The sequence below is a fragment of the Pongo pygmaeus genome, chromosome 1 (genome assembly GCF_028885625.2).
Source record: "Pongo pygmaeus isolate AG05252 chromosome 1, NHGRI_mPonPyg2-v2.0_pri, whole genome shotgun sequence".
Lineage (NCBI taxonomy): Eukaryota > Metazoa > Chordata > Mammalia > Primates > Hominidae > Pongo > Pongo pygmaeus.
Genome location: NC_072373.2, coordinates 42,361,710 through 42,468,448, shown reverse-complemented (window position 1 = coordinate 42,468,448; position 106,739 = coordinate 42,361,710). Strand labels below are relative to the sequence as shown.

At 42.6% G+C, this 106,739-nt stretch overlaps 4 protein-coding genes and 1 non-coding gene across 26 annotated transcripts in view; 2 read left to right on the top strand and 3 right to left on the bottom strand.

Moving 5' to 3' along the window:
* Window positions 1-31,721: 31,721 nt before the first annotated feature.
* On the bottom strand, window positions 31,722-49,873 carry C1H1orf116 (chromosome 1 C1orf116 homolog). Of its 8 annotated transcripts, XM_054475584.2 has the most exons (5): window positions 49,724-49,873; window positions 49,443-49,490; window positions 41,015-41,200; window positions 38,389-38,566; window positions 33,984-36,984 (listed from the first exon to the last, which is right to left on the bottom strand). In XM_054475584.2, exons 3-5 carry the CDS (start codon window positions 41,117-41,119, stop codon window positions 35,459-35,461), a joined length of 1,809 nt encoding a protein of 602 aa, XP_054331559.1. In that variant the 5' UTR covers window positions 41,120-41,200; window positions 49,443-49,490; window positions 49,724-49,873; the 3' UTR covers window positions 33,984-35,458. The 8 variants fall into 8 exon arrangements, with proteins under 8 accessions (XP_054331402.1, XP_054331762.1, XP_054331559.1 ...); XM_054475427.1 differs by lacking the exons at window positions 49,443-49,490; window positions 49,724-49,873 and adding an exon at window positions 46,091-47,807 and having other exon boundaries at window positions 31,722-36,984; XM_054475646.2 differs by lacking the exon at window positions 49,443-49,490 and having other exon boundaries at window positions 49,724-49,762.
* On the top strand, window positions 47,923-94,604 carry PFKFB2 (6-phosphofructo-2-kinase/fructose-2,6-biphosphatase 2). Of its 13 annotated transcripts, none has more exons than XM_054476762.2 (17): window positions 47,923-47,984; window positions 48,453-48,585; window positions 53,154-53,291; window positions 68,177-68,278; window positions 75,506-75,631; window positions 76,168-76,264; window positions 76,687-76,753; window positions 76,891-76,965; window positions 77,317-77,373; window positions 78,583-78,707; window positions 81,063-81,270; window positions 81,733-81,879; window positions 83,009-83,113; window positions 83,866-83,995; window positions 84,771-84,833; window positions 85,092-85,156; window positions 92,532-94,604. In XM_054476762.2, exons 4-17 carry the CDS (start codon window positions 68,194-68,196, stop codon window positions 92,595-92,597), a joined length of 1,416 nt encoding a protein of 471 aa, XP_054332737.1. In that variant the 5' UTR covers window positions 47,923-47,984; window positions 48,453-48,585; window positions 53,154-53,291; window positions 68,177-68,193; the 3' UTR covers window positions 92,598-94,604. The 13 variants fall into 13 exon arrangements, with proteins under 13 accessions (XP_054332737.1, XP_054332365.1, XP_054332748.1 ...); XM_054476390.2 differs by lacking the exon at window positions 92,532-94,604 and adding an exon at window positions 85,787-91,395; XM_054476773.2 differs by lacking the exon at window positions 53,154-53,291 and having other exon boundaries at window positions 47,925-47,984.
* Window positions 52,147-52,253, bottom strand: LOC129024151 (small nucleolar RNA U13). Its single transcript, XR_008497034.1, has one exon. It is a non-coding gene; the product is annotated as a small nucleolar RNA U13 (small nucleolar RNA).
* YOD1 (YOD1 deubiquitinase) lies at window positions 57,327-66,964 on the bottom strand. Of its 2 annotated transcripts, XM_054477381.2 has the most exons (4): window positions 66,515-66,964; window positions 66,007-66,095; window positions 64,148-64,307; window positions 57,327-63,202 (listed from the first exon to the last, which is right to left on the bottom strand). In XM_054477381.2, the coding sequence occupies exons 2-4, from the start codon at window positions 66,082-66,084 to the stop codon at window positions 62,499-62,501; spliced, it is 942 nt and encodes a 313-aa protein (XP_054333356.1). In that variant the 5' UTR covers window positions 66,085-66,095; window positions 66,515-66,964; the 3' UTR covers window positions 57,327-62,498. The 2 variants fall into 2 exon arrangements, with proteins under 2 accessions (XP_054333356.1, XP_054333284.1); XM_054477309.2 differs by lacking the exons at window positions 66,007-66,095; window positions 66,515-66,964 and having other exon boundaries at window positions 64,148-64,970.
* Window positions 94,605-102,866: 8,262 nt separating the features above from the next.
* C4BPB (complement component 4 binding protein beta) overlaps window positions 102,867-106,739 on the top strand; it is a 10,774-nt gene continuing 6,901 nt past the window's right edge. Inside the window, exons 1-3 of one of the 2 annotated variants that reach the window (XM_054475294.1) lie at window positions 102,867-103,219; window positions 104,077-104,247; window positions 105,413-105,589. In XM_054475294.1, coding sequence (XP_054331269.1) covers window positions 103,162-103,219; window positions 104,077-104,247; window positions 105,413-105,589 — 406 coding nt within the window. In that variant the 5' untranslated portion in view covers window positions 102,867-103,161. Of the gene's footprint in view, window positions 103,220-104,073; window positions 104,248-105,412; window positions 105,590-106,739 lie in introns of both variants that reach the window. The other variant, XM_054475212.1, reaches the window with a different exon arrangement.

Here is a 106,739-nt window from a genome sequence, read left to right as displayed (position 1 = left end):
GTGAAAAAGCTTAATCTATTTTACCTCCAATAATATAGCGCCTTCTTAGCCCCCGTATTTCCCATCTAATCTCCCATCAATCCCTGATGTGGCTTTTTCCTTCTAGTAAGGCCACTTCCCTTACCCACAACCTGCTTACACCATCTTCCAAGACTTTGTTTAACCCAGTGGTTCTCAAACTTTAGCTACATCAGAATCCCCTGGAGCATTTGTTGAAATACAAATGGCTGGGCCCTGCCACCAGTTTTTCTGATTCAGTAGGTCTGGGGTGGAGCCCAAGAATTTGCATTTCTAACAAGTTCCCAGGTGATGCCAATGTTGCCAGTTCAGGGACCACACTTTGCAAACCACTGGCTTAGCCACACCTTTTACGTGAAATGTTCCTTCTATTTGCCTTCTTCTTTCCTCTCTCCCTTGCTTTTATAAACATGTCATGATAACCTAACATGCATAACTGGCTTGAAGCACACCTTGAGGAGCTTTGGATAGTATTAACCTATTTATTCATGTATTTCATCCTACCTTTTTCTCAACAAAGTCTCAGAACTCTGATTATTTACTCTGCACCACCCCTACTACATACATAATGCAGTCAGTGCTGTATTATTTTGGATTTATTAATGCATACCTTTGCAATTATTTCATGCAATTTTTCTCTCCCTAATCAGCCCTTTGAGGCTCAAACAGGCTATCGTTCTTTTCCTCCATAGCAGGCACAGAACCAATGTTTGCTGATGGGGCTCACTGAAGGACGGGCATATCATTTATTAATAGAGCACTGGCTACAAAACCTGTCCCATCCAGCTGCTCTGCTCCACCCTTACTAGTCTTGTGGAATTTCCCCTCACCCTGTCCTTGTCGGGCAGTTTGCCTGTTCTCCTTTTGCAGTGAGTGAGTACCTCTCCCAATATATCCAAACCAATTCCCAGAGACAGCTGTACAGGGGAAGGAGCAAACTACCGTTTTAAAATGGATTTCATTATAAAATTAATAATACCATTTCATAGTTGTATATTTAAAAATACACAAAAACCAAAGAAGTAAATTTAAATGTACCCATAACCCCACCACATCAAGACACAGTTTTAATATCTCAAGGTTTATGTCTCACACATATTTTCCCACTAAATTAGACCAATCTGTAAGTACTGTTTTTCAACCCATGTTTTTTCATTTCCCAATATATCAACGCTTATTTACTGATGTCATTAACCTTCTTTAATATCACTTTAAGTGGTTACAAAGCATTACATCATATACAGAGACTATAAGTTATTTAACAAATTCCTTAGTGGTTAATAACCAATCACTTGTTAATATAAATAATGATTCAGTGAATATCCTTATTCATTCCTCTTTGTATACCTGCCGATGTTTTTCCCAAAATCACATTTCAATGGCTTTGATGCATATTGAAAAATTGCCAGCTAAAAACTTTACACTGCTCTCAGAGGTATATATAAAAGGCCTCTGCAAACCCTCACATGGTGCTCTCAAACTGTGGGCCTTGCCCATCTTATCAGTGAAGATGGCGTCTTTTAATTTGAATGTATTTCATCACTTGGGGAATGAATTTCAAATGACTGTTGATCATCTGTATTTCTTCCTCTGTGAATTGCCTGTTTTGGGTCATCTGCTTGGTTTTCTTTTTTTTGTTTTTGTGACAGCAGACTAAGTTATATATTTCAATATGATCACCAAGACACAAGAGATAAATGACCCAGAATGAGATGAGAGTCGGAAGTGCAGAAAATTCTACAAAGAGAGCCAGTGAGGTGACTCTCTGCACTGAGGATGGGAGAGGGTGGTGGGTGGAGATTGGGAGGTGGTAAGGCAGATTTCTTTGCAGAGAGCTGTGCTGAGACTGGCCTCCCTACCCCAGTGAAGGAGGGGTGGTGCTTGCCCCTTACCTCAAGTCCAGTGAGATGGGCTTCAGTTGACTGCTTAGAGAGTGTGTGTTCCCTGCCGCTAGGACAATAGCTGACTCCCCACTATGGTCATTAGGGAGGAGATGAGGCAGGTTACCTAGCTGCTTTGGGAGTACAGTGAGCCAACCAGAGTTGCTGCTACCCTGAGATTGGCCTGCATCTGAGATTATATCCAGACAGAGAAAGTGAGCTTCCTGTGGACCAGAAGTGGAGGTGACTGGTTCAGGAAGGGGAAACACACTGGAGCCATTTTCAATCCCACCCCAAACAACTTCGGCAGAAGGCAGAATAATGGCCCCCGAAGATGTTCCCATCCCAATTCCTGGAACCTGCTGATATGTGACCTTACCTGGCAAAAGAGACTCCCCAGATGTGATTAAGAATCTTGAGGTGGGGATATTGTCCTATTATTGTGGTGGTCCTGATGTACTCACAAAGGTCCTTAAATATGGAAGAAGGAGGTAGAAGGATCAGAGAAGATTTTCCCATAACTTTATTTTATATATATTGTATGATATATACTTATAAATTTCTGCTATCATATTGTATGTTACAAGAACTTTGTCTTGTTTTCTAAATCTCCCTTTAAAAACATGTAACATTCTATTATTGATTCATAGTTGGAGTATCTCCTTATGTTTCCAAGGATATTAATTATAGATTTTTAAAAAATTATACAGTTTTCTTATAATTCCTGCATCATCTCTATTTTCTCTGAGTTCCTTCTTCTGGATTCTTTATTTTGATCTCTGGCTTTCATTTGGGAGGCTTTCCTCAAATGTCTAGTGGTCTTAGTTTGTGTGTTCGTATTTCAGACCAAGGCACCTAAATTTTGCTTGGGTTGTGCATACATGCAGAACTTGTCAATCAGCAGGCTTCATTGTTGGGCTTTTGGTTTTGGTGCTTTGGCACTTTTTCAGCAAGAACCCAAGCCATTTCATCAGAGGAAACCCCCAAATTTAGTACCAGCAGTCATTTTCTCTGGGGTTAATTGGTTTCCCTAGAGAAGCTTCCAAAATCTTCCAATATCCTGCCTGGGGGTGTTTCAGAGGTCAGAGGTTGGGGGTGTCTGAGCCTCTTTGCTAACATTTTTGAAACCAAATGGAGAAAGAAGCTGGAGATTTCACTATTCAGTGTAGACTACCCATTAATCCTCCAGTTCTCAGCTGAGGCCGATGTTTCTGAGTTTGGAGTTTGAAGTTTATCTGTCGTGAATTTCCCTTGGGTAGAAAACGACTTCCTCCTGAGGTGAAGGGGAGGTAATCTTCTCACTGCACAGACTCGTAGTCAGTGGTCTTATTTTAAGCTGTGTCCCTCACGCTCACCTCTGCGTACCATGGTCCTCTAATCCCGGAGCCTTCCATGGCTTTAGCAGCTCAAAGGCTTGCTTCTCACTGAATTCCTCTCCCTGCAGGTCTGGGTTTCCACATCTCCGCCCTGCTTGGTCAGTTACCCCTCATTTCACCTGCTTCTCATTTTCCAGTATTTGCCAGTTCTCCTTTTGCAGTGAGTGAGAACCTTTCCCCATCTCTCATCTGCTATCATCCACTTTTCTGTTTCCTCTGTCCTTGTGAATTTTTCCTTTTTTTATAAAAAATTTTGGGACATTTTAATGGGATTTGAGGACAAAGTAAAGGTAAAATATTGTATCTAATACACCATGTTTAAGTAGAACTTGAGATTTTTCTAGATAAGAACAGTTTTATTATTATCCTGCCATGCCATGGCTACTGATTAAGAATTCTTGCTGTCTGTCTAGGCCAGTGTTGGGGCTCATACGCCAATACCCCAAAATGTGGTGCTTTGACATGCTGGACTAAAGAGGCAGCCTTAACTTGTCTTTGACCTTCCACCTCACCTCATCTTCTGTCTCTCCCAAAGCGCAGAATCAGGTTGTTCTCTGAAGTCTCTTTATCTACCTAAAAGCCAAACCTGCCAAAGAACATGTCTGCCTTCCCTGAGTTTTTATGAACTTAACTCATATAGTAGGAGAAAAAACCAAAGTCTGTTGATACTTGGATAGATGTTTGTCGCAAATGATTGTTTGTTTTGAGGGCCCAACAGACTTTGCCCTGGGCCACTGTGTCTTCTTCAAGTCCATTCATTTTCCCTTAAAAATCTTTTTTACTATCTCTCAAAATACCATGTTTCCTCCATCTCTCCTTCCCCTGTGAAGAAAAGTTATATAAACATCTGTACCTCAGTGGGTTATTGGGTAATCATTCTCCTGCTATTCCCCCATGCTATGCAGCTTAAAATAAAGTTGTGTATACCTTTTCTCCTGTTAATCTACCATTTGTCAGATGATTTTCAGTGAACTTTCAGAAGGCAAAGGAGAAATTCCCCTTCATCCCTGCACCAACAATCATTGTTAGCTGTGGGGCTTGTTCCTGGGATCCAAGAGCATGTGCTTTCCTAGACATTAGAGGAGGCAGGGTCCCAGGTTATCAGCTTCTGCAGAAATGGTTCTTAGCTGCCACACTTTATAGTTACAGGTTGTTCTAGAATTTAGTAAATAAAATAATTCACTTCCGGTCATTTATTTAATCTCAGTAGGATTAGCCTTTGTTTTGTGAGTCTTTGAGAAGATTTAGTAATATACTTAGGGCACTTAAAAAGAAGACTAGGGAATCATTGTCCAATAAGTCACTTGCATTCAAAAACACACTGATGAGCAGTTAAATTTTATTTCCTAATCCAAACATTCAGTTTAACCTCATTTACAAGTAAGTTAATAACTGGTATATTCGTTTGCTAAAGTTGCCATAACAAAGCACCACCAACTGGATAGCTTAAACAATGGAAATGTATTGTCTCACAGTTCTGGAGGCTGGAAATCCAAAATCAAGGTGTTGGCAGGGCTCTGTTTCTTCTGAAGATGTCAGAGGATTTGTTCCAGCCCCTTCTCCTAGCTCTGGTGGTTCCTTGGCTAGTGGCAGCTAACTCCAACCTTCACATGAGATTCTCCCGATATGCATAGCTACCTGTTCAATGGGTGTTCTTTTTTTTTTTTTTTTTTTTAATAAGAGCATCAGTTATATTGGATAGGTGTCCAGCCTATTCCAATATGATCTCGTCTTAACTAATTACATCTCCAGTTACCCTATTTCCAAGTAAGGTCACATTCTGAGGTACTGGGTGTTAGGACTTCAGCATATGAATTTCAGGCATGCACAATTCAATGTATAACAAGTAGAAATGTTGAAATTTTAAAAAAGAACATCTGGCTAATAGAAAATAGCATGCATCCTAGAGTCCAACTGGATTGGAATTCTGGATATGTCACTTATTATGTGTGTTTAAGCAAGTTGCCTAACTTCTCTGTGCCTTGATTTTCTCAGCTATTCAGTAAGAAAAGCGGTATTCCTCCTGAACGGTTGTTTTGAGGATTAGCTGAAATAATCAATTAAAAGCATCTCCAGAGCACCTGGCACACAATCACTGTGCAGCAATTGTTGCTATCAATATTTTTCTACCTAACTTTGGGAGAGTATGTGAGTGTTTCTCCCCTACATAGCTATTGTTTACTAGGGGTCTCCAAGTATTTATAATTATGCACCTCATGACCTAAAAATTTCTGAATATGCATGTGCTCTGTGTATGTACACAGAGATATACACACATACATACATATACACTTTCTACTTTCCTAATGTATTATATGCATTAGAATATACATACAAAGCAAATAAAAAGAATGAGATAAGTGGAATTTTGAACATTTTCTCCCATCACTCCAATGGCTCTTTCTGTGAACCCCAGTGGGTTGACCACTCTTGACAAGGATAGGGAGGCCAGCACCTATCTGTGTGATCTCTGCTCTAGTTAGAGACCAAGTGACTACTGGTCAGTTTCCCCACAGTCCATGGAATCTCAACCTGATTCATTCTGTAGAGGCAAGCCCAGCAGCCTGGGCCATGAGCTCTGGATGTCCTGATAAACTCAAAGCTCCCAATTTTTTTTTTTTTTCTGCAGTGGTGCCATCTCAGCTCACTGCAACCTCTGCCTCCTGGGTTCAAGTGATTCTCCTGCTTCTGTGTCCCAAGTAGCTGGGACTTGACAGGTGCATGCCACCATGCCCGGCTAATTTTTTGTACTTTTAGTAGAGATGGACTTTCACCATGCTGGCCAGGCTGGTTTTGAACTCCCGACCTCAGGTGATCCGCCCGCCTTGGCCTCCCAAAGTGTTGAGATTACAGGCGTGAGCCACTGCGCCAGGCCTTTCTTCTCCTTTTTAATTTTAATTTTATTTTTTTCTTCAACTTTTATTTTAAGTTCTGGGGTACATGTGCAGGATGTACAGCTTTGTTACACAGGTAAACATGTACCATGGTGGTTTGCTGCACAGATAAACTCATCACCTAGCTATTAAGCCCAGCATCCATTAGCTATTCTTCTTGATAGACCTTGACAGGCCCCAGTAAGTGTTGTTCCCCTCCAAGTGTCCATGGTGTTCTCATCGTTTAGCTCCCACTTATAAATGAGAACACACAGTGTTTGGTTTTCTGTTCCTGCATTGGTTTGCTGAGGATAACTCAAGCCCCCAACTCTAATGGACTGTGGCTTTGGCATAACAGTGGATAGGACTTTGTCCTGGGTCACATTTTCCCAAAGTCTTAAGGATAATATTAGACTGCTTGAATCCTGCTTTTTGCTGCACGCCTTCCTCCTGGAGCCCTGGAATGTCTTGCTCCAGTAGGTATTATTTGCTCACAAGACCTGCTGCATAGCTATCACCTGGGGCACCACTGTTTTCCTGAGTGAGGGCCACTGTTTCCTGGGTCCCATGTTTTCCTTGCCTTGCCTCTGTTCCATATTTGCTGTAGCACATTGTTAATGATTTACTAACCAAAGAAGTTTTGATAAATACATTTCTCCAGTCTTTGCATTTCTAAAAATATCTTTATGACTAAAACAAGGTTGACCTAATGGACATATATTAAATATTTTACTTCACTAAAAACAAACAAGCAAACAAAAACAACAAAAAAACCCACATACTCTTTTAAAGAAAAACTCCAAATTTTCAAGAATTGACCACCATCATATGCCATAAATCAACTTTCAACAAATTTCGAAGAATCAGTATCAAACACATCTCATTATCTATTGCAAAACAATTATGTTAAAATTCAATAACAAAAACCTATTTTTAAATAGTGACATATTTGGGAGTTTTAAAAAAGACCTCTAGATATATCGAGGATTAAAATATAAATAATAATATAAATTAGAAAAATATTTAAATTTAAAAAATACTGTTTCAAAACTGAAGTAGAAATTTGTGGGAAATTTATAACTTTATAACTTTATATTACTTGTATTAGAAGAGGAGAAAGGCTGAACATTAAGTAATAAGTTGTGTTAAGTATCCAAATAAATGGTGGCTCATGCTTGTAATCCCAGCACTTTGGGAGGCTGAGGTGGGCGGATCATGAGGTCAGGAGCTCGAGACTAGTTTGGGCAACACAGTGAAACCCCGTCTCTACTAAAAATACAAAAATTAGCTGGGCGTGGTGGTGGGCTCCTGTAATCACAGCTACTCGGGAGGCTGAGGCAGGAGAATCGCTTGAACCTGGCAGGCAGAGGTTGCAGTGAGCCGAGATTGTGCCACTGCACTCCAGCATGGGCAACAGAGCTAGATTCCATCATAAAAAAAAAAAAAAAAAAAAGCATCCAAATAAAAATGTCAGAAAAAGAATCACAGAGGAAACCCAAGGGAAGGAGAAGAATGAAAATATGCGACAATGCTATAAAAAATGTCTTAGAAAAGATATGTAAGACAAGAACATTTATGGAATAGAAAAGAAATGTAAAATGAGAGACCCACCAACATCAAAGTAATTAATAAAACTTTGACAAAATCATTCAAATAAGGAAAGCAAAGGTACCCACAAAAAGTGTCAGGAATGAAAAAAGGGGCTAACTAACGAGATAAAAGATAATCGGGGAATATTATGAATAACTTTACACCAGTAAACTTGTATTCTTAGGTGAAATGGACAAACTTCTAGGAAAAAAACCTGGCAACAATTGCTTCTATGTGAAATAGAAAACTGGAATGGCTTTATAGCTACTAAAGACATTGAATCATAAGGAAAACCCTGTGCCCAAGCAATTATACAAATGAGTTCTACCAGGTGTTCGAGAGACAGAGGTAGAAACTCCAAATTTACTCAAATTCTTACAGAAGATAGTGGGAGGGGTAATATTCCCAAATTTATTTTATGAGGCTAATGGAACATGGATCCCTAAACTGTACAAAGACTGTCTGAAAAAGAAAAATTACAGATCAGTCACATTCATGAATATAGAAGGAAAAAAAAGAACCTAAAACATTCTGGATATAATCCAGCTATGTTTTAAAAAATTAATATTTTTTAAATATTAAGTGGCTCACACTTGTAATCCTAGCACTTTGGGAGGCTGAGGTGGGAGGATTGCCTAAGCTCAGGAGTTCAAGACCAACCTGGGAAACATGGTGAAACCCCATCTCTACAAAAAATGCAAAAATTAGCCGAATGTGGTGGTGCACACCTGTAGTCTCAACTACTCAGGAGGCTGAGGTGGGAGGATCGTTTGAGCCTGGGAAGTTGAGGCTGCTGTGAGGTACATTTGCACCACTGCACTCTAGCCTGGGTGACAAAGTGAGACCCTGTCTCAAAACAAAATTAATATATAGATCTATTCTTGAAAGTTATATTGAATACTATATTAGTGTAATTTATCCCATTAAGAGATTTAAAGAGATAATCATCTCAGTAGGTTTATAAAAAATATTAGGTGACATTTCACATTTATTTATTGTTAATAAAAAGCAACTTCTTAGTAAACTAGATGTAGAAAGTAATTTCCTTGACCTCAGCAAGGAAATCTGCTTTTAAAAATCTACAGTGAAACATTGAAAGTATTCTCATTAGAGTCAGGAACAAAATAAAAATTGCAGTGGAGGCTTTAGCCAGCTCAACAAAGCAAGAAAAATAAGAGAAACAGTATAAGAATTTAAAAGGAAAAACTAAAACTCCCATTATTTGCCAATGATGTGAATATCCACATAAAAGACCACAAACAATCTACAGATTTATTATTAGAATTGTCAAGGTAGTTTGGCAAAGCCCACAAATATAAAATCAATATACAAATGTTAATTTCACTTCTACACCAAAAATAAGCAGAAAAATACCATTTTAAAGTTTTTTAATTATAAAGAAAATGATATATAGGAATGACTCTACCAAGAGATATGCAGGTCTTTCACATGGAAAACAATACAAATTTTGGAAATTTATTAGCAAATCTTTCTAAATAAATAGACATAATATATTTGTGGGAAAGGAAGATCAATTTGGTGAATATGTCCGTTTTCTCTGTCTTAATTCTATAACATTACAGAAATTCCATTCAAAAGCTTAACATGGTTTTCTATGGAATGAGACAAGCTTACTGTGAAGTCTGCTTAGTGGAGCAAAGGGCCAAGAATATCCAAAACCATCCTGAGGAAGTATGAAATTGGTGGTGATGGTAGGACAGCATGTTCTCTATGACATCAAGATTATTGTAAAATCGGCCGGGCACAGTGACCAAGGTGAGTGGATCACCTGAGGCCAGGGGTTCGAGACCAGCCTGGCCAACATGGTGAGACCCTGTCTCTACTAAAAATGCAAAATTTAGCCAGGCACGGTGGTGTGCATCTGCAGTCCAAGCTACTCAGGAACCTGAGGAAGGAGAATCACCTGAATCTGGGAGGTGGAGGTTGCAGTGAGCTGAGATTGTGCCACTACGCTACAGCCTGGGTGACAGAGCAAGACTCCGTCTCAAAAAAAAAAAAAAAAAAAAAAAGATTATTGTAAAACTAGAATAATTAAGACAATGTGATATTAGAAGAGGGTGGACAAATGAACAATGGAAAGGATAAGAGAGCCCAGAAACAGCCCACATATGGATGGAAACTGTATATGAGAGGGGTGACATTGATGATATTTTTGCCCACAGAGGAAAAAAAAATTAAGTCCCTAATTCACACCATACACAAACACAAAATTCAGGCCCCTTCCATCATGTGAGGACAAAGTGAGAAGGGACCATCTGTGAACAAGGAAATGGGCCCTCACCCCACACTAAATCTGCTGACATCTTGATCTTGAACTTCACAGAGCTGTAAGAAGTACATTTTATTGTTTATAAGCTAAAAAAAATCCAGATGAATTAAGAACTCGAATATAAAAGACAATAAAATTAAACATTTAGAAGAAAATATGGAAGAAGTTTATGGCTTCAAGGCAAAGAAAGATTTCTTTAAAAGGATAAGACACAAATCACAAACTAAAGGAAAAGATGGATACATTTTAATACATTAATACATTGTATATTTTTGAATACATTGAATAGTTTTATACTGATTCTGAAAGTAACCATGAAGAGAAGGCGAAGAAAAGCCACAAATTGGGAAAATACGTTTGTAACACATACAACTGACAAAGGATTTAGATCCAGAGTATAAGAAAAATACCCACAAATCAATAAGAAAAATAAAAATAAACCAAGAAGAAGACTGGTAGAAGACATCTCACATTTCACTGAAGAAGAAACCTAAATGACCCAGGATCATAGGAAAAGATGGTCAGTGAAAAGAATAATCAGGAGAACACCAGTTTAAAAACCACAGTGAAATTAATGCAGGAACAGAAAATCAAACACTGTATGTTCTCACTGACAAATGGGAGCTGAACATAGAGTACATGTGGACACAAAGAAGCAAACAATAGACACCTGGGTCTGCTTGAGGGTGCAGCATGGGAGGGAGGCAAGGATCCAAAACTACCTATCAGGTGCTATGCTTATTATCTGGGTGATGAAATAATCTGTGTGCCAAACTCCCTTGATATGCAATTTACTCACATGACAAACTGCACGTATACCCCCTGAACCTAAAATAAAAGTTGGAAAGAAAAAAAAAAAGCAGATTTAAAAATAAAATAAAATAAAAAATTAAAAACCCCCAATTCTTTAAAATGCTACTTAATTCCTTAAAATAAACAATTGTTTAGAAAAATATAGCAGAAGATAACATGGAGCTTGGTGTATGTTTTGGAAGGGTTAATGAAAAGAATATATTCAAATTTCCATTTAACCCTGTATTGATCATGTATAAATCTACTGTTGTATAGGGATTCAAATCATGAAAAGGATCCTATTGAGGCTATATCTAACTAGATGGAAGAACAGAGTGTTGGCCATAAAAGTTAAAAACTTGCTAATGTATTTCTTTATCTCCTTCAATAAAGTGTATAAAATATTCAAGAATGTATCCAAACCTTGCACGGACTTGCTTATATTTCTGGTTTTACCACTTATTAGAGTGTAATTTGGATAACAGGCAATATAAGGAAAGGACCACAATAGTAAAATCAGAAGATTCAAATTCTGGTCTGAGATCTAAATATTGTTTGTCTAACCTTTGATAGTAACACCACACTCCGTGCCTCAATTGCAAAGTTGTAAAGAAGTAACTACCTTATTTAATTCATGAGGCTTTCTGAAGCTCTAGTAAGATAATACAGGTAAAAATAAATAAATAAGCAAACAAATACCACAATGAAAGAATACTGCATACTATTACATTAGCCAAGATTTTAAGAAATTTGATAATGTCTCCAGTTGGAGATTTAGAGAAACAAAAACTCTTAAACACTAAGGTTAGAACTGACTAAGAATGAGACTTTGAGAAACAATTCCGCATTCGCTGAGGAAGTTTAAAATGTGCTTATTTTATAACCTAGCAATCCCACCTCTGAAGAAGCTCTTTTTTTTTTTCTTTTTTGAGATAGGGTCTCACTCTGTCACCCAGGCTGGAGTGCAGTGGCACTATCTTGGCTCACTGCAACCTTCACTTCCCAGGCTCAAGCAATCCTTCACCTCAGCCCCTCCGAATAGCTGGGACTACAGGAACATACCACCATGCCTGGCTAATATATATATTTTTTGTATACTTTGGTAAAGACAGGGTTTTGACATGTTGCCTGGGCTGGTCACAAACCCCTGAGCTCAGGCGTTCCACATGCCTAGATCTCCAAAAGTGCTGGGATTACAGGCATGAGCCACTGTGCTCAGCCTAAAGAAGTGCTTGATCCTCTATACCAGATGACCTGTGGAAGAATATTCGCAGAAGCATTGTGTATAACAGCCCAAAACTGGAGAAAAACTGATGTCCATCGATCATGGAATGCATTTTTAAAATGTGGTATATACATAAAATTGGTAAACAATAGTCACAGGCATCCAAGTGAATGGATCTCAGTGAGTAAACAATAGTCATAGGCATCCACGTGAATGGATCTCAATGGGTAAACAATAGTCACAGGCATCCACATGAGTGGCTCTCAAAACATCATTTGAACCCTCTTATGTTGCTGGTGGGAATGTAAAATGGTGTAGCCACTTTGGAAAACAGTCTGGCAGGTCCTCAAAAAGTTACACATAGAGTTACTAATTGGCCCAGCAATTCTATTTCTAGGTATTCTCCAAGGGAATCAAAATATATATTCATGCAAGAGACTGTAATGTTCATAGCAGCATTATTCATAATAGTTCAAGAGAGAAAACAACTCAAATGTCCATTAGCTGAAGAATGGATAAACAAAAATATAGTATATCCACATAATGGAGTATTATTTGGCTATAAAAATGAAGTACTGATACATGCTCAGTATGACTGAACCTTGAAAACAAGCCAAGTGAAAGAAGCCAGACACAAGAAGCTACACATTGCATGGTTCCATTTACAGTCATATGTTGCTTAACCATGGGTATATGTTCTAAGAATTGTGTTCGTAGGCAATTTCATCGTTATGTGAACATCATAGAGTGCACTTACACAACCTAAATGGTATAGCTTACTACATACTTAGGTTGCATGGTATAGCCTATTACTCTGAGGCTACAAACCTGTACAGCATGTTACTGTACTGAGTACTGTAGGCAACTGTAACACAATGGTAAATATTTGTATATCTAAACATAGAAAAGGTGTAGTAAAAATACAGCATTAAAATCTTATGGGACCAATGTTGTGTATGTGGTCCATTGTTGACCAAAATGTTGTTATATGGGTACATGACCGCATGCAAAATGTCCAGAATAAGCAAGTCCATAGACCCAGAAAGTAGATCAGTGGTTGTCAGGAGTTAGGCTGAGTGGGAGTTAGGGAATGACTGTTAATAAGTTTCTATTTTGGGGTAATGAAAGTATTCTGGAATTAAATGGTGGTGATGGTTGCACGATTTTGTGAATATACCAAAAACCATTGAGTTGTATGCTTTAAAATAGTGAATTTGGGGCTGGTGGTGGCTCATGCCTGTAATCCCAGCATTTTGGGAGGCTGAGGCGGGCGGATCACAAGGTCAAGAAATCAAGACCTGGCCAACAAGGTGAAACCCTGTCTCTACTAAAAATACAAAAATTAGCTGGGTATGGTGGTGCGTGCCTGTAGTCCCAGCTATTCAGGAGGCTGAGGCAGGAGAATCGCTTCAACCCAGGAGGCGGAGGTTGCAGCGAGCCAAGATCGCACCACTGCACTCCAGCCTGGTGACAGAGCAAGACTCTACCTCAAAAAACAAACAAACAAAAAAACAAAAAGGTGAATTTGATGTTATGTAAATTACATCTTAATAAAACTGTTATTTATAAACAATGTTGAGTGAAAAAACACGACACAAAATAATACACAAAGCGTGGTTTCATTTATATAAAGATCAAAAATAGAGAAAATCTAAACAATGCATTGTTCAGGGCTAGCTACATATGTGAATGAGTATAAAGAAAGTCGAGGGAATAAATAACACCAAATTTGAGATAGTGGTTACCTTAGGAGGAGGGAGAGATGTGGTCAGGAAGGGCCACCAGAGAGTCACAAAGATGGCACAGGATCTGCTAATATTCTATCTTACGCTTGGTGGTGGATGGACCAACCAGTTTTCATGGCATTTTCTAACAGTACATATTATTCTTTAAAGTGAGTTTAAACTCTCTTTCTCTCTCTCCCTATACACACACATACACACACACACACACACACAATGTATATATACAGTGAGTCTATCATTTATCTATTTGGATATACACATATTTATTTATGTGTATATTTCTTAATTTCTAAAAATTAAATCTCCTTTTTCATTTGGGTTTCTGGTCTCTGTTCATCCATTGTCCCTCCTCCATTAGTTTCATTCCTTTCAAGCATTTGTTGACATCTCTCGTCTGCTGATAACCTCTTTACTGGTCTCTTCATTGCTTGGAGTTGATATATTTTAATCCTGTTTATTATTTGGAGGGAATCTTTGAAGGGAGAGGAGAAAATGTGTACAGCAAATTCATCATTTTAAATCAGAAATTAGGTTATCTTTCAAATAAAATTAATAAGAAAAAGAACCAAGGCTTATTGAATACTAAGGGCGGTTCTAAGAACTTTGCGTGTCTTATTCTGTTAATCTTTACAACAACCCTATGAGGTAAGAGCTTTTATTTTTTCCTGTTTTACAGATGAGGAAACTAAGAGACCGCGATGGTAAATAATTTGTCCAAGATATCAGAGATAAGCAGGTGGTGGAACCGGAGTGTGAATACAGTCAATCTGAATCTAGGAAATATGCTCTTAACCATCAGGTGACATATGTATGTGGAAAGAGTCATTCAATCCAAAGGTCCTACAAGCAATGGTGGTAGGTGAAAGAGTATAAAACCTGTATCCAACTGAAGAGTGAAAAATCAGCTCAGAATGAAGACATAAAAAGCAACCCTGCTGTTAATCAAGCTGGAAGGACAGACACAGATAAGGCCAGCTGCAACATTAACAGAAAACATTGTTTCTCCTAAAGTCATGCAGTAGCTGCAAAATGTCATGAAGGCTCCCTTTTTGAGTGATGACTACTGCTGTCTTAGCAATGATGCTTGTAGGCCCACTTTGCTCAAATGGGTCCTATTATTGGGGATATCCAATTGCTAAACTGCCCTAGCTTCATGACAGCATCCAATCCCTAGTAATTTCCATATATACTAATCCTGTGTCAGAAACAGCAATCAATTCAGAACAGATCCCCACTTCCTTGAGACTCTCCTCAAAGTCCTACAGCAGGACACCAAAACTTACATGAGATGTGTCCCTGCCTTACTCCTGCTGAGCATCATTCTACCTCCTTTGGAATGCCCTCCCTCGCTGCATTGAGGCAATATATCTGATTTTGTTGGATTTCAGGTGTGTGCCTGGTGGTCTTATCTCAGGAGTGCTGGGCTGGTGGAAGAGATAGTGATTGTTGTCAGATGGCAGGATGGTGACAGTGAGGGGCAGGCAGACCCAGGGCTGGAGGATGACAGAGGACAGGTGAGCATTTCCTCACCCAGGACAGGCCAGACGTGCTCCCTGAGCTGTTGCCTGTGCTAGGTGTTTGCCATCAGCCATTTCTCCCTCTGATTTTATCACTTCCAATATAGGTATGTGCATTAATGTAGGTATGTGCATTCTTAGAGATTCATTCCTTTGGCTTACACTAATGACTTTTCTTACACAAAAGAACTCAATGAACCTTGGGATAGAAGGCAGTCCTTGGGGAGGAGAAAGATTGAGACTGGGAAGGCACATGTAGCTACTTTGTATTTTACCCTCTGGTTGGCCTTAGTACCCTCTTTTTGCTTGGTCTCTGGGCACTGAATCCTTCTAGGAATCTTCTCAGTTTTAGGCACTGGTTTTAATCCTGCCTGAGGCAGTTGCAACCACCTTTTCTGAGCTAACAATCTCCACCCCCTTACCTAGGAAGCACCTGCAACTTTAGTCAGATGGAACTTCCGGGTGTCTCATCTCGGAGAGAGAGCTATGTAGCCCTTAGGAGGAGTTCAGTGTTGTTAACCTAGTTCAGCAGAATTGTGAGTGGGGCTGAGCCTCTGCCTCAGCCTCAACTCCATTGGGGCTGCAGACAGGAGGGAAAATTGGGGGTGGGGAACATCAGCCTTGCTTGTTGGAGCACTATTTTCTAGTTAAAGAGTTCTCAGGGCTTTGATGGCCACAGATGAGTCACTATGGATATAAGGTTTATTGTTATTATTATTGATATTATTATTAATGCTCTTTTACATTGGTATTGTGTTTTTAACTTTTCTGAGAACCTTCATCTTGATTTTCTTTGTCTCCTGTGAGGTCTCCACAACAGGAGTGATGATTTCCCCATCTCATAGTCGAGGAAACCAAAGCCCAGGGAAGTTATGGGATATGCCCGCTTTGGTGACAGAGTGAAAGTCCAAACCAAAGTATCTTGACCCTAGCAACGAGTAACTGCAATTTCTCACATCAGAAGAGGAGAGTGTTGAATAGTGAGTGTTGGGAATCCATCTGATCCTAGTATGTTTGAACAGTGAATATGGCCAAAGTTTAGACCATTGGGTCTTAGTGGGTGGAACTAGAGGAACTGGAAACTGGTTCTTGTTTCTCCATCTATCACACAGAACCTACCTATTAATCCCATCCCCAGAAGCCACCCAGCCCCAAAGAAGCAAATGGAGCAATGCCTGGGCTCAGGTTATGTAAGCAGAGGCTGGGCTGCTGCCAGCCCTTTGGGCAGGAAGGGGTGGAGGAGGGCCCTGCCTCTGCCCTTCAAAGGGTGAGTGTGAGACAAGAATGTGGAGAGGCCACTATCAGCCAGGCAAGGTGGTTCTTGGCCTTGGAGCCAGCTCTGAACTGACAGGTTCAAACCAATCTGTAGCTTAGCCTGCACTTCAGAACGGGGTGGTGGTTGAAGGTTTGTTTATTTGTTTTGGGATCATCCCCACACCAAACCAGAATGTCCCATTGAGAAGGCAGAGAGTGGATAAGACAGGATGCAGTAGGTCAGGACCAGCGTGCATCAGGAAGTCAGGAAGAGAGGGTGCTCAGAACTGGAGGCTGCTTCTGCCCCTTGGAGCACAGGCCCCTGAAGTCATTTTCAGGTGCACACTGTGGAGTCTTTATCGGGAGAGTTTCAGGCATCAGTTTCCTGTAACTCCATTCTGTTCTCCTGCATCACCCTTGCTCTTTCATTTTTCTTCACACAGCAGCCAGAGTGAGCCTCCAAAAACACAGACCTGATCATGTCACTCCCAGGCCTAAGATCCCTAACGGCACCGCACTGTGCATCAAATCTGGATTCCTCAGCAAGGCCAGCAAGGCTCAAAGCAGCCCGCCTTCAGCCCCACCTCGCCTCCTCTCCTGGCTGCTTGTTAAGCTCCAATTTCTGAACAGGGGCCTCTGTTCTCTCACCCAGGACTTTTGCACCCTGCTGTTTCCACTGTCTGCCATTCCCATTGTCCCCTTCCTTAAGCTCTTTCCCCTCTCTATTCCCACTTAGGTTATTCAGATCCCCAGATCTGAGCTCAGGATCTTCTGCAGAGAGATCTACTCTGACGCAGTAGCCTGCATTAGGTTCCCTTATGGGCTCTCAGAGTACACCATGCTTTCCTTATATTGCATGTATCACAAGTGTAATTTACAATTACTGTTGTTAGTGTCTGTCTCATTTGCTGGACTGAATGCTCTATGAGGACAGAAGCATTTTGTAGTTCTTTTTTTTTTTTGAGACAGAGTCTCGCTCTGTCGTCGGGCTGGAGTGCAGTGGCGCGATCTCGGCTCATGCAACCTCTGCCTCCCGGGTTCAAGCGATTTTCCTGGCTCAGCCTCCCGAGTAGCTGGGGCTACAGGTGTGCACCACAACGCCTAGCTAATTTTTTGTATTTTTAGTAGAGACGAGGTTTCACCATGTTGGACAGGATGGTCTCTATCTCTTGACCTCGTGATCTGCCCACCTTCGCCTCCCAAAGTGCTGGGATTACAGGCATGAGCCACTGTACCCAGCTTGTAGTTTTATTCACTATAATATCTTCAGTACTGTGGATGAGTAAGTCAATTTGATTCAATTTAATAACTAACACTCAGATTCAGCAAAGATTTGCTGGGCACCTACTATGTGTCCAGCATGGTGCACCTTCATATGAACTCTTAATTAATTTAATTTCCACAAATTTGATGCTAGAGTTTGGAGTCCCAGGGCTAAAGTTATCACATTAGATTATGAGGATTAGATGAGCTCATATATGTTGAAAAGCATAGGCCTGGCACAAGTAGGTAATCAACAAATATTTATTCAATGGACAAATATGTTAACAAAGCAACCTTCTGATAAAGAAGTTAAATAATTTCTTTTCTTTCTTTTTTTTTTTTTTTTTTGAGACAGAGTCTTGTTCTGTCACCCAGGTTGGAGTGCAGTGGTGCGATCTCAGCTCACTGTAACCTCTGCCTTCTGGGTTCAAATGATTCTCATGCCTCAGCCTCCCGAGTAACTGGTATTACAGGTGTGTGCCACTATGCCCAGCTAATTTTTGTATTTTCAGTAGAGACCGGGTTTCACCATGTTAGCCAGGCTGGTCTCAAATTCCTAGCCTCAAGTGACCCACCCACCTCGGCCTCCCAAAGTGCTGGCATTACAGATGTGAGCCACCATGCCTGGCCAAATAATTTATTTTAAAGCTGAAAAACATAGGATTTCCCAAATCACATAGGTTATAAGCGCTAGACCTGGGATTTGAACCCAGGCCTAGAGGTGTGAGTCCAGATCTCATCCCGTTACCACTGAGCTCTCCTGGCCTGATGGGGAACTCAAAGAGGTAAAAGACCTTGGTTTGTTTTCAAGGAACAGGCCGTACAGTTGAAGAAGATAGGCACATAGGAAACAACCTGAAGACACAGTTTCCTCTGATTTCATGCCAAGGAAATTGGTATGGACAGTGAGTGAAATTGGAAATCAGAGAAGAGAGAGATCCAAGGAGTAGTGAGGGAAGCCTCCAGGGAAAGAGAAGTGGAAAAGGACATTCCCGGAGGATGAGATGACAGAAGCAAGAACGGAGAGGAGCAAGTCAGTATGGATGGGTACGCCACCTACTGGGCGATGCACGTCCCGAGTTAGGAGGAGAGGAAGCCTGGGGAGGAGAGGTGGTGCCAGAAGCCACAGGACCTGCATGGCAGAGAGAGATGCCATTGGGCTTGGCAATGGGAAATCATTCCAGATTTCTGACCAAGGGAGCAGTCTGGTGTGAGTAAATTTCAGGGAAGATCAGCCTGAGAGTGTTGTGTGGGATAAACTGTAAGAAAGAGGAAAGAAAAGGAAGGCAGGGGAAGAGAAGAGGGAAGAAGAATAGAAGAATGGAGGGAAAGAATGGTAGCATTTGTTGTCCACCTTGCAGGTCCTTTCCAAAAGACAGCTTGTTTAATCTTCTCAACTACACTGCATGGTATGTATTATTATCCCAGTTTTGCAGATAAAGAAGCTGGAGTTAAAAGAGTTGATTAAGTCGCCCAGGGTTACTTATCTAGATAGAAACCAGAACTAATGCTTGAGTGTTTTGCCTCCAAATCCAGCAACCTTTCCTCTATATTTCAAGGTACAGCTGGCAGGGAGCCTAGTTAGGAAGTTACTGCAGCAGCAGGGAAGTCATAGGGTGGTGGATTTGGGTACAGAGACTTTCCTGAGCTAAAGTAAGTATGCCCACCTCCAGGGCCCAGCTCTAGAAGCCTGATGGTGGGCACGTTGAGGTGGGCTCTGCTCTAACAAGTCCAGCAATGAAGTCAGGAGCAGTGAAGGGTCCATCCTAGGAAAAGTGTCCAGTGTGGAACCACGTGGAGAGGAGAATCCAAAGCAGTCTCAGGAGATGCAGTTAGAGCCGGGGAAGAAGCCTGGCAGGAAGTCAGGGCAGCTAGGTTTTAGCCCTGGAAGTACCACTCTGGGACTTTGGGTCAGTCACTTAGCCTCCAGGAACCTCAATCTCCTCATCTGTAAAATAACATTTAAAATCTAATCTTCCTTATCTTTTTTGTTTTGAGACCCAAATGAGATTGTGACTATGGAGGTAGTTTTTTACTCAGGAGTGCTGGGCTTGTGGACGAGATGGTGATTGCTATCAGGCGGCAGGATGGTGACAGTGAGGGGCAAGCGGACCCAGGGCTGGAGGACAGAGGACAGGTGGGTATTTCCCCACCCAGGACAGGCCAGACGTGCTCCTCAAGCTGTTGCCTGTGCTGGGTGTTTGCCATCAGCCATTTCTCCCTCTGACTTTATCACTTCCAATTAATTCATTGCTCACTTACTAAGTTCCCACTCTCCTTAAATCACTGCGATGAGCAATTCTTATTCCAGTCTTCTGAATACCTTCCTTTTACCTTTCCTCTTCACTGAATATCCAAAGAGCTAGTGAGATAAATCCATTGTGCCTTTGGCAAAAAGTGAGTTACCTATATCCAAATATTAAGACATATTAAAATTCTTTCACATTTCCCTCAGCCCCCAGCCTATTTCTCTTCTCCCCCGAATTCATCATCTGTGACACATTTGTGTCATCAATTATAGGTGTAGCTCATCCGATTCAGTTGTAGAAAGAAGAAAAAGGCACAAAAATGTTTATGCTGCTGGTTAAGTTAATGTGAAGCATTTTACATGTTGTGGGGGAGGGAGTACATGCTATGCATTGGCCGACATAATGGCTCATAAATTTACTTATTGCAGAAAATGTATTAGTGGGTATAGCTATTTTCATTTATTTGTACCAAAGCCTCTAAAGAAAAATAAAAGAGCCAGTGTATTGCTCAAGTGCATGTACCATTCTTACAAAACACAATGACCCCAAGGTGTCTGGATGTACCAGATCCATCCTAGGCATAAATGCCATCTAAGGCAATAGTGCTCACAGGTGTCTTCGGGACATGTATCCCTACAGATGAGCTGGGGATGTTCACCTTCCAGCTCACTGTCTGTTGCCTGTGCACACTTGCTCAGCTCTGAACACTTAGGAAATACTATGAGTTTCTCTGGAGATCAGGGCCAGAGAGGCCAGTGTGGGGCGGATCCTAGACACAAGATCAGGCCCATGATATGGGGGAAGATAGAGGGGAGGCAGAGAGGTTGAAACACCGAGGGCTGACAGAGAGGTGGGAGAGCAGCAGCCCACATGGAAAGACAGCCCCAGAGGAAGATCAAAAGGGACGTTGCCCTGGGCCCAGAGAGGAGGGTTTTACTTCGTTGAAAATGAAACACACTCCAGGAGAGCATTCTAAATACCCTTGACTCTCCCATTACTGTAGCTGAGTTGCGTACTGTCAGTTTGTTTGGGATATTCTCTACTCCTTGAAGGTGGGGACTCTGGGAGATGACAGAAAAGCTGAGTTCTCCCAGGGCAGCCAGGCATTTGGACAAGTGGCTTATGAGTAAAGCCACTCCTTACCCTTGTATGCTAGGAATTCACTCTTGGATTAATCCCACATGAATTTACTGAATTCCTGAGCAGAGAACAATGAACCCAGTCATTTGTGATGAAGCCACAGAAGGGATCACTGGGACTTCTGCCAGCCAAGTCTATCTGGGGCTGGACTTGAATGATGAATTGGGGCTCGGAAGACTTCTTTTTCATGGATTCTGCATTTGTTTTGTTTGTTTACGGGTGTATTAGTCCGTTTTCATGCTGCTGATAAAGACATACCCAAGACTGGGCAATTTTCAAAAGAAAAAGTTTTATTGGACTCACAGTTCCATGTGGCTTGGGTGGTCTCTCAATCATGGTGGAAGGTGAAAGGCACGTCTCACTTGGTGGCAGACAAGAGAAGAGAATGAGGAAGAAGTGAAAGCAGAAACCCTTTAAAAAACCATCAGATCTCATGATACTTATTTACTACCATGAGTACAGTATGGGGGAAACTGCCCCCATGATTCAATTATCTCCCACTGGGTTCCTCCCACAACATGTGGGAATTATGGGAGTACAATTCAAGATGAGATTTGAGTGGGGACAGGGAGTCAAACCATATCAAGGGTGTTTGCCTTTTTAAATAGTTTTCTATATAATTCTCTGGAAATAATTCTCTGGAAATTCTAGCCTTAGCTCAGCTAAACCAATAAGGAAATAGGTATAGTCTACACTTGGTCTGGGTCCCCTAGAGGGCAGGATGGGCAGAGGCCAGGCATGAAAGTGATGGTAGCCATCCCAGAGTACCAGGACTGAGGTCAGGTGAGGAGTTGGGACCATTAGCCCTGGCTGGCCTGGAGTCTTTTGCTACACCTCCTGGGTTTGTACCTCCATGCTTTGGATGTTTTTACATTCATGCTTTGTACCTCTGGATGCTTTGTCCAATGGCTGGCAACAGCCCAGAGGGTTGGAACTGGACATAACAGAATGCCAAGTGGTCGTCAAGGACCCCCAGACTCTCTCTGCCTTCAGTGAGACCATCCCTCTCCCAGGCAACACAAGGCTCCCCTATCTCCCATCTGGGATTGGCTGCCTTGTCTAAATCCAGGCACATGTGCTGAGTCCTGATGCCTCTGTATCCAGAAGGAAGCTGGGCACAGGGCAGTGCTGAGGCAAAGAAAGGGGGCTGGTGCTGACACCAAAGGGACAGGGAATGGAGCACATTCATTTGTTCCTATATGACTGAGAGATTTCCCCTGTGGCCCTCCTTCGTATATCCTTGGCCCCTGCGGTGGCAGTTCTTCCCTAACTCCTCTTGACTATACTTGACTTTAGCCCCTAACTATTCCTCTGCACCCCGTTAATAAAATCCAAATTGAACAAACAATGGCTGATAATCTGCAATACAGTTTCTCCCTCTTCCCAGAGCCATTCTTGACCAATTACTCCTGAAACTAGCTGAACTTGGCTGACCCCCTCTCCTGCTAAAGCCTAGTAGGAAATTCTCTCCTGCCCCAAGTGAGAAGGGAATAAAGGCTCTGCCAACAGTGCTCTGGAAGATTTTCTTCTGCAACGGACTCTGCTGACATGGTGGGTGCAGCATTGCTGTGAGGGTCCATGACTGGCCCTGCTGGCTTCCTTGGAATAACATGGCCCAATCCTGGAGACGGCGTTCTATCTATCCCAAGAAAAATATCCAGGGGGAGAGGGTGGGTGGAAAGCATGAAGAGAGAGACAGGGGAGATCCTTCTGGAACTCTTAGAGGGATCTGAAAGGATGTCAGGGAGGGCAATTCTAGAATTGTGGGAGATGGGCCTGCAGTACCACCTCCAGGAGCTGCCCAGGATCCTCTCGCAGCTTCCCACCGCTGTGCCCTCACCAGTCCTCTTCAGCCACCCGTACGGAGGTGGCTTCATCTTCAGCATATTGTGCCCGTGTCTCAAGCCAGCAGGCATTACTCAGTGCCACCATTTTTCTGTAGAACTGCCCAACATCTGTGTCATTTTCTCCCCTACCTTTTACCTTGGTAAGGCATCTGAAAAAACAAGGGGTTCTCTACTAATTACTGCTTCCTGTTCTTGCTTTCCCGAATGGAATCCAAGCTTATCTGCACAGAGGAAGAGTGTGCCAAGGCCAAGGTCCTATCAAAGGGACTCTGTTCCCTGAGTTAAACATTGGTCCTTTGTTACCTCCCTGCCTGGTTGCTTCCAGAGGTGGGAGGCCTCCTAGAGCCTCCAGTTTCGGTTTGAGGCCTCTGAGTGCAATGGTTCAGGAAAAAGGAAAGGCCCAATTAATGGGCAAGAAAAAACCCAGGGACAGATTGATGTGATGCATTTGCTCAGGGCTTCCTGCCCGGGGATGAAGGATTTTACATTTTCCTTCCTCCCTTGTACACCGAGCCTGTTGAAGAATGCTTCCCCCTTGCTTCCCAGATTAAGCACACCATCCTTCAAAATGGAGTTCAACATCCTTTGCTTTCCATCAGCTTCCTTTGATCAGCTCCTTCAGCACTCTATTCCTCATCCCCTCAGCAATTATGCAGCCATCTGCAGTGCGTTCATTTGCCTTCGTCTTTCCGTGGCGTTTCTTCTGTGTGCTCACCTCTGGCACTGGAATGCTTTCCAAGGGCGCAATGCCTGTCTTCTCCATTTGACTGAGAGCTCCCTTCTTTTCTATTCAAAGCCTGAATACACAGCAGACCCTGTTCTTTAAATGTTTGTTACACACTGATTCTAGCCAAGCCTCTCCCAAGGATAGTGTTTGAAAGGTCTCTGTGCAGGAGATATTAACTCAGCAAAAGGAAGAGAAGTTAGAAAGTTAGAGAGGCAACTCCCACTTTCTCTTTCTTTTCTTTTGCTCTCTCACTTTCAGGATTGGAATAAGTAGCATGCTATTTCACATATATATTTCACCTATAGTTCTGCCTTGACTATAGTAAATGATAGAAAATGAGTTTGGGTGGATTCCTCCAAGCCCCGAAGGCTATTGCCTGTTGCAGTAAGGAGGAAGGGTTTTTGAACCTACTTAACCACCTCCTCTCCTGACATCCCAACTCCTGTTACTGAGAAGTGAACACGTGGGAGGAAGAGTTTACCCTCGGCCCGTGTACTGCTGTCCAAGCCCCAGACTAGTTTAACACTGACTCCACCGAGGAAGGACAGCCTGTGCCCAAATGCAGGCCCCTCTACATTCCTTTGGGTCCTTTCTCCATTTCCCATGTTTTCTACTAGGTACAAAACTCCCACATATCCTCAGCATTTAACAGAGTGTGCCTTCTACCTCCCATCCTGATTGAAACACACCTCCCCAGCCCTCCCACCCCACCTATGTCAAGGGGCTGGGCTGACACTGGAAGGTAGTGTCAGCTCTCCCTACCCCAGGCCATTCCAGGCCATTCCATTTCTGCCCCTGTAAGTGTAGCATTGCTTATCAGTGCTTTGAGAGAGTATCCTAGAGTTCCTTTTGAGCATCCTTCAGGTACTGCCAGCTCTCTCAAGTATTGTCTGGATACTGGAGTGGTTCTCACAGGTTCGGGGAATTAGCAAGGATGCGGCAAGAGCTGTAGGTTAGCTTAATCAGGCAAAAACTGGGGAAATTGTTCAGAGCAACTACTTTCTGTTGGGGATGTTTTCATATAGTAGCTGTAGAATGGTGGATGAGGCAGCCCTGGTTGAAGGACCAGGGACTGAGATAACTTTGCGCTCCTCTGAACCTGAATCAACTCAACTTTCCTTTTTCTGAAACTGCACTTTCCTGAAGAACACATAGGTGTCTTTGACCTCACTGGGGCTCTCAGTGTCACCATACATTTTTTCTGTCATTGCTCCAAATTAACTTTATATCTCATCCCTTCCCACAATGGCTCTTCTGTACCTTCTCTCTTATTAAACTCCTTACCCTACCCTACTCTCCTTGCTTTCATACTGCCTCCAAATTAAAAGGGAAGATGCAATCTATTAGGAGAGAATTTCCTCCATTTCCCACCCTTTTCCCACAAAAGTTTGTTTTTTGTTTTTTTACATCTCTCCATCCTTTCCTTCCTTTCGTCTTTTTGTTTTAATTTTTTTTTTTTTTTTTTTTTTTGAGATGGAGTCTCACTCTTTCACCCAGGCTGGAGTGCAGTTGTGTGTCTCAGCTCACTGAAACCTCTACTCCCTGGGTTCAGGCAATTCTCCTGTCTCAGCCTCCCCAGCAGCAGGGATTACAGGTGTGCGCTACCATGCTCAGCTAATTTTTGTGTTTTTAGTATAGACGGGGTTTTGCCATGTTGGTCAGGCTGGTCTTGAACTCCTGACCTCAGGTGATCTGCCTGCCTCAGCCTCCCAAACTGCTGGGATTACAGGCGTGAGTCACTGCGCCCGGCCCATCCTTTCCTTCTTCTCCCCTGACCTGGAAAAGTTGCTGACCCTCTTTCCCCAGCAGAATTTATTCTTGTTCATTAAATCTTGTCTCCTCTACTTTTCCTTAGGAGCCTTCCTCTATACAATCACTCTTCCTATATATTCAATTTTTTCTCTATGGACGCTTTCCTTCTAACATATAGTAATGCTCGAATCTATTCCATCTTAAAGCAAACAAACAAAAAAAAACCCTTCTGTACTCTTGATCACATTTTTTTATTCAATTTCCCTAGCTTTCTTCCCTGGCTAAGCTATAAAGGGAGGGAAGTAAATTTAACTACACTCACTGTCTTCACTTCTATTGACTCTACAACTGGCTAAAGTTGGTTTTCACACTCAGTTCTTCTCTGAAATTGTTTTTGCTGAAATTATTAGTGACCTATTAATTTCAAAATCCAATAGAAATGTTTTAGTGCCATCATATTTGATGTGTCTGGAGTACTTGGTATTGTTGACCATATTCTTTTCTAGAAACTCTTTTTTCTCTTAGCTTTCAAAATCTCTCTCTGAATAATGGTGAGTACTATGCAGAGAATTCAAGAGTGGTACTTCATCGTACCACATAGGAAAGATCAAGTGTCACCTTTAGCTTAATCATTCAGCAAAGGCCTCTCAGAAAATCTGAAATTTAATCTAAAACGAAAAGGATGAGAAGGAACTAGCTACATAAAGACGAGGAGAAAAGAACGCCAGGAGAAGGAACAGCCAAGGTAGAGTCCCAGAGCTGGGACAAGCTTGATGCATTTAAAGGAGAACATGAAGACAGATCTGAGAAGGGGGCACAGGAGAGAGCCCTGAGGCCCAAGAGGATGAGAAGGCAAAAGATCCTGAGGAGGAGTACACAGTACCCAGGAGTCAGTGTTTCAAAATGAAGGGAGTCGTCAATTGTGTCAAATGTGCAGAGAAATAAAGTAAATGTGAGCAAAGCAGGCTACTGGATCTGCCAACATGGATGTCATTGGTAACTCTGACAACATGGTCTTGGGGGCGTGGAGGGGAAAGATGCTTGTTTGAAGCGGGAAGAGGAGTGCGGTTCAGGTGAGAAAGGAGAGGTTGTGTTTATTTCAAGGAACATTTCCAGAGGGGAGCAGAGAGATGGCCAGGGTGCTAGCGCAGTGCTGTCCAACACCATAGCCACTTGTCTAATTAAAAAATGTAAGCTTATGTTAACTAAAATTAAATAAAATTAGACATTTAGTTCTTTGTCACACTAGCCAAATATCAAGTGCTTGAGGGCCACATGTGAGGAGCAGCTACTCAATTGGGCAGAGCAGGTAGAGCATAGTTTTATCATTGCTGAAATTTCTGATGGACAACTCTGCTCTAGAAGATGTGGGGTTAAGGAAGGTTTTAATTTTTTTGTTGTTGTTAATTTTTTAATTTGAGAGATACTAGACAGAACAGTGATCAAGTAGAAATTGGAGGTGCAGTTTTCTCATTGGACTTCTCTTTATTTGCCTCCCTTTAGATGTCAGTGTGCCCCAGAGATTCATCCATGAGCTCTGTTCTTCTTATTCTACCCATCCTCCCTAGACAGCCTTATCCATGCTCATGATCAACTGTCACCTACATTTAGTGGCTCTGTTATCGCTTCTCCCCCATGAACTGCAGACCCACAGTCTACCTGCCAGGGGCCATGTCAACTTAGAAGTCCCACAACAACCTCAAACTCCGTATGCCCCAAACCAAACCCCCCTTCTTCCTGGTCCTACCCCTATAGCACATTCATGAATTCTGTCTACTTGTTCAGACCAGCAATGTGGGCATCATTTTGAGCTCCTCTTTCTCCTTTAGTCTTTACATCCAGTCAGTCACTAAGCTGCTGGTTGGTTTGTGGGCACATTTAGAATTGTGCACCCCCTCCATCTTCACTGATTTATTTAAATTCTCACTTGGACTGTTGGGAGCATTGTGGATTAGCTAGCAGAAGACTCACATCCACCCCCTTCTCCGAGGCTGGCCTTTATTAGAGAGGACAAGACAGGCTTTCTTACAGCTAGAGATGGCTTATGACGTAATTCTGGTCAATGAGACAGAAAAGAAAGTCTGTTCAGAAGTTTCTGGGAAAGACTTTGCTTTCTTATTTAAAAAGACAGATACAGATGCTCCCAGTATTTTTTCCCTTCTTCATCCTTTGAACGCCAGCAATATGACTGGAGCCACCATCTTGCAATTGCAGAAGGAAGGCAAAGAGAATTCCTGTGCCTCTGCCCTGAACAATGTCCATAGCCACCTACCCTCATATTTCCCACTATGGGAGAAAAAGATAAATCCTCTTTTATTTAAGCCACAGAGGGTTCTGTTACTTGCAGCCAAAAGCATCTTTGACTGATAAAGGCTTCTAGCTGGTTTCTTTGTTGTAGTATCATTGCAGTATGTTCCATTCTCCACAGCTTTGGCCAGAGCCTTTACAAAATGCAATTTTGACCTTGCTACTTCCCTGCTTTAAATCTTCCATTGACTCTCCACTGCTCACAGGATAGAGATCAGACTGTTTTGCATGGCACATAGGCCCTCCACAGTCTCCTGCTGCCTGCTCCTCTGGCCTCATCCCTGGGCACTGTACATCACAGACAGTTCTCCAGATACACCACACTTCTTTGTGCTTTCTTGGCACATGCTGTTTCCTCTGTCTGGAACACCTCTTCTTTCCAGGTCTTTCCCCTCTTCTCTTAGAGTCCTACCCTCTATGGTTTTATATCTTCATATCTTGAATATAATCATACCTTATTGTCTCTTCCTCTTGCTAGACTATGAGCTCCTTCATTTTCTGGATATGTCTTATTTATTTTTGTTTTCCTAATATTGGATAGAGGGTTTGAACTCAGGAAACTGAGAAATGAATGAGTGTGCTGAACCAGGGGCCTTGATTCTATCTCTAGTTTTACTTCTTATAACCCCATGAGCTCTCTGAAACTCATGTTCCTCATGTGTAAAACACAGGTAATTCTATCTTTGTTGTTTGAGGTGTCAATGAAATTATTTTTATATGGCAGATTTGTAATAGCAAAACAGCACTGGCCTTGGTGAGAGGTCAACCCAAGTTCAAATCCATGACTCCAATAATTATTAACTTATGAACTTGGGCAAGCTGAGTAAACTGTCTGAGTCTTGGTTCCCTAATTGACAGGAAGTTAGATAGAAATGTGTGGGGCTGTTATTAAGCTTACTTGAGATACTGAATATGAGAATTCTTGGTTCATAAGAGGGACTCAATAAATGTTTAGTTGAAGTGGACATGAGAAGAGGGGGTCTTCAGTCTTGATAAGATCCTACTTGGGATGCCCAGTTCCTGGACAAGAGCTGTGGTCCCCATGCTGCTGGGCAGCCAAAGCCCAAACCTGTTCCTGCCTCCTTTCACTGTGCAGACAGTAGGCACCATGCCAGCAGCTCCATGCAGAGCTGCACTGGGTCTCTGTCCCTAGGTTGGAGGAATAAGAAGAGTTACGACCATCTGCACAACACTGAAAAGATTTCCCGATGCATCCATAAATATATATCTCATGTACGTCTTGAGCATTCAGCAAAGGCTTCTCAGAAAATCTGAAATTTAATCTGAGACTTAAAGGATGAGAAGGAACTAGCTATGTAAAGATGAGGAGAGGAGAACTCCAGCAGAAGGAACAGCCAAGGTAGAGTCTCAGAGCTGGGATCAGCTTGATGCTTTTAAAAGAGAACACGAAGACAGATCCTTCAGGAGCCCCTGCCTAAAGGATGGGGGCAGGAGAGTCACTCAAGGAGGAGACGACAAATATTTCCCCAGATCCAAGCAACTGAACAGAGCTGGGAACTAATCCAAAGGAGGCCTTCACAGAGCCCTGCCTACCCACTAAAGCAGAGTGTGGCAGGGTTGGTGTGAGCTGGAGGAGGTGTTGATGTTGCAACTCAATTTGTGCTGTAGCCTCAGTCCTACTTTCAGGCATGAAGGCCCAGGAGGTAGAGAGCGCTGTACTCTCAACATGTCCAAACACAGACCCATGCAGGGGACCCCCAGATCTGAGCCTCTCGCCATGGTCTATGTCTCAGTGAGTGGTATTAGTATCCATCCAATCACTAAGGAATGAAACCAAAACATGACTCATGACCTCACCCTCTTCCTCACCCTCAGTAATACGTCCACCAAATCATGTCAGTGATGAATATCTTCAAACCTTCTTTCTTTTCTTCTTTCTGCCACCACCAGAGCTGCACAGTGCCCCACTGCCTCCCTCCCAGACTACAGCAGTAGCTTTCTAACTGTTCCCTTCACACCCATCCCAGCCTGCCTCGGTCCCCTCCCAACCCAGCCACCAGAATGATCTTTCCATCTGTAGAGATGTACAGAGTTCGGCGCAGCAACTCTCTTCACGTAAGAGGAATTTTTTGAAAAGTCTCTGGGGGTTGATGCTCAGATCCTTAGAGCCCTCAAGTGTTGGGTGGAGGTGAGAAGGATTTGCTGGTTGTGCTATAAGTTGGAAAAGAAAAAGAAAGGGTGGAAGGGGAGGTGATGTGAGGCCATGTGGTTGTGATAGGTCCCTCAGCATCCCCCACACTGACCTTCAGTAAAAAACTCAGAAAACAACAAAATGCTTAACGTAACCTGATTTCCCATGGGAATCAGTGAAAGGCCTGGGCTTTGGGTCTAGACCAATAGTGAGCAGAGACAGATAGGGTGGCTTGGGGACGGCAGAGTGTGGACTGGGAAGGAGGCAGGTGTGGGGAGGCTCCGAAGCAGCACACACAGATGCAGATAAGACAGAACTGTAGGGGGCTCTTAAAACTGGAGGAGGGCTTTGACTGTTTCAGTTCTGAGGAATCTAGGTACAGGCTAAGATTAACCAGTCCTGATGGGGGTCCCAGTTGGCATCTGAATTACACGTCTATGTGATAATAATATGAATAGACACCATTTATTCAGCAGTGTGCTGTGGTTTTTTTTTTATATGTAGTATCTCATTTGATTCTATTTTCATAACAACTGCAAGGGGTAAGTATTATTATTGCCTTACTTTACGAGGTTCCATACTGTTATAATCTAAGTTCTTGGCCACTGTATGTTCTCAATGTCTCTTCCCTCCCCTCCTCTTCCCTCCTTTCCTATGTTCTTCCATCTATCCACTCATCCATCCATCCATTCATCCATTCATCCGTTAAGCCTCCATCCATCTATCCATCCATATTTCTGACCATATCTCTCTCTATATATAGATAGTTGGAGATAGATATAGATATAGATATAGATATCTAAGTTGACATGCCAGAGGCCATGTCAACTTAGAAGTCCCACAGCAACCTCAAACTCAGGATGCCCCAAACCAAACCTCCCTTCTTCCTGGTCCTACATGTATATATATATGTGTGTGTGTTTATTTCTGACCATAGATATAGATAGGTAGATAGAAAGAAAGGAAGAAACATATGTATCTCCAACTATAGAGATAATTCCTCTTTAGGTGGGAGGTTGAATTACAGAACCTAAAAGTTTCCTTCCCGTTCTCAAGTTCTCTGAGGTTTAGTTTATTTTAGACTATATTTTGATTATTTTTGGCAGGTGTTGATCTTCCTAACTTGTTTGGATTTACCGAAACATACATTTCAGGGCTAGCATAGATCTAGGAGAAAGACCAAGTCCCTCATGTTGAGAGTGAGATGAAGTGACCCACTAAAGCTCACCTAGTCCAGGCCTCTGCCTGTTTCACATTATTTTGAATTCTGGATACGTGGCAAGTGGTGATAAGGACAACAATCCAACTAGGTAATGAGTAAGAGAGAATGACAGCCTGGAATTAGAGTGTAATCTGTTTTTACCACATGTATATGCTAACAGTCAGTGATGATTATGACAGTGGTCATGACTCCAGCAATTCACAGGTCCCCATACCTGAAGAGATTTAGAGACCTCAACCAATGCACTTCTTGCCTCCTGATAACTAATGCCTGATTCATTCTAGAGATGAACAAATTTAAAAGAACATGCTATTTAAAAGAAAAAAAGGAATTTTAAAACATTTTCTAGCTTTTATTTCTTTCTGAGGAGTTCCCTCCTGTTATATGCTTATTTTTTTTACCTTCATTTTAAAAATAAATAACGGTAGAACAGCATATAGTTCTCCAAACCACACAGCAAAAGAAAGTAAAAGGAAGCAAAAAGAAGCTTGCTCTATGGTCATGGGCAGTAAGAGACTGATGATAAAGGAGAAGTTGGATTTGAGGATATGAAAGCTGGAAACAGCTGGTTCAGGCTGCACCAGAACACACACATTACACCCATGCCAATTGCTGTCTTTTCAAACTCCAGGAAGCCTGGCTTGGGTGAAGCTGAGTCACCTAGAGGCTGTGCCGAAGCCTGGGTGTGCCGTAAGTTTTGTGTGCAGCAGGCTCTATCTTTCTCTCAGAAGTGAGTTGGGTGAGCCCTTGGTATCCAACCCTCCCTACATTCACCTCCTTTGAGAAGAAAAAAATAAGACCCAGAAGGTAGTATTATCATTTATTGAGTAGCTACACTGTGTCCAGAACTAAGCTTTACATGTTTTATATCACTTATTTATCTCAACAATCTTGAAAGGATGGTATTATTTTCCCCATCTTATAGGTGAAGACTCTGAGGTTCAGAAAGTTAAAGTGATATCGCCAGGGTTCCTGATTGGTAAGTGATGGAGGCTGAATTTGAGCCAGATCTATATGCTCTATCATCAGTCTCCTGGGGAAAAGAGCCTAGATGTGTTCTATCTGCATTCCTGCTTAGATTCTGCATGACTTCTCCTGTCCATCCCCTTGGCCCCCTCTCCTCTAGTCCATGAGATTACAGCTTTGCACACTGACAGGAAGGTCCTTCTTAGCCTATACATACAGGCGTCAAAAGATGGAAGGGTTCATCTCACACACTCACAGACCATGTAGACTCTTCAATCTACACCTCCAGCTAGAACTCAGAACATTGACGGGGACCTGCTCTTCAATCTCTCACCTCCCCTTTCTCCATGAAATGAACTTTAACATTCACACACCAGCCCATCCCCAGCCTACAGGGTGGCCCCTGCCAGATCATGCTTCCCACTATGGAAGAAGGCATGTACGAGTGAGTGGGCTCATCAGTTGACCTCTGTGTGAGATGGCACGTGGTCCTACCCCACAGAGTCAGAGTGCAGAATTCCAAGGGTAGCACAGGTGTGGCAATTCAGAAGAGCAGCTGTCAACACATCTGAGGGCACAGACCCCCCTACCATGCCAGGCTGAGAGAGGCCACCCCTGTATTTGGCAGGTGGCTTGTGCCAGTGGCATCAAGGCTATGGCAGGGTATAGCAGAGATCTAAGGCCAAGTGGAAGTAGAGCTGTTGCTTTGATTTTGAAAATCAAATAAATGACCTTTACAAACCTCCACCCACAATTCTTTGAAAAGGGATAAGAGTAACTCTGACCCTACTCTTACCTCCCTCCCCATCAATTCAAGCTGAATGAAGAGCAATCTTATGTGGATACATAGATACAATTACCTCTGCTCGGTCTAGCACCACTTTCAGGGAGGCGGATGTCCTCACTGGGCCCTCTTGCATCTCTTCAAAATGGGAATGACCAAGTTTGGATTTATTATTCTATTCTTGAATCCCAAAGACCATCCTTAGAGCAAAATATGCTCCTTGAAGGATGAGGATGTGGAGAAGCACGGTATCTTTAAATAACAAGGGAAAGGAGTCTCAGATTAGGAAAACTGGAGAAATGGGCATGTCAGTAGGATGAGGATGCCAAGTGGCAGGTGCAGGCTGTCTGTGACTTTGTTGTGTGTGGGAGAAATGACCTTTCTCAGGGTGTGGGAATGTAATAGGCTGTACTGTTGAACTTGACCATCCTAATCACCCTTGTGTGATGCCAGGGCCTCAGGTTCCACCCAAGTTTTACTTTATAGCTATTCCCAAGTTTCCCTATTAATCAAGGAAATTAATGAATAAGGAATAAGGTGATCATTCTTCAGGTTATGGGTTGAAATAGACACAGAAATCAACTCAGCTTAATAGAGCATGCGGAATCAGTCCTCCAGAAGGCAGCTTTCTCTCTCTCTGGGGGTGTATAATAAGACATAACTTGACCGGTTGTGGGAGTCCTCATCAGCCATGACAGACCAAGTCCTCACCCATGGCCAGGAATGACGCACAGGCTTTTGGACGTGCGTGTATGAGCAAACGTACATAGAAACCGCCACACCCACACCCCACATACCATGACAGGGTGGAGTATTTGTTGTCCTTATGTTAACCTTGTCACTATTTTCAGAAATTCTGGGCTTTGATGGTGCTGCGTCCATCAGGACACAGTCCAGAAATTCTCAGCAGCCTTAAAAGGCAGCTTTCCAACAGCATTCCCTTCATCTGCCCCTCACATCTGGGCATCCTGGACTCCAAGCGGTTCACAGCCATAAGTAAGGTTTACTTCCTAAGGGGAAGCAGGAGTCATGTCTGGCCATGTCTCACCTCCAAGCTTGTATTTGCAAGCCCACACCACCCATCCATAATACCCTCTTTCGGCATTTGCTCAAGCTGCACAACTTGGTCAGGGAATTTGAGGGGAGAGGTGTTCTGGTTAATGATGAGTTACCATATAGCTATCTTCCAAAGATAAAATTAAAAGCCACAGCAATAACTATTAGTTTGAACAATATTTAATCTCTGATGCTTCAGAAGACACTTTGAGATCTTGAAGGGCCTTAGGGCTGAGTCTTTGATGGTGACTATGGCTCCTTAGGGTGCTGTGTGAATGTACAAGAGCACTGGGTAAGGAGAGGTGGCAGCATGCCACGAGGGTAAGAACCTCAGCTCTTTCCCTAAATGGCAGGCTGACCCGGGGTTAGTCACTTCTCTTCCCCAGCAGCACTGGGTCAGAGCTTCTCTGAGGCCCCTCTTACCTCTGATATTCTATTAAGACGGGCAGAGGATGTATTGTGTGGGTTTTCTATCACTGGAACTGAGAAAAATTTAAAACTACCCGCATCAGCACAGAGAAGATCTGAAACAGTTCTTGGGTGTTTATAAAGCCCGTGGACTGGGCTCCCATCTTGATGTTAGCCCAGCCCTGGGGTCAGTGCAGACTGAGATAGGGAGCAGGAAAGCAGGAAGAACGGGAGTAGCAGAGTCAGGGACCACAGCACAGTTGGTGATTGAATTTATCAAGCCTGTGGAGAAGGACTCTCCCTGGTGGAGGTAGTGGCATAAATATGTGGTCACTTATCCTGCCTTCTCAGACCAACAAGAGCTGTTCTGCTATCAATCAACCGAGAGGTTGGGTTACAGGGACGTATCCTGTCTTTGGGACTGGTGATACTGAGAGGGCAGTGGGTGAAGAGATAACGAATCAGCTCCTCTTAGCCCAGGTCTTGTCCAGAAGGCTGGAACTGAGAGAGGGATCTGGCAAGGTATGAGCCAGTCTCCATCCACTGTAGGGATTCCAGGAGGCCCATATTTTCTGTGACCCTGCATTTGCTGGATGTAACTTTTTTTCAAGTCATTGACACGTCCATTGTCTCATTTGACTTTTCTTCTCAGGCATGGCCAGCCCCTTCACTCAGCTCTGGCTAGGCTGGACTCTACCCAATGTAATAAAACCTCTAACAAGAGCAAAATTCTGAACAGTGACTCATTGTGTTATATAAATAGCTTCAGTGATGTATCCAGCCCCACCCCCCACACACACCAAACACACACACACACACACACACACTCCCTCTTGTGGAGATCACCTTCAGAATGATCCATGTGGGAACTCAATGGCACAACACTGAATATAAATGTATGCTTGGACTCAAATCTCTCCCTCCCATTCATCTTGAGCCCTGAGTTGCATGGTGGCAAAGGCTCCCAAGTGGACCATGTGTCTCTTCTTGTTCAGCCAGGACAGGGTCCGTACTAGTGGCAGAGTCTACTCCTTCAACAGTCCCAGCTTCTTCAGGGCCTCCATTCTGTGTTCATTGGGGACACCCTTTGGGGAGATCTTGACACTGACACAGGGGGGCCGAGGAAGCTTGTCACGGCTCTGTCCTTGGTAGGACAGGCACTTGGAGCCCTGCTCCTGCTCCAGGTCAGCCAGCTTGCCTACCTGGATACCTGCAAAATCTTTCCCCGTGCCCAAGGAGGCCGGGCGGGGCCGAGAATTACGTAAGACGCTGGGCGAGATCTTGTCCAAGAAGGAGCCCTTTCCCAGAGAAGTGCTGGTTTTGGGGCTGGCGTCTTTCTCAGTTGAAAGGTAGCTGCTCAGTCCCACGCCTGAGCGCTCCAGAGTGTTGGACTTGAAGTTCATCTGTCTCAGGCCAGGGGTGTTGCTCTCCTGGAGAGTCAGCCCTGACTCTGGCTTTGGTGGAGTCAGGGGACTGTTTGCCCTCGGGGCCTTAGGGATAGGAATTGGCATAGATTTGCTAGCTGCAACATTGCCTGGAGCTGGAGACTTCATTGGCAAAGGTCCCTGAGCTGGACCTGGAGCTGGAGCCGGAGCTTGAGCCAGAGCCTTCCCAGCAGCAGGAATAGCTGCTGAGGCCTGGGCTGGAGCTGCAGGCTGAGCCAGACCTGGAGCTGGGGACGGATGCTGGGCACGTGTCTCCTTGGGTCTGATGGAGCTGGTGGGCTTACTTAAGTGGAGTCCAGGCTCATCTTGATCCTGGGGTAGCCCCAGCTTCTCTAGAGCTTCTTTACGTGCTTTTCTCTGCTCTTGCAGTGAACAGGAGATCAGGCCAGAATCTCCAGGGGCAGCCTCAGTGTGGCGGGACAGCCAGTGCTGGGGATCACTGTGGAAACTGCTTCGGCTGCTCTTCAGAACAATATTAGGTGGCAGCTTCCGGGGCTTAGGGGTTGTGAGGGGAGCTAGTCGGCTGTTTGGGTCCTCCCCTGATGGGAGGGGAGCATCTTCAGCTCTTGCATTCTGAGGCAACCGTGCAGGAGGAGGCCGGGGTTGTTGTGCGTACCCGGTTGAGCCTGTTTCCTTGGCTTTTTGGGACATGGCTTCTGAAGCAGTCTGCTCTCTTTCCTGGGAGCTGGATGGCGTGTGGAGCTGGGGTGTGTGGCCCTGCTGTCCTGGCCCTTCGGGCAGGCTGGCTTCCCTACACTGCTCTGGCTTGGTGTCCTGGAAAGCTTCTGGCGGAGGGATGAGCACCACGTCCAAGTCAAGGGCAGCCTCTTGGGGGCTGGCAGGTGCCTGCCTGGGTTGGCTGCTCTGGCTCACCTGTTCCTTCTCAGGCTCTGGCGCAAGCCTCCCTGGTTCTCCAGGGGTGTGACTGCTAGCCTGGGTGGTGCTTTTCCTGAAGTTCTGGCTTCTGGCAATGTGGATATTCCTAGGGAGGCTGTAGGAGCCAGACCTGAGGCCTAGGCCCTGGGGCTCAGGAGGATGGGATGAGCTGGACTCAGTTACTGTCCTTGGCGCTTGTCCTTGCTGAGTGATGGTCTCCTCTGGACCTCCTGTGAGGGTCAGAAAGAACATAAAAGAGTGGGCAGAGGTGAGGGCCCTGCTGCAGAGGGGAAAGCAATGACTTCCTGAACTCTGATCCCAAACTAGCAATGAATGGGTTTTATTTTGTCTTGTTTTCTTTGCTTTTACAAGAGCAGCACTTTTGTCTGGATATCATTTAGACTAATAGATCAGTAATAGCAGATCTAGGACCAGGCGCAGTGTCTCATGCCTGGCCCTGGATGAGACAAATCCCAGCACTTTGGGAGGCCAAAGCAAGTGGATCATTTGAGTCCAAGAGTTCCAGACCAACCAGGGCAACATAAGAGACCCCATTTCTACAAATAATAATAGCAGATCTTTTTTTGACTGAGAATTAATTTTTCATCATGGGCGGCAAGAGAGTGACCCCTGATTGCTCTAAGTTATTGACTCGACCTCTCCCCAGTTTTCTACAGAGGTACCAGGGTTGGGGATAAATTTGGGACAGTTCCTTCTAGCTATCTTGGGCCTCCCAGATAACTGAGCCCAATGCAAGCCTCTGAATAAGTGATTTGCCCTTGATTCAACAAGGCTTCTGCCTTCTACTTGCACTTTCTATGAGCATGTGGATGATTCTGTAATAGCCATAGTGTCCCCACACCAGAAAGTGACTTCTTTCCTTCCAGTGAGCTAGGCAGGTGCATCAGGCCCCCTGGGCCAGTGAATCAGCCTCATGGAGCAGGAAAGCCCTATGTCCCCATTTATAGCTCTAGCTCCAGGGAAGGTCTAACTAATTGTTAATAAATATTTGCTAAATGAAACAACACAAAACTGAAGCCCCAATACCAGTGGGACTATCCTCAGGAGTAAAAGGCTTCTCACACCCTGGGACATGTGGCCCCACACTCATGGCCACACTGTGTGTTGTTTTGTTCCCCTTCTGCTGAGCCTGAACACCACTGGCTTTCCACGCTCTCTAACAAGGGCCTCGAGGTGCTTCCCACTGCAGCTGGGGAGCCCTTCCCTCTCCTTATCTCTCCTACCCTTGTCCTCTGTGTCACCCAGATTAGCTCCCTAGACTGACTCAGTCTCTCCAGAGCCAACCACCCAGCCCTCCCTGACTCTCTCCCCCACCTCTGCGGTCATATCTCTTTAGAATTTTTCCACAGGAGAATGGGAGCTGGTCAAACCCCTTTCCCTTCCAGGGCTCTGATACTTCATAGACAGACATAGGAAGCTGGCTTGCCAGCGGTCCCTCCTTCCTTCCAGGGACAAGGCTCTGTTCTAGCCAGGAGAGTGGTGAGGAGTGTGGCTACACCTTCTTCTGCCTGTGACCCTTGGGGTAGAGGGGCAGGCGAGGTAGAAAGTGGCCGGAGGGGACATATTGATTTTCTGGGTTTTGCTGGGGTTCTACCCCAGAGGGTCTGCCTTACCCCGGGGAGTGGGCTGGGTTATGGGCAGTGCTCGGAAACCTCTGGGAGTTGTGGCTGGCTCAGACTCGTCAGTGGACAGTCCGCTGTCAGCCTCCGTGTCCAGTGAGCCAATGGTCTCCTCCAGGAAGAGCAGACACTCCTTCTCTTCAGCGGACAGGAAGTCGTAGCTGCTATCACTCTGTTGGGGTTGGGGTTGGGGTTGGGGGCAGGGGCGAGGAGGCAGGGGGAGGGCGAGAAGAAGAACAGGAGAGGGAGAGAGAGCTGTGAGAAAGCGCTCCCTCCGCAGAAACTGGCGGGGCCTGAGAACCACCCTGCGGAGGGGAAGGAATGTTGAAGAGCTGGAAACCTTTCCCTCCTGCTACTCTGCAAAGCTGCTGGAGTTGCCTCCTGAAACTGTAGGCACCAAGGAGGGCAGAGTCTGTCAGGAGGCTGGCCCACTAGTGCCCAGCTCTGGAGCTGGGCAGGCACATGGCAGGGGTCTTTCTTTTGCTCAGTCCTGGTTGGAATGCTTAGGGGCACAGATTAGAAGCAGTCCCAAGTTCCAATGTTTGACAGCCTTTGTCAAACATCTCACTTTGGGCACCTCTGATTTAGCTCCAAATAAGAAGGGCAACATAACAATTTGACCTGAAACTTCAGTGGTATTGCTTTTAACTTTTAAAAGTACTTCTGCATACCTGATCTGGTATGTCAAGGACAGCATGAGGAAAAGCAGGAAATGCAGCCAGCTATGAGCTGCCAGGCCAGTAGGAACTGTGGCATGACTGGCCACAGATAAATGTACTAAATGATTTGTATTTGACTTTGAAATGCATTCCATATGGGATTTTTTCCCCTTGTACATTTGCTTTCTTGATGACATTTGGCTCTGGCTGATGTTCAAGTAAGTGTGCATTTCTAAAGCAAATATTAACTTAAAGGGAGAGGTTGGTGGAGAAACTGGATGGTATGGGAGGAGGGAAAAGCAGCTTAGTATTAAATATTAAGTAGATCTTAAAGTAGATCATATTCATTATGAGAGAGTACATAGAGGTTTTTGGAAGAAAATGATAATGGTCATCTCAGACAGTTACTGTCTATGTTGTATGGGGCTAGAAGTTTGCTGGAATAGTTGCTCTTCCACAGAGGAGGTTGAAGGGAAAACAAAAGGGCAAATTGGAATATAAGAAATTTGGGCCAAGTCTCTTCTTGGCATCTCCACCCCTTTTTCTAATATTTGGGACACTTCAGAGTTGTATATTCTTCAGGCCCACTCAGATGGCCAGGAAAGATTTTGAGACAGCTCTAAAAATATCCTGGAGGGAGGGGAGAGGGTTGCGGAATAACCCTTCCAGTTGCCTCTGGAACTTCCTTTCGCATGTGGGCCTACATGTGAAAGGAAGCCCCAAATATAGCCCCTGGAAGCTCTGAAGCTGACTCCAAGAGTTTCTTCCAGCAAAATATCTTTATTGTCCTCTTCCTCCTAAAATAGCCTTGCCAAGGATAAGCTGACTCTGAGTTTCTCCTTCATGAATGATTCACTTTGAAAACCTTTAATCCCTGTCACATTCTGTGTCCAATGGTATGTGACTATTCACATTGGCCTCAGCCTAAAAGACATAGAAAGACGTCTCCACAGCCCCATTATCTAGGGTCAAAGTGAAATTTGTATGATTGTCTGCACTTTGGATTTGTGCATGTGTGTTTCTTTCTCTACTCCATTTTTACATATCAAAATCCATTGGTTGTCTTAAACATCTTGACATTCAGTAGACACCCTTAAAATCCTTAAATTTTCAAATACCTCTATAGGATACAATGCAAAAAAGCATAAATTATCCAGGATTCTTATGTATGTGACAAGCATGAACAGCAAATATTTGTGTCTGGATGCAGCACCGATTTACTCTTTCACACCAGCCTCACAACAACTGAGATTTAAATTCATGCCCAGAAAAATTACAGTTTATTAAATGCCACTCACAAGTAGCTAAACACAGTGACTTTGGAAGATTCTCAGTGTCTGCTCCTAGAAAGGCTGATTCTTTTCTGTATAGAGGCATATGCTAGGTGCTTTACCTGTATCTCATTTACTCCCCACAAACTGAATTGGGTATGAACACTAACTATCCCATTTGAAAACTGAGGAGGCTAAAGCTTAGAGAAATTAAGTAATTTGCCCAAGGTCATACAGCTTATAAGTAGAGAACTCAGATCTGTTTGGTTCCAGAACCTAGGCTCCTAATTACCTATTTTCTTTGATCTTTGTAAGAGACTAAAGTAATGCTGCTCTTTGCAGAGAACTTCAATAATCCACGTGCTACAAGAATCTACGTTCTGGTTTCCACCATGACCTCAGATTACAGGCCTACTTTCTCTGCTCAACCCAACCCCCAACCTAATGAAAATCAGTGGAAAAAGTCTCATTTGCCCAATTGCTCTCTAAGGTCATCCCATCCTATTCTCTATAGAGCCAGGGCTGACTCAGGCAGAAAGCACCCACTGGTGTTGTGATTCACTCCCCAACAATGAAAGAGAAGGTGCAGTGAGCCAGGATGGGTGGCAGGAAAGGATAGGGCAGGGCAGGGCAGGGCAGGGCATGTGTACAGAGAGCAGACCAGGTTGCGGGAGGGAGAGTATTACGTACAGATCCAGAGCGAGTGGAGGTGCTGCTCATCATGCTGTCACAGCTGCCGACACGGGTCACGGGTTCTGAGCCAGGCCCCGCTGGCCACAGCTCCCTCTCGGGCATCGCCCGAAACAAGGCGCAGGGATGGCAAAGGGGGCTCCCAGAGGGGAAGCGAGGGGAAGTGAACAATGTCCCAAGCCGGGCCTGAAAAGAGAAGAATCAAAGCGACACGTGAGCCGAGGCTTCGGCAAGGCTCTGCCCAGGCCCTGGGCGGCATGGCGGGAAGGACACCAAGCAAGCAGAGAGCTGGAAGGGGGGCGTGAACAGCCACTGCCCGAAACCCCTGGCCTGCATGGAAGGACCCTGAAGCTGGCTCAAATACATGCAGGAGGACAGACTTAGGTGGTGGAGAGGCAGTCTAGTCAGAAAGAAGCTTCTACTACTTCTCTTACATTTTTCTCTGAACCAAGGAGCTTAACCTACATTTTCATTACTATAAGCAATAAATATTACAGGGGTCAATAGCTCGGATTCTGGAGTTAGTTGGGTCTGGGCTCAAATCCCAGTTTAGCCATTTACAGTTATGTGACTTGGGGCAAATTACTCTGAGTCTGTTTTTCCTCATTAAATAATGTTAGTATAAGGATTAAATGAGAGAACAGTTAGCACAGTTTAGTTGGCAGTAAATACCCTAAGACCTCATGAGTCAATAATTAACTATTATTCTTCTTGTAACAAGAAAAAGACAAGATCTATCTAGGATCAAACTAAATTGAAACAAGATAAACAGGATCTCAGAAAAGAAGAGTTCTGGTTTAATGGGAGACTGTAGACTTGAGAGAAGAAACAGGTCCCTTAATAATACCTACCTCATGGGGTTATTGTGAGAACATGTAAAACACTTTGCACAGCGCAAATTGTCACCTGCTATCATAGTCAATATCATCAACGTCAACACAACCACCACTACGATATCCATCTTTAACTCCTTAGCCTGGAGGCATAAACAGGACACCTGCAGTGGTTGACACAAAACTATTTTCTTTCTAGTGAATTTCTGTCTTTCTAGTGCCTCTGTTGTTGCACATATTCCCAATGAGATTCCCTAGCCTATGCCAAATGAACAAGAGAAATGTTCCATGTAGCTTCCTCCCAACTCCAATTCCTTAGAGAAAAAAGTTTCAATGTCATTCTAACAATAGTAGTAGCAAAGGAAGGCAGTGCCATCTTCCCTCTGAAAGTCCCAAGGATTTTGATGTGGCTGTTTGTGGGAAATACTTCACTGGAGACGGCAGGCCAGAAGTGAGTCTGCTATGTTAAAATGAAATTCTAAAAGAATTAAGATGAAAAGACAGTTCCAAGATCAAACAGACAGTTGGAGGAGAGCCAGGATTAGAATAAAGCTTGTCTGATTCTAAATCCATATTTTCCCTATAATGCCATGCTATATTTTCTTTCATCTTTCCAACCCTCCCAACACTAGGTAAAATGTCCTAGAAGAAAACATGATCTATTTGAGATCTGGAGGCTTGGGCTTTGGATGCCAGGGCAGATGTCCTCTTGGCCTCTGGTAATAATCACTTCCAGTGGCAAAGTCAAGTTTGGGCTGGGTTGGGTGAGTCAGCCCTCCATCCCTATAGAGCTGGCAAGTATGGAGCCCCAAGGAGCTCCTCTTCTGCTTGGGAGGAGTCTCTTAAAAGGGGCAGGTAGGGAGGGGCAGAACACTGGGGGGAAAAGAGGAGAGATCCCTAGTGAGCCAGACATCTGGTTCATAGGGGTCCAGATCCTCCTAGGAGATAAGGAGGGGACTGGAGGGGCAGAGACACCAAGGAAGCCCAATGATAAATAAATGTGGGGTGAGGAAACTCTTAGGGTTTCTTCATGAGGTTAGCTCCCCAATATCCAGAAGTTCAAAGAAACAGGAACATGAGAAATCATGTGGATGATGTTCAGTCATCTCAGCTACCCACTCCATAAATGATGACCAAGTTCAGGGAGGACTAACCCATTCCTAACATTGTGTAGGGTTGAGGCCACTATAGCAAAGGAGATCCATCTCTGTAAGTCTAGGCATACAGAAAACACTCAAAAAATGCCAAATCAATGAACTTGCCATCTGTTCTAGGGTCTATTGTGTTGAGCTTTTGGAAGGCTTCTTCTTAGTTTCTAACCGATTACTGTGAGCTTTTTCTTAAATACTTAACTTCCTGGATAATATATGGCTCAGTGAAATTTGGGCAATGTTTTCAGTTTAACTAACATTTATGAGCACCTAATAATAGGCGCTGGTGTTACAAAACTGTATAAGACAAAGGCATTGTTGTCAAAAAGTCAGTGTAGATCTAAGGGTCTAGTTTTCAGCTCCAATTTTCTTCTCCGTAAAATCAGGGCAGTAAATATTTAAAGTGACTCACTGTAATTAACATCATATTCTCTATGAATGGGTGAGCAGATGCTGCCTCTTACTTTCAGAGAAAATTACTACCCTTGTGCTTCTAAGTATGCTTTAGACTTTACAGAGATTTTCTAGTCTCTCTTTCCTACCAGGGAAGCTTATCACACTTTTGTTTCAGAACCTAGGATGTCTTCAAGTAGCTGGAAGAGATAAAAGTGGTAGGAAAAGCACTGCTTCACAAGAACACAGCATGCCATAGCTTGCAAAGTACTCTCAGATATGCTAATTCGATCTTCAGCATAAACTGGAAACATAGGCAGGATGTGACGTTTTCTTCATTTTACAGGTAAGAAAGTTATGGCTCTTACCACTAGCCCTTCCTAAGGGAAACAGGGAATGACCTATACATGCATATACAGGGCAGCCCTCCACAGGGCATTTCAGGGACTATCTGGATGCAAGAGGGGCATGCCCCCAAGAATGGTTACTAGCCACCCCTGACTAAAATACTAAAAGCCTTAAAACCCCCTTCTTCTTCTACTTCATACCTTAAACCCTGCAAATTATCTGCTTCAGCTTTATACTTCCAGACCAGTGTATTGCCCCAACAGCAGATATTTCCACAGTAAAGAAATGACACCAACTGCCAAGGAAGATCATGTCTTTAGGGATTATATAATCCCTGCAGAGAGGAATCTGAACCTGAAACCAAAGCTGAGTGAGGCGCTGTCACCTCATCTCCATACCTAGTTTTCTGACCTAAAGAATCTGAATGGTGAAAGCTGCATTTCCTTTCACCGACTTCACAACCTTGAACCTTGGGGCTCTTTCAGGGCAGCCATCGAAACCCTGATAAGAAGACTGAGAAACAAACAAAACACTCAAGGTGAGAGTTTGGTATCTTTTAACCCTTGACCTCTTTGGGAACTTAACGGGAGGAGGGAATGGGTTAAGAAATATGCAGCACCTATAGTCAGGGCCACCCATCCAAAGACACATTAAATATTAACTACTCCACTGACCAAAATACTAAATACTGCCAAGCCTTGGAGGAGAGGAAATAAAGAACAGTTGAAGTTCTGGCATCTGGAGACGGTGGGGTGGGGAGAGGGCTCCAGCTCCATTCCAGGTTGGCTTGTCTGTACTTTCTAATCAGACCCAGGTCCCTCTCATCCTCCTCCCACGAACCCCCTACATGTCCTCCAAGAGCTCTGCCTCTCTGCCTACTAGTCAAAGGGTTTCCTGTCTTTCAATCCAGGTGTCTCTGCTTCTTGTTGACTACCCAGAAATGTGCCTTGGGCTGGAAAATATCCTAAGAAATATAGCAGAAAGACTAAAACTTGCACAATGTGCATATCCATCTCCATGAGCACAGGGGCAAGTTTCTGTGTGTGTTTAGGCAACATTATCATCTTCCCTTTCACCAGTGGGTTTGAGGGAAGGAGCAGGTAGAAATACCCTCTGCATAGGAGAGCTTTGTTAGACACTGCTAGTGGTCTTTATTCCTAAGTTCACCATCTAGGGCAGCCCTCAGTCTGTGAGTGTGGGGTGTTGGCTCTGTGGTGTGAGGTGAGCTCAAGCCTAAATCTCCAGTTGCTAGGACTGGAAAACCCATATATTCACTCAGGGTTGCGTGTGCCAGGCCCTTGAGCCTGGCACTGAGGGCTTCCCACTTCCCTCTTCTCTGCAGCAGGAGGAAAAGAGTCAAAGTTAGGGACCAAAGGGTTAAACCCCCCAAGAGGCAACTTGCTACTCTGACTCGACTCCTACATCTGCCTTCCTTCTGCAGGTAAATCTGCCACACAAACTGCCAACTGGGACACCTGCAGGAAAACAAAACAAAGCCACCACCCTGGTCTGCTTCTCTGTCTGTGGACTCTGCCACACTACCTTGGCCTGAGCCCCACTTGGAACTCTAACTAGACTTGACATGCTGCCGCGAAATATTCATGTGGGTGAGGCTCGGCACAGCCAGGTAGCTTTCTGTTTGCCAGTCTCTGCATCTATTAACAGGCAGAGTCAGAAAGTTAATTGAGTAGAACCCAAATAAACTTGACTTTGCAGCTAGATTATCCATGGGTTTTCCAAAGATGAGCTGTTAGCTAGAGTTGAAGTTTTCTCCACGTGCCCAAACCTCATATCCCTTTACAAACAACCTAGTACAGCTCATGCCTAACACACCTGTACACAGAGAGCTCCATTATCACATGAGCATGATCAAACACACACACACACACTGCACCCACTATTTAAATAAAGATCGACACCGAGTTGGTAAAGCCACGGGAGAATTTCCTGTTACAGTCGCTATGGAAAACCAAGATACTCTCCCCCATTTTGACTCCCTCTATTTCAACTGTTCTTTTCTAAAATCACAACTCGATTTCAATTGTTCAGAGATGGAAATTTCCAAAACAAATCTATTTTCTTTTTCTTGCTGTTTGCACAATATGCCTATCCAACCTAAAGAGATAAATGAAAAAGAAGGTGCCTCCCAGCCCCGGTCTCCACAAAAATACTACAATCTCAAGTTGCTACCAACCTGATCTGATCCCAGAATGGACTCAGAGAATTGAGGAACAGAGAGGATATCTCCCTAGCTGGGGTATAGAGGGACACCTCCCCTGTAGCTCTCATTTCCCATGAAACCCCTTCCTCTTGCTACAGGATAAGCAATAGTTGGTTAGTGATTAACTCACCTCCACTGGGTTGGGGGCTGAAGAGAGAAAAGAAATACCCTTTTGTTTCAAAGGGCAGAGATGGAGACAGAGGCTGCTTCCCCTGCCTCCTACTGTTTTCTTCTCCTTTTGAACTCCTCCTGACTTACCTAGACAGGTAAATGCTTCATCTGTGCTGCCTGGCCTCCACCCTGCCACTGACTCAGCCAATCCTAGCCTCCCCTCCCTATCTCTCATTCCAGCTGTTTCCTGAGGAAGGGAATGGGAGGGGAATGAGCAGGGTGGTGCTGTTCCCTCTTAGCCAATCATCTCCTGCCCTCCCCTTCCCTGTTTAGAGCTAATAAAGAGCTCTTTAAAAAAGGAGGTCTAGAAGGAGGAGGAGCTGGTTTGGGCTGAGACTGGAAGGACAGGTGGCAGGGAGGGAGTAGGCAAAGATAGTATATATATTTAATGTTGATATAAAGGAAAGTAGACAGTCCTCCGGGCAGTGTGCTTTTCCATAGGTCTATGTGAAACAGGTTTTTCATCTAGAACTACCTTCTTCCGCTTGGAGCTTAGTTTTCCCCTGAATTCTCCAAGCTAAACTCATTTGTGGTCAGTTTTGCTGTTAGCTTTTCTAGCTGTTGAAAGTCACTTTCTTCCCCAAGCCTACTCCTAGCTCATAAGCCAAGCAATTGCATTCATGTCCACTGAGGAGGGTGTCCCCAGGCTAGGGATGCTGTAGTTGGGCCAGTCTCACCCCAGTGCTTGCCAACAATCTCCTTGGCCTAATTTATTTCTGGGGGAAATAAAACCATTCATCCCCTAAGAGGTCCATGTCCTGATGACAGAGTGACTGGAAAGCTTGAAAGGAGAGAGCATGCACTCTGTCATTTGGTCCTCTGTTCTCTTTTAGCTGTTCACGGAAGGTGGCGATACATATTATGAAATAAAAACAAAACAAACTACCAACCAGTTTAGCAACTCTTGTCTCCTTTCATGGACTGATATTTGGCATTCGTAGGGAGAAGAGAGTAGGTAGAAGAATCTACTATTTTTGGGAAGAAATTTCCCTCCAGGAACAGAGATCACTCTTAACAGATATGATTTTTGCCTGGAAGCTGGTTTTTCCTACAGGTAGATTATCCTTGATACCTATCAGGATTTGAGGTATTCCACTTACTAGCATTAAAAGGTCAGGGAGAAAATTTAAAATCAATGTACACAATAATTGCCAAAATGTATTAATCTCTTGCTATTTGCTAGGTATTGTGCTGAGCATTTTCATGTATCTTTTAATTTAGTCTTTAACTTAAAAAAGTAGGCATTTGTTAATATCTAAATTTTACAGGGAGGTTAAAAAACTTTTTCAAGGCCATTTAGCTAGGAAGAGGCAGGGCAGGGATTTTAATTCAGGCAGTATAACATCAAGGTTGCTACGAACCAGCATAATGCCAGTCCGCCTCTATTTTGGAAGGAATCTCAAGTGGGAATCATGAAATACACAGATAATTTGCAAGTGTAATTCTAGCAATTAGATTCGTCCTTTTCTGTTTCATTTCCTACTTAAAGCTATTAATATGTTTTATAACAAGATGACACATGGCTTTCATCTTTTCTCTTTCTGTGATCATGGTTGGATAGGAAATAAAAAGTGCAGTGATCCTGGGGCCAAGGTAAAGATGAGGTGGAGCAGGACTAATGGATAGGAAGGAGGTTGGAGGAAGCCTGGGATAACCCAGTACCCTATCAGCAGCCTATGGATATCACAGCTGAATGAGCACTTCGGGCTATGACCTCTCTCCCTGGTGTGTCATTCAAACATGTATGATGTCATAATACTAACAAAACAGGAAGGGCATCTCCAAATCAGCAGTTCAGTGCAACCAGAGTCACACCCATGAATGAAGTCGATGAAGTTGATCCAGCTCCATAGGTGTGTGATTTGAACATTTGCTAAAAAAATGAATTGACTTATGAGAATTAACTTCCAAGAGGATAGTAGGCAACAGTCTTATTTGTGAACAGACACAGTTTTTCAGTTATAATAAAATTAGGATAACTAGGAGGAACCCCTATCTTTTACCAGGTAGAAGCAGAGACATAGACAAAAATCATCTTTCTCTTCCTCCCTTTCCTCTTAAAAATATTTTCTTTTTGTAAATTATGAAATATTTCAGATACACTGACAAACACAACCTTACCTAACATCCAGTTCAGGAAATAAAACATAAACATCACAGTCAAAGTTACTTACAAGCCTTGAGCCTCCCCTCCCCTCAAACACACATATGTCCTAGCTGAAATAAATCACTATTTCAAATTTTCTTTTTCCCATTCTCCATGTACTTAAATGTTTTCCATGGAATTCATATTGTTTTTGCTTTGTTTTATTTTTGCTTAGAAATATACCAAGTCTCTAACATTCCAAGAGAGTTGGAAAGGAGGCCTGGACTACAGAAAAGGGAGGATTTCCAGTCAGTCAAAAGCCTGAAAGAATAAGGCTTCCTGGTTGATAGAGGTCATCATTTGAGGCGGTATGTGTGTCATTGCTCTTAGTATGTAAATGCCTGTTTGATGAAACTAATTACAGCCCAGCTCACCTGACTCATTTGTTCCCTTTTCTCCATTCTTGCATGCTGTTGTGGTCAAGTCATCTCTTTGACTGTCAGAGGCTAGTTTATGATTTCCTTTCTCAGTACAACCTCCCCACTTAGGCACCTCCCTTCCCCCTAAGTGCACATGCAAGGTGTGTTAGTCCATTTGCATTGCTATAAAGGAATACCTGAGACCTAGTAATTTATAAAGAAAAGAGGTTTGGCTGGCATGGTGGCTCATGCCTGTAATTCCAGCACTTTGGATGGCCAAGGCAGGGGGATTGCTTGAGCTCAGGAGTTGGAGACCAGCCTGGGCAACATGGCAAAACCCTGTCTCTACTAAAAGTACAAAAATTAGCCAAGTATGGCAGTATGCACCTGTAGTCCCAGCTACTCGTGGGGCTGAGGTGAAAGGATGGCTTGAGACTGGGAGATCAAGGCTGCAGTGAGCCATGATTATGCCACTGCACTCCAGCCTTGGTGACAGAGCAAGACCCTGTCTTAAAAAAAAAAAAGAAAAAGAAAAAGAAAAGAAAAGAGATTTGTTTTGCTCATGATTCTACAGGCTGTACAGGCATGGTGCCAGCATCTGCTAAGCTTCTGGTAAGAGTCTCAGGAAGCTTACAATCATAACAGAAGGCAAAGGGAGAGCAGGCAGTGTCACACAGTGAGAAAGGGAGCAAGAGAGAGGAAGGAAGTGCTAACATGCGTACTCAGTATACATTTATTAATATTTATTTTATTTGCTATAATGACTCATTATTAACAATAGACAGGGCCATGGAACATACACTTACCACATAGTGTGTTGTCCGTTTGCATTGCTGTAAAGGAATACCTGAGACCTAGTAATTGATACAGAAAAGGGGTTTAGCTGGGCATGATCTCATGTGAGAACTTAGAACTCACTCATTACAAAAGGACAGCACCAAGACATTCATGAGGGATCTGCCCCCATGACACAAACGCCTCCCACTAGGTCCACCTCCAGCTTTGGAGGTCACATTTCAACACTATATCACATGGCAAAAACTCTAAGCATGGCAGACTGAATAGACTGTAACCACTTGTCTCCTACCTGCTGGTGTCTTGGTTCCCAGAAATGTCACGTTTAATGGTTGACTCCACATGTCAGCATTTCCTGCTCTTGCTTTTGATTTGGTGTTACTGGATTCCTTTGAGTCACTAACATCTTTATGTTGATCGCATAACAGGCAGATTGGTACCACTATAAATTCATGAGTAACAACCTCAGATGGGTACTCTATACTTCAGGCAATTACTACTTTTCTCTAGGAAGCTGGATTTCCCATTTTCTGAGACCACTCTTTTTCTCTCTCCATAAACTGTCTACCTCTCTTTCACTCCATTTTCATATAACAACTTTGTCACCAATTTTGAAAGCTTCAGTATGACAATAGTAGTCAAGAGGCAGGAATGCCACATTCCCATCCCCAAATTTACAAACCTAATTTCCTTTGCACCCATTTTCTTCTTTTTCCCTGTCGGTACAACAACAACAAAAAACATGTTTTTCCTATAAAATCCTGTCATCCATTATGTGTGCTCTGAATCTCATTTCACCAACTCTATCCCTGTAACCTTCTCTCCTGCATCATCATTTTGACCTTTCTCCTAAAATAATTCCCATCAGCTTTTTAAAATCTGCTGTCAGTTACCACACATACCACTGCTTGTTAACTAATTTGTTAAAAATTACTTGAAAGTTAGCAACTCACTAACTTCCGAAATTTTGTTGCTATTATTTACCCCACTACCTCTTTGTCCTTGAGTAATTCCATTACTATCATTTTACTGAAGTTTTGGGAGAGTGGAGGTTAGTGAATATGTTCAACTTGTTATCTTTAACCAGACATCTCTATTTACTCTTCAACTCATTTCTCTCTGGCTACTTCCTCCTTGACTCCCCTAAAACAGCTCATGCTAAGGTCATCAATGAACTCCAGTTTGCCAAATTCTATAGACTGTTTGAATTCTTCTCTAACTTGTCTTTCTATAACATCCAACACAGCTGGCCACTTTCAGTTTTTTTAAAAAACTATTTTCTCTTGAATTCCGTGACATAAAATTCTCTTGCTTCTCTAATCTCTCCTGAACCCTCAATTATCCTTGGTGGCTCTTTCTTCAACTAACTTTTAATGCTAGTTCTTCTTCCCTTCCCTGGCTCCTTAAACGTTGGGAGTTACTTGCAGCTTGGTGCTGAGTCTTCCTCCCTATATACACTCTCTCTACTTTTTCTCTTCCATCCACACAGCTTTTATCTATAGGTCAACACGTCCAAAATTTAGGTCTTTGTCTTTGGATATATCTTTTGAACTTCAGACCTGTAGATGCCTACATGATCTCTGCTTTCACATGATTCACAAACATCTCAAACTTAACATGTCTTAACTCTTTTCTTCTCTATTCTCTCCAAATACTTCCCCCCTTCATCTTCCATGAATTAGTAAATGTCACTTTTTCCTACCAGTTGATTGAGTAAATATTATTCCACATCACCAAGTCTTGGAGATCCTATCTCCAAATTATATCTTACATTTATCCTCTTCTCTTGACATCTACCTGGCCCAAGCCATCATCCACTTATTAGCTGTTTGTCCTTGAGGCAGTTTAAACTTTATAATTCTCAGTAATCATATCTATAAAATAGAGATGATAATAATAGCACATAACTTATAGAGTTATTGTGAAGATTACATGAGATAATACATGAAGAGTGCTGAGTATACTGTGAGCACTCAATAAATGCTAACTATGATAATGCTCACCGTCATCACTTCCATATGTTACTGTAGTAGCCTCCTCCTCACTGGTACTCCACTTCCACTCCGCCCTCTTCAATCTCTTCTCCACAGGGCAGTTACAGTAAATTTTGAGGAACATCAATCTGATGCCTTCCATAAAATGCTTGAATATCCTCCCAATGATCTTAGGATAACTTTATTCCTTTACAGGAATAAACTTCATTGACTTTATTCACTCACATGTTCATTCATTCAACTATATGTTGAATGTCTACTATATATCCCGCCCCTTATTAGGTGTTAGGAATACAACAATAACAAAAGTCACAACTAGTTCCTGCCTTTGTGGAGTTTACAAACTAATTATGGGCACAAACATAAATAAGCAAATAAAACCTGTTAAATATGAATTCGAGGAAATGCTTAATATAGCTTATAGATGCTGCAAATCTGGATCCTTGCCTGCTTCTAATACTTTATTTCATGTCCCCTTCCCCTGTTTATCATACTGTGACCAGACTGGTCTGAAAAATATTTCATTTCCTTCTGCAACATCATGTTTGCAAATGCTATACCCTCTATTTGAAATGATTTTATTTTTCAACTGATTAGTTGTTATTTATGCTTCAGATTTCAGCTTAAATGTCACCTTCTCAAAGTCTTTCCCAGATTCACCAATTTTAATTCGATTCTCCCACCCAATTATTCTTTTTATAGCATCTGTATTTATTTTTCACATCAGACAGGTAACGTGCTGATGTCATAACAAGGTTTGAGAGAGTCATCACATCCTACACATAAGTGCAAAACCCCAATCATCACACTTATGAACTACAAAAGGATCTCATAGCACTTGTATTTTTATTTCTTTGTAGTGTTGTTTTTTCTTTCCCTCCAAATTATACCCACCACCTAGGGAAGTTCCTGGCATGACATTAGCATTCAGAAATGTTTATTAAATGAATTAATATTATTGCAATCTTGAGGTATTTGACAACAGATTTTGCAATAAGTAAAAGCTCAATGAGGATTTGTTAAACTATTTAACAATTTTCCGAGATAAATTATTACCTTAGCTTTTCCTAGCCAAATTCAAGATCATTTTCTTGGTCTTCATTGTAAGAGTAAGAAAAACAAGGCTAGATCTTTGGATGTTAAAGGATGAACCTAATGAGAGGGTAACTTTGGCAGTATGTCAACATAATGCAAAAAATCTGCTCCTTAGTTTTGTAGGTTTAAAAACTCAAATTGATCAATGTACTCCATAATATTAATGCTCTAGGAGAGGTAATTCAATCCAATAAAATTCATTAGAGAAAGAGTTATCAACCCCAATACAAAATAGTTAAGTCATAGTGGAAGAAAGTTTGGAATTCCATTAACTGTAAAATTTTGTCCATAATTAGGAATAGTAATTTTATGAAATATCCTACATAACAGACTCTAAAAATAGATTCTTATTCCATAAAAAAGGACATTTTTATTTTATTCAATATAAATATCCAACAGAATGGAAATGAACTGTGTTAGAAAAATATTTATGGTTACTTGATAAAGTGACTTTTCCTATTGGACAGTTCTAAATAAACACTGACAAATTCTTACAAAACCCTTCTTTCCTCCATTATTGAAAGAAAAATTATTACATCATTTGTTTCATACCTGATATTTCCAAGATTACATCGTTTTTTTTTTTTAAAAAAAACCCACACTTTTATGGTAGTTGTTTCTTGATTATCTTAGGAAAGGTGCTGCTGAGGACTTCCAGTTGCAGGAATGCTGGATTGTGTAATTCAGACAAACTCTCCTGCTGTTTGCCGTGTAGAGCCAAAAAGATAGTGAAGAATTTGGCAGGCACTAAGGACACAGGCCTGGATCAAGGTGAGGACAGAGGTCTGGTGTGTTGTGTCCAACATTTGAGGCCAGCCACTTTTCCTCTGGAGACATTTGTCTATTCCAAAATGGGTGGCTGAGATGCTGAGAGGCTGAGTGGTACTTCTGACAGCTTAAGAGAACAAGGAGAACAGGCATCAGAGTTCAGGGTCCACCAATTAATGTGCTCTAGTGAGCCACACTCACTGCAGGTTGGGACCTCAGATAGCTGCACCACAGGAGTGAGCATGAACTCTTCCAACACTGGCGTGGGGACTAGCTGTGTTGGACTTATAAGTTATGGTGATGTCTATACACTCAATGAGATAGGTAAGGGTTATTGGGAAAATTTTGTCTACATTTTGTACTTAACTTCGGTATTGATTTCAAACCTGACTCCTGAGTCAGCAGCAACTCCAAACAACTCCAGATTAATAGCTTTTCGGCTTATTGCAATGATGCAACAGGGCCATCTTTAGGGTTTTAGAACATGGCCAAGTCATTATGACATCTGCTCCAATACCTCAAGATTCACTAATGAAGTCCTCCAAGTGAATACAGACAAATGCCACAGGAATAAGATCAGAAAACTTCACTTTGTGTATGGAAGGAATTCTAGGAGGTCAGAAGGACAGAGAAGTTAAAAGAGTGGCAGCTACTAAAGCAAAGAGAGAGAAGGCTATTCATTCTTTGAGAACCATTAATAGTTTCTTAGGAATTCTTGAATTCATTTTATGAGGAAATCATAAAAGTTTCAGTGGGCTTAGGGGAATATGTTTGTGTCTTGTTTTCTTCTGGTAAACATCCTCAAAATGTATAAACAAAATAGAGACAAAGATAATCCAAGTCAAAACAAAATAGAAAATATATTTGAAATGCCTGCTTTTCTGTTCTTGAATGTCTCATTCAGGCTTAGAGATATAGGATAAGCATAGATACTTACCCATCCAGTAAGTATACACTTTGCCAAATACGTGTCCTGCTTTGTAGCCTTCGCCACATAACTAAGAGCACAAGCCACTCTTTTTCTAAGCTCTAATGGGATGGTAAAGAGAACAGAAAAAAACTATGTTTTTCTTTTTGTAGTTATAACTAGCATTTAAAACAGATTTTTTTGTTTGTTTGTTTTTTGAGACAAGAGTCTCGCTCTCTTGCCTAGGCTGGAGTGCAGTGGCGCGATGTCGGCTCACTGCAAGCTCCGCCTCCTGGGTTCACGCCATTCTCCTGCCTCAGCCTCCCGAGTAGCTGGGACTACAGGCGCCCGCCACCACGCCCGGCTAATTTTTTGTATTTTTAGTAGAGACAGGGTTTCACCGTGTTAGCCAGGATGGTCTCGATCTCCTGACCTCATGATCCGCCCCACCTCGGCCTCCCAAAGAGCTGGGATTACAGGCATGAGCCACCGCACCTGGCCAGATTTTTTTTTTTTTTTTTTAAACTATACTTCAAGTTCTGGGATACATGCGCATAACGTGCAGTTTTGTTACATAGGTATACATGTGCCATGGTGGTTTGCTGCACCCATCAACCCGTCATCTACATTAGGTATTTCTCCTAATGCTATATCCTCCCCTTACACCCCACCCCACTGACAGGCCCCAATGTGTGATGTTCCCCTCCCTGTGCCCATATGTTCTCATTGTTCAACTCCCACTTAAGAGTGAGAACATGCAGTGTTCGGCTTTCTGTTCCTGTGTTAGTTTGCCGAGAATGATGGTTTCCAGCTTCATCCATGTCCCTGCAAAGGACATGAACTCATTCTTTTCTGTGGCTGCATAGTATTCCATGGTGTATATGTGCCACATTTCTTTATCCAATCTATCATTGATGGGCATTTGGGTTGGTTCCAAGTCTTTGCTATTGTGAAGAGTGCTGCAATAAACATATGTGTGCATGTGTCTTTGTAGCAGAATGATTTAAATCCTTTTGGTATATACCCAGTAATGGGATTGTTGGGTCAAATGGTATTTCTAGATCTAGATTCTTGAGGAATCGCCACACTGTCTTCCACAATGGTTGAACTAATTTACACTCCCCCCAACAGTGTAACACGTCCCTATTTCTCCACATTCTCTCTAGCATCTATAAAACAGATTTTTTTTTTTAAGATGATGGGGACCTAATGACTTCTAGCACTATTTCTCATGCAAAAGACCACCTCCATTACTAATGTATTTTGATATTATAGCTTTCCTTTTCATTCTTGTTAGGTTTTTAATGTAAGTTTACTTTGCAACAATATCCATCCTTTTTTAGTCTGAGTTCTTTCCTCTAGGGCCTCAGAGAATAAATCTAATTCATCTTTTATACATTTCCCAAAATTTGAAGTTAGCTATCATGCCAATCTCCTTTTTTTCCCCCTCATTTCTTCAGCCTCCACGATGGCCATCAAACCTGTTTTCCACCACATTTTACAGGTAAAACCCACATCCAAACTTTCAATGCAACATGACCAACATTAAGACTATTGCGGCCGGGCGCAGTGGCTCACGTCTGTAATTCCAGCACTTGGGGAGGCCAAGGCGGGCGGTTCACGAGGTCAGGAGATCAAGACCATCCTGGCTAACACGGTGAAACCCCATTTCTACTAAAAATACAAAAAATTAGCTGGGCTTGGTGGTGGGCGCCTGTAGTCCCAGCTACTTGGGAGGTTGAGGCCAGAGAATGGTGTGAACCCGGCAGGCGGAGCTTGCAGTGAGCCGAGATCACCCCACTACACTCCAGCCTGGGCGACACAGCAACACTCTGTCTCAAAAAAAAAAAAAAAAAAAAAAGACTATTGCTTCCGTTTTCCTGCTCTTTCAAGTATTAAAATGCAGCTATTTTTGCAACCTAAGCCATAGTACTCTATTGGGATCAGAATTAGAATTAAGTACCATTGCTACATCTTTTGTTAAACCAACTATAAAGCCAGGTTTTCCCTCATGCTGAACTCACATAATGGATTGTTTAGAATTCAAGGGCAGGACTTCACATTTAGGAATATTCAATGTTAGGATTTTTCGGCTTGTTGAGATTTTTGAATTGTCATTCATTGTTCTACAAGTCTTCTCTGGATTTACATTATCTGTAAACTTAATAACTGTAAGTGGTGAGTGAAAATGAATTGCATGAGGCTAAGGACATAAAACTGGTATAAGCCATAAGAGATCTCTCGCAAGTTGATTAATGGTTCATTTAAACAGCCATGGTGATAGCCACGATTCCCAAACTTTTTTTTTTTTTTTTTTTTTTTTTTTTTTAATCATGCATCAGAATCGCCTGGTGGGCTTACTAAAATTGATTGTTGGGTCTCACCAATTTCTGATGTCCTTCTGAGCATTTGCATTTCTAACAAGTTCCCAGGTAATGTGATGACCAACTTTGGGAAGCATTACTTTATGGGCACAATTAATTATTCAATAAGCTTCCATCACACAACCCAACCGATTCTTTATGAACCTTGTAATGTGAAGTTTGGCTTGACTTATTATGTTGGATGTACGCTGACCCCCAGAGATATATTTTATGCTGCTGTACAAATTGATTAGATATTATACTTCCACTTCCATAATTTTTAAGCTTTCAATGAGAAAGAATGGGTTAAGTAGTTTAGGTTAGGGAACTTGAACTCTGGCCAATTTTAATAGCCACGGGGTTGCTTCAAATACGTTTAAATGTTGACATTGCCAAAGATGAAATAAACCCTCCCATAGTGATGTTGCTGTTTTCAAACAGATCTAAGTTCACAAAAATTGTGGTCTATTAGAAAATAAATATTAAGCCTTTCCACACTGACAACTTGTCAGCAACAAATATTGAATTACAACTTGTAGGACTGGATTTAGAAAAAAATTTAGTCAATGAATGGGAATTTCAACCTTTCGTTGTTAAGGAGAAATACCTTAGTTTCTCCTGTCTCATTCATTGAGTCCGCCCTAAAGGGTGATATTTGGCAGATTTTGGTACCTTAGTTAAAGATTCGGTAAGCTTTTGATAATATGTATATTGAGTAAAACAGCCGTTCACTGGCCATCTGCCCTGATCCCAAAATATACTCAAACAACGTTTTCACTTCATTTATTCCTTTGAAACAAGTCACTTAATACAGCATTTAGATATTTAAAGTCATACACCTCATAAATAAAATCAATGCATCTTAATGACAATGGCAAAATCACATAAGAGTTGTAGAAAATGAAGTTAGACATCTTCCAGGTAGCAGCAGCGCACTACTTCAAAAAATGCTGGCAAATAGGCAAAACATTTTTAAAACAAGAAAACACTGTCCATCTTCATTAAGAAAAAATATTTTCTTATGCTGTTTTGCCCATCCCTACTTTTTCAAGTCATATTCTAAAGCTCTAATTTGACAGTCTTTACTTGTGGTTTTCTTTTTGCGTCAGGAACCTCTGTCTCTACTGCATTAATACAGAAACTATAGGAATATTGTTCTCTAACCCTTTTCACAAGCTATTCATATTCATTCTGTATTTAGGCTGAATTCAATTCTTTTTTCAAGGAAAAATACTACTCTGCTAAGTATGTATTTCCTGTAAACAGCTGGAGTCCTGAATGGCACCAATGTGACTGGAAAACTGACAAAAATTAGGTCCCCTGGTCCTTTAAGTAACTTACGGGCTAATTACGTAGCCTATACCAGTTTATAAAGTAGACTCATGTAATCATATTAGAAATTCTGAGCCTAAGATGATCCTTTCTGTTTACCTACAACTTAATCAAATTATATCTTCACCATTCCTAAACTCCTATATGTTGGTTAGTACTTTTAAAAACATATGTATAAAAGGGCATCACGGCAAAATGCTTATAATTCATGGTTTCATACTTTAATGATAAACTTTTTCACCTATGGCCATGCTACATTCTATGACAAGAAATGGGGAAGAAGGGTTGAGTTGACACAAAGGCATTGCTTTAAAAATGTTTGGAAAAGCATAATTCATGACTAGGAATGCATCTATTTGACAATCTCTTCTTTATCAGTGGTACTGTCCTCTTGGCCCTCTTCTCCCTTCACTCTACCATGAGGGTGTTATCAACCTCCTTTAAATGTATATGAATCAAGACCTAAATCAGCACCCTACAATTCAACGTCAATAATAATTTTAAGTCAAATATTCAAAGCACTGTAAGCAAAATGCTAGATAATTTTGAGAAAAATAAACACTCTCCCACATCCAGGGACATTTAATATTCTTTTTATGTTGAATGAAATGTGCTGAAATACTGTAACATAAGAAAACAGCTTTAGTTAATAAACTAGCTTATTCAAATCAAGTGTTTCACTTTGGACTTAAAATGATGCCACTTGTATATGACACGTTTAAGGCCTCTGACTCAAAAATCAGCTTCCTTATAAGTCTGCTTGGAAACAAGTTTTAAGGATCGAATCTTTTAGAAATTATCAGTCACCTTTGCACTACAAGGACAAATTTGAATACTGCATTGTACAGTAATACAAGATATTCACATTATAATCATAAGTAACATTTTTAATGCTAGGGCACAGACCATGCTCCTAATAGTTACGGAAATTGAGTTCTACTGTTATCAAAACACCAGAATGTTGTGCCATTAGATACACTCTACACTGATGGCAATCTTTGATTAAGAAGAGCTGATGGTTAGTAGCTCAAGAATTGTACTTTAATGTCCTTAATTAGATCCCTAGAGGGCCAACATGTAAACTTTTATTCCGTATATTTTTTTAAAGTGCTGCAAACAAATTAAATGTGTCTCGACACATGAAAGAACATAATTCTTAGTATGTTTAGGAAGGCCACCTGATTTGTCAAAAAAAAAAAAAAAAATCACTCTTGCTTAATCTTGCATACTTCCCATTCCATTTTTTTTTTCCAAAAAGATGTAAGAAAACTATGTTTAGCTTAGGGCAACTTGCAACACCCACGTTTTAATCCCTCCACAGAAGGAATAAACTAGAGAAGCAAGTTAGGCAGGGGCATTTAGGGACACAGACAAATTAGATAGATAACATAATGTTAGTTAATTCCTGATTATTATTTTGCTGGGACTTCATGGAATAATCAAGCGGCATGACTACATTAGTTGTTAAAAACAGGGTCAAACTAACCAGCAGTCAAGCGTCAAGGGTACCACTTGACTATGCTAATTTCATGGGAAACAATGAAGAAATCAACCATGAACCATTAGCAAAAGATGGAACACACTAATGTCTTCACTTGGCTAACACATCACAAAATTTCCAGGTTTGTTAAATTTTAGCTTCTGAAATCACTTTATTCAGGAGTGAATCTTCATAGCACTACACCTGACCTTTAATCCAAAGAAGAGTAAGAGAAAGGAAGAAGGGTGGGGTGGGAAAGTGAGGTCTTTATTCACTTTGCCACTAATGTAAACTGTCATTTTAATTTTTAAAAAAATTCCTCTATGGCAGGCAAAAACTCAATGAATAGGAAGGATTTCATTCTGCTCTAGTACAAAACTTAAGACATTTAATCCTCCTGAACGTTGTAAGTCCACAGATTTTCAAAATTCCCAAGATGAGAATTTACTCTTTAATAACTAATTCCAAGAGTTTAATAAGCACAGTAAAAAATGAAAAAACAAACAAAAAGCAAACCCCTGTAAATTCTGTGAGGCTTAAAAACTTGAGTTTAGAATGAGCAAAGGTTTAGGTTTTTAATCCTCAAAAATTAAATCAGATGGTCCACAAATAAAGCTTCACCTTGAATTTTCCAGGATCAGAACACTAAAGTACTAGTGCTAAATTTCAGCAGATTAAAGAGTCATTTCTGAAAGTAATTTGACAGAGTATCAGTGTCCAACCGGTAAATGGACAACCTAGATAACAGATAAAATAGAATGAAATAAGATCCCCTGAATAAATACTTGACACTTAATATGTAAACAAAGCCCTTACAATGAAGGGGTTTAATTCTGTAAAATATCAGTGTTCTATTCCTTTCCATTTGTTAAATTTACCCGCTGTAGAAAATATATACTGAATTTTAAAGTGACAGAAACTTATGTTGGAACATATCAAAACATATGACAGAAACATATCAAAACATGCCTGGCACAGTATAAATTACTCAATAAATATTTGTTGCATGAATAAACTTCTAGATCTAAAGCTGCAGTAAGCAAATGTCAACTCTGTCTCCTGAAGTAGCAAAGAAAGGAAGGCAAGCTTTCTGAGTAATGATGCATAAAGCTCAATTTGATAATTGTTATCTAGTGGTATATTCTTAATTTACAGTTTTAAATTTAGTATTTTCTGGGAGAAATAAAAAAGATACAAAACCAAAACCATCCAGACCAGATGAGAGTCAGGTGTGGAGAGATTTTCAATCCTATTAATTTGAACACATTATGATTGCCAAACATTAAGTATCATAAGCTCATCAGTGCTATTTTTAAGGCTCAGTAAAATAGAAAACTAAACACTTTTAAGTTATGCTGACCATAACAGCTTATATTGTCTAAAATAACTATGCACACAAAAAGTACTCAAGAAATGTCATCTGACGATTTCAAACAAACTTTGTGAATTGTTCCTTAAAAGTTCTTTTCTCTTATAGTGTTCAAATGTTCCTTAATTTTATATGGCCACCTTCACCAAGTGAAAGTGCTAAAAGTAAATGCCAATTTTAAAACATTTGCTAGGAAGATATGCTGAAAAAGATCCAAGTGCTTTAAAGTATACCACTGAATTTCTAAGTGAGATACTTAATAAAAAATAAGACCAAAATAACAAAACTTCACATTAAGCCTCTTCACATTATGTGAGATAATACATAACAAATTATAATTTAGCATCCCTGATCAGAATAATTAAGAAAAGAGGTAGAAAACTTTATCTGGAAGATCTTGTAGTGAAGCTAAGTTTTAGAGGGTGTGCCTTGCGGATTAGTCCACTAAGCAAATGGCTACACATCTAGTACTAGGAAGAAGCAGAATTCTGAGAAAGCTGCATAAGGCAAGGATTTACAATTTTTCCTATTTTGGAAGTGAAACTAATTCATTCAATAGTATTACTCCAATTACTTTAAAACTTCAAAAATCAAAGTAAAAGATTGCAGATAAGCAAAGTGCTAATTTGCAGAAATGTGAAATTATTTAAAATAACTTTAGTGGAGGGATAAGGCTAGCACAAAAGCAAACACTCTTTAGGTGTGCAAAAAATCTTACAAAAACCAACCCAAAGCAGAGCATTATTACTTGAAAAAAATTTTTTGGAGGAAGTGCTCTTAACAAAAAGCTGAGAAAATTAAATCCCCCCGATAAATCTTTACGCAAATGAAGAAAAAACTGAGGACTCGAATTTCAAGGAATTTCAATTAAAAAAGTACCCTGCTTAACTTTAAAATGTTATCCAATGTGACAAAGACCAATACATGAATTGCATTAAAACACGAGGCCAACGGTCTTTTAAAGCTTCAGGAAGCTGCTCAGGCACCTTTTCCCTCATACATTCTACTTTTTATATGCTAGAGATCTTAAACAGGGCACAATCGGTTCCTGTTTTGTGATAACATTCTCAAGAATGAGACTCATCCCTGTAAAAATTGCTTGTGATGTACTTATCAGTGGTTAAGCACACATTTATAAAGTCTACCAAATTGCAATATAAAATCAGTTTGGACGATTCTGAGTATCTTCATTTGATGAATCAATTCATAATTTAGAAACTTAACTCATTCAGAGTTTTTAAAAAGACTCAATTACTGGAGACACTGTGGTAAATGTCCAGTGGACTCACAGGAGGCCTTCCACATTACCCAAAATGTGATGCTTTCTTCTACAAGTTAAAGCTGCTGGGTGCTAGTTTATAATACTCAATCTCAATTGAATGCCCGGTGGACTCACAGGAGGCCTTCCACATTACTCAAAATGTGATGCTTTCTTCTACAAGTTAAAGCTGCTGGGTGCTAGTTTATAATACTCAATCTCAACCTTCAGGTCAGTGTCAGTAGGTGGCAAGGATCACCTATTCTGTCACTCCAGCAGAAAGAGGCGTGTATGTACAGTTTACCACTGTAGACACACATCTGTAAACTTGCACACTAATTTTAATCTTAACAAGGAATTTCAGTGTCTTAGTGGTTTTAAGTTAAAAGGATGGTTCAAGCATTGTATCCTTTGTTCTTTAGGGTTACGATAGCTTATTGGAAAACCCAGAGCCTTCTGGTTGTGTGAGGTAGTAGGCTTCAACCCTCATTCATGCATAGGTCACACTTCTCCAAAGTTGGTATGGCCTGTCTCCTTGGCATGTTCCCTTGCTTCTGCTTGTCCAGTTAATCCTTTCTGACATACCATGCATCTCAGGGTGAAGCGGTTGACATCAGTAAACTGTCTCCTTCTTCTAGCTTCATCTGCTAATTCCAGTGCTTGTACAAGAACAATATCATCATTAGAGGAGAAAATGGTCAGAGGAGGTGTATCTGGATCAGGGAAGTTACGCTGAAGTGGATCATAATGGATACCATCATAAATAAGCAGAACCCTTTTGGTGTATCCTGCATCTTCCCCAAAACGATCAATTCTTACTGTCTGTGTATCCACTACACATATTTCACATTGGTAAAACTTGGACAAAATCGATATCTCTATTGCTCCTCCCCAAGTGTCATCCCTTTTGATCCAGTCACAGTACTCTTGATTTGTTTTTCCCAGTACTGCCTCACTATAGAAGTCCGGATCGCTTGCTACAATTTGTGCTATGAGGCGTCTCATCTCAGGGGCACAAGCCGGATTCAAGACTCCTCCTTCGACGACATAGTACACACTGGTAAACAGGCAAGAGTTGTCTGCTGGGACCACGGTTCTGGTAAGCACAGGCAAAGTTTCCCTGACGTAACTAGAAGCACCACGTTTAGTAAATGCAGGTGAACTTCTGGGCCTGGTTTGGTCTTCTTCAACGATCAGCATGTCACCTGTTAAAAATAAAACAAATCCCGATCTGCAGAGAAATTACAGAAGAAACCAAGTGTTCTCTAGCCAAGTCTGTAAATTACAAACTGAAGGAGTTAAAGCATAAACTGGGGTTACTAAGGAGAATACAGCTTTGCAAATTAGTTACCAGTAACAATCTTTGTTCACCGAATTTTCATAAAGATGAAAAAAGAACAAAAAACACTTGAGGTTGCATCCCAATTTAGTGAAGGGGTCTGGAGTAAACAACTTCAAGCTTACCTAAAAAGATACATTTCAAAAACAAAATTTCCTTTTCCTTAGAAGGTGCTCACTACAGAGTAGGCCGCTAGGGGGTTCTCCTCCGGAAACTTATCTACTCTACTGAGTGTTTACAACGTCCTTGATACAGCAACTGAAAGCTTTTAATTATAAACACTGATGTTCAAGTTTTGATATGGCACAGAAATAACTGCTGCTGGTTAGAAATTGAAAGAGCTTTCAGTGGGTGTTTAAAAGCTAACTCGAAAATGAGTATGCCTGTCAAACGAAGTATCTACGAAGGGGATTGCAAAAATGAACCAAGAAAAAAAAAATCCTGCACCCTTGAGATCTCATCGGTGATACAGGGAAAAAGAGACATAAGGACAGAGAAAATATATTTCTTTATATTTTTGTGGACGCCGAGGGAAAACAAAATGGGATAGTTTCAAAGCCGACCAGAAAGCAGAATGGGGAAGGGGGTCTTCAAGGCTTTGGGTTCCCTTTCAACCCTGTGTCAAGACAAGGAGTTGCTAGACACTTGCCCTGGCCCCCGTCAGAGTTCTCTGTTCTTTGATCTATCCTAGCCCCTGGCCTCAAAGCCCCCCGCCGACCCACAGCCACCTTGCCTTGACTGGTGTTCTGTTCTCTCTCACGCCCCCTCCGTCCTCCCGGGACTTTCCCTGGCCCCAGCCCTGATTCCTTACCAGATTGGATGGGCAAGTCTTCCAGAATGGTATCCCCATTGCTGAGATCCAGGCACTCGGGAGGGTATCCGACGAGGATTCGCTGACCGCCGGGGGCGATCCCGGTGATGGCGGCAATTTGGCCCTGGAGTTCCCGCACCCGGGTCCGGCTGGACAGCCCCTGCAAAACATGGGTGCCGTCCTTGGCCTTGCAGCGGAGCCGCCACATCGTGTCGGTCCGGCTGCCCACAGGCCAGGCACCCGCGGGGCCAGCTTTGGTTCCGGCAGCCTGTTGAGAGACGCCGCCGGGGAAACCCGGCGCTGGGAGAACTCCAAAATGGCGACCTTTAGCGGGGCCAAACATCGCGAGAAGTTGCGGGTGGTTGCAGTTCTCGCGACGCTTCGGTGCAGCTTCTACCTTAGTACCTTAGCAAGCGCGAACTCTTTTAAAGTGACAACTGGTTTTTCCCCCACCCTCAGAACGAAGACGTAAACCTCCGTATTCCTAAAGGACAACGCGTCTTGCTACCTATAGAGCGAGTGAGGTGCCCTCCGCGTGGGTAGCATATATGCTCAAGAAAAGAGGGCGGGGGAAGGAGTTCCTGAATGAAGGTCTGGAGATTGGAATGTGACCTTGCACTTAGTGAAGTCGGAAATTATTAAATTGGGGCTTCCACACTACACCCAGATACACCAGGAGAAACAGAATCATAGTTCACAACGCAAACGAATGCCAGGAATGGTCAGTGAGTCAAAGGACCAGTCAAAAACAATCATACTTGTGACTAGACTCGTGGCTGCATTAAACATTGACTCATTGGGGTTCCAGGGTCCAAAAGACTGGCCTTTCTGCCTCCCTGGGACTGTGCTTGAAAACGTCTATTTGCCACATCAGAAAGCACAGTGTGAGGTCAGCATCTGGGCCCAGGGCAGCTGCCTCATTCAGGTGGTGGCAGTGTAAGGAGGAGTCATGTAACGCGTGTCATCAGATTCCAGTTCAGTTCCTGGGCATACAAATATGAAGACTTCATTCCTGCCTTCATTGTGACAAGTATTCATTGCAGTTGGGAGACAGGGTGGGGTGTGAGACACACAGCCACTGAATTTCAAAGCAACGTGGTAATGCTAGATTATCTGTACCTTTTCAAACGTGTATGCCTAGAACCCAGGACTGTGCCTCGCAAATAAAAAGTGTTCAACAAATACTTGCTGAATGAATAAAGACAGAGTTGTATAGACATAGAGAAGGCAACTAGAGCACTCTGGGAGTTGTAAAAAGCCTCAGAGGAGATAACTGTTTGAACTTTTGGAAGAATTAGTTTAATTCCCAGGCGAAGGAGGAATAAAGACATCCCTGAATTTATATCTCTCTTTTCCAAGAAATCCATACTCATTGTTCTTTATCCAGCCGGGATCCAGACAGCAAGTCCCACTTGCCGAGAGTGGGTTTATCAAGCATCAAACGGGCCCGCTGGGGCAACTATGAAAAGTGTAGTTCACTTGGTGCAAACTCACCTCCACTGTAAAAGACTGCTTCTGAATAAATTATATGTAATGTTTCCATCTTTTCACATCTTTCATGACTCAATTTTTTTTTTTTTTTTTTTTTTTTTGCTGGTGCAGTTTTCCTCCTTGGTTCTTCAAGACGACTACAACGGATTATACAGCCTGGGTTGGGGGGTGGGTATGAGGGAAGGTAGGAGTGGTTAGAAGTCCACCGGAGTGGCCGGGCGCAGTGGCTTACACCTGTAATCTCAGCATTTTGGGAGGCCGAGGCGGGTGAATCACCCGAGGTCAGAAGTTCGAGACCAGCCTCATCAATATGGAGAAACCCCGTCTCTACTAAAAATACAAAATTAGCTGGGCGTGGTGGCGCATACCTGGAATTCTAGATACTGGGAGGCAGGAGAATCGCTTGAACACGGGAGGCAAAGGTTGCGGTGCCAAGATCGTGCCATTGCACTCCAGCCTGGGCAACAAGAGCAAAACTCCATCTCAAAAAAAACAAAAACAAAACCAAACCAAAACAAAAAAAACTCCAATGGGGTGTATGGGTGGGTCCAGGGAAGCTTCTGGTTCAACGATGAGAGTGGTTCATTTTCTTAGGTTACAGCGTCTGACCTGTGGAGCGGGGTACGTATACACCCTAAGGCATGATTAGCTCAAGTGTTGTGGTAGTTTATTCTAGCAAAAACATCTTTAAACCTTACGTTCTCATTTATGGATCTAATGAGGTTCTGCTGGGATTCAGGAATGAGAGCGTTAATCTTTGCAGCATTTTCTCGTCACCCGGCACGCCCCCTCTCAAGACGCCTACCGAATAGTCTACTCTCGCGAGAGTCAGAAAAAAGTCAGGCTTTTAACACCGCCCCCAGCCCTATTAGTTACCAAGCAACAATGCCACCAGGCTACTCGCCGCTGGGAAACTCGGGAGCTTGTGATCTCTCTGGTTCCGACTTCCAGCCGCCTTCCCGAGCCAGTTAGGCGATTGCGACCCTGCCCCGCCCCCTGGGTCCTGCAGGCGCCCGATTGGTGGATGATTCTCTCCAGGTGAGGACCTACGCGCGAGGGGGCGGGGCCAGACGGGCTCACATGATTTGCCGGCGACTGTAGCGCCAGCCCCGGCCACAAGCTGTCGGCTCGATTCGGTCGCGTTACAGGGGAGGCGCCGGGGCCAAGGCAGGGAGGGATCTTAGGAGAGATCGGAGGGTGAGCCACAGCTGCGCAGCCCCGGGTAGGGTCTAGCGGGGCGGGATGTGGGGGCTGCGTGCCCCCGGATGAAGTGCGGGGCCAGGTGCTGGTCCCCAGGCATGGCAGGCAGCGTGGACGTTCTGGGACCGGGAGCCACAGCCTGTGTTTGGGTTGGAGGATTTGTGTGGTCAGTAAAGGAATCGTGTAAGGCTCTTGAAGGCTCAGGACCTTCCGTCCTCACCAGCCCCCTGTTGTCTGAATTGGGGGCATGAGCTCAGGACTTTCCCACTTCAGTTTGAATCAGGGCTTACCCCTCTTCCTGAGGTGACCTTGGGGAAGTCATTTACCACCTCAGCGCTCCGGTGTTCTTTAGACTGAGTCCCGGGGGTAACTAGGGAGAGAGTGCGGAGCAGGGCTTGAGAATGCGCTAGAGGAGAAATGACGACGTGCTAGGGCTGTCTTGGGGTCCAGTCACTGTTTTTCCTTCAGGGAATATGTTCGAGATTTTCCCACGTCCCTCACTTTTTTCTTTTCTTTTCTTTTCTTTCTTTCTTTTTCATTTTTCCTTTTTTTTTTTTTTGACAGAGTCTCGCTCTGTCGCTAGGCTGGAGTGCAGTGGCGCGGTCTTGGCTCACTGCAACCTCCGCCTCCCGGGTTCAAGCGATTCTCCTGCCTCAGCCTCCCGAGTAGCTGGGACTACAGGCGCGCACCACCACGCCCGGCTAATTTTTGTATTTTTAGTGGAGACGGGGTTTCACTATGTTGGCCAGGATGGTCTCTATCTCTTGACCTCGTGATCCGCCCGCCTCAGCCTCCCAAAGTGTTGGAATTCCAGGAGTGAGCCACCGTGCCCGGCCTCACTGTTTGCAAAACTGAGTCCTACCGTTAGATTGGAGTTACTTTCCTGGTAATGAACTTCATCTATTCATAACCCACCCCACCCCAACTGCTGCCACTGCTCTGCCCAGATTCTTGAAACTAGAATCTGAGGTCATGAAACCTTGAGCAGGCCACTTAATTCGATGAATCTCAAATTTTCAATCTGTAAAATGAGAAGAAATACTGGTGGCAAAATCTGCCTGATTACAAGATTATTGTTAGGACTGAAGAAGATAACGTCTGTAAATGTAGACTCGTAAGTCAGAAGATAAATGTAAGGTTCTAGTGCAACTCTTTTTATAGGTGAGGAAAAAGAGGGCTAGAGAAGTAGCTGCTAACTGGGAGAAACAGGACTGAACTTGTCTCTTGGCCCAGGGTGTTTTTACTTATATCACATGGATCCAATGCACTAAGTTTTTTTTTTAGGTTATGTCTTCTTTCTTCCCCTTCCCTTTTTTACATTCTACTTCTCTGTTTCAGACATCTGAAGAGCTGCCATGTCTGGGGCATCTTCCTCAGAACAGAACAACAACAGCTATGAAACCAAACCCCCAAATCTTCGAATGTCAGAGAAGAAATGTTGTGAGTTCTGGCAGAGAGGAGGGACTGCTCTCTCTCAGCATTTTATCTTGGGAATATAGTTATAATACTGGACTCTGCTGCTTGGTAGGAGTGATAAATAATTCTTTGACATGGAAATTTAATACAAAGTCTCTAGGGTGGAATGTCCTGTCTAAAACAAGTAGAATTAGTGAAGTGTCTGTTCTTGGGGCTAGACTACTGGTGTAGTCCAGCAGTTTCTTACTGCTTTCTTAAACTGAATCTCTGTCTCCTGGGATGTTTGCACACTGGCTTGCTGATGGAAGTTAGAACTAACATTATTGTACACACAGTGAGTAAGGCACAGTTGCAGGTACAGGAATTACTTGGAGCTGGTAATGTTACCAGCTTTATCTGTTGGGCTAAGTTTTGGGAGAGTGCTGCTCATTGTAGAAATTGCAGATGGGAGCCAGTGCTGCTTGGTTTCCTTCCTACAGGCCTGAGGGGAATGAGCCCTGACACTTGGCTTCTCACAGTGTCTTGGGCATCTTACTTTCTCACAGGTTTAGCCTTTGTACTTTGTAAACTATTTTCCCTATAGGTTCATTTTTTTGAGGACAGCTTTCACATGAGCATTTTCATTTCCATGCCTGTCTTTTAGATAGAAACAGCAGGAGGGTTTGCGAGGAGATGAAGCATCATTTCCTGTCCCCATGGATCTGTATTTCTAAGCATCATAGGCTGCATAGCTTCCCAAAAGATCTGGGACTCTGTTCCCCACATATTTTGGGGAACCTGAAAGAGTGCTAACTCTTGCCTCTGCTTCTGGATGGCACCATTCCTGTGGAATCCTGTCAGTCAGTTCTTCTCACTTCAGTGGTTATATATATATACATATATATAACATATATATATGTATATATATATACACATATTTATTATATATAACATATATATGTATATATACATATATATATGTATACATATATATACATATATATGTATATATACATATATATGTTATATATAACATATATATGTATATATATAACATATGTATACATATATAACATATATATGTATAATATATACACAAATATATATGTGTATATATATAACCAGTTAGTCAAGGAATATATATATATATCAGCAGGTGGAAACAGCCGACCAGCACGAGACCAGGAATCATCTCATGTTCGAAGCTTTTCCCAGAGCCTCGACCTTGATGTCATGCCCTTGTCAGTTTCATGATTGACAATGATAATCTCTCTTCACCTAGCACCCATGGAGCCTGCTGGACAGAAGCAGCTGGCTGGATGTGATACTGGGGTTGGCAGAGTTAGGGTCTACAATTAGGGTCTCTTTTCTCTGCCAGGGCAAGAAGCTAGGTGCTAAGGGCAGAATACCCCAGGGGAGATAACTACTATAGCATGATGTTTGAGTGTAGCCTCTGGAGTCAGACTGCCTGAGTTTGAATCCTGGGTTTATGACTTCTTAGCTCTTGAACAAGTTGCTTGTTCTCTCCGTGCCTCAGTTTACTCCTTTTAAAAGTGGGAATACTAACAGTGTCTCCCCCAAGAGTGATGTGAGGATTAAATGACTAAATGTAGGAAGGTGCTTAGAAGAGTGTTGGGCATATAGCTAATGTGTGTTATTTTTCACAGGTGACTCAATCTGCCTATTGTATTTATTCCTGAAATGTTTGTATTGAATCATACTCAAATGCTGTATTGGAAGCTCACTATTTAAAAGAGGGCTGTGAATAATTATTTTTTCAGTAAAAAATGTTTTCTTCTCTTATTTGACAATACTGTAACCCAGATTTGGGGATCTCGATGCACCTCTTACAGGGAGGTACACTCATGTTACTAGGGTACTTGATCCAAAAGAGAGCTGGGGCTAGGGGGCAGGATCGATAATTGTGGGAGTCTCTGACTACACAATGCCCTGTGTCAGTCCTTCTAGCTCTGCTTTTTTCTCCATGGTAGGAATCTCTTCTACCTGCTTTCCTAACTCTTCTGTAGTTCCTTTGCCTTGAGGGCTTTCAAGTCAAGGAAGCAGTAATCCCTGGTTTCTTTCCTGTCTTCTAGACTCTAATTCCTGCTGTGGGCTCTAATCTCTTTTTTTCCAAACTCTAGCTTCTCCAAATGCCTTTTTCTTCTCTAAGAAAAAGAAGGTGTCCTAAAGCCACTGTGATTTATTTACCCTATTCTCTCCTCACGTCACAGTCGGGCTGTGAGACTGTTGCAGACATAGTCAAAGGAGAAAATAAAGTTGTGAGTATATGTGTTAACTTACTTCCTTTTCCTCTGCTATAGAGCTGTACTTTGGAGCTGGTTCACCTGGCAGCTTAGTGTTCACATCAGCAGCTGCTTTATTAATAGCTTAACCGTTGTTCCCTTGCTGCTCATTACACCTGTGTTGGCTAACTTTGACTCCGGGAAGTGACTGGGCTTGAGGATTTCAGGGCTGAAGAATGACTTTAGGGAACCAAAACCTCCGAAGGAGCGTTACTGGGACTTCAACTGCTCCAGGGATGGGGCAAAGAGGGGCTACTGGCTGAGGTGCCTTTACAGTGCTCAGAGGACTGGTTTCAGGGCTTATGAAAGCAGAAATGGAGGGCCGGGCGTGGTGGCTCACGCCTGTAATCCCAGCACTTTGGGAGGCTGAGGCGGGTGGATCATGAGGTCAGGAGATCAAGACCATCCTGGCTAACACGGTGAAACCCCGTCTCTACTAAAAATACAAAAAAAAAAAAAAAAAAAAAAATTAGCCGGGCATGGTGGCAGGCGCCTGTAGTCCCAGCTACTCGGGAGGCTGAGGCAGGAGAATGGCGTGAACCCGGGAGGTGGAGCTTGCAGTGAGCTGAGATCGCGCCACTGCACTCCAGCCTGGGCGACAAAGTGAGACTCCATCTCAGGAAAAAAAGAAAAAAAAAAAAAAGCAGAAATGGAGAAATCTACATACTTTTTTTTTCTTTTTAATTTTTTTTTTTTTTTGAGTAGTTCTGGAACAGACAAGTTCTTCCATGTACCTTTCCCTAAATACAAAAGCAATGTATGTTCATAAAAAAATTCAAACTACAGAAAGGATTTAGAAAGCGAAAAGTAAAAAACTCCTGTTTCTTCCAAGTTTGATTCTTTTAGACATCTTATTCTGGTATATCCTATTAATAAAGGTAGGTTCATATTGTTCATATTCTGTTCAGCTGCCATTTCCTTTTTTTTTTTTAAACAAGTTACTGTCTTGTGGACATCCTTTTAACGTTGATAAATGCAGATTTACCTCATTCTGCATTGTATGGATATGCCAGCTTTCCATGGATAGGCATTTAAATTGTTTCCAGTTTTTCATCATCACAAAGAGTGCTGCAGTGACCATTCTTACACATACACCTTTGCACATTTGTGCCAGCAACTTTTCCTACAGAAATAATAGAAAAGATAGACACATTGGAAATGTTCATCAGTATTACTAATTTGCTCTCCTGAGAAGTTCTATATTGTAAGCTGTTTTCAATATTTCAAGATATTTGATGGAAATTGGGCAGCATCAACTATAGCCATAGTGGTTAACTGAAACATCAGCTTTCTTAGTGTTTGACCGTAGTTATATGAACTTGGTTATTTCATACCTGTCAACTGGCAGGAGATAATCAGCAGTTCTGACTTCTGATGAATAAAGATAAAATGTCACTAATGAAACATGCTTTATGGGCGCATATTTCTAAATATTAGGCCTCTTTAGAGCCAATAAAAGAAGACGACCTGGGTCCTGAAAAGGCTGGGAACCATTGCTCTCCTAGACCATCCTTCAGGATTAGAATGGAGAGCAAGTTGTGTTTACCGTGAGGGTACCTTTGTCAAGTGCTGACATGAGGCACAGGAGCTGGCAGCTGGGACTGAATGGGCAGTCATGAGATCAGGAGACCGGTCAGAACCCTGACCTTGACTGTCTATTGTGGGACCATGGACAAAGCTCTTAATTTCTCCAGGCTTGAGTTTTTCCATTTACACGAGGGAAGTTATCAAGTCCTCATTTTTTTTGTAAATCTTTTTTTTAAAAAATACATTTATTTATTTATTTTGAGACTGGGTTATGAGACTGGCTAATTTTTATATTTTTAGTAGAGATAGTGTTTCACCATATTGCCAAGGCTGGTCTCAAACTCCTGGGTTCAGGCGATCCACCCACCTTGGCCTCCCAAAGTGAGGATTACAGGCATGAGCCACCGCGCCCGGCCTCAAGTCTTCATTTTATCTAAGGAAGTTTATGAAAGGAAAATGAGTTTAAGTTTGAGAAAAGGAGTTGAACCTGGCTTAAAGAAGGTGGAAGAGAATTTCAGGATTGAAACAGTTTTCCATTGTATATCAAGAGATGGGTTACATTGTCTCTGAAATTAATCAGGTGGCAGTGGCAGGTGGTTTTGTTTTTTAACAGGCAGGACAGAATGTTCCTACTTTTGCCAGTGTGGTAATTTGAGATAGGAAGTGTGGTTTAGTTTTGTACTCCAGAAAATGAGAAGCCCTGGTTGTAGCAGGTGTGCTTAAGTGTATTCTGGACAGAGGCGAGAGGTGCGTTGCTGGAGGGCTCTTGGGAGGTCCCAGTGGATGCAGTTTTTTTTTTTTTGTTCTTAGCATTCTCTGTCCACATGGGTAAACAGAGAGCAGCTGGTTCCCTGGTTGCCTTTAGAGCAGCTCCCAAGTATCAGTTCATTTTAAGCTTTAGGGAGGGTAATAGGACCTTTGGGGAAGTGCCTAATGGGCTGGAAGGTGCGAACAAAGCAGGCCTAGAAGTGCAGGTAATGAGCCAAATCATGGGGGATTGAGAGCAGGCATTGAGCTGAGCTGGAGAAAGTGAAGACTCAGGAGATTTTACTACTTAAACCTGAGACAGCTGATCCCATGCAGAGGCTATCTGCCTCTTAGGGGCCAGTGATTAGGGATTAATGCCAGCTGAGGCTTCAGGGTACAGTTTGCTTGCCTTTGAGCTCCCTGTTTGAACACAGATGAAAATCACTTATGTTGCTCCTTTACCTACCTTGGAGGGGCTCCTGCTGAGACTCAGGAATTTTCCATGTGTGCAGTGGGTAAAGGACTAAAAGCCAAGCCCTCTGACCCCAGGTCTGGGCCTCCACTTCTCCCTCCTCACCACTAGGGTCACTCTGAGTACTTCTTGCCAAACACCCTTAGGAAACTCTTTTCCTTCCGAGGGTGGTTCTCTACCTGGGCCCCTCCTCCCACTTCTTCATTGAGATCTTTCTACATTTATTTCTCAAAAAATGAAAGTCGTATTTCCCATCCAAGTACCTCCATTTTACAGAACTGTTTCTTAATCTTACAAGGTCCCTTAGTACCAGGCAGAGGGGCAGCCGCAACTTGCAGGGCACCTTCTGGGAATCAGTGGTGGGAAGTGGGAGGTGAAGGTGTTTCTTCCTTTTCCCCCCATCCTGTGCAGGGCCTTCCCTCATTGGAGCCGGCAGAGACTGAGCTGTCCCAGATGACCGCAGGGTGGTTTTTGGACCCGGGACAATGGCTGGCAGCAGTGCAGGTCCTTCTCCCACCTCTCCTCTGCAGCAAGATGGGCCGGGAGGAGCCAGCCCCTGTGAGCAAAGTGATGAGGAACCTCTTTTTTTGGAGAAAAGCTGCAAGGAAGCACAAGATCTGTGTTCTAGTGCCAGCTGTACCCTTGACTCATTATGTGTCCCTAGGCAAGTTACCTGTCCCCTGAACATCTAGTGTGCCCTGCCTGTCCAGTGAGACTTATCTCTGCAAATGAGCATTCCTGAAGTAAGTTAATTTACTAAGGAAGGGTAGCCTGAGGACTGTTAATGCTTCTCAATTGTCTTGCTTTTACGTGGGCCATGGTGGCAGATTGGCCCTGATGCCCTATGTGGGCTGGCTCTACCCTGAAGCTTCCTGAGGTCTATTCAGAATGTGTATCAAGTAAGCTTTGCCAACTCAATCTCACTGTGGTTTAGTAATTCTGGCTTAAAGAGGAGCTCATGGCCTGAGTGAAAAGGCCAAAACAGCTTGAGGCAGGGCTTTTTGCCGTGGACAAGCTAATTCTTGCCCATGGTTCTGAAGGGTTGAGTGGGATCCTGGAGACAGAAACTCTGTTGGACCTATTATAGGAGCCAGCTCAGTTCTGCACTGGTAGAATCTCCAAGCATTAGACTTTCCTTCACAGCTCTGTCATTTTTATATTTCTAGGCATTCTTATGTTAAGGATGATGTCATTGTTACTTTTCTTTCTTTCTTTTTTTGAGACGAAGTCTTGCTCTGTCGCTCAGGCTGGAGTGCAGTGACGGGATCATGGCTTACTGCAACCTTGAACTCCTGAGCTCAAGCAATCCTCCTGAGTAGCTGGGACTATAGGTGCACACTCCCACATCTGGCTAAGTTAAATATATATATATATCTTAAATATATGTCTTAAATATTATATATTTAAGATATATATTAAATGTCTTAAATATTATATATTTAAGATATATCTTAAATATATATATATATATATTTTAAGAGACAAGGGTGTCTCTATGTTGCCCAGGCTTATCTTGAACTCCTGGCCTCAAGTGATCCTCCCACCTCAGGCTCCCAAATTGATGGGATTACAGGCATGAGCTGTCATGTCTGGCTGCAGCATGGTTATTTTCTTTCTTATCCTTGCTACTTTTTTCCTCTTTCCACCTTGGGTACTTCAGTGAAGACCTCAGACATGTGGGAAAGACGTGTCTTGGTTTGGGCATTTTCTGGAAGCCTGCATAACCTTTTAACTCTATTTCAGGAGGCCTGCCTGATATCACCTTATTTGTCTTCCCAGACTTGCTGAACCTTTGCTCCACAGGTTTATGAAGATAAAATGAGATTATGACTATGAAGTTCGTAGCTCAGTGTATAAACCTTACTAGGCCCCAGTGGGACTGGGTGCCTCACGCCTGTAATCCCAGCACTTTGGGAGGCTGAGGTGGGTGGATCACGAGGTCAAGAAATTGAGACCATCCTGGCCAACATGGTGAAACCCCATCTCTACTGAAAATACAAAAATTAGCTGGGCATGGTGGCGGGTGCCTGTAGTCCCAGGTATTCGGGAGGCTGAGGCGGGAGAATCACTTGAACCTGGGAGGCAGAGGTTGCAATGAGCTGAGATCACACCACTGTACTCCAGCCTGGCGACAGAGCGTGACTCCGTCGCAAAAAAACAGACACCAAAAAACCTTACTAGGACCCTAGTCATTTCGTTTTATTTTGTTTAATTTCCTTCTAGCATGGGCCTCCTACATGACCAACTCCCCGACTCTGATCGTTATGATTGGTTTGCCGGCCCGGGGTAAAACTTATGTGTCCAAGAAACTAACACGCTACCTCAACTGGATTGGAGTCCCCACCAAAGGTAAGTGTGGCTCATTCCCTAGGAAAGAAAATTATTAGTTCCTGGGCCTCACAGGTCTCTGGGAGACTTATTCTTCCTGGCATCAATGCTATAGGGTGCTTCTGGCAGAAATAGCAGTTGCTTTCTGGTTTACTGGAGTTATTCTCTATTCCCAGACTTGTCTCCTCCTGGCGTGGGTGGATTGGCCTAGTTTTGAGGGAATGCCTTTGATAGGACTGTTAAGATTTAGATGAGCATAGGGCTGTACCTTTTCAGAAGGCTTACATGGACATCATCTTATATAACCCTAGCAGTGTCTCTGTGAAATAAACAGAGTGGCTGAGGAAATTGAAACCTCAGACAGCTTAAGACTTGTCCAAGGTCTAGAAAGTCAGGACTTGAACCCAACTCTTTTGACTCTTAATATTGTTCCCAACCTACCATGTTGCTGCTTTTTTCATCCCCTTGGTCACTCTGACATTAGGCCAAGAAACAAGTCCCATTTGGTGGGGCCATCATATTATTTTGCTGCTGAAGGATTTGGGTGTCTTCTACAGTGTTTAATCTTGGGGTGTATCGGCGTGAAGCAGTCAAGTCCTATAAGTCCTACGACTTCTTTCGGCATGACAATGAGGAGGCCATGAAGATCCGCAAGTGAGTCTTGTTTAAGGCCTGATCTCCAGGTCAGCTCTTTCTTGGCCGTCATGAGACTTGGTGTGACAGGGCTTGGTTTCATCTCAGTAAATATCTTATGGGGAAGTTAAATGGAAGCTATCTGATGGGCAAGTGGCCTTGGGCTTGGGTGGTCAGAAGAACAGGGCTCAGGGTGATACCTGTGTGCTTGTAGGAGAAGTCTAAAGAGGGCTAAGATCTGTGCATTGGGGCAGGGGCGGGAAGGGGTTATAGGATGGTGTGAAAACCCTCAGTGAGAAAATTGAAAGATCTAGTTAGAGAAAGGTTTTGAACAGTGGGAAACTAAGTGGGCAGAGATGTGACTCCTGTAGCCACCCAAATGTTTGTGTCTCTGACTGTTTGAGCTTAGCTCTCCTTGCTGGTTTCATTTGCTCTCATGGCAGACAGTGTGCTCTGGTGGCGCTGGAAGATGTTAAGGCGTATCTCACTGAGGAGAATGGTCAGATTGCGGTAAGCTTTATCTGCTGCTGCTTCTTTCTGGTCCCCACCCTTGCAGCAGCCTGGCTACCCAGCCCCACCTTGAGTCTGCCCTGGTGGGGTTCCATTTCTCTGTTCCTGCTCATTTACCTTGTGTGCTTTCTTCACAGGTGTTTGATGCCACCAATACAACCCGGGAGAGGAGGGACATGATTTTGAACTTTGCTGAACAGAATTCCTTCAAGGTAGGATCTGACTCCACGCTGGAGGAAAAGGGATGAGTAGAGTTGGGGAGTCAGGCTACGGGCATGGATCTCTCACTCTAGTGGGTGAGGACAGGATGGGATATCTGAATCTCTTCTCTCAGAGCATTCCCCCAGTCCTTGAGTGTTTTCATTCAGGTCCTTTCTCAGACTGTTAGCCTGTATGTTCGAGGCCCAGGGGCTGTGGTAAGAGCTATGAGGAGGACTTGAAGGCCACTTTCATGAAGAAAATCCTGGGAGATGTGGTGGCTGGGTGGGGTAGATGAGCATGTGCTCTTAATTAACAGCCTGGCATTTTTGACTTGCTTATCACTGCCTTCTCTCCATGGCCAGGTATTCTTTGTGGAATCCGTCTGTGATGATCCTGATGTCATTGCTGCCAATATTCTGGTTGGTGACACCCCTACATATCATCTCCTCTTCACCTTTTGTGCTGTGTGTGTTGGGGGTGTGTGTGTGTGTGTGTGCATGTGTGTGTGTTGTTGGGGAGGGGTGTTTTCATAATGAAAGAGAGAAATAGACATGTTTAACATCACAAAGAGATCTTTTCTATCTGCCAGAGCCCCATCTGGTACTTCTACACTCTTCTTTTGGGAGAGGAAACTGAGGCTTTAAAGAATCAAATAAGAATTAGCTGTTGAATTGAAACCAGGGTTTAGGTTGTAGGATTCTTGGCCCTGTGCTCTGGGTATTATATGAATGCTGAGACCTAGATGCTGGAATAGATCAGCTGGGTGCGGTGCTCATGCCGGTAGTCTCAGGACTTTGGGAGGCTGAGGCAAATGGATTGCTTGAGCCCAGGAGGATCACCTTAGCCTGGGAGGTTGAGGCCACAGTGAGCCGTGATTGTGACACTGCAGTCCAGTCTTGGTGACAGAGTGAGAACATGTCCAAGGAGGTTGAGGCTGCAGTGAGCCATGATTGTGCCACTGCAGTCCAGTCTTGGTAACAGAGTAAGAACCTGTCTCAAAAAAAAAAAAAAAAAAAAGAGTAGATCAGACTCTTCATTTCAGGACTTACCTACAGGAAGGTTATCTCCCCAGCATTTGTCCAATGTTCTAGTCAGTGTTCTATACATTGAGCTCCTTATTCCCTGTGGGGTCACAGTGTAAGCCAGTCCCCATTGGATGGGTTGTGCTCTGCTGGACCGAGTAGATATCTGTACATGGTCTTATGCAGGTGCTCTCCCAGCCGTAGGAACTTGGGATCATCTGAGGAAGAGGCATCTAGTCCCAAGTCAGGCACTGGGGTCATGCACCCTATTCTGAGTGGTAATAGGGAAACATTGGAGCCTGTTCTGTTTTCTCAGGAAAGTACATAAAGGGATTGGGGCCCAGGAGCAGCTTTGGCTGCGTGACTGCCTCTGTCCTTCAGCCAAGTGCAGGCACATGACTCCCCAGTTGTCTTAACTTTTTTGGTTGCCAGGGTCACAGGACGGGGCGGGGCGGGGCGGGGGGTACTCAATGAGTAGAGTGCCAATGTTCCAGTGAAAGGCGACTTTTATGGACTTCTTTTTCTTTTTTTTAGCAGTGGCTATTTGTAGGAGGACTGTTACGGGCAGACCTCTGATGAGGCCTTTACTGGTTCCTATGATTTCAGGAGGTTAAGGTGTCGAGCCCTGACTACCCTGAAAGGAACAGAGAGAACGTAATGGAGGACTTCCTGAAGAGAATTGAGTGCTACAAAGTTACCTACCGACCTCTTGACCCAGACAACTATGACAAGTAAGGTTTAAGGCCATGGTTTGAAGGGCCCAAGGCAAAGGTCTCATCTGGGAAAATAACCTTTCTCCCTGAGTTCTCTAACTTCCTTCTGATAGTCTAGATCTATAGTGTTAACATCATCCCAGAGAAATAAGGTATGGATTTGTGGCTTTTATGTGTATTGCATCTTGTACATGAAAAATTGAAGTAGTTTGTTTTGTTTTGTTTTGAGATGGGGTCTCGCTCCGTCACCCAGGCTGGAGTGCAGTGGCAAAATCAGGGCCCACTGCAACTGCTACCCCCTGGGCTCAGGTGATCCTCCCACCTCAGCCTCCTGAGTAGCTGGGACCACAGGTGTGCGCCACCATGCCCAGCTATTTTTTTTTTTTTTTAGTAAAGATAGAGTTTCCCCATGTTGGCCAGGCTGGTCTTGAACTCCTGAGCTCAAGTGATCCACCCGCCTCAGCCTCCCAAAGTGCTAGGATTACAGGTATGAGTCACTGCACCTGGCCGGAAGTGTTTTTTATCATCAATTTTTTCTCTCCAGTCTCTAGAGCATGATTTCCTCAATCTCAGTATTATTGGCACTTTGAGCTGGGTAATTCTTTGTTGTAGGAGCTGTCCTGTGCATTGTAGGATGTTTAGCGGCTTCCCTGGCCTTTGCCCACTAGATGCCAGTAACACCTCCAAGCTGTGACAACCAAAATGTCTCCAGACATGGCAGATGTTCCCCAGGGGGCACAGTCATCCCTGGTAGAGAATCACTGCTCCATATCTGAACGGGGGTGTTGTAGGATACCCTTTGGAGATGTGTCATCAGTTTTTAAAGTTTATATATATTATATGATATTTCACATATATTAATGCTTGTGTGTATATCATGCATATTATAGCATAACATATTATATATATTACATATTGCATATTTTTTATGTCTATCTCTCTCTCTCTCTCTATATATATATATAACATGCAAAGCCCTCAAAAACATGCCTGACTCAGAGAAATGTCTGATCAATGCCAGCTGTCGTTACTATGGAAGCATTTGTTGGCAGTGTGGTATAGACTATAGATTAACTTGTCATGTGTGAGGTATATGAGCCATAACAAAACCAAGTCCATGTTGAAGAAAGATGGTGTACACATGGAAATCTGCAAGAATGTGGCCTCATGAAAGAACATGCATTCAGGGCAGTTAACAGCTCTATTCATATAATACAGACCTGCAGCCAAGTAAATGGCACATTTAATGTGCATGGCACACTTAATACAGTGGTCTGTTTAATGTTTTCAGCCTTTCAGTTCCTTCAAGTGGGTTTCCCAGAATCCCCTTAATTCGGAGGCTGAAAACCACCTCTAGATATGGCATAAAATTATTCTTCAGCTGGAACAAGGTCCCACCTAGAAAAATATACAGAAGATCTACATAGATATACATGTGTATGTTTGTATATGTTATCTCTGGTAGTAGGGTGATGCATGATTTGCATCCTTCCATCATTTTTTCTGATTTTTTGATTTAAAATAGGCACTTATGACTTTTTTTGTTGAGATGGAGTCTCTCGCTTTTGTTGCCCAGGAGTGCAGTGGCATGATCTCGGCTCACTGCAACCTCCCCCTTCCTGGGTTCAAGCAATTCTCCTGCCTCAGCCTCCTGAGTAGCTGGGATTACAGGCACCCACCACCACGCCTGGCTAATTTTTGTATTTTTAGTAGAGATGGGGTTTCACCATGTTGGCCAGGCTGTTCTCAAACTCCTGATCTCCTGGTCCACCCGCCTTGGCCTCCCAAAGTGCTAGGATTACAGGCATGAGCCACCGCGTCCAGCCACACTTATGACTTTTATAAAAAGAACAATCTCATGTTGGCCTCGAAGCAAGCAATGTCTGAAAGTGTCATTGAGAGAATCATAATTAGGTAGATGCAGGGAGTATATAGACATTTCTGTCTGTGCTTCTGCTGCCTCTTCCCTTCCCCTCATTCCTCGTCATGCCATATTCTGGCCAAGTCTTAACTGCCTCAAAAGGGGCCTATTCTTCTCACCAAATTTTGGGCTTAGCAAAATCTTCAGGTCACCTAGTCTAGCCCCTGATGGGAAGCCTGAATTCTGTTTATCATGTTTATCTACATTACGTGTCACACTACAGGCACTGAGGAAATGGTATGAACTTACTAGAAGTTCAGGAAATTGTACTTCATCTTGGTTTTAAGGAGTAATTAATCTCCTACCATTTGGTTCCATAAACGTGGGTGTGACAGAGGAGGGGAGGAAGAGCTGCTGTGAGCCTGCAAGTCCCTATAGAAATCCTTTTCCCTCTGATTCTTATTCTCAGATTTTCTTACCTAGGGAATTTTTTTTTTCCTTTCCTGTCCCAGGGATCTTTCTTTCATCAAGGTGATAAACGTGGGCCAGCGGTTTTTAGTCAACAGAGTCCAGGACTACATCCAGAGCAAGATAGTCTACTACCTCATGAATATCCACGTCCAGCCTCGCACCATTTACCTTTGCCGGCATGGAGAAAGCGAGTTCAATCTCTTGGGGAAGATTGGGGGTGACTCTGGCCTCTCGGTGCGGGGAAAGCAGGTGAATAATTAGTCAGCACACTGGATTTTCTAGGCTTAGAGTTAGAAGGGCATGGCTGAGGTCATCTCTTTTATCTCCTTACTTAAATCCCATTTGGACGTAGGCTGTGGTCTCATATGCAAGTGCTCAAGGTGTGTTCTTGCTCACTGCGTCTAGCTCTGTATTGAAGTGTAGATAGCTTGGACCCATTTCTGCTGTGATCATTCAACCATGAGATATTCATTGGGCACAACTTGTGTACTTAGCATTGTACAGGGTGCTCCAGTTAAAGTTCATTTCCTTTTGGGTTTATATTAACTATGTAGCACCTTATGGATTTTGACCATGGCTATGCACGTTGTCCATTACAGGCCAAGTTAACAGGCTTTGTGTATATGTGTGTTGAGTGAGTGTGTGTGTGTGTGTGTGTGTGTGTGTCTGTGTGTTTTCTTTTTACCCTTAATTTTCATTTTTAAACCCCAGTTTGCCCAAGCTCTAAGGAAATTTCTGGAGGAACAGGAAATAACAGACCTCAAAGTGTGGACAAGCCAGTTGAAGAGGACCATACAGACTGCTGAATCTCTCGGGGTGCCCTATGAGCAGTGGAAGATTCTGAATGAGATTGATGCTGTGAGTAGAAAGCTCTGAAGGCCCAGAAAAGCCAACAAGAGTCTCGTATTCAGGCAGGAACTCTCAGAAGTCACTATTTAGACAGTTTTATCTAGGAAACTAGAACCAACAAGTAAAAACTCTGAGGAAGCTGACTCTATGGCCAGCTCGGGGGCTCAGGGAGGACAATTGCACCCTTAATCAGGGGTTTCCTGCCTGATTCACTACCTGTGCCAATCATGGGACCCAAACCAATTTTTGAGCCAGCCTTTCTGGCACCTGGGGAAAGTAGGGCTAACAAGGACTCATTTTGTTCCTTTGTATATTTGCCTCCTGGGAAAAATAAATAGCTAACAACCCACTTCTTTGCTTTCTGCTTAGATCATTTGGTCAGCTATTCAGGAAAAGTTTTTCCCAAAATTTCTCTTGGCTTTCTCTCTTCTTGAGCACAAAAGTAGAAATTTCTTTTTTTTTTTTTTTTTTTTTTTTTGTGAGATGGAGTCTCGCTCTGTGGCCCAGGCTGGAGTGCAGTGGCGTGATCTTGGCTCACTGCAACCTCCGCCTCCCGGGTTCGAGCAATTCTCTCCCTCAGCCTCCCGAGTAGCTGGGATTATAGGCATCTGCCACCATGCCTGGCTAATTTTTGTAGTTTTAGGGGAGACGGGGTTTCACCATCTTGGCCAGGCTGGTCTTGAACTCCTGACCTTGTGATCCACCCGCCTTGGCCACCCAAAGTGTTGGGATTACAGGCATAAGCCACCACGCCCGGCCGACATTTCTTTTTCTTTCCTTCCTTCTACCCTTTTATTTTTCATGCAAGGTCTCCAGTCCCTTCAGTTTCCCTCCTTCTCTGCTTCCTGTTCCTTTTAGCCTCTTGACTTTCTTGATCTGTAAGTTCCCCCCAGTAGTAGGAGAATGTGGTAGCTTGAGCTAGAGAAGTTGCCTCCTTCCTGCAGTGGTCCTCACCCGGTGAGTCACAGACACTCTGTGACACTCTGGTCACAGGCAGCTGCAATACATGAAAGGACCCAGCACAGTGCCTGGCATGTACTAAGAAACTAGCATTCTTCGATGTCATCTTCCTTATTTGGGATGGGGCTGGTGTGGTACAGTCTATCTCTTCAAGCCAGCTTCAAGTGGCTTTTTGCAGGGTGTGTGTGAAGAGATGACCTATGCAGAGATTGAGAAACGGTACCCAGAAGAGTTTGCACTTCGAGATCAAGAGAAGTATCTGTATCGATATCCTGGTGGGGAGGTGAGACACCCCTGTCATGTAAAGTAACTGCCTAGACCCTTGCTGAGTGTTTAGCTTTAATTTGGGGGAAGGATTGAATGTGATTTGGAGGGTCTAGGCATCATTTATCTTCCTTCCCTTGGGTCATTTTGGTTTCATTCAGCTTAGACAGTCGAATGCCTCATTAATTGTTAAGATTCCCAGGGATAAGGGTGACAAGGCATCCTCTGTTCAGTATGTTTTAGAATCAACACAATCATTTTTACTTCTTTTTTTCCTTGTACTCTCTCAATCCCACCCCCACATAAGTAAGTGGAGTCACCAAGTAAATATATGGGATAGGAATTATTTCCCTATCATCTTGAGTGTTTTAGGCTATTTCCTTGTCTAAGTAGCTTCCATACTCTAGGGATGTGTGAGGCAAAAGTAAATAAAACTGAATGGCAGAGGTACAGGAAACCCCTAGGAGTCTCTTGTTGTCTCACTGCCTGTATTAATCTGTGGGAAGAAAAAACACACACACAGGTTAAAGTCACACTTCCTCTTCTTAACCTGTAGTTTTCTTGGTCTAAATATTGCTTTTGAAAGATCTGAGTTTTCTCAAGAGATACCAGGGCTGGGGGCAGTTAGCAGGTGATGTAAACTCACTGAGCCTCCAGGAGGAAAGCCAGCTGAGGAAGAAGAAGTGGCCCTTAGTCTCCAAGGTCCAGCCACTAACTTGGCTGCCAGCTTGCACCTGGGCTCCTGCCAGCCTGCCCCATTTCCCTCCACAGTCATACCAGGACCTGGTGCAGCGGCTGGAGCCTGTCATCATGGAGCTGGAACGTCAGGGCAATGTCCTCGTCATCTCCCACCAGGCTGTCATGCGCTGCCTCCTGGCCTACTTCTTGGATAAGGGTGCAGGTGCCTTTGAGGGAGGGGCTGGGAGACACATCCAGGGGGAGAGGGCTGGACTTGCAGTGGCACCAGGATTCCTGGGAAACAGACCTCCCTGTCTCCGCTCAAGTTAGAGTACTTTCTCCAGACAGCAGTGTGGGACTCCCAGCAGCCACTGAGTCAATGACTTGCTGAGTTCACTCTGCTGCTATGAAAGCTTCCAATGGAGAGTGGCTGCTGCTGGTGCTCCTTGATCCTGCCTGGCTCAAGGGCCAGTGTCACGCTAACACTCTTGGCAGCATCAGGACAGTGGCTGAATATTCCCAGCCTGCCACGCAGCCTACTAGGAGGGTGGTATTTTAGGAGCAGCAGTTGTTTCTGGGTAAGGGCAGTAAGAAGGTGCTGTTGCTTTCTTCCATACTTCCCTTCCCAATCTTCGGGAGCTCCTGGAAAGCCTGCATTGTGGACGCTGAGCTCAGCATCCTGAGCTGCTGGGAAGCTGTTGTGGTCAGACCTTATTGGCCTTTGCTGTACCCAGGTGACCCCCTTCCATTGGGCTCTCTGGCTACAGTACTTCTTCCTGTTCTTGCCTGCGTGGAAGGATCTAAGATGGCCTTATTTCCTTCCTTAGCCACTCAGAAGGTTGGGTGGCTTTGTGGTCTGGGGTTTAAGGGAGGAGTTGTACAACTCTAAGAGGTGGTCAGAGTAAGGGAAACTCATTATGAGCTCTGCAGATTCTTTCTAACTTGACCTTACTCCATAATACTAAGAGACTTCCCTCACCTAGTCTTCCTGTTTTCAGATGAGCTACCATACTTGAGATGCCCTCTCCATACCATCTTCAAACTTACTCCTGTGGCCTACGGTAACTATGCACATAGGGGCTGGCGGGAGCTGGGAATCGAGGAAGGTCACAATTTTCTCAGAAGTTTGTCTAGAGTTCAGCTTCATTATCCCTATATACCAGGGAAGCTCCATCAGTGCCTTCTGTTTTGAAAGGGATGTATGCATGACTGTGTGTATTGCAGAATGCGTACATTGCTTCGTGGTATACTTTCCCATCACTAAGGAATTTTCCACTGAACCTTTTTCTTTAAGTCCTCTCTTTCCTCTGTTTTGTCAGGGTGCAAAGTGGAAACAATTAAACTTAACGTGGAGGCTGTGAACACGCACCGTGACAAGCCAACTGTAAGTATTTTCCCACGATGAACACGCCAGTTTCCCTGCCACCTTGAGTCTTTGAAGCTTTGACATCAAGAGTCTGGGGTTTCTTTTATGTACAAAAGGGAAACGGATTCAGAACTTACGTCCAACGTAGTTTGCTATGTCTGAAACTGATGTTGGAATTATTTTTTTTTTTTAAATTAGTACCCCTTTCATGGATCTTAACCTTGAATGTTGGCTCCTGGAAATTCAATTAAATATGGAAAGTGTTTGGCTGAAGTGAAACGCAAATTACTACCCCCCTCCAACCCCAAGTGTCCCTTTAGAAAGCAGAGTCCAGAGGAGCCTATAAGGTGGGGGTCAAGAGGTGTAGGTTCATTCCTAGGTCTGTCCCTGGTAATCTGTGTGGTCTTCAATAAGCCCCTTCCTTTCTTTGGGTCTTTTTCCTGCTTTGGAATGTTATAGTCAAGGAGCTTCTCCCTTTTAGCTCCCTGATGCTAGGAGGCCAGGCCATGGGCCATGCCCTGTGAGGGACCTGTGTGCAGAGGAGCAGGATTGAGGGAAGCTGTTGTGGTTACAAGTGCATTATTAACCTGTATGAGTGAGCTTTTGGCTTGGCTTTCATTTGTGTGGTGTCACTCCATTTCCAATCAGAACAACTTCCCCAAGAACCAAACCCCTGTAAGGATGAGAAGGAACAGCTTTACGCCTCTGTCCAGTTCGAATACAATAAGGCGTCCAAGAAATTACAGTGTTGGGAGCCGGCCCCTCAAGCCCCTCAGCCCTCTCCGTGCCCAGGACATGCAAGAAGGGGCCGACTAGCCGAAGACCCAAGTCAGCATTCCGGTGGTGTAACTGTGTGTTTCCCTCTAGCCCTGGCCTCCTGCCCTTGTCACTAATCACCAAGGAGTCATTAACTTCCTCCCTCTACCCCCATCCCTGACACTTCACCATTAATCTTAACACAGAACATGAGGTTATGTGTTTATAGGACAACTTAAGCTGTTCTTCAGTTTGAAACATCTTTTCACCCAGGGGCAAGTTAGCAAATTGAGTCTTTTAGGACAGATTCTCAGATGGGATGATCTGGAGGAGGAGGAAAAAGATACACTCCCTTGGGGCTGAGCATGCTCCACACTCTTGGATCTTCTCTCTGTTCCCTGGTATCTTCACTAATGTCCTCGTGTTGGTGAAGTGTTGGGGGGTGGAGGGCGGGTGAGCAGTCAGGGGACAAAAAGTCTATTTTTCCTTCACTTTCATCTCTTCAATGTGTGTTTTCCTCACACTCCTTACTTGACTGCTTTCTTCCCCCACTTTCATGTCCCCTCTGGATTGTCCGGTGTAATGCATGGCATTGTGGTGTCTGTCTAGGAAGGAAGAGGTGATTGGCAAGAGACAAGTCTGGCCCAGTTGATGCTTTCTGCAGTGGGTCTAAATGGATCTGGACTGGAGGAGTCTTTCCTTTCTTTTCTCCCTTCCTCTCCAGCCAGGTCCTGCAAGGGCCAGCCCGGGCTACGGAACATCCACAGAATATTCTGGAGCTTGCAAGTAGACATAGGGTGAGAGTTCTTGCCTCCTTTGTGAGAAACAGTCCTAAGTCTTCGATGCCCTGGGGGAATCTGGCTCTGAGCATGTGGGAAATGTCTTGGTTTTTATTTTTAATTTAGAGTCAGGCCCGGGTCTTTTGAGGTCTGCAGAGTGGGGTTTAGGAGAGTAGGGTGGACTCTAACTCTTGCAGTGCTCTTAGAGAGCAGTCGTATCTTTTCTCCCATGGCTCTCAGGTTCTTTGCCAATCACAGCAACTTTTTCTGCCAAAGCCAGTATCCTCTGGGGCTGTTTAGAAGGGCAGTTAGATTCAGGAGTCACCACTGATGTTTGAGTTGCTCAAGGCAAGAGGCAGAGAAGAGTTCACTAAAACTGCTTATTTTTGAATAATTTCAGCACACTGTCCTTAAGAAGAAAGGAACATCAAAACAAAATAGTTTTTACATGAGCATTTTTTTTTCCCAAATGTGGAAAAGCTTGATGATGAATTTAATCTCTCTCATTGGAGTATTCTTTTGTTCATAAAGAGAAACTATCTCATCTTGATGTCCAGAGAAGTCCTGGGAACCCTGTGGGATCTAGCTCGTAACTGTTTGTATTTCTCTATTCACTTCTGTCATTTCATTTTCTTTGTAGGGTTAAACCGAAAACCTTTAGGGAAGAAATTCTTAGCCCCTTGATGACCATGATGGCTTATTCTCTTTCCCAATTTTGCAGGCAAAATGTACGAATATATGTGTGTTTTTCTGAGAGGCAAGTTTAGGGTTCTCATGGGATTTTAAAAAGAGATAGGTGACTCCCCACCTTAAAGTTATCCGCTGGTCTTTTAGAGGTAACCAGTGAGAAGGAGTTAGCCATTTTCCAAGGGTGTTTTCATTTGGTAATGGAAGACTTTTTGCTGTGGTTCTCATCCAGGAGTATTCCTTAGAATCCCCTTTAGAATTGTTGAATCATAAACATGCCTGTGTCCACCTTACGCTTAATACTGACTCAGAATCTCTGGGATCTGGGTCTGGACATGCATGTATTTAAGTAGCTTCCCGGATGATTCTGATTCATAGCTCGGGTTAAGAACTCCACCTTAGGAAGTTAGGTGGAAAAATACTGGATAGTAGTTTCTCAGACAAAAGTCTCAGCCTAGGAATTCTGAATTCCTCATAGTCCTGAAAGGACAGTTCTTTGGGTTTGATGTTTGAGCAGATCATAATGTTAAATGATATAACCCCCTGGAAGGCAGGCTGCTGTGTTTTAGAGGGTTACTCGAGGTTCTAGTCCCACCTTTAACCCTTTACATTGCTGAGTAATGTGGAACAAATCACTGAATTAAATAATTGTCTCTAGATAGCAGCTGGGGATTTTAAGCACCCTGGAGAGAGGTGCAGACCCTGCAGGGTGATAAAGGTTGTCATCACTGGCAACTGACTCCTGACCCCGAGTCCTTTACTCGTATGTCCCAAGTAGCATACCATAGCCAGCTTCTAAAGGCTGCTTACCTAGATTCTTCTCAAACTTGTGTCCAAGATGTTAAGTAACCTGCTATTCCTGTTTAGTGGTTACATAACATGTACTTAGTGTCTTTGTGGAGCTTTGGGCTGGTGGGGGCAGGGATAGGGGAAAGATACACAGAAGTAGAAGAAAAGGTCCTTGTCCAGAGGAAGGTTATTTTAAGAGACAGGACATGTAGTTTATAACAAATGGACATTTGCAATATAGCAACAGTCTGAGTCTAGAAGTGTTCAACCATCACATCGCTTCTCCTGACTTTTCTGTTGTCCTATGGCTATGAGACTACAAGGATTGGGGGATGGGAATGCCCCCGCCACCACCAATGTGAGAATGAGATATGGTTGGGGAGGCGTGTTTGGCACTTTTACAAGGTTGCATTGTCTACATTTGCTTGGATGGTGGCATCTGTAGCCCAAATGGGCATTCAGTCTTCTGCTGTGAGGTGAGAGTAATTCAGAACTAATGAATGAGAAGAGGGAGCACTTTGATCCGCAGACTTTGGATTAACACTGTACCTACTCTTAGCAAAAGGGGACTTCTCTAACAAGCTAGCATTGTGTTAACCTGTCATTAACCCCAGCATTAGAGACAGGTCACTGGGATGTTCATTCTGGCTCTCAGCCTGCCGTTATTTCCCCACTCTCCCCCGTGCTAGTTCGCTTTCTCCAGAAGAGGAGCTGAGGTGATCTTATCCTCAGATAGGACATGAGAAATTGGAATTTGGCAAGCAAGGGCTTCAGCATCCTTTAGTTTCTAAAGCAAGATCCCTTCAGAGAAGTCCAGCAGGGAGAAGCCAGGAGAATGTAGAATGGAAAAGAGCTCTTACTCCAAATTTTAGAGAAGTTTCAGCTCTGCTTCTCATCTTTTCTCTCCTGGTCTTCTTACTTGAATGTATGTTGGTAGTTTGTATACATTACTATGACTGTGTCTATCACAAGTCCTACAAAATAAAAATGGACTTAAAAGTACTCTCTGCTGAGGCTGTAAGTTTTGTTTTGTGAGAAATAGGTAAAGACATTAGCATTTAATCTACTGGAATAAGCTGGTTGCTGTGGCTTATACCTGTAGTCCCACACACTTGGGAGGCTGAGGCAGGAAAATCACTTGAGACCAGCCTGGGCAATATAGTGAGACCTCACCTCTAAAAAAATTTTTTTTAAATTTACTTGTCTAAAGTGGGGAAAGGGAAATTATTCTGTTTTCTTATTCTTGCTTCAAGTCTATGACAGATTTGAAAGAGAATTCTAAAGCAGATTTAGAGAACCTGCTTCTCTTCTTATCTCCTAATCCCTAAATTGTAATTTAGCTCTTATCTGTATTGTTGTTTTGTTTTGGTAAAGGGATGATTTTTACATTGAGTTTTAAAGTAGAATAAGAAAAGCTTCTAAAAACTTGCATTGTGCTAGGGATCTGCCCTATATCTTTGCCTCTGGTGTTTTGTTGTTGTTGTTATTGTTTGTTTGTTTCCAAAGAAGTTGGAGTTAAGGACACAATATATTTGTACCCCTAGACTGAATAGGTGAGTATTCCATATGAGGATCTGGGTAATCCTCTTTGCAACCCATATTTGGTCTTCAGAGACACTGGCATTTTGAAGAAACATATGATATAACTGTTTGGAAATAAATTCATCTATGTTACTTTTTTTTTTCTTTTTTTTTTTTTGTGAGCAGGAGATCTTAATTGACAGAAACTCATTGGTGGTTGGAGTGGCCAATGGGCAAGGGAAAAAGTATCCAGTAATCAGAAGAATTGTATCTGGGTTATGTAATCTTATGCATATTCCATTGTCTTTGCCAAGCCCAGAAGCCATGTTGTGTTCATTGTTAAGAAATTTGATAGATTTACCCAGCTTTTCTGTGTATTTTGACTTACTGAAAATATGTAACAACTGAGTCAGGTTGCAACACTGGTGGCGTAGAATTGACTTTCCCTGTAGGTGACACAGATATCAGAAGTGTGTCCAGGGATTTAATTTAGACCCATACTGTCCAGGAGATTGTCTCTAGTTGGATCTCTGTGCTGACTGACTAACAGACAGACTTTAGTGTCTGTGTGCTGACTGACAGACTCTAGTAGTGTCTATATGTTGACCAACTGATAGACTAGTAGGATCTGTGTGCTGACTGACTCTAGTAGGATCTGTTTGTCACTGACAGACTCTAGTAGTGTCTGTGTGCTGACTGATAGATAGACTAGTAAAATCTGGGTGTTGCCTGACTCACGGTCTAGGGTCTGTAAGCTGACAGTCTGGCTGCTTTCTGATTGTACCCATTGAAATGTATGTACATTACGGTAATTCTCTGTCTATTAAATGTGTCTAACAAAGAAAGGAATTAAGCACTCCACATGTTTTCTTTGTAGGGGAGTTCTGTACACTATGATTTTACATAGATATTTCTTATATAGTAGTGGCAAAATTCTCATTATTTTGTACAAGATAAAGGTTATACATCACTTTTATGGTATTTTGTGAACTCAGCTAAGGGAATGCCTGTTCAGAGCCTGGAGCTGTTACCTTTACTTGAAGTCATCTCATCCAGTCCCCTGCTTTAGGGCAGGACTTCAGTTCTGCTGTTCGTTTCTGAAGCTTCTGTGTCCCCAGCTTACCCTGTTCTGGAATGTTGTATTCCATCGGACAGGGCTGCTATTTTTAGTCAGCCATGCATTTGGATTTTACGCTTAATCTAGTAAGTAAAAATGAGAAGAAAATTTGGCATTTAAAAATTGATTTTAAGGGTTGGCAAAAGTATTCTTTCCAGTAAGCCTTTCACTGGATATCTGTGACCAATGTTTACCTACGCAATGTTTTTGTATCTGAATTGCTTATGTACGTTTTTTATTATGTTGACCTAACAAGAAGATCAACTTATGCTGGTATGGTGATAGTTTTGCTATGGCAAAATCAAAGGGCTGATCATACATGGTGCCCTTTGGGAAGGGGGATGGTGTGGGGCTGAGCACCTCTGGGTTGAATGGGAATGGGTCAGATTGGGAAGCCTAGGAATAGAGTTCTACTGTAGATTTCCTAGGCACTGCTCTGTTGAAATAGGAACATAAGTCTTTAGCAACATTCTCATTTAATCGGGTGACACTGATAACAAAGTATGCCACTCAGATCCATTTAAAGTGTGCATAACTGTATTTGAAATGTGCTTTTGTGTGCGTGTGTGTAGAATGGGTAAATAAAATTGTTGAGTAACTTGAACCTATCAGAAGGCTTCTGGGTTTTTTGTTTAGTATTTTCAGTTGTGTTTCCCATCCCCTCCCCACCCCTAAAACTTTGCCTCATGCTGCACAAGGATTCAGACTCAGACAAGCCAACAGAAGTTCGCATTGTAATTGAAGACCATGGTGTAGCCATGGCTCTCTTCTGCCACCTTCTGGGGAAGATAGGAAGAACATTATGGAAAGCACATGAACTTCAATAGTTGTGTGTACCTGTTGGCACTTAGGCAGGAATTAAGAAACAATTACATTTCACTGCACTGTGCAGTAATTCCCATTAGCAACATGTAACTCATATTATCTATTATAAAGAAAACTTTTGGAGATTTTTTAGCACTTAGTGGACTGTTGTTCCTAAAATGTGATTTGCCCATTTCTAAAGAGATTATGGTCAAGGGTATAAAACAGCATTTAATTTTTTTTGAGACAGGAAATACAGATGGGATTGTTTTACCATTCACATGCCTTATTCCTTGTTACCTTAACAAAGACCACAAGCTCATTAGAAATGCAGAATCCCAGGCCCCATCCCAGACCTCCGGAGTCAGAATCCTCATTTTACCAGGACCACCAGGTGATTCATATGCACATTTAACATTTGAGAACCACTGTTCTAGGGGAAAAATTTCCCACAAGGTAAAATGTTAGATGCCAGTTAATGGGAAGAAGTTGATCTGCTCTGATGACTGGTTTCAGAAAGGACTCATATAACTAAAATAGTAGGGACCCTCCTCAGAAGCCAAGTAGCCCCTGACTACAGTGTCACTTTATTAGCATGGTCTTTTGGCTGACATAGCCTCCACAATCTCCTTCTACCAGAGGGATCCTCACTGCTCCTGCTTCATATCTTGGGTATGTAGCTTATGGTCCAGGTCTGAAAGGAGTGCCTGGTCCAATATGGTCACGGGGTCAGCTCCTCAGGGAAAGAAGACCATGACTACGCCATTCGAGTAGTCAAGGTGTGTGTGTAGGCACGCCAGAGTGTTCATGCATGTGTACGGATGTGGGGATGGGGAGGTTGAGGGAGGAGGGAAGGTAGGGGAAGGATTCTGTTCTACTTTTATGTTCGCTGCTTGGCGGTGCTATAATAGCTTTGTGTCTCTTCCTCTCTGGCTCGTAGGCAGCAGAGACCACACTGGCTGTGCGCAGACACCCCTCCGCAGCGTCCCTCATGTTGCCTTGCTAATGATGTGGATGTTCAGGCCTCACCTCTCCAAACGACTGGGATCTACTGAAAAGTTTGGGATGTCAGCTCCACAGAGGCTAGAACAGGAAGTTAAGTGGGAACTGGACTTTGGGGGCCACCAAAATGAGGCCTGGAGAAACGTCACCATATTTCCTCCCCTCCTGCCTAATGGGAATATCAGTTACACTGAAAAATTTAACTTCCCTGTGCCTCAAAACATTTAGCAACCTGAACCAGTGACTTTTTGTCATCTCTGTGCTGGGTTTGGTCCAAGTTGGTCAATCTCATTCTGTATAGGCATTTAACATCCTACCTGTGACTGTCTGCATCCTTTGCTGGCTCTTTTTTGCCCAAAGTGCAAATGCACTTCTTCAGATTTACTTTTCAAGTGAGAAGGTAAGAGCTGGTCTCTGCCACTGTTCCAGGAGAGCAGGCTAGAGTCTAATATACATATGCTAGCAGTTACCATTTGCCACATTGGAAGCAAGAGACAAATCACTAGGTGAATGGAGGGTCTTCTGAGAAATTCAGTCCCTAAAACATCTCTTCTGCCTTGATAGAAGAACAGTGTCAGTGGCAACCTTTTCATTTAGAGAAGATTTTCTTGTTCCAGGCCCTTCAGGACAGGATCTGACTGCAAGACTCCCCAAAATGGGTACCCATCTTCTAAGTTCCTTTTTGTAGCTATTGTACTTTTGACTTGATGCATGTGCCTGTCATGCATCAAGATGGGTCTGATGTGGTTCTCCCAGGTGGCTGGGAATGTGGGCTAGACAGAAAAGTAGAGTGCCATTTATATCACGTGAGTAAGTCAAGAAAGCTCCTTGAGAATCAGCCCGATCAGGGAGTGTTTTGGCTTCAGAACAGGTGAAAGGAGACACTCCCCTCTGTGGGCTCTGTCACCATGATACAGTCCTTGAGAGAGCTGTGGCTATGACTTGGAGGGCAGTAGTCTCCTGATACCTGCCTCTTGGCCACTGGTCACTATTGTGGTCACTGGTCTCTCATATAAAAGTGAGGGTGGCGTGGTCATGGAGCAGCGCCTCAGTGCGTTAGTCATTCGCTTTTCCTTACAGACAAATCAGATAACTCTTCTCCAGTGATTGTCAAATGTATGAATGTATCTCTGTAAATGTGGTTTTGACATGTCACTGTTACTGAAGGAGAGTATGGAATCCCCACAGGATATTATATCTTGCAAGGAAAGTCTATTTTTTTAAAGAATAGTATGTTTTTAGCTTTACTTTTCTTTCTTTTCCTTTTCACTCAGATGCTCACTTGCTGGGCAAAAGGGTGAGTAGCAAGAAAAGTAACAAAATGTAGCTTTTCTCAAATGGTTCTTTTATACTGTGGATGATACAGGACTCTGTTACCTAAGATGTGATGAGCTGGGCTGCAGGCAGTTCAGCATCCAGCAACTAGGAGCTGCTTTTCTATGTACAAAGCTGCCTTCAGGAAGGCTCCTTACCCTGTAGCAGATGATTTTCATCTGGCTGCCTACCGCATGCTGTACTATAATGATTTTGTTGTGATATGGATTTCTGTCTGCATCAAAAACTGTCTTTTGATGATCAGACAATGTTTATATTTAGTTATTTATTCTATCCATGTAAGGCATTTTTGAGTTTTCATGTCACTGTTTGCATGTATTTAATCAGAATGTAATATAATTTATGTTGTCAGGTTTTTTTTGTTTGGTTGGTTTTTTTTGTAGAAATTTAGGTAGTTAGAGCTTTTAAGTGTAATGTCATATTAACTTAAGTTAAATTTCCAGAATGTAGATATCTGTCTTCTGTAAAAGGAAAATAACGATGTTAAGGGACAGTGAATTTTTTTTGAATACTTTGTTTCTCATTGATTTTTATTGTAAGTGTAAACCAAGAGATGCATTTCTCTGGAGAAATGTTTATCTCCTGGATTAATAAAATCATGCTAAAATATGCGAGTAATATGTATTGCTTTTGTAATAAGAAAATACAATAAAATTATTTTTAATTAAAAATGCAATTAATTTTTAAGATAACACATGAAAAGATAACATTTGGTACATTATACATATGCAAAATATTAATAACATTGTCTAAAATGTGTTTGAAACTAGCTTCTTTAAGATGATTTTCAAATTATTAGATTATATGTATATTTCCAACTAGTGATTTTAACCAGTTCAAGTTCCACCAGCATTTCAAAATGATATCAGTAAGATTGTGACTACCATGCATTACTGACATCCTAGAGTTTCATTTATTTATTTAACAAATATTTAGCGACTACCCATTAGTTGCCAGGCAATGACTAAAACAAAGTCCCTGACCTTTGTCTAGAGTTTATTATTGGAAAGCAAAGGTTAACAGCAGGTTTGTGACCTAACCCATCTCTTTCTACTGGGGATGCTTTCCCCCTCATGAATGACCTTGACCAAATAATGTTGGATAATGGTTACATAAATGTATATGATAAAGTAACTTGGAACACTCTTTTGGGGTCAGCAGCAATAGAGATAAAATGAAATGTTCATAATAACAACAGAGGATTTCCAAATTCTTTAAGTTCAAGGGTTCTTCTGATAGAATGAAAATGACTTACGAATTCTCCAATTTGAAAACAGGTAAGAGACAGTGGTTATATGTACTGTTGAATACATTGAGCTTTAATAATCTAGCTGGTGGACTGACAGTAATGAGGATGTAGTGTCAAGGTTTAATTTCCTTGGAACTATCTCCAGGCACTTCTGCAAGTGTTCTCTAATTCAGCCATCAAGCCATCCTTTGTAAAAGGCTGGGGTGTCTGGAATCATTCTCTGGGTTTTACAGAGAGGTAAATGAGCACCATTACTGAGTGACACACCTCAACACTCACGATTTTTATAAAGCCAATAATATCTCAGAACAAAGTAAATGTTAAGACCCAACAGACACATGCCACACTGTTTTAAAATGTTGCTGGTAACTTAGCAAAGATACCAGCATTAGAAAATGATTACTCAGCGAGTACTTCAGTGTTGGGTGATGGTCATTATTTGCCTTTCTTCTGTAGGTTTCATTAATACACCATTTCTTAAACCTCTCCAGGGTCTTCACTTAGGACTCACTGTGAGGAGCATCAACCTTCAGGTTCACTAGCTTGCCCTGGCTATTTATTTTTTATATTTGTAGAGATAGGGTCTCACTATGTTGCCCAAGCTGGTTTTGAACTCAGCAGGAGGTGATGAGCCCATGGGCACTTCCTGTGGCAGTCTGACAGTGGCCCATCACCAAGGTTTATGGTCTCTAGAAGTATTTTGCACCATCTAACCTTCATTCATTCTCTTGAACTCATTTGAGAAGTTGACATGCTAAGGACTCTCTACCCAGAAAAAGGTTGACACATAGGTTTTGCATACAGTTTAGGGAGGTCATGACCTGAAACCCATTCTTGGACCTCAGGGTAGGAAACAGGAGCTACGTAATACTGTCCATACTCTCTTGTCCGTTTCTCTCCTTTAACATGTAAAAGAAAAAATAATCCAGTGACATGCATTTGATACTATTTAAGCGGAGGAGGGGAATATATGATATACTGGAATATTTTTTACTGCACACTGGGATATTTAAGAACACGGTTTTTAATGAGATAGCATCACGGTAATCATGGAGAGTAATATTTTCTTTCTCTTAAAAACATCAAAGCACGGTCTTTCTTCTTTTATTCTCATCAAGCCAATGTCAGCTGCATTCCTTCAGCCCTTTACAAGCAGACCAACTACTCTTCTGAATTCCCAAAGGCATTTAAATGCCTTTTTGATCGTATGCAACACTCTACCTGTGAAAATCAGATTAGATTCTATAGGAGAGTTTCTCCGCAATTAAGCAAAATAATTTCAGAAGCATAGGAATGCTTGGGAAGCAGCATTGCAGCTCTAATGGGGTCTACTCTCAACAAGTTTAATGCCCTTCACCGAACATCCAGCCTACTTTCAGAGAATAACTTGTTTATCCATTTGGGTTTCCTTCATCACTGATATGTTTGCCTCATCATTGCCATTCAGTTTTCACTTCCTAGGTTCTCTCCTCTTTCATCCGTTGTCTTTGTAGAATTTATGGATGGGAAGGGAAACTGTGTCAGAGTATGCTTTAATAAAGTCTGTTAAATATTCTTTTCTGAATTTAAATTCCTGAGTCATTTCACTCAAACTCTGTTTCAGATTAGAGTTGGTTTCAGCTGTGGATTTCAGTAAATCTAAAATAACAACTCCAAGGGCACATTGGTTCAGACTGGTAATCTCAGCTCTTTGGGAGGCTGAAGCGGGAGGACTGCCTGAGGCTAGGAGTTCAAAACCAGCTTGGGCAATATAGTGAGACCCCCATCGCTACAAAAATAAAAAATAAATCAGCCAGGAATGGTGGTGCACACCTGTAGTCCTACCTACTTGGGAGGCTGAAGCGGGAGAATTGATTGAGCCTGGGAGTTTGATGCTGCAGCGAGCTATGATCATGCTACTGCACTCCAGCCTGGATGACAGAGTGAGACTCTTTGTCTGTCTCGCTCAAAAAGAACAATGTGTTGGATTCTACTTCATACAGGAAGGTGGCTACTCCAGTTGCAGAAAACATGTTTACACTCTGGCCAGCAGGAAGGAAGAAGGCAACAGGACATACCAACTTTTTTTAAGGCTATTTCCCTTCTCATGTAACCCATAAATATATACACCTACTGTAAAGTTAAAAATTAAAAAAAGAATATTTCCTAGATTTTGCAAATACACTTATGCTTATATTTCATTGGTCAAAACGTAGTCAAGTGGCTACATACAGCTTTCATGCAGGCTGGAATATTTTTATTCCAAGTGGCTTTGTGCCAGCTGTAATTAGGGTTTAGTTACCAAAGAAGAGTTCAATAGCTATTGAAGAAGAAGTAGCAACCTGCCTTAGTAGGTAATTGAAACATTGTAGCAGGTCTGAAGGGCTATAACAAGGTGAGCAGTAGCCTTTGAGGAGTTAGGCTGCCATTGCTTTGTAAGAGAGGAAAAAATTATTTTTCCTTCTACCCTCCTAGGTTCTCTGCCTGGGACCTTGTAAATTAGACTGACAAGACAGATTGACAAGAGAAACCCAAACAATTTATTAATATGTGCAGCACACCCCACCTGGGAGGAACCTTATCATGAGTAACTCAAAGGGGAGTTAGAGCTTAGATTTATATAGCATCTTAACAAAAGACCAATAACTTTGTAGAGAAGTGAGAAGACAAAGGAAAAAACGTTGTTTCTAGGGCTGCAAATTTTGAGAAGGCAAATACCTGAAAGAAACTAATGGAGAAGGTTTGTGTAGGTCTGTCTTGACACTGACTTCTTTGTGGACATAAAGCTCCCTCCGGAGAAGGGACTTACAGCAGTCCTCATTCCTCAGAAGTTTCTGCTTATAGTCATCTAAGAGATACTCCAGGAAGACTTCTTTCTGCTTCCATTGCATCTTATTTGCCTGCAGTTCAAAATAATCTTTATGCCAAAGAGGCATATTTTAAGGTGACTTATTCTTGTCCCCTAAAACTTAGAGTAACAATGCATCAACTCTGATCTTGCCACAGTGCAGGTCAATCTAAACTGATAATTAAAGCTTATTCTACAGTGTTACATGCACAATTTGATTTTTAAAAATTCTTTTTAAAATTTATATTCCCATGGAATCTGCCTTAAGGCTACTTTTTGCAAAGCTTATAGCTTGCAGTGAACGCCAAGAATGAGTTCTCAGAAAATTCCAGCTGAGTGGGGGAGGGAACAGCTCTTCGGAGGAGAGAGTCCGCCCCAATATCTGCCCACCATATATTCATTGAAAGGGCTTGTTAAACCACAAACATCCACCAGATGGCTTTTTGAGGTTGGGTTGTGAGACACCTGTGGCCTTGTAAAAGCACTCAAACCGCATTCTCAGGAGGCTGTTTTCAGCGTTCCTTATCACACACTCCACTTCTTGTCCTGTTTTCAGGGTCAAGGAATTACATTCTCATGCACAAATAACATACATAACATAAAAAAAGTGCCTCAGCATTTTTCCATGCCCCAACCTCAAATGCCTTGTACATAAGTTTGAGTACGTGGCTGTGCGTCCCCCCACACTTTTCTGGCCCGGGTTGTTTTGGTGAAGCATTGAGGAAACATCAACCCAACATGTAAAACACAATTAAAAGAGCAATTTAAATATTTTCTGAATTCTCTTGACAAAGACCAAAGGGAATCCATTCATGACACACTGTAGAACTTCTTAAAATAGTCTTTCCCGAATTCTCTTAAATAAATCTTACACACCCTGCAATGTGTGTCCCCCTTTTGTAACTTCCCACAACTCTTCCCCCAGATTGGGCATTGCTGACTTTTATATTTCTACTCCTCCTTCCTCACCTCCTGATCTCTTCCTTTAACTACCATCTGCCCATTTCTTTGTGTTTTGTTGTTGTTTGTTTTTTTGAAACAGGTTCTTGCTTTGTTGCCTACACTGGAGTGCAGTGGTGCAATTACAGCTCACTGAAGCCTTGATCTCCTGGACTCAGGTGATCCTCCTGTCTCAGCCTCCCAAGTATCTAGGACTATAGGCACATGCCACCATGCCTGTCTAATATATATATATATATATATATATATTTTTTTTTTTTTTTTTTTTTTTTTTTTGTAGAGATGAGGTCTTGCTATGCTGGTCTCAAGCTCCTGGACTCAAGCCATCCACCTGCCTCGGCCTCCCAAAGTGTTGGGATTACAGGCGTGAGCCACTACGCCCAGCTTGCCCATTCCATTGTAAAGCAGTGAAACCAGTCTGAGAACAACAGTTTCACCTGATCTATTACCCCAGTTCTCCAGGAAACAATCTGGCATAGATCCAATTATCTTTTAATGTTCAAAGGAATAGAAGCGCCTGCAAATGCTCATTTATTAATTTACCTAATTTTGGATACACATAGTAAAATATATAAGCCTGTAATCTTTATTTACTCTTGTGGTGTAAATATTCACCCATCAGGAGCTCCAGGAGGACCCTGTCCTGGAGCTGAAGGTAAGCCCTGAAGAACACGCAGGCTTGGAAGGGGAGCAGAGGGAGGCAGGAAGGTGGTGAAGGGGGAGGTGTTGGGGAGAGGAGGAGGGAGGCAGAGGGAAGAGGAGAAATTCCTCTGTCTCTGTCTCTCTCTGATTCACTCTGTCAGTGTCTCCTCTGTCTGTCTTTTGTCTCCATCTCTGTCTCTGATGCTCTTGATCGTCCTGTGGGGAGAGAGGGCTGAGGAGGGAAGAGCGGGGTTGGGGCGGGGGGTCAATGGCAGTGCCAGGTGGAGACTTGTCCTTCAGAGTCCCCAGACACCCCTTCCTGAGCATCTCTATCTCTCTGCATCTATCTCTGATTCTGCCTCTCCCCCAAGACCCACCATATTACTCTCTCTCGCTCTCTCTCAATCACTTTCTGTTTCTGTCTTTAATCTGTAATTCTAAAATCCAAAAACCTTTGAGGCAAAGTTTTCTTCTAATTCATTTGACAGAAAAAACCTGACCCAAACTTTGTGATGCTATTTATTGTCTCTATAGAGCCCACTTAGTGTGAATATTTTTGTATTTTTATATTTTATGGAGAAATATTAGTAAGACAATAGTATAAGTGATATGGTTTCTAAAGTCCTATAGTTCTGAATCTGAAGTAAGCCATTAAGATGAAGAATTACTTGCAATTATTTCCTGTAATACATGTTCTATTTTATGTCCATATTTATGTAGGGCTAAACTAGATTTTCTTTCCTTTTTAAAATAATTTATTGTACAAACATTCTGTATATAAATCTATAAAAGATACTGAAGAACATGCATTCCTCAAGAAGTGGAACATGGGGTATGTAAATAAAAGTTATTCAAAGCTTAGGATTAGCAAAAAGAGATCATTGGAGTAAATGCTCAATGGATTCCTGGGCATTTTCTAGCAGGCCCTCTGCAGATGATCAGTTCACAGGAGTATGTGACTCTGACTGACTTTATTTAAAGTTCTTTTAGAACTCTTTAAGCATAGAGGTTAATTTGCAGTAAATTTATAGGAATGCAAATGATTCTTATCTGAGAACAATGCAAACGATTCCTGATTATAGTAGAGCAAATATATTTTGTCCATTTTGTTTTAATTACTTTCCACCAGGTAGAAAAGCCAATTGCAAATATTACAGTTTGTTACTCTGTAGGATATTAACCAGTTTTGTATCTATTGGAAAGGTCACTTCAGAATGCTTTTGACTGACTGACTATATGCATTCCTATTCCTCAAATTCTTCTTTGAACCAGTTGTAGCATCTGAATGTTTCCTCATTAATTAATGAGTTGAATTAAATCTTTGATATATATTCATCTTATATTTACTTAAGTGTCATATTTTTAACTTTTTGAAAATCATATCTTAGAGATTGCTTACACTATAGGAATTTGCATATTAGTTGAGAAAAGATAAGACATAAAAAATCATAAAGCAGCATGTGATAAATGGCAAGTGATCATATGGATTTTGGGGGCTGTGGTAGAGTTTCTGGATGACTGTGTTTTTTTCATTTATTTCTGCATTACTTTCATTCATTTAACAGACAACTGCTTTGCAATATGAGCACCGTGGAAGGGAATATAAATACAAATCAGACACAAACCCTGTCCTGGAGTTAGCAGTTTCCTGTGGGAATAAAGGGGAGGAAAAAAACACCTTTCCTCTACCATATTGTATTCAATGGCTGGGACCTGCAAATTAGACTAAGACAGATTAACAGGAGAGAAAATTCTATTTATACATGTAACTTGAGTACATGTGGGAAAACTCAGTGATGAGTAATTCAAAAAGTTGGTTAGAATTGGGGCTTATACATCATCTTAACAGGTGAAGGTGGGGCGAAGAAAGGCACTTATAAGAAAACAGATTACTGGCCGGGTGCAGTGGCTCATGCCTATAATCCAAGCACTTTGGGAGGCCAAGGCGGGTGGATCATTTGAGGTCAGGAGTTCAAGACCAGTTTGGCCAACATGGTGAAACCCCGTTTCTACTAAAAATACAAAAATTAGCCAGGCATGGTAGCGCATGCCTGTAATCTCAGCTACTTGAGAGACTGAGGCACAAGAATCGCCTGAACCCGGGAGGTGAAGGTTGCAGTGAGCCGAGATCATGCCAAGACACCATCTCAAACAAAAAAGAAAACATTATTTTTTGGAAAGGTAAGTGGGTTTTCAGGGGAAAAGTAGGAAATTAGAAAGTTTTGTGATAATGTTTGTGTATATAAGCACGAGTGTTCTTTCTGTCTCCTTCAAGGCCATAACATTTCCCTGGAGAAGGAATTTGAAATATGTTTTACTCATGCTCTCCCCTCCAGGATAGACCTACCCTGAAAAGGAATTTATGGTAACCTTATCTCCAAGGTTGCTGCCTTTAGTCAGATAAGGAAAGCCCCCAAAATCTCTGTTCCTTTCCATATCACTGAATCTCAAATATCTTCAGCTTAAAAGAATCTTAATGCCAAATATTTGGGGGTGGCATATCCTGATTCCTTTCAGGAGAAAGACATAGATTAATCATCACAAATAGTAATAATGGATGGGGAAGAGAAGAACATTTGCAACCTTACTGTGTCCTTAATGCTTTATTATTCTATTAAAACCTGAAATTTTGTAGGAATTTTTCCCCAGTTTCATAATTAGAGCACAGAGAACCAACCAAGTGTTACAGTAGTCACAAGCAAGATGAGATGGGATCCCTCAAAACAATTTTTCATGCCTTAATTCCTGAGACCAAAGCATTCCCCTCACCTCTCTCTTTACTCATTTGGTTAACTCTGGACTCAGGCCAAATCCTGTCCCTGGAAGAGCCACAAAGTAGGAAGCCTGGGTACGTACAGGCCTGGGAAGTGAGAACAATGTGTCACTGCAGGACTTTGGAGCTCTCAGCTTTGGAGTCAGTTAGGACCAGCTCCTTGCTGGGAAGCCCTAACTCTGGAGGGACAGAGACAGGTAAGGTTAGTTTACTTCCTTGAGCTTTTGTCTTCAGTGCTGCTTACAGCCTTAGGCTATCTGGTATTCAGGAAAGGAGGATGAAGGAGCATTCAAAATTGTGTCCTACCTGGGCAAGAACCAGGGATTGACAGCCCGTTCTTTCCCTAGTGCTGGCCAGAGTTACAGAAGTTGGACTGTAAACATTGGCAAATATTGACAGAAGTCAAGGTCATGGCAAGACCATTTGGCCCATGTTTGTTGGGGAAGGATAAGCCTGCAGTTCAAAAAGGCTGGTCAACTGGATTTGCATTCCCAGAAACCAGGAAATTTCTGAAACTGAGTTTTAAACCTGGCAACTCTTTTACCATCCCTTTGTATTTTTGCAGTTCCTCCCTATACCAACTTCCTTACAGCTGTTCTGATTTCCTGTCGTAAGATTTTTTTCTTTTCATTTTCTCCAGGGAGGGTAAATCAATATAACCTCTTCTCTAGAGAGGAGGTGGTTAGGCTGGTCTTAAGCAGTGTTAGAAGATATATTTTTTTTTCAAACCGGGTGTCTGAGCTGGGTGAATTCCAGCCTGGGGAGAGGACTTTGATCACCAGATGTTGTTTTGGTATGCATGCTGTCTTATGGTTGCGTGGCGGGTTTCTGCTTCAGATGGTATGTATGCTTTCCTTCAACTCAGCTTACAGGCATTTGGTGTCCATTTGCGGTGTTTTGAGGAACTCTGTCTAGGGCTTTAAGGAAGTTTACATTTATAATATTTATTCTTCTATTGAAAAATCTCAAATTGGCCTAATGCTCTGCACTCAATAGGAGCTTAGTGTACATTTAATGATAACCCTGATCTCTGAAGTGGGTGGTTACTGTTTACTTTCCCTTTCTGTTCTGGGAGCAAAAATAGTACCAATTTCAAAATCCTGGGAGGTCTTACTTGTTATAAACTCCAGGACCGCTATTTGGGTAGGGGACTATTTGTTTAGAAGTGGACAACTTGTGGTTGAATTTGAGTAAAATTCCTGTTATACTTTTGAAAATAAAACTTTGGAAATCCGGTCGGGCGTAGCGGCTCACGCCTGTAATCCCAGCACTTTGAGAGGCCGAGGTGGGCGGATCACGAGGTCAGGAGATCAAGACCATCCTGGCTAACACAGTGAAACCCCATCTCTGCTGAAAATACAAAAAATTAGCTGGGTATGGTGGCGGGTGCCTGTAGTCCCAGCTACTTGGGAGGTTGAGGCAAGAAAATGGCGTGAACCCGGGAGGCAGAGTTTGCAGTGAGCCGAGATTGGGCCACTGCACTCCAGCCTGGGTGACAGAGGGAGCCTCCGTCTCAAAAAAAAAAAAAATTGGAAATCTGTTGGAAGGGAAGGAAATGGATGTACATGGACATGGAAGAGTACAGGAATCAGGATCAATAAACCAGCAAAAAGACATGAGAATGGGGAAATCTAATAAGGGCTCCCTGACAGCACATGATATGCCAGGTGAATCTGTTTTCTTTTTCCTTCCAGCAGAGCACTGTCCAGAACTTCCTCCAGTGGACAATAGCATATTTGTCGCAAAGGAGGTGGAAGGACAGATTCTGGGGACTTATGTTTGTATCAAGGGCTATCACCTGGTAGGAAAGAAGACCCTTTTTTGCAATGCCTCTAAGGAGTGGGATAACACCACTGCTGAGTGCCGCTGTAAGTTAGATCTTTCTGTATCTTTGCCCATATTGATATCCTGTTTTACTCCTTCACATCCTACTTCCTATAGGCTGTGGTAAAACTTTATAAGAAAACAAAAATTCTCAATTTCTAGGAGACCTCTTTTAAAGCACTCCAGTGGAGGAGCTTCTTTTGGAAGCTCTATGATCAGATCTTGATCAGCATTAATTTAGTTGAATTAACAGAATCAATTCCCTCTATGGGAAAGAAATAATGTCTTCCAGATATTAGAATTAATTTTTTTTGCTATAATTTGTTTAACCTTATATTGCTTTAAAAATGTTTATGTTATGGAAAATTTAAAATGTATACAAAAGACAGAAGAGTCAAATTCACTCATATAGACTCATCACATAATTTCATCAATTATCCACACATGACTAATCTTGTTTCATGTATATCCTCACTTTATTATTTTGAAGTAAGTGCATCGTATCATTTTATTTCACCTATCATATAACTTTTGAACTGGGAATAGTTTATATTCTCAGTTTACCAATGTGATAATTGAGATCCAACTGACTTGCTCAAGGTCACAAAACTCATTTCTGGTATCCTCTTAGGAGATGGGGAATAATTAATCCATATCCTATTTATTACTATTATTTTTTAAAGAATAGTTGCATTAGTTCTCTTGTATACCTAGAGTAGAACACACTGATATTATTATCCTTCATTCATGTAACCAAACTCATATATCCCTGTGCATTCTGTCCTGTTTTTTTCCATGCCATGGGAAAAAAGCACAACAAAATAAAAAATGCTAAGTAAGTGTATATTTGGCTGGATGAAAGGGAAGGAAATGCTTGCCTCAAACATAGGCTTACTATTTTGAGCCATGCTTAATATAACAGTACAATAAACATACGATTGGTAACTTTCAGTTACATGATTAGTTACTTTCAGTTGCCAATTCATGTTGTTCTTGTGCATGACAAAGCTCTTTTGGGCTGTACTTAGGTCAGTCTCCTCTTTTTTTCATTCTGCATTGATATGGTAGTACCATGTACTTCACTCAATTAAAAATGTGCAGTATTAACTCTAATTTGCTGTTTTCTCACTGAACACTTAGGAGGTCTGGCCTTTGCTGTGTTGGGCTTCAGACTTGCCCTTTCAGATTATTGCTTATTTTCTTCTTCAGTGGGCCACTGTCCTGATCCTGTGCTGGTGAATGGAGAGTTCAGTTCTTCGGGGCCTGTGAACGTAAGTGACAAAATCACATTTAAGTGCAATGACCACTACATCCTCAAGGGCAGCAATCGGAGCCAGTGTCTAGAGGACCACACCTGGGCACCTCCCTTTCCCATCTGCAAAAGTAGTAAGTACAAGAGAAACCATCAAGAATCCCCAAAATACTGATTAGTAGTCTAAACTTGGACATTTGCCACATCCCTGGGATGCTTTTCTTTTTTTTTTATATCAGGGACAGGCTTAAGATCTAGCAGACAGCCATGAAACAAATGGAGCTCACAGAACCTAATCTCACTTCAAGAGAATACATTCCATTGCAATGAACGGCATCTAAAGCACACTTTTTTCCTTCTCAGATAGGGGTCCTGTCCTACTAGGTCTAATGTAGGGTAGTTTGGAGCATCGACTATTTTATTTTTTAACTTCAAGACAGTGACTTTGTTTGAAAAGTAAACAAAAAACAGGTGAAAAAGATCATAACTCATCTATTGCAAAATTATCTACAAGAGGCTAAAGACCCTCTTTCTATCACTACAGTTCATATCTCTCAGAGTTAGTAAATTGGGTGTGTTTATTTCATGACTTTTTCTTATGTTTATACAGACATTTAAAACAAACACACACAAATAAAATATTTAAATTAAATAAGCATTAAATGCCATTTTGTGTGTATGTATATATATAAATATACCTATAGAAAAGGGACTTGCTATATATTTTTAAATTGCTTTTTTTCATGTAAATATATACATGGCCATTTTCCTAGACCAGTCCATATAGCTCTATTGCCTGCTATTTAATAACTGCATATGTGTATGTCATAATTTATTATATGGCTCTCATATTATTTTAATATTTTTGCTATTAGGAACAATGCTGAAATGAATATTTTATACACACACATATTCTTATGTCTATATTGTTATTTCTTTCTATTTTTTTTTTTTTTTTTGAGATGGAGTCTTACTCTATTGCCCAGGCTGGAGTGCAGTGGTGTGATCTCGACTCACTGCAACCTCTGCCGCCCGGGTTCTAGCGATTCTCCTGCCTCAGCCTCCTGAGTAGCTGGGTTACAGGTGCCTGCCACCATGCTCAGCTAATTTTTGTATTTTTAGTAGAGATGGGGTTTCACCATCTTGGCCAGACTGGTCTCGAACTCCTGATCTCGTGATCCACCCACCTCGGCCTCCCAAAGTGCTGGGATTACAGGCGTGAGCCACTGAGCCCGGCTACTACGTTGTTATTTCTATAGGATACATTCCTAAAATGATTGCTGG

Excerpts from the sequence above, each read along its gene's own strand:
- C1H1orf116 (XM_054475427.1), bottom strand. The coding sequence starts at position 46,306 with ATGAGAGATAGGGAGGGGAGGCTAGGATTGGCTGAGTCAGTGGCAGGG. Across the intron at positions 38,567-41,014 it reads CCTCCACTCGCTCTGGATCT|AGTGATAGCAGCTACGACTT; the intron begins GTACGTAATACT and ends CAACCCCAACAG. Across the intron at positions 36,985-38,388 it reads AACCCAGCCCACTCCCCGGG|GAGGTCCAGAGGAGACCATC; the intron begins GTAAGGCAGACC and ends TGACCCTCACAG.
- YOD1 (XM_054477309.2), bottom strand. The coding sequence starts at position 64,490 with ATGTTTGGCCCCGCTAAAGGTCGCCATTTTGGAGTTCTCCCAGCGCCG. Across the intron at positions 63,203-64,147 it reads AGACTTGCCCATCCAATCTG|GTGACATGCTGATCGTTGAA; the intron begins GTAAGGAATCAG and ends TATTTTTAACAG.
- PFKFB2 (XM_054476390.2), top strand. The coding sequence starts at position 68,194 with ATGTCTGGGGCATCTTCCTCAGAACAGAACAACAACAGCTATGAAACC. Across the intron at positions 78,708-81,062 it reads GACCCAGACAACTATGACAA|GGATCTTTCTTTCATCAAGG; the intron begins GTAAGGTTTAAG and ends TTCCTGTCCCAG. Across the intron at positions 84,834-85,091 it reads ACTTACTCCTGTGGCCTACG|GGTGCAAAGTGGAAACAATT; the intron begins GTAACTATGCAC and ends CTGTTTTGTCAG.